Below are 144,179 nucleotides of genomic sequence, written 5' to 3' on the forward strand. Positions count from 1 at the left end.
ACAACTGTTCAAAACCTTTGTGATGCAGCAAAGTTGGTCCTAAGAGAAAGGATATAGCAATACAAGCCTTTCTCAAGAAACAGTCTTTTTTTTAAAGATTTTATTTATTTTTTTGACAGATAGAGATCATAAGTAGGCAGAGAGGCAGGGGGAGAGAGAGAGAGGTGGAAGCAGGCTCCCTACTGAACAGAAAGCCTGATGCGGGGCTCAATCCCAGGACCCCAAGATCATGACCTGAGCTGAAGGCAGAGGCTTAACCCACTGAGCCACCCAGGTGTCCCCAAGAAAAAATGTCTTAAATACACAACCTAAACTTACACATAAAGGAGGTAAAGAAAGAACAGCAAAGTTCTTTCTTTAGCGAATAAAGCCTAAACCTAACAAGAGAAGAGAAAGAATAATGATTAAAGCATATATCAATGAAATAGAAACCAAAAGAATAGTAGAAGAGATCAACAAAACTAGGAGCTTGTTGTTTGAAAGAATTAATAAGATTGATAAACTTCTGACCAGACTTATCAAAAGAAAATAGAGAGGACACAAATTAATAAGTTCATGAATGAAAGAGGAGAGATCACAACTAACAATGAAAAAACACAATTACAAAATCATATTATGAGCAACTATGTACCAACAAATTAAGCAATCTGGAAGAAACAGACACATTCCTAGAGATATATAAACTACCAAAACTGAAACAGGAAGAAATAGAAAACCCGAACAAGGAAGGAAATTGAAACAGTAATTTTAAAAACTCCCAAAAAACAAGAGTCCAGGCCAGATGGGGAATCCCAGGGGAATTCTACCACACTTTAAGGAATGAATGCCTAGTCCTCTGAAGCTGTGTCAAAAAAATAGAAATGGAAGAAAAACTTCCAAACTCCTTCTATGAGGCCAGCATTACCTTGATCCTAAAACCAGACAAAGACCTTACCAAAAAGGAGAATTATAGACCAATATCCCTGATGAACATAGATGCTAAAATTCTCACCGAAATACTAGCCAATGGGATCCAATAATACATTAAAGGGTTATTCACCAAACCAAGTGGGCTTTTTTCCTGGGCTATGAGGAGATTCAACATCAGAAAACCAATCAGTGTGATATACTACGTTAATAAGAGAAAGGATAAGAACCATATGATCCTCTCAATATATGCAAAAAAAAAAAAAATTTTGACAAAGTAGAGCATCCTTTCTTGATTAAAACTCTTCAGTGTCAAGATAGAGGAAACATACCTCAATATCATCAAAGCCATCTATGAAAAACCTACAGCAAATATCATTCTCAATGGTGAAAACTGAGTGCAATTCCCCTAAGGTTGGGAACATGGCAGGGATGTCCACTATCACCACTGCTATTAGACATAGTACTAGAAGCCCTAACCTCAGCAGTCAGACAATGAAAAGAAATAAATGGCATCCAAATTGGCGAAGAAGTCAAACTCTGACTCTTTGCAGATGACTTTGTGTGGAAAATCCAAAATCCAAAAGACTCCAACCCACAATTGCCAGAATTCATACAGGAATTCAGCAAAGTAGCAGGATATAAAATCAATGCACAGAAATTAGTTGTATTTCTACATACCAACAATGAGAAAGAGGAAAGAGAAATTATGGAGCCCCTCCTATTTACAATTACACCCAAAACCATAAGACCCTTAGGAATCAACATAACCAAAGAGTAAAAGGATCTGTGCTCAGAAAATGAATGACACACGTATAACACTCATGAAAAAAATTGAGGAAGACACAAATGGAAAAACATTCCATGCTTACAGATCAGAAGAACAAATACTGTTAAAATGTCTCTGCTACCTAGAGCAATCTACACATTCAATGCAGTCCCTATCAAAATACCATCAACACTTTCCACAGAGCTGGAACAAATAATCCTAAAATTTGTATGGAACCAGAAAATACCCCAAATAGCCAAAGGAATGTTGAAAAAGAAAACCAAAATTGGTGGCATCACAATTGCAGACTTCATGCTCTATTACAAAACTGTAGTCATTAAGACAGTATGGTACTGGCATAAAAACAGACATACACATCAATGGAACAGAACTGAAAACTCACAAATGGTCTCACCACTATATGGTCAACTAGTCTTCAATGAAGTGGAAAAAGAAAAGATAGTCTCTTCACAAACAGTGTTGGAAGAACTGGATAGCAACATACAGAAGAATGAAGCTGGACCACTTTCTTAACACTATACACAAAAATAAGATCAAAATGGTAGAAAGGACCCAAATGTAAGACCAGAAACCATCAAAATCCTAGAGAAGAACACAGACAGCAATCTCTTTCACCTCAGCCAAAGAAACTACTTACTAGACATGCTCCCTGAGGCAAGGGAAACAAAAGCAAAAATAAACTATTAAGATTTCAAAAAAAAATTTTTTTTAAACTTCTGCATAACAAAGGAAACAATCAACAAATCTAAAGGCAACCCACAGAGTGGGAGGAGATATTTGCAAATGGCGTATCTGATAAAGGGTCAGTATCCAAAAATCTATAAATTTATCAAACTCAACACCCAAAAAACAAATAACCCAGTTAATAAATGGGCAGAACACATGAACAGATATTTCTCCAAAGAAAGAAGTCTCCTGCAGATGTCCAACAGACACATGAAAAGATGCTCAACAATACTGATCATCAGAAAATGCAAATCAAAACTATGAGGAGGTAGCCCCTCACACCTGTCAGAATGGCTAAAATAAACACACACACACACACACACACACACGAAACAAGTGTTGGCAAGGATACAGAGAAAGGGGAACCTTCTACTATTGGTGGGAACGCAAACTGGTGCAGCCTTTCTGGAAAACAATATGGAGGCTTTCAAAAAATTAAAAATACAGCTATCCTATGACCTAGCAATTGCACTAGCAGGTATTTACCCAAAGGATACAAAAATACAGATTGAAGGAGGCACATGTACCTGGATGTTTACAGCAGCATTAACAACCATAGACAAACTATGTAAGCAGCCCAGATGTTCATTGACTGATGAAAGGATAAAGAAGATGTAGTGTGTGTGTGTGTGTGTGTGTGTGTGTGTGTGTAAAATGGAATATTACTCAGCCATAAAAGAGAATGAAATCTTGCCATTTGCAATGACATGGATAGAACTAGAGTGTATTATGCTAATCAAAGGAAGTCAATCAGAGAATAATAAATAGCATATGATTTCACTCATATGTTGAATTTAAGAAACAAAACAGATGAACATACAAGAAATTAAAAGAAAGAGAGAGGGGGGAAGCAAACCATAAGGGACTCTTAACTATAGGGAACAAACTGAGGGTTTGGGTGGGAGAGAGGTGAGTGAGAGAAGGACTAAGTGGAGAATGGGTATTAGGGAGGTCATTTGTGATAAGCACTGGGTGTTAAATGTAGGTGATGAATCCCTAAATTCTAGCTGAAACCAATATTAAAACATTAACTAGAATTTAAATAAAAATTTGACATGATAAATAAATAAATAAGAAATAAATGACACTGAGGGGATAAATTATATAAAATTTCACTATCTGTGCCCATAACTCTCCTACGAACTTCATTCAAAAGCATACAAATACAGGTACACACACATGCACACATGTGCACACACACATGCATGCACACACACACACACACACACACAAAACCCACATTAAAAATAAGAAAGAGGGAAACTGGTTTATGCCTATTTCCTTTGTATCTGAGTTTAGCTCTTCCTTATTTAGAGTCATAGCTTTTTTCCATTACTGTAATGATTATGTGTGCTTTTTGTGTTACTAATGAATAAGTACACAGACTTTGAATATGAAGCAACATTAGATTTAAAGAATAAAGTAATGCTCCCTGACATTTCCTCAAGCTTCTTAATCACCCAGGTTCCTGATATTGAAATCACCATTCACTTTTAGTACGTGAGGTACCTAGTGTAATACAAATTATACATCCTCTGGAGATGAATATTTATCAATGTCCATCCTCAAATTTTAAATACACCAGTACAAAGTTCAATTCTTCACTTTTATATAGCTTAGGACACCTTCCAACTCAGTATTAATCAATCACTGTGACAGATATTTGAAGGAAAAAAAAAAAAACTGTGTCTTATCTTGCCTATTACCCTGAAGTAAAAGTTATAGAGAGATTAGTAGACAAACCATGTTATATTTCCTTGAATTGCAATTCCATGCCTCACTATATCCAATCCTCTCAGACTACTTTTCCTTTAGATGTTTTAAAGAGATATTTTGTTAGTTACATCGCTATTTTTGCTACTTTCTTTTGGGGGGGGGGGGGATTGTGCTTTTAAAAAGGTTACCATGGTTACACAAGGGTCAGGAGCCAGCTTGTTGTTGTTTTTCTTCATTTGCTATAAACCAAATAGCAATTGGAAGTTACAAAGTGCATGGATCCTTACATCTTATAATTTTCAGGCAATGGATGTTTCTCTACAAAATGCATGTAAGTGCTTGCTGCTTATCTAACTATTCCTGCGCTACTATGCCTACCTTAAGTCCTATTTCTTTCAGTGTCCTCCCTCTTTGGAATTTTTTTGGTCCATTATCTCTCAAAATGTGAACCACTGATCAGTCTTCATAAGAAGCACTTGGAATGATTGCTAAGGAGGCCAATTCCTAGATTTCATGCTAGGCCTTATCAATTAGACTCTGCTGTGGAGCATAGAAATCTAAATATTGAATAAATCCAGAAAATGCGCACAACAAGGTTTAAAAATGTTTTTATCATTTTATACTTTATGAGGTAAAATTCTACCTATGAAATAAATCTCATAATGTATTGTTTTTTGCCTTATGCAGTCAAATATGTTTTTTAAAAAATCTTATATATACAATTTTAGGTTGGTCTGCCATGTTGGTGTCCAACCACAGCCCATCGGCACCCTGCCTCCTTAAGCATGGCCACCCACACGGGCTTGCTTCCTACCCTGGTTTCAGCCCCACACCGCAATTTTAACAAATATATACACCTGTATATACCTTATCATGAACTAAAACATTTCCATGTCTCCAGAAAATTCTCTCATATTTATTTCCTGTCACTCTCCCCTCCCCAGAGCCCTGCTTTGGTTCTGGATTTTTACAACATATTTTATGTGGTTTATCTTAATGCATATGCCACCTGAGTCTCTTACTGATGTGTGACATAAAGGCCACTCTCACAGTTTCCAAGCATATGGCTCTAGCTTTTCCCCGGCTGGAGGAAAAACTGTTTCCACTCAAAATAAAACTTTAATTAAGGACTGAACCATTTTTAGCAGCTGTGATGGATTTGGATACAAATTGAGTAAGACCATACTGCTCTTCAAAAATTCAACCACACCTGCTTCCTTAAACATTTCCAGATGAAAATAACATGGATTATTAATTAATACATGGTTGTAACTTACAGTTAAATTATGTCCTGTGAGAGTTCCAACACTCTCATCAAAAGGTCTTAATAATATATGCCTCAAAGACTAATATTACAATATTCTATGCCTAATCATACAGATGTTGATATAATCCCATATTCATTATAATCAACTCTTAGCATAGCAGAATTTAATTGTTTTCAAGTAGATGTAGAATATTAGCAAAAATAAGCTAGGTAATGTTTCATAAAATAAGTCAATAAATTCAAAAGGATGGAAGTAATCCCACACATGAAATTAAATTAGAAATACATAACAAATACATTTGAAAAGTCTTATAAATATTTGGAAATTAAATAGCAAGCTATTGATCAAACAAGGAACTACAAAAAAAAAAAAAACAAAACAAAAAAACACAAGGAACTACAAGAGAAATTAGAGAATATTTTTCTCCTTTTTTTTCATCATGAGAATTATATTCTTCAATCCCCATCACCCATTTCAGCCATCCCCCCGCCCACCTCCCCTCTGGTAACCATCATTGTATTCTCTATAGTTAAAAGTCTTTTTCTTGGGGCACCTGGGTGGCTCAGTGGGTTAAGCCACTGCCTTCGGCTCAGGTCATGATCCCGGGATCCTGGGATGGAGCCCCGCATCGGGCTCTCTGCTCCGCAGGGAGCTTGCTTCCCCCTCTCTCTCTGCCTGCCTCTCTGCCTACTTGTGATCTCTGTCTGTCAAATAAATAAATAAGATCTTTTTTTAAAAAAAGTCTTTTTCTTGATCTCTCTCTCTCTCTCTCAATATCTCTTTCTCTCTTTTTCCTTTGATTCTTTGTTTCTTAATTTTCACATACGAGTGAGATCATATGGTATTTGTCTTTCTCTGACTTATTTTGCTTAGTTTTATTCTCTCTAGCTCTATCCATGTTGTTGTGAATGACAAGATTTCATTCTCTTTTATGGCTGAGTAATACTCTATTTTATACACACACATACACACACACACACACACATAGATATATATATCTTCTTTATCCTTTCATCTGTCAATGGACATTTGGGCTGCTTACATAGTTTGGCTATGGTTGATAATGTCGCTATAAACATCCTGGTGCATGTGCCTCTTTGAATCTGTATTTTTGTATCCTTTGGGTAAATACCTACTAGTGCAATTTCTGGATCATAGAGTCACTGCATTTTTAGATTTTTGAAAGCCTCCATACTGTTTTCCAGAGAGGCTGCACCAGTTTGTATTCCCACCAATAGTAGAAGAAGGTTCCCCTTTCTCTGTATCCTTGCCAACACTTGTTGTTTCTCACGTGTTTTTTTTTTTTATTTTAGCCATTCTGACAGGTGTGAGGGGCTACCTCATCATAGTTTTGATTTGCATTTTCTGATGATCAGTGTTGTTGAGCATCTTTTCATGTGTTTGTTGGACATCTGTAGAAGACTTCTCTCTTTGGAGAAATGTCTATTCATGTCTTCTGCCCTTTTCCTAACTGGGTTATTTGCTTTTTGGGTGTTGAGTTTGATAAGTTCTTTATAGAATTTTGGATACTGACCCTTTATCAGATACGTCATTTGCAAATATCTTCTCCCACTCTGTGGGTTGCCTTTAAATTTGTTGATCCCTTCCTTTGTTGTGCAGAAGTTTTTATTTTGATGAAGTCTCAATAGTTTATTTTTGCTCTTGTTTCCCTTGTCTCAGGAGACACATCTAGAAAAATGTTGCTACAACCAATGTCAGAGAAATTAATATCTGTGCTCTCTTCAAGATTTTTATGGTTTCAGGTTTCACATTAAGGTCTTTAATCCATTTGGAGCTTATTTTTGTGTAAGGTGTAAGAAGATGGTTTACTTCTGTTCTTTTGCATGTATCTGTCCAGTTTAGAAAATATTTTTAAAAGAATAAACTCATTCTAAAAGGTCAGCAACACCTCAATAACAAATCAGACAAAGATGTGGGAAAAGAACACTGCAAAGCACTATCTCTCATGAATGTAGATGCGAAAAACTTCAACAAAAATATTAGCAAATTGATCCAACAATATATACAAAGGATTATATAAGACAACCAAGTAGAATTAATCTCAGATATTCACAGCTGTCTCAACATTGGAAAATTGATTAATGTAATCTGTCACACCTATGGGCTAAAGACAAGAAAAATCATGATCATATCAATAAATGCAGGTAAAGTATTTACAAATATCCAACACTCATTTATGACCAAAAATAAAAAAAAAAAAACTTTCATTAAACTAGGACTAGAAGGGAGCTTCCTCCACCTGTAATAAAAAAAAAACTCACAGCTAACATATTTAATGGTCAGAAATTAGAAACTTTCCCACTAAGATGAGGAAGAAGACAAGGATGTTCACCCTCATCACTCCATGTGAATCTCATATTGAAGGTCCTAGTTAATGCCGTAGGACAACTGATTGGGACAGAGAACATAAAACTGCCTTTGTTCACAGATAACTTGGCTATCTATTTGAAAATCTGAAAGAATTAGCAGAAAAACACTCCCTGAACTAATAAGCATTTATAGCAAGGTTGTAGAATATAAAGTTAATATACAAAAGCCACTTTCCCATATCCAGCAACAAACAAGTGAAATTTGAAATTGAAAACATATTGTCATTTGCCTTAGCACCCCCAAAAATGACTTTTTGGCATAACTCTAACAAAATATGTATGCAGTCTATATAAGGCAAAGTATGAAACTATAAAAGAAATCAAACTAAATAAATGGAGAGATGGTCTATGTTCATGGGTAGAAAGACTCAATAATGTCAAGATGTCAGTTCTTCCCAACTTGATCTTCAAATTCTTTACAATCTGAATCAAAATTCCAGCAAGTTATTTTTAGATATTGCCAAATTGATTGTAGAGTTTATATGAAGAAGCAAAAGACCCAGAATAGCCAATACAATATTGAAGGAGAAGAAAAAAGTTGCATGACTGATGTTACTACCTGACTTGAAGACTTACAATAAAGTGACAGTAATCATAAGATAGTATGATACTGATGAAAGAATAGATGAATAGACCAAAGTAACAGAATAGAGATGCCAGAAATAGACTCACTTACTATAGTCAACTGATCTTTGACAAAGGAGAAAAGACAATACTGTGGAACAGAGATAGTCTTTTCAAAAAGTGGTGCTGGAATAACTTGATATTCACATGCAAGAGATGAATCTAAACATAGGTCTTATACCCTATATAAAAATTAATTCAAAAAGAGTCACCGATTTAAATGTAAAATGCAAAACAATAAAACTTCTGAAAGACAACAAAGGCAAAAATTTACATGACCTTGGGTTTGACAATGTTTTTAGATACAACAGCAAAGGCAAAATCCATGAAAAAAATAATTGATAAGCTAGACTTGACTAAAATTAAAAATTTCTGTTTATAAAAGATACTGTCAAGAGAACCAGAAGACAAGCCATAGGCAGGGAGTAAATATTTGCAAAAGACATATTCAGCTTGTGTCATGGTCTCAGGGTCCTGGGATCAAACCCTGCATCAGGCTCTCTGCTCAGCAGAGAGCCTGCTTCCCTTCCTCTCTCTCTCTGCCTGCCTCTCTGCCTACTTGTGATCTCTGTCTGTCAAATAAATAAATAAAATCTTAAAAAAAAAAAAGGAAAAATATGTTATCCAAAATACACAATGAATTCTTAAAACTCAAGAAAGCAATCCAACATCAAAAATGAATCAAAAACCTTGACAGACACTTCACCAAAGAAGACATCCAGATAGCATATAAGTATATCAAAAATGCTCCATATCATGTGTCATCAGAGACATGAAAATTAAAATAATGAGAAAAAATAAAATAAAACAACAATAAAATAACACTATACATCTTTTAGAATGACCAAAATCCAGAACAAGGACAATACCAAATGCTGGTGAGTATCCTAGTAGGAATGCAAAATAGTATAGCCACTTTGAAAAACAATTTGGTGATTTCTTACAAAACTAAACATCCTCTTGCCATACAATGCAACAACAGGGCTCCTTGGTATTTGCCCAAAGGAGTTGAACAATTAAATCTATGCAAAACCTACACAGAGAAGTTTATAGCAGCTTTATTCATAATTGTCAAATATTGGAAGCAACCAAAATGTCCTTCAGTAGGTAAATGGATAAATAAACCACTGTATCCAGACAATGAAATATTATTCAATGCTAAAAAGTAATGAGCTAGCAAACCATGAAAAGACATGGAAAGCCTTAAATATATATTAATAGGTAAAAAGAAGTCAATATGAAAAGGCTACATACTATATGATTCCAATGACAGGACATTCTGGAAATGGCAAAATATGGAGACAGTGAAAAGATCAGTGATTGCCAGAATCTGGGCAGTGGAGGGTGGTATGCATAAGCAGAGGATATTTAGGGTAGTGAAATTACTTTCTATCATACTGTGAGGCTGGAAACATTTCATTATATATGCCCAAAGCCATAAAATATATAACACACAAAGAATGAACCCTACTGTGAACTATAAATTTTAGGTGATGATGTTATGTCAGTATAGGTTCATCAGTTGTAACAAATGTACCACTCTGGTGGGGGATGTTGATAATGAGGGAGGCTATGCATGTGCAGGGGCAGAGGAGATATAGGATGTCTCTGTATCTTCCTCTCAATTTTACTGTGAACATAAAATTACTCTAAAAGTTAAACTTTGTTTAAAAAAGAATAAAAATAAAACACATTAAAATATATGTGGTGCTAATAAGCAGTGCCTAAAAGGAAACTATGGCCTTAATTGCTTATTTAGAAAAGGGGAAAGTTCTAAAATGAACAAGTTTCTATTTTATGAAGCTATAAAATTAAGAACAAATTAATCCCAAAATAGAAAGAAGAAAATAAGAGCAGAATTCAATGAAATAAAAATGGTGAAAAAGAGGGAAAAGTCAAGGAAATTAAAAAGTGTTTCTTTGAAAAGCTTGAAATTTTTTACAAACATCTAGCTGAACTAAGAAATAAAGGGAGAAATGCAAACAAGCAGTACAAGGAATGAATAGAGGGGGACAAACTGCATAACCTCAGACGTTGAGTATAATTAAGGAAATATTATGAATAAAGTTATGCCAACAAACTTGACATCTTAGATAAAGTAATAAACACCTTAATAGACACAAATGGCCAAATTGAATCAAAGTAGAAAAGCCAGATCAAGGAGCAAGATGGCAGAGGAGTAGGAGACCTAGGTATCATCAGGTCCCAGGAGTTTGGCTAGATAGTTATTAAACCATTCTGAACACCTACAAACTCAACAGGAGATCAAAGAGAAGAGCAGCAATTCTAGGAACAGAAAAGCGACCATTTTCTGGAAGGTAGGATGTGCGGAGAAGTGAATCTGAAGTGATATACAGGAAGAGAGACCGCAGGGGGAAGGGCCAGCTCCTGGGAAGTGGTAAAGTAGCAGAGTACAAAGTCAGACCTTTAAGAAGTCTAATCCACTGAGGGACATTGCTTCAGAGTCCAAGCAGGGGGTGGAGCCCTCATGGGAGCAGTGTGGTCTCAGGACCCACGGGGTCACAAAAAAACCAGGGGTGTTTGACTATGGCAAAGCTTCCAGGTATCAGAGCGGGGAAGCTGGCTACAGAGACAGAGCTGAGAAATGGGCTCTCAGCTCACGGTTATCTTAAACTGTGATCCAAGGCACAGTCAGACCAGTGCTCTTTGGGCAGGGACTCCACAAGTGGCAAATCCGGGGAGACTACCCCCTTTATCCTCTGGGAGGAGTGGCACAAGAGCACAATTCAGGAATCTGCTGAGTTTGAAGACCCCAAACGGGCCATGCACCAGAAATAGAAATGCTCAGTTATAGGCTGTGTGAGCTCAGAGTGTGGCAGGAGACCAGGGAGATGGGAAGGATTGACTGCTTTTCTCTGAGGCCACACTGAGGAGTGGACCCCAAACACTTGGCTCCCCCAGGCATGAGACAGGAAGGCTGCCATTTTCACTCCTGTCCTCCAAAGCTGTATGGAAAATGATCAGGAAACAAACACTACCGAGAGCAAACCCAAGCAGATTACTTAGCCTGTCCCCTGGCAAGGGCAGAGCAATTCTGCCTCGGGCAAAGACATTTCAGACTCACTGCAAAAGCCCCTCCCCCAGAAGATCAACAAGAACATCCAGCCAAGACCAAGTTTACTACTCAACAAGAATTGTGGAACTCCAGAGCCAGGGGAAAGCATCACATAGAATTCATGGCTTTTTTCCAGGATTCTTTAATCTTTCAAAGTTAATTTTTTTTTTATTTTATTTTTTTCTTATTCTATTTTTTTTTAATTTTCCTCCTTCCTATTTAACATGTTTAACTCTTTTATCTTATCAATAACTTTTTAAAAACCTTTTACTTTTCGCTGTTATAGTCATACTCTATCCATTCATTCTATTTAAACTTAGTTGTTGTATACATATAGGTTTTTCTTTCTTTAAAACTGTGGGATACAGTTTCTTCTAATAGATCAAAATATACCCTCAATCTAGCACATGGCTTAGTTCTAGTCTCCAGTCTTATCACATTCTTTCCTCTTTTGTTTTCTTTTTTTTTCAATCAACTTCTTATCTTACCAATTACTTTTTTGGAATCTTTTTAAATTTTCATCTTTGCATCATATTCCATCCCTTCATTGTGTTTACCCTTATTTTGTGTATATATACATAAGTATTTCTTTCTTTAAAGTTTTGGGAGGCAGTATCTTTTAAGAGACCAGAATAAACCCAAAATCAAGTGGGTGGCCCTGTTCTATTTACCAGTCTAATATGGTTTATTACCTTTTTATTTTTTTATTTTTCCCCTTTTCTTATCCCCCCCAGTTTCGGGTCTCTTCTGACTTGGATAGTGTATATTTTTCTGGGGTCTTTACCACCCTTTTAGTATTTTGTTCTCTCATTCATCTATTCTTATCTGGATAAAATGACAAGGCAGAAAAACTCACCAAAAAAAAAAAAAAAAAAAAAAGAACAAGAGGCAATACTGACAGCTAGGGACCAGATCACTATGGACATTGGTAATATGTCAGAACTAGAGCTCAGAGTGATAATAATCAAGGTGCTAGCTGGGCTCGAAAAAAGCATTGAAGATATTAGGGAATCACTAAAGGAGAAATAAAATCCCTTTCTGGAGAAATAAAAGAACAAAAATCTAACCAATTTGAAATTTTTAAAAAGCTACTAATGAGGTTCAATAAAAAATGGAGGCTCTTACTGCTAGGATAAATGAGGCAGAAGAGAATTACTCATATAGAAAACCAAATGACAGGGAATAACGAAGCTGAGCAAAAGAGAGACAAACAACTACTGGACCATGAGGGGAGAATTTGAGAGATAAGTGATACCATAAGACAAAACAATATTAGAATAATTGAGACTCAGGAGAAGAAAGAGAGAGGGGGGCAGAAAGTATATTGGAATGAATTATATTAGAGAATTTCCCTAATATGGCAAAGGGAACAAGCAAACAATCAAAATCCAGGAGGCACAAAGAACTCCCCTCAAAATCAATAAAAATAGGTCCACACCCCATCATCTAATAGTAAAAATTACAAGTCTCAGTGACAAAGAGGAGATCCTGAAAGCAGCTCAGGACAAGAAATCTGTAACTTACAATATTAGGTTGGCAGCAGACTTATCCACAGAGACTTTGCAGGCCAGAAAAACTGGCATGATACATTCAGAGCACTAAATGGGAAAAATATGCAGCCAAGAATACTATATCCAGCTAGGCTGTCATTGAAAATAGAAGGAGAGACAAAAAGCTTCCAGCACAAACAAAAGCTAAAAGAATTTGAAAACACCAAACCAGCCCTACAGGAAATATTGAAAGGGGTCCTCTAAGCAAAGAGAGAATCTAAAAGTAATAGACCAGAAAGGAACAGAGACAATATACAGTAACCGGTCACCTTACAGGCAATACAATGGCACTAAATTCATATCTTTCAATAGATACCCTGAATGTAAATGGGCTAAATGCCTCAATCAAAAGACACAAAGTATCAGAATGGATTTAAAAAAACAAAACAAAAAAAACAAGACCCATCAATATGCTGTCTACAAGAAACTTATTTTAGACCCAAAGACACCTCCAGATTTAAAGTGAGGGTGTGGGAAAAAATTTACCATGCTCATGGACATCAAAAGAAAGCTGGGGTGGCAATCCTTATATCAGATCAATTAGATTTTAAGCCAAAGACTATACTAAGAGATGAGGAAGGACATTATACCATATTCAAAGGGTCTGTCCCACACAAAAATCTAACAATTTTAAATATCTATGCCCCTAACATGGGAGCAGCCAACTATATAAACCAATTAATAACAAAATCAAAGAAACACATCAACAATAATACAATAATAGTAGGGGACTCTAACACCCTCCTCACTGAAATAGACAGATCATCCAAGCAAAAGATCAACAAGGAAATAAAGGCCTTAAATGGCACACTGGACCAGATGGACATCACAGGCATATTCAGAACATTCCGTCCCAAAGCAACAGAATACACACTCTTCTCTAGGGCACATGAAATTTCCTCCAGACTAAATCACATCCTGGGTCACAAATCAGGTCTCAATCAGTACCAGTAGAATGAGATAATTCCCTACATATTTTCAGACCACAATGCTCTGAAACTAGAACTCAATCACAAGAGGAAAGTTGGAAGAAACTCAAATACATGGAGGCTAAAGAGCATCCCACTAAAGAATGAATGGGTCAACCCAGAAATTAAAGACAAATTGAAAAAATTAATGGAAACAAATGATAATGAAAATGCAACTGTTCAAAATCTTTAGGACACAGCAAAGGGGGTCCTGAGAGGAAAGTATAATAGCAATACAAACCTTTCTCAAGAAACAAGAAAGGTCTCAAGTATACAACCTAACCCTCCACCTAAATGAGCTGGAGAAATACAGCAAAGAAAGCCTAAACCCAGCAGGAGAAGGGACATAATAAGGATCAGAGCAGAAATCAATGAAATAGAAACTGAAAGAACAGTAGAACAGAACAACGAAACTAGGAGCTGGTTCTTTAAAAGAACTAATAAAATTGATAAACCCCTGGCCAGACTATCAAAAAGAAAAGAGAAAGGACTCAAATTAATAAAAGCATGAATAAAAGAGGAGAGATAACAATCAACATCAAAGTAATACAAACAATTATAAGAACATATTAAGAGCAACTATATGCAGCAAATTTGACAATCTGGAAGAAATGGATGCATTCCTAGAGATGTATAAACTACCAAAACTGAACCAGGAAGAAATAGAAAACCTGAACAGACCCATAACCAGTAAGGAGATTGAAGCAGTCATCAAAAATCTCCCAACAAACAAGAGCCCAGGGCCAGAGAGCTTCGCAGGGGAATTCTACCAAACATTTAAAGAAGAATTAATACCTATTCTCCTGAAACTGTTCCAAAAAATAGAAATGGAAGGAAAACTTCCAAACTCATTTCATGAGGCCAGCATTACCTTGATCCCAAAACCAAAGACCCCACCAAAAAGGAGAATTACAGACCAATTTCCTTGGTGAACACAGAGGCAAAATTTCTCACCAAAATACTAGCCAATAGGATCTAACAGTGCATTAAAAGGATTATTCACCATGACTAAGTGGGACTTATTCCTGGGATGCAAGGTTGGTTCAATATCTGCAAATTAATCAATGTGATACAATACATTAATAAAAGAAAGAACAAGAGCCATATGATACTCTCAATAGATGCTGAAAAAGCATTTGATGAAGTACAGCATCCTGTCTTGATCAAAACTCTTCACAGTGTAGGGACAGAGGGTACATACCTCAATATCATCAAAGCCATCTATGAAAAACCCACGAGTATCATTCTCAATGGGGAAAAACTGAGAGCTTTTCCCCTAAGGTCAGGAACACGGCAGGGATGTCCACTATCACCACTGCTATTCAATATAGTACTAGAAGTCCTAGCCTCAGCAGTCAGACAACAAAAAGAAATAAAAGGCATCTGAATTGGCAAAGAAGAAGTCAAGGTATCATTCTTTGCAGATGATACGATACTTTAAGTGGAAAACCCAAAAGACTCCACTCTAAAAATACTAGAGCTCATACAGGAATTCAGTAAAGTGTTAGGATATAAAATCAATACTCAGAAGTCAGTTACATTTCTATACACCAACAACAAGACAGAAGAAATCTAAATTAAGGAATCAATCTCATTTACAATTGCACCCAAAACCATAAGATACCTAGGAGTAAATCTAACCAAAGAGGCAAAGACTCTGTACTCAGAAAACTATAAAGTACTCATGAAAGAAATTGAGGAAGGCACAAAGAAATGGAAAAAAGTTCCATGCCCATGGATTGGAAGAACAAATATTGTAAAAATGTCTGTTACCTAAAGCAATCTACACATTTAATGCAATCCCTATCAAAATACCATCCATTTTTTTTTTCAAAGAAATGGAACAAATAATCCTAAAATGTATATGGAACCAGAAAAGACCCCAAATAGCCAGTATGTTGAAGAAGGAAGCCAAAGTTGGCTTCAGACGTCACAATTCCAGACGTCAAGCTCTATTACAAAGCTGTCATCATCAAGACAATATGGTGGTGGCACAAAAACGGAAACATAGATCAGTGGAACAGAATAAAGAACCCAGAAATAGGCCCTCAACTCTACGGCCAACTAACCTTTGACAAAGCAGGAAAGAATGTCCAATGGAAAAAAGACAGGCTCTTCAACAAATGGTGTTGGGAAAATTGGACAGCCACTTGCAGAAGAATGAAACTGGACCATTTCTTTACACCGCACACAAAAATAGACTCAAAATGGATGAAAGATCTCAATGTGAAACAAGAATCCATCAAAATCCTTGAGGAAAACACAGGCAGCAACCTCTTTGACCTCAGTTCCAGCAACTTCTTCACAAAGGTAAGGGAAGCAAGGGCAAAGATGAACTATTGGGACTTCATCAAGATCAAAAGCTTTTGCACAGCAAAGGAAACAGTCGACAAAACCAAAAGGCAACTGACAGAATGGGAGAAGATATTTGCAAATGACCTATCAGATAAAGGGCTAGTATCCAAAATCTATAAAGAATTTATCAAACTCAACACCCAAAGAACAAACAATCCAATCAAGAAATGGGCAGAAGACATGAACAGACATTTCTACAAAGAAGACATCCAGATGGCCAAGAGACACATGAAAAAGTGCTCCACATCACTCAGCATCAGGGAAATACAAATCAAAACCACAATGAGATACCACCTCACACCAGTCAGAATGACTAAAATTAACAAGTCAGAAAACAACAGATGTTGGCAAGGATCCAGAGAAAGGGGAACCCTCCTACACTGTTGGCAAGAATGCAAGCTGGTGGGATCACTCTGGAAAACAGCATGGAGTTTCCTCAAAAATTTAAAAATAGAGTTACCCTACAACCCAGCAATCACACTACTGGGTATTTACCCTAAAGATACAAATGTAGTGATCCAAAGGGGCACATGCACCCAAATGTTTTTAGCAGGAATGTCCACAATAGCCAAACTATGGAAAGAACCTAGATGTCCATCAACAGATGAGTGGATAAAGAAGATTTATATATATATATATATATATATATATATATATATATATATATATATGTGTGTGTGTGTGTGTGTGTGTATATGTGTGTGTATGTGTGTGTGTATATATATATACACACACACACATATATACACACATGTATATATACACACACATATATATACACACATATATATACACATATATATATATACACACACACATATATATATACACACACACATACACACACACACAATGAATGCATTGTATACAATGAATATATGTATACATATACAATGAGATACTATGCAACCTTCAAAAAAAAACCGAAATCTTGCCATTTGCAAAGACATGGATGGAACTAGAGGGTATTATGCTGAGCAAAATAAGTCAATCAGAGAAAGACAATTATCATATAATCTCTCTGATATGAGGAATTTGAGAGGCAGGTTGAGGGGTCATGGGGGGCAGGGAGGGAAAAAATGAAACAAGATAGGGTTGGGAGTGAGACAAACCATAAGAGCCTCTTAATCTCGGGAAACAAACTGAAGGTTGCTGGGGGGTAGAGGGGGAGGGATAGGGTGGCTAGGTTATGGACACTGGGGAGGGTATGTGTAATGGTGAGTACTGTGAATTGTGTAAGACTGATGATTCACAGATCTGTACCCCTGAAGCAAATAATACATTATATGTTAATAAAAAATAAAAAGTAAAAAATAAAAATAAAGTAGAAAAGTCAAATTTCCCTGCATCAAACTTTAAAATAATTGAATTCATAATTTAAAACATTTCCAGAAAGAGAAGTCCACATGCAAAGACTTTATTAGTAAATTCTACCAGACATTTAAGGAAAAAATAATGCCAAGCCTACACAAATTATTTCCAAAAAATGGAGAAAGAGGAAAGACTTCTTAACTAATTTAGCAAAACCAATATTGACCTGATTCCAAAACCAGGCAAAAATAGTACAATAAAATAAAATAGGACAATAGTCCTCATGAATTTAGTTGCAAATATCCTTAAGAGCAAACTATAAAAACAATAATATATCATGACCAAAAACATTTTTTCCCAGGAATGAAATATTGGTTTAAAATTAGGTAACCTATTAACATAATTGATTTCATTGAAAAATAATGATATACATCTCATTTGAAATATGAAAAATATTTGACAAAATTTAATACTCTTTCATAATAAAAAGTCTCAGCAACCTAGAAGGAAACTTCCTCATCCTGACAAAGGACATCTGTGAAAAACCTGTAGTTTACACCATGCTCAATGGTGAAAGAATGATCACTTTCCTTTTAAGATGAGGAACAATGCAAGGATGCCAACTCTCACCACACTTATTCAACATTGCTCTTGAAGTCCTCACTACTACAATTAAGGGAGGAAAGGAAATAAAAGGCAAACATATTAAAAAGAATGAAGTAAAACTATCACGATTCACAGCTCACATGATTGTGTAGAGACAATCCTTAAGAGTCTATAAAACAACTAAACTCTTAAGGATGTATAATAAGGTTGCAGGATACTAAGTTAATATTCAAACTGAGAATAAAACCCATTTCTACAAAAAGTCTACCAATGAACATTTGGAAATTTAAATTTTTTAATGGCCATTTACAATTACAACAAAAGTATAAATACTTAAGGATTAATTTAACAACATATATGTAAGAAACATATATACAAAACTATAAAAGATTACTGAGTAAAATCAAAGGTGATAAAAAATTTTTAAAAGGTGATATAAATAAATGTAGGCATATAACACATTCGTGGGTCAGAAGACAACCCTGTTAAGGTGTCAGTGCTACTCAAATTCATGTATACATTTAATCTCAGTCAAAATTTCAGCAGGGTTTTTTACATTAATTGAAAGCTGATACTGAAATTTATATAGCAGTGTAAAGGAATTAAAATAGCTGAAACAATTTTGGAAAAGAATAAACTTAGAGGATTAATATTCCCTGGTTTTCAGACTTATTATAAAGCTCAGAGTAAAACTTATTATTGGTAAAAGAGTAGATAGATTATAGATTGATTGAACAGAATACAGAGTCCAGAAATAGACCCATGCCTAAATGGTTAATTGATTTTATTTTATTAGAGTAAGCTCCATAACCAACATGGGGTTCAAACTCATGACCCTGAGATCATGAGTCTCATGTTCTACCGACTGAGCCAACCAGGCACCCCTAGTCAATTGATTTTAGACAATGGTGACAAGGCAACTTCAATCAGAAATAGGATTTTGTTTTTCAGTAAATGGTGCTGTAACAGTTGCATATTTACATGCGGAAGAAAATAAACCCTGGATGTTTCCTCACCTCATACACAAATATGCACTTAGAATGGATCATAATTATGATACACCCTAACACTTCTAGAAGAAAGAATAGGGAGAAAACCCCTGTGACCTTGGAGTAGGCAAAAAAAATCCTTAAGGCCACAAACCCCATGAATCATTAAAAAAGTATTTTTGACAAATTGCATTTCATCAAAATTGAAAACTTCTACTCTTCAAAAGATATCATTTAGGAAATACAAAGGCAAGCACTGACAGAGAAAATATTCACAAAACCACAAATCTTTTATCTAGAAATGAGTTGTATACAGAATATATTAAGAGCTCTTACAACTTGACAATTCAAAGAAAAATAGCCTAATAAAAATGAGAAATAATATATGAACAGTTACTTCATAAAAAAAGATGTATGAATGGCCAATAAATATGAGAAAACATGGTCAGCATCACTCATCTTCCTGAAAATGTTAATGAAAACTCCAGTGAGATAGTACTCTGTGTCCATTACAATGGCCCAAGTTAAAGTCTTTTATATATGCCTAGTGTGAATATAAAATAATACAACAAAATTTGGAACACAGTTTAACAGTTTCTTATAAATTTAAACATATACTTCACATACAACTAGAATTCCATTCCTAGGTACTTACCTGAGAGAAATAATACATGATCACACAAAGACTTATTTACATATGTAAATATCAGTTTTATTGGTAATAGCTAAGAACTGGGATGTCTATCATGTCCATCAACAGATGAACTAATAAAAAAAAAAATGTATTACACATCCTTGTGATGGAATAGTACTCAGCAAGCTACTTCCACAACATGGATGAATGTCCAAAAGCATTGTGCTGAATGAAAGAAATCAGCATGGTTTGTGATTACATGTATGTAAAACACCAGAAAGGCAAATCTAGTCTGTAGTGACTAAAAGATTAGTGGTTGTCTGGTCCCATGAGGGACAGGGTATTGAGTGGGAATGGCCACAAATTAAACCAGGTGCTGAAAACATTCCTGAGTGTGGTGGTAGCACACAGGCATACACTTTTGTCAAAACTCACTTTGCAGCATACCTAAAACATACATTTCATTCTAGATTAACACAATAAAGTCCTTTTTAAGGAAATAGAGTCACTGGGAAACAATGTGGGAAATGCGAATTCACATTTTGAAAAAGTCTGCTTTTGTTTACAGTCAGATGCGGACAGATGCTTTTACCTAAAATATTACAGGGCACATGGCTGACTCAGTTGGTGAAGCTCATTACTCTTGATCTTGGGATTTTGAGTTTGAGCCCCACATTGGATGGAGAGATTACTTAAAAATAAAATATTTTACAAAAATAAAAATAAAATGTTACAATCACAAGAGTATCATATGGTTAGAGAAACAATTTAGTCAGAAGGAAAAATAGGTTGTAGCAGTTCATTAGTAGTACAGGAAGGGGTCAAGATCACCATCTTCTTCCCTCACCCTGACAGCCCAGCTTCCCCCACCACCAAGTCAAGACACAAGCAGAAACAGACGATCGTAGCTGCTCTGTCCACTTACCTGGCTTACTGTTGATAGGTCTTCCTAGGAAATGTCATATCTGTGTTTATCTTCATGTTTTCTATCTTAGGACACGGTTTTGATGCTTACACAAACTCAACATCTACCAAACTTCAGCTTGTGTTTCACAGTTTACATAGTTGAATTTATAGGCTCTATTTCATGCTCAGTTGCCTTTTGGAAAGTTACATGTTATTATTTCTTTTGAACATCACAATTATTCATTATAATGTTCATGATGTGCCATTCATTTTCTCATGCTTTCTACTAGAATCAAGAGTAAAGGAGGTAGCATTTAGATAACAGGCCTGTTCATTAAATACATCATTTACATGAATATAACATTCCCAGTTATATAGATGTATGCATACTACTGCTCTAGGACTTTTTTTTTAAGAAACCTAAGGAAAGTTACATAATAAATAAGGGCAAGTAAGTTGAAGTTAATTAAATTCACATTCATTTTGGGGCACCTTAGTGGCTCAGTCAGTTAAGCATCTGCCTTTGGCTCAGGTCATGGTCTCAGGGTCCTGGAACCAGGTCCCACATCAGGCTCCTTGCTCTGCATCTCCCTCTCCTTTTCCCTCTCCTCCTGCTCCCCCTGCTTCTGCTCTCTTTCTCTTTCTCTCTCTGTTAAATAAATAAAATCTTTTTTAAAATAAATAAATAAATAAATAAGTAAATGGATAAATAAATGAATAAATAAATAAATTCCTATTCCTTTTTCCACTTGGGCAATGGCTAGATTGGTGTGACAGACTTGTCTCAGCATTCTGAATGATGACATGAAATAAGACGCGGTATGTCAGAGACTTTAGATCTTCCTAATGTTTCGAGCTGCCTCATGATTCTCCATCAGTTTGCCTTCAAGTGTTATTTTCAAAATTACAAAATTATGCTCATTGAATGGCCCATGTCAATTAATCTTGCTTCAGTGTTTTATGTAAAGTAACAACTGATTACTATTTACCAGTGACAGTAATCCTGTTTGCCTTTATCATTGCTTTTCTGATATTCTCTCTGATATTAATATATAAAGCATCTTCTAGTGGACTTCTTAAAAGGTAAGGCTACTTTTTCTGAGTCTCTTCAATTATATGGCAGATTTATGTGTGAATGCAAATTTCTCTAGTTATTTTTCATAATCTATCAGTATGCCTTTAAGTTTCCTAAAAAAATTTCTAGAATATCTTATAAACATATAATCTTCATTAACACCATTAGAATAGTTTTAGATTCTTTACAGAATTCCTGGATTTATTGTTACAAACTTAAGGTAACCTTTTAAAAAGATATACATGTAAAACATTACATGGATAAGCACGCATCACTAAGACCACCAGCAACAAATGATATACCATATTTGATGCTCTTTGTACTATCCTTTAGCACATAAATCTTTGCATTAGAAAACTGCTTACAAGCCAGAAAGTGGGGATCTCAACTGCAAGAGAAGAGGTTTAGGTCTGAGAAGGTCACACAGAAGAGGTAATGGGATGTGGAGCAGGTACTATAGCACTCGGTAGAGCCGGTGATGAATGTGAGGAGACACACCTCAAGTTTCAAATACTGAGCTGTTACTACAGAACAGCAAAGTGCATGAGATTCTAAGGCTCTGGGTGAAAGGAACTTTCAAACACTGTGGAGTCCTCTGAAACAGGAATTCTGAGTTACTCATCCCTTTATTTTTTGTATCTCCCACAGAACTTGGTACATAAAAATCATGAGTATTAGTCAAATGCATGACTTATGAATGAAGTGGAAGTCCATCTGAGTTAAAAATAGGGGGTACTACTTAGTCATGAGAGGGGTACACCAGGCTCAGCCCTCCAGTCACATCTCTCTTGCTCATTATCTTCAAGTAATACTGTTTTTCATCATATTTTTAGAACACTCAGAGCTCTTCCTTGCTGAAGAATTTTGCCCTTGCTGTGTGCCATCTCCCTCAAACATATTTCCATAGCTGGCTTTTCTGTCTCAACTCAGAAGCTACATCCTCAGATAAAGGCCTTCTATGACCTACTGTATCTTAAGCATGTCCCCCAACATTACTCTCTATCACATCACCCTATTACTGTTCTTCTTAACGTCTAACTCAATCTGGAATTATCTTGTCTGTGCAAGACTTCATTTATTTACAGTCTGTGCTATCTTTTCCCAAAGAATACAATTTTCTTGAGAATAAAGACCCAGTCTCTCTGTTCACTGCTTTACTCCCAAGTCTTCGGACACAACCTAGCACGTGATAAATATTTGCTGAATGAATAAAATAAGCTTCTAAGTAAAATGTGACTTTTTATATCAACATAACTCTGAGTTGAAAATGGCAGAAAAACCTCAACTTGAGGCAAAAAATAAATAAATAAAATAAGGAATTGATTGATTTCATCATTTAAGCAATCACATACAAGGTAGAGGAATTGTTACCTAAAACAATGTCACCGGATGTACACATCAGCTTTGTTTTCCTCTTCTGGGTTGGCTTCATTTTTTCGTTGTCAAATTCTGCTTCAGGTACACATCTTAACAATCAGTCCAGGAAGGGAGAGAGCTTCTTTCTCCTGGGAGCCCAGCATATTTCTGCCTGGTTATACCCTCATCACCAACCCAACAACTAGCCAGAGGGAAGAAATAAATTGCTTGATTGCAGCCTAACAGGTCCCACCTGGGACTTATAAGTGGGGTCAACCCCACCCAAATCACAAGACTGAGAATGAGGGAGGGGTGATTTCCCAATGGAAACTTGGCATCTCATTACTAGAAAGAAATAGAGCGGATGCTGGACATCGAACACAAGATGCCTTCTACAGTATCATTCTTCTAATCCCTTAGCTGGAATCAGTCCCAGCTTGATTCAAACCTATCCCTTTTGTTTGGATGTTATTTAGTTTTATACAGTTCTGCTATTTCTGATCAGAATAAGGAAGACAGAAAGGAGTACAGAGGCTATGTTACTCAATATTCCTTTGGTTGTTCATGAATATTTCTATAGCTTCTAATAGCTGGTTGCTAGTCTGCCTGAATGCCCCATGGCTCTCTTCTTTGAGCTGGAAGCTGATAGATAACACTTGGTGGGGGCGGGGGGGGGGATAAATAAATAAATAAAAATTTAAAAATACTTGGGGAAGTCTTGGTGGTATAGCCAGCAAAACTGGGAAATGCTTGCTCAGCAGGCAGGGAGGTAAACTTTTGCAGTTGGGAGGTGCTGGGGGAGACAGAGAGTAACGTCTCCGCATTAGAGGAATTTACTCTGAGTTCTCTTCTGCTTCCATCTTCAAGCTACCTAGACTCACAGCGCTCTGGAATTCAGCACACCCAACTCTGGGATTACCAGTGTTGCTCTTTAGTACCTCCACCTGCCTTCTGCCTCTTAAGTACCTTCTCCCTCCCACTTCCACTGCCCTTGTCATACTTTGGACTCATGTAGGTCACCTGCACCATTGTACTCACCTCCTAACCGCTGCCTTTGTACCTATTTAACCTTTTCTAGCTCATCTTCACACAGCTTGAGAGTTCTCTTAGAAACATATACCTGCTCCTTTGCTGCTTCTCTCCATCAAAGATTCCTCACTCCTTTTAGATTATAGAAGCCTTTCCCAGTATCCTCCCTGCCTCCCTCTGTCAGCCACATCTCTGTCATCTCCTCCTTCCCAGCTCACACTTCATCATGAAACCCTGGTAGTTGGCCAAATGCATTACATCCTTCTACACCTCTGTAGCTTTGTAAAACTAGAAAAACTAAAACTAAAACTCTGCAAAGAAGAACTTCTACACATCACTTAACTCCAACTTTAATCATGAATGTATACATGTATGAGAATTATGACAAAAGGAAAACAATGGAATTATTTTGACTACTTCATTTCAAAGGAGAATATGTGATCTAGATTATATCATAGAAACGGATACCTTCATGAAAGGGAAATTGTCAAATAGGAAATACCCTAAAGAATACATGTTGTGTGCTTGATGATGTTACAGCTAATACAATACAACTCCAGGAGCTGAGCTCCTTTCCAACTCAAATTCAACTAGAATAAAGATATCATTCAAAAGACCAGGGTGTGGTGTTGGGGGTGGGGCAGAGAGAGACAGATCTCTGTTAACATGCTCTGGGGAGGTGAAAGTGAGAAGACTTCAGAAATGTCTTTGGTCAGCAAGAATCTGCTCTATGTCCTAGAGATGTGAAAAAAAGTTACACAAACTCATAGCTTCATCTACTAAATGCGTTTTCCTATTCAGCCATTTAAATCTTGAATCAAAAGAGCCCATAAGCTCCCAAAATGAAATGTGGTGTTGGAAAAGACTAGGGATCTAAGTAGGACCTCTTATTTTTTAAGTGCTAACACATTAAACTAACAGTCAGTGAGAGAAAAGGACATTTACCTTTTTACTTGGCTTCTGCACCATTTATAGATACTTCCACTGAGCAGTTTTTATAATAGTGAATAAGTGAAAACCCACATAAAATCTATCTTTAAATGCCATAAAGATGAGTAATCTAAAGATAAGGTGTTCAAAGTCATCTTTGCAACAATACACGGGCAAATTTTCCATGGTCTCATGAGGCAGCTTAAGAAGGATTTAGATCACTCTATCTCTAGCTATAGATTCCGTCTAGAATTAAAAGAAGAGTTGAGAAGAAAACAATTTAAAAGTTATTTTTTCTTTTTTTTTTTAAGATTTTATTTATTTATTTGACAGAGAGACACAGCAAGAGAGGAAACACAGCAGGCAGAGTGAGAGAAGCAGAAGCAGGCTTCCAGCTGAACAGGGAGTCCAATGCAGGGCTCGATCCTAGGATCCTGGAATCATGACCTGAGCCAAAGGCAGACGCTTAATGATGACTGAGCAACCCACATGCCCCAATAGGTTATGTTTTTATTCTGACAGTCATAAAATTCTGGAAATAAGAATGCTTTTACCCAAAACTATAATCATGTTATTACTGGTTTTCACATTCTCATAATTGTTGGTAATTTGTCATCACAGTAGTTAAAATAAATTCTTATTTATTCCCTGGTTGACTTGGCATAATATTAGTTTCCTGACAAAGAGAGTAAAAATGCCCATATGCTTGAGAGAACAATCAAAGGCCTTGGAGTCAAACTGAACTGGGTTCAAATCCGGATTCATTCCCTTCCATGGGAGCAAGTCATCTACCTTCTGATTACGTCTACAGATTTTTGAAATGGTGATAACTTCACAGTGTGTTATGAAGATTAAATGATAAAATAAACAGAAAAGGCTGAATTCAGTTTCTATGTTATTGCTAAACTACTCACAGGGTGGGCCATCTTTTCAGCCTAAAACTTCCCTGGCTGAGCAGGCAAGAGCTTTACTGAGCGGCTGAGTCCCTGTGTGTCTCATGGAGAGGGGCTGAGCGTAGAAAGACATAGGCAGAGCAGACCTAAAAAGAGACAAAGATTGGAATCCTACTCATAAATCTAGATACTTAGTAACTCTTTAGAAAAATTGAGAATGGCCTTTACTGATAAATATTTATGTTTCTAAAATGAAACAACCACTGGTTAAAAAAAAAAAAAAGTGAGTTTGGCAAATAGGCAACTTTCCTCCCTGTAATACATGCATCATATAAAATACCATAAACACTAGGGAAATAATTGATCTCCGTGAAGCAAGCAGGTAAATGACAATTATTCAGCATAATTCTAATGAACCATTATAATTCTTTCCATATGGACCATCTATAGAAATCCCTGCAATAGGTTTCTATGGGTACCATAACATAGTACCACAAAGTTAGTGGCTTAAAACAACACAAATTGAGGGGTGCCAGTGTGGCACAGTTGGTTAAGAATACTACTTTTGAGGGGCACCTGGGTGGCTCAGAGGGTTGAGCCTCTGTCTTCGGCTCAGGTCGTGGTCTCAGGGTCCTGGGATCGAGCCCCGCATCGGGCTCTCTGCTCAGCGGGAAGCCTGCTTCCTTCTCCCTCTCTGCCTGCCTCTCTGCCTACTTGTGATCTCTCTCTGTCAAATAAATAAATAAAATCTTTAAAAAAAAAAAAAAGAATACTACTTTTGATTTCAACTCGGGTCATGATCTCAGGGTCCTGGGATCAAGCACCATGTCCAACTCTGTGCTCAGCACAGAGTCTGCTAAGGATTCCTTCTGCCCCTCCCACCCGGGCTCTCTCCTGCTGAAATAAATAAACACATCTCTTTTGAAAAACACACAAGTTGATTATTTTACAGTTCTGTAGGTTAGAAGTCCAATAAGGAGTACACTGGGCTAAAATCAAGGTGTCCGTAGGGTGATACTTTACTCTTTCTGCGGGTTCTAGGGGAGAGTTATTTTCTTTGCCTTCTCCAGTTGCCTACATTCCTCAGCTTATAGACCCTTCTGCCGTCTTCATAGTCAGCAACAAGAGGCATTCCTTCTCACATTATGTCACTCTGGCACCCTCTTCTGCCTCCCTCTTCCACTTTTAAGGATTTGGGGACTACACAGGACTACCCAGATAATCCACTGATTTTAAATTCAACTGATTAGCAATACTTAATTCCATGTACAACCTAATTCCTCTTTGCCAAGTAACCCCACATTGTCACAGGTTCTGGGAATTAGGAGGCAAATATCTTTGGGGTGAGAAGGGTGGGCATTATTCTGCCTACCATAATCTCTAAGGAAGATCACCTGTGAATCACATACCATTACTCTCTGGCTGTAAATAATATGCTGCAACTCACACATACCTTATTCATTCTCTTCCAACAATTCAAAAACAGTGAAGTTCTTTCAGCAACTTTAGCGAAAGTGCTTCTAATTGGTTGAACAAGAGCAGAAAGAGACAATGCTCTGAGAGTACAAGTTATGTGACCAAAATCATTCCTGTTTACACTAAACAGTGGAATTCTATTTTCTCTGATATCAGATATTCCTTTGGCTACAAGAAAAATAAGGTATCAAAATTAATATCCATGTCAACAAGCCCTATATGGCTGTCTTCACACACCCCTATAACTTACCATACAATTCTGTCCTTTTTGCATCTAGAACTTTGCTGTATCGCCAAAGAGAAGAATATCTGTTGTGTTAGCAATAAGTCAGAGTGATGACTTAGAAAGTGAAGCATAGTGTGGTTGGGATCTGAAATCACAGAAGCTGTGGGATGAATTTTTTTCTTAATAAACTCATCTCAACAGAATATTTGTGATTTCAAGCCTAAATATCACTACACATAAAAATACTTGGTTGCAAAAAAAAAAAAAAAGTAAAAAATAAATACTCAGTTGCTTAACTTTATTAGAAAAATTAAAATTATATAGAATGTCACTCCACAAGAACATTTTATAAAACTATTGTTAAAGTTTTATATAAGTGCATTGTCTAGATCAAGAGATGTAAATTAAAGGGATCTGGAGCCAAAGCAAGTAACAGAAATAAGTCGATGAGGCCAATGGGCACTGGGTGTACTCGCACCTTTGTCATCCCATCTGAAAAGGTCGGCCACCATTCAGCTCTAACAGCTGATTTTTGGTTCATAAGATTGTCTGACATTTTTAAAATTGAGAAAAATATAATTTTTATGTGGAAACATTCATATTTTCTAGGCTGGCAACTTAACAATATACTGCAATCTCTTGATAGAGCAATAAAAACCAGCCATGGACCAAACTTAGCTAATCACCCAGTAGTTTACACTTCTGAATCTAGATCAGCCAATCCTTAATAACTACCTGGTATTTTACTTGATAAAATTAAGAGTGGTATAATTTATTATCTAACTGGATGCAACCATCAAAACCTGGAAGAAAAATGTGTGTACACAGATCAGGTAAAGAGCCTTAGCATGCACCTAAGGGGTTCTTTGTTCCTTACTGGGAATCGATTATGCCTTATGTTTCGTTATGGCCCTAGGGTATAGTGTACTATCTGTCACATGACAGGTTTTAAGTAAATATTTGTTTAATTAATGAATAACTGAACTTTTGGGGCACCTAGGTGGCTCGGTGGGTTAAGCCTCTGCCTTCGGCTCAGGTCATGATCTCAGGGTCCTGGGATGGAGCCCCACATTGGGCTCTCTGCTCAGCAGGGAGCCTATTTCCCCCTCTCTCTCTGCCTATCTCTCTACCTACTCGTGATCTCTCTCTCTTTGTGTCAAATACATAAATAAAATCTTTTTAAAAAATGAATCTTTTTAAAGATTTAAAAAAAATCTTTAAAAATCTTTAAAAAATCTTTTTAAAGATTAAAAAAAAATGAACTGAACTTTTAAATTTTGATTACTCCGAGGATTATACTCATACTTGTTAATGTAAAGAATTAGTAACCTAGCCTTAAAATATGAGGTTGGCTTAGAAAGCAAGAACACTTGGGGTGCCTGGGTGTCTCAGTCAGTTGGTCATTGGACTCTTGATTTCAACTCAGGTCATGATCTTGGGGTCATGAGATTAAGTCCCATGTTGTGTTCTATGATCAGCATGGAGCCTGCTTAGGATTCCCTCTCTCCCTCTCCCTCTGCCCTTTCCCCCACCTTATGTGTGTGCACATACACATGCATGCTCTCTCCAAAAAAAAAAAAAGAAAGAAAAGTAAGAACCCTTAATATTTTCCATATTATCAAAAGATATATATTCTAACAATTGTTATGTTGTACTGACCAATAAGGTCTTTTTTTTTTTTTTTCAGTGTTCCAAGATTCATTGTTTATGCACCACACCCAGTGCTCCATGCAATACGTGACCTCCTTAATACCCACCATCAGGCTCACCTAACCCCCCACCCCCCGCCCATCCAAAACCCTCAGTTTGTTTCTCAGAGTCCACAGTCCCTCATGGTTTGTCTCCCCCTCCAATTTCCCCCAATTCATTTTTCCTTTCCTTCTCCTAATGTCCTTCATGTTATTCCTTATGCCTCACAAGTGAAATCATATGATAATTGACTCTCTCTGCTTATTTCACTCAGCATAATCTCTTCCGGTCCCGTCCATGTTGATACAAAAGTTGTGTATTCATTCTTTGTGATGGAGGCATAATATTCCATTGTATATATGGACCATATCTTCTTTATCCATTTGTCTGTTGAGGACATCTTGGCTCTTTCCATAGTTTAGCGATTGTGGCCATTGCTGCTATGAACTTTGGGGTACATATGGCCCTTCTTTTCACTACATCTGTATCTTTGGGGTAAATCCCCAGCAGTACAATTGCAGGGTCATAGGGCAGCTCTATCTTTAATTTCTTAAGGAATCTCCACACTGTTTTCCAAAGTACCTTCACCAACTTGCATACCCACCAACAGTGTAAGAGGGTTCCCCTTTCTCCACATCCTCTCCAACATTTGTTGTTTACTGTCTTGTTAATTTTGGCCATTCTGACTGGTGTAAGGTGGTATCTCAAGGTGGTTTTGATTTGAATCTCCCTGATGGCTAATGATGATGAACATTTTTTCATGTGTCTGTTACCCATTTATATGTCTTTGGAGAAGTGTCTGTTCATGTCTTCTGCCCATTTTTTTTTTTAATGTGATTATCTGTTTTTTGACTGTTGAGTTTGGGGAATTCTTTATAGATCTTGGATATTAGCACTTTGTCTGTAGTGTAAGGTCTTTTATAACATAATGGAGAAAAGCCAGATTTTAACTTGAAACTGTAATGTACAACAACCCAATCCAAGTATTTGTATGATACTTTTATGTTACAAAGTGCTTTTAATATGCGATTTCTCTTATCACCAGAACATTTCTCTAAAGTAGACAGATATTATCTTCATTTTAAAGATAGAAAACTTGAACTACAAAGGAAGCTAAGTGATTTTATAAAGACTTGCAGAAAATTAGCTATAGAACTGAACTTAATCTTTCCACCCATGCTCTTTCTTTCCTGATAAGGAGACAGCCTGCAGTGTGACAATAAAGCATAGAATCAAATGAATTAAATTTGTACAATGGCACCTTCCTAAACAGGATGGGAAGGAAATTACTTCTGTGTGGCACGGAAGAGGAAGGCAAGAATGAGCAAAGAAGGAAAGTATAATATTTTTCAAGATGGTGTGTAGAGAGGTGCCTGGGTGGCTCAGTGGGTTAAAGCCTCTGCCTTCAGCTCAGGTCATGGTCCTAGGGTCCTGGGATTGAGCCCCACATCGGGCTCTCTGCTCAGCAGGGAGACTGCTCCCTGCCCCCCCCCCCACTTCTGCCTGCCTCTCTGCCTACTTGTGATCTCTGTCAAAAAAATAAATAAAATCTTTAAAAAAAAAAAAAAAGATGGTGTGTAGACATCAGGGTACCTTATTCATCATGACACCAGTTGCATGTTGGTTAAATCATTCAGCACAATGAGATTGATCAGCTTGACCTGTGTTGTTTCACTTAGCTTGCTCTGTAATATATTCATTTCATATATATATATATATATATATATATATATATATATCTGTCTACCCCACTAGAGTGGAAACATCATGAAGGTCAAAGGTTAAGACATAATAAGAGTTCCTAAGCACTCTCTACCAGAAGAAATTAATTGTATATTTTGATTGGTTAATGAGAAACATATATATTGGTGATAGTGGAGCTAATGGTTAAGAACAGAGGACTTGAAGTCAGTAGATCTGTGTCTGAAACCATGTTCCATCAATGTCTAGCTGTGCAACTTTGGGCAAGTTACTCCACTTCTAGGAGTCACAATGCCATCTGTAAAGAGGGTGACAGTGATAAAACTGAACCATAAGTCTGTAGTGAAAATTAAAGAAGTTTGTAAAAAACCAGCAAGATGGTGGGTACCTGATACGCACTCAATAAATGTTTCACTGCTACAACATACTGAAGTTTCAAATTCGGGAAAGTGCTACAGATACATGTTGATCCCTGTAGTTTTGAAGAAGGAACATTCAGTTGGTTCTCAAAAACAAAGGTAGATGCTGAGAGAAAATATTTTAAAGTGACCCAAAATGTATTTTTAGAATAAACTTTTAATGTTAACATAATGGAGCAAAGCCAGATTCCACATGCCATTTGGAATATAATAATAGAGCAAAGGAGAAAAAGGCACAGACGCAGTGTGCCTATCACTACAAATGATTACAAACAGAATCGGTTTGCAGACACAAGCTCACTGACAGAGAAAACCGGGTGGCACGTCAAGGTTGTCAGAGGAGCGAAGACCTGAGATTTGGCTGGTCACAGACGAGACATTCAAAAGAAGGAATAGGTGCAATACTATCTTGAGTAATTTTCCTTGTTTCTAGAAATAAACATATTTCACAAATTTATTATCTTATCAAAGTCCAGTCGCCTTTTTTTCCCCAATGTGTACTTGTGCTTAGCTCTTTCATCGTTCAAGGTATGTTTTCAGATGCTAATTGCTCCTGCGCACAGGCGAAAGGAATGAAATTGTAGAAGTACATTAAAATCAGAAAAGGAGAATGTTAATTTCTTAAAAGGGAAATGACACATATGGAATGATCTCTATCAGAGTGATATTTTTATGAGAGAATACTAGAGCCACGCAATTGAAATGGTTTTCTACCCAAAAGTAGCGGGGAAAAAAGGAACAATCACAGAGCACGTACCACACCAACAATTTAGAAGAGAATTTAATGCCAAAATAAGGTAATAAACTACTCCACTGGTACCTCTCCTTCTGTGTCTTTACTGTTTATAGAATCCCACCCGTGCCACCTGAACACTTCTGGGAAGTAACACTTTGAACCCTGGGTTTTCAGCTCTGCGCCTCACGCAGAGGAACCAAACACAACCAGAATGGAAGTCGCAGGTGTTGACTCAGAGAACGTCCTCTGTTTCTCCTCTGCTTCCTTCCGGGTCTGGGTGAAATTCCAGCGGCCGGGGGGACTCCACCATCGGAATCTCCTCTCGCAGCCTCACGTTCCCTTCCGGGGTCTCCTCGTGGATCGAGTGTGGCGGGCAGTCCTGCTCCGAGCTACTCCAGACGTAGCCGGGTAAAGTCACGTGGCTGTCGGGCTGGCGGCCGGCTGTCCTGGGGGTTTTGCCGGAGAGGAGCACCAGGCGAGTGCTGGCGGCCCCCTGCGACTGGCTGCTGGTGCTGTGGGTCAGCGTGGTGAGCACGGAGCCGTACCTGTGGCCGCCGCAGGGGGGCGTCCTTTTCCAGTCGATGGAGAGATTCCACCGACTCCACAACTTCTTCACCTCAGACTGAACCTAAGTCGCAGGAGAAACATGGTGCGTCAGAAACCATCGGGGAGACCTGGAGCCCTGTGACTTGGACGTTTGCCCGTCAGTGATGGTTATCACTGAGTTTCCACCGTGGGTGCCAGCGACTTGATGTACATATTCTCTCTCAACTTTGAAAAACCCTGGAGATAGGTACACTACCAGAGGCGAGTAAACGGAGGCTTTGAGAAAGGTGAAGGAACTTACCCAAGATCAGTATTTTAATAGAATTTCAAATGCAGCCCATAGAAACGTCTGACTTGGGGAGCCTGCGTGGCTCGGGCAGTTAAGCGTCAGACTCTTGATTTCATTTCAGGTCATGATCTCAGGGCCCTGGGGTAGAGCCCCCTGGCCTGGGCGCTCAGCGGGGAGTCTGTTCAGGGATTCTCTCCTTCTCCCTCTGCCCCTACCCCCACCCTACTTGATATTGATCTCTCTCTCTAATAAATAAATCTTTTTTAAAAAGAAAGAAAGAAACATCTGACTTGTGGGAGAGGGAAAAGAGGCTTACGGGTTGGAAGAGAAGGAGAGGAAAATAGTGCCAGCTGTGGCTGAAGAATGGCATGGAAGGTACTCAGCCTGAAATGTGATACTATCACTTTTGCATAAGCTACTGAGGGAGGAAAATATGGGGAAGAAACTGACACCATGAAAAGCAAGCACGCAAATGCATTATTAATGGGGTGGGGCGCTTGCTTCCAACCTGTGGTTGAAGATTCTATTCTACTGCTATTGCCATTTACCAAAAAGGAGCTTATCTGGAAGTTCTGTGGAAAACGGTAGAAATCTGGTTAGCTGGTGTCACCTGAAAGAACAGTAGGGCTACTTCTCCCCAGCCAACCCCTAAATGAACTGAAAGCATCCCGTCACCATTGTATAGTTTTTAAAATATCAAAATATTCTTCCTTGTCTCAAGAAAACTTTTTTTTGTTTCTTATAGAACTTGAAATTAAATATCAGTTTAAGTATTGACTGGAATACAAAATTCACTCTCCTTCCAAGCATCAGTTTACACTCTAACAAATTGGTGTTTTGCTATCAGAGTTTCCAACTGAACTGACATTGAAAAGTGCTAGAAGAGAAAGACTCTAGCTTATTTACATTAATTCTTGCTTTCCTCAAAATCATTTATGATTGAAATATCTCCTTTCTCCCTACTCATTTTTTCCTGTAACTCCTGGGAATCCCAAAGAGATTCAGGTCACACCGTGATGGTCATTTACAAGCTTACTTGGAGCTAGAGCTGTGGGATATGAGACAGGTTGGCGGCGGGGCGGGGGGGGGGGGGGTCCTTCAAACCTACCTCCCCATTGCAGTAGCAGTAGATGATAGACACAAAGAATCCCTGGGGAAAAGAAGAGAAGGTTAGCATGCTGACAACTCATGAAGTTCACAGCACTCAGGCACCTTGGATCATAATACATACATTGAAAAACTGGGTTGCGTTTTGCTTCCTTCAGAAAATTTTATGAACTATTCTCTCCTAGTGTTTCCAAATCTTTACATTCACATTATATTTGTCTGAGATCCTTCCTTGGTGTCAGCTGAACCAAACGAAGTAACGGGATAAAACACTCTAAAACATACAAATAACTGATTTCTATTATATTAGATTCATTTATGTTGTCACTCAAGGATCACAGAATATCCCCTGGTTGGTAAGAGATATTTATACACTGTGAATGATGGAAACTACGGACATAGGCTATTATATGGTAAAAAGACAAAGAAACTTTTTGTTTTACTCATTCAAAAATATTTATTGAGCTTCTACAGGGCAAACTGCTCAGCATGCCAGGAATAAACAAGTCAATCAAGACAGAGAAGGTCCCTGTTCCCTTAGAGCTACATTCTAGAAGGAAATATGGATGCTGGATAAAATATAAACAACTAGTCACACTAGAAAAATGTAAAATAATAAGGGCGATGCAGGCCAAACAAGCAGCGTGAAAGAGAAGAATAGAAAAGATACGATGAATGGGGAACTCGATGAAGACCGAGTTGAAGAGATGGCATTTAAGCTGGCTTGAGTGACAAGAAGAATCTCTGTGAATATTAGCAGGGAGCACCTTCCAGACAGAGCAAACAGTAACTCTGAGCCCCTGAGACAGGAATGAGCTCAAGGAACAGAAAGTGTGGAAGTGCCAGTGGGGCTCAAACTTAGCAGGTGACTGGGAACACGATGGGACGCAACGTCACAGTTGGACAGGGTCCCTGTCACAGAGGGCTGTGCACGGCAACAAATGGCATTTGGATCTTATTCTGAGTGCAGTGGGAAATCTCTGGGTACTTCTGGTAGATAACGGACATGATCAAATTTACTTTCAAGATCCTTCAGACCCTTGTATGGAGACTAGATTAAAGGCGGCTGTGGGAGGCAGCAAGTGAGTAGCGAGAAGGAGCAGAAAGGTGTCCACAAGGAAGCCATGTGAGAGATGATGGTGATCACATTTTCAAATGAGAGAAAAGGGAAAGAAGCTGCTTTTTCCTTTTCTCCCCCTCTTCCCTGTCTGCTTTTTCTTTGGCTTTCATTTATTTGCCATACACACATGCTACTCTGTCCACATTACATATTCTGCAACAATACGCTTTCTTGTCTCACTTCCCTGGTGTGTTTGTGAGAAGCAGCTCCTGCTCTGGTCAGAGGTTAAAAGCACAGACTCCAGAGAATAATGCCTTTTCATGGCCCTGTGGGGACAAGTCCCTGAAAGCCTAACAGAGGGGCAGAGAACAAAGTTGCAAGGGGGGAATGAAAGCAAAATGCAAGAACCACATTACTAGCGGGCACTCTCTACCTGAAAGGAGTTGAAGAAGAGCTCACAGTGCATCCGGACCTCCCAGCCCAGCCCCGTGAAGGAGTGGGGCAGGCACAGGAACACGATGTAGTGCACTCCAAAGACCAGCACAAGGACCAGGGTTGATTTGGCGAGTTTCCTGAAAGAGAATACCAAGCCCTTATATTCATCAACGTCCAGTGCCTGTCAGTAGAGACAGCTTCCTGGGGAAAAAGCAAAGCTTACCAGAGCTAACGGGGGTTGCATTTTTTTCCATCTCTTTCGACCCCGTGGCTTCTGCTTGCCTTTATTCCCCTCCCTCCTCTTCCTGCCCTTTTATACTAAATCAAGTCACTTATTCTCATTTCCCAAGATTATTATCCCTTAAATCTTTCTAATCCCATTTCCACTCTCCTGGCACAGGATGCTATTTTCATAAAGCCATGAAAAGCCCTTTTTCTTTGTCCTAAATTTATTTTAACTTCTATGTTTGAGACTTAAAACAAGTATTACCTCCATCCTTGTTAACTGTCTTTACTTTCATAGAGTACATTTTGGCATGTTTTCTTCATTTTAAAATTAACTACACCCTAGTTTCTTCTTACATTTGGATCTGCATTAATCATTTTGTATTTTCTTACAAGCTGCATGTGGTCAGTACTTCCTACTTTTCTAAATATCCTCTGTCAAATATCCTACAAAATATCTACAGTTCTAGGTTTTGTACTCTTTTTTTTGCAATCTAAGCAATTTGACTTTATTTCCCATAACTACCTCTTCATATACATTTTCTTGTGTAACCAGAGGAAACCCAGGTTTCCAAGATGTTGGTTGATTCTAAAATGGCCCCCAATAATTCCTATCTGGTATTCACATTCTTGTTAATCCTCTCCCCTTGAGTGTGGACAAAGACCTGGAACTTGCTTCTAACTGATCGATTACAGCCAAAATGATGAGCTGTCACTTCCGTGATTACATTTCATAAGACTGTAACTTTCATTTTACTAGCAAACTCTCTCCTTTGTTTGGTTCAAGAAAGCAAGTAACCATGTTGTGAGCTACTCTACTGAATGGGAGAGATGGCAAGGAGAGGTGGCATCGGCCAACAGCCCACAAGAAACTGAATCCTGTCAACAGTATACTTGGAAGTGGATTCTTGGAAGTGGATTCTTCCCCAGTCTTAGGATAAGACTGCAGACCTGACAGCCGTCCTGACTGTCATATCATCTGAGTCTTGTAGGAGATTCAGAAGCAGGAGATCCAGCCAAACCATGCCCAGATTCCTGACCTACAGAAACAGTCAAATAGCAAGTGTGTTGTTAACCACACGTATTTGCAGCAATCCATTTGTACAGCAGATAGCTAATACACCCAAGCACATCATGTGTTTCTGTTGTACTATTTATCCAAGAAACAGCCAAATCTGGTTGATTCTTTATTTCTCAAATATTCCCTTCTTTATGAATCATTTATACCTCAGTAATCTCAAACAATTGCAACCTTCTCCCTCTCCTACTAGTCTTACCTCCAGCTACTTTTCTTCCTTCCTTCCTACCTCTCTTCCCTCCTTCCTTCCTTATGTACTTACTTGTAAACTTACTTAGTTCTCTTCTTGGAAATAACCTGCATAAGTGAAGCTAAACAGAACTGGATTCAGGTTCCAGATTTGCTATTAACTTCTAGAGTGACTGTAATTCAGCTTTCTTTTCTCTCAAATGAGGGAAAAGGGCCCAGAAGTTTATAAGCGCTTTCACAGTCTAACGCTTTCGTAGGGAGGATCATCTTCCAGACACATCCATTTTCCTACTATAACCATCTTTCTGGCTCCTGCAGGAGCTGGGTATCCCACAGAATCATACTAAAATGCCTAAATTAGGCATTTGGAGTTGCACACCTACCCCATCTCATTCTCCTCTGCCTCTTGTATCTCTCACTAGTGCCCAGGCCTTCTGCTCCTCTTGGCTCAGAGCCATCTGCTCTGCCTCACACCCAGTTTCCCTGGTGGTCTAGGGGCTTTCTCCTATGCTGCTCTAGTCCCACACTTCCTACCTTGACTCACCTATAGTCTACTTGATTTGAAAATTCTACCTAAAGTCTGTTTCATTCAAGGCAGCATCACTGATAAGACAATGGATTTCTCTGACCTAACTCATCCTCTCAACTTTCAGAGGTTCCTCCTAAACCCTGCCTAGTGACCACCCTCTTAACATCACTGCATATATGAGCAAGACACTGTGAATACCTTCATGATATTGTAATTCACTCTAATCAGATAAAGGGGAACATACTTGCAGAATTTTAGAAGTCTTGGTTAACATCAAATTGAAAAAACAAAAACAAACAAACAAACAAACAAAACCACCCTGCACTTCCTCCTTTAAGATGAATGGATAAATGCCCCTGGAGACTATTCTCAAAATCAAGCTAACTTTAATTGCTACTATTGTGTGTGCCTAGGAGCCAAAAACTAGGTTAAAACAAAAAGAAAAGCAAAAAAAAAAAGCAAAGAAGGAAAGAAAAGAAAAGAAGGGAGGGGATGGAGGGAGGGAGGGAAGAAGGAAGGAAGGGGGAGGGAGGGAGAAAGAAGTAAAACACATTGTGAAATGATCACAAATGTAAAAGTTTACGGAGAGTTTGGTTCAATGCAGAGTAAGAAAAAGCTGTCAGACTAAAATTTATTAGGAATCCTGCTAGCTCAGCCATCTGGGTTTTCTCTCTTCCTTTATCTGTGACTAGGCTCTTTTATAAAAACTCTGTAGAGATAAAAGTGAACTTGTAGAAAACCAGATAGTAATTGAATTCATTTTCTATTGCTATGAAACAAATCACCACAAATTTAGTGGCTTAAACCAATATCTATTTAGTCTCTCTCAGTTTCTAAGAGGTCCTAGCCATAGGTCCCTCAGATCTTAACCACGGACCTTCACAACACATCAGACTACTTCTTCAACGCCTGCAAGACAATCTTTCTCCAGGCTGCCAGTCACAGGAGTGACTACCCCATCACCCTTCCCATATAATGTAACCTAATCAAGGGAGAGATTATCCCATCATAGGTCTTGCTCAAGAAGGTGTTTGAAGGATGAGGATTCTATAGAGCATGTACACCAGAGGTAGTAATCTTGAGGGAGGTTCATCTTAGAAATCTGCCCTCCACAACAGGGCAAATAAGTTCTGTCCATAGAAATGCAATATGTGTTCAATGGAATGAACTAATTACAGCCCTGTGGATGTTAATAATTTGTTAATTTGCATCCATTTGTAAATTCATTTTAACATTCATAATTCTCTATTAAACATGTGTAATGCCTTATCATTTCCTTCATTAATGAATGAAATAAAATCTTTGATGTGTGTTCATTTATGATTACATCCCCTTTTAAAATTTATCCTTCAATGACAGTGAACAAGTTGAAGCAGTGGCATGTGCCTGGCCAATGTATACATGGGTCATCTATCTGTCTGTTCACTTATAAAGATGGATTTTTCCACATCAAATCATGCAGCCATCCTGGGCACTGATTTGCTTGGCGTCCATCTGGCCACTCATGCACATTATACATCTTTGCAGCCCGGCTCTCTGAAAAGGCACAGCTGTCTAATGAGATGATCAGGGGTGCACCAGCTGAAGTGGCCTTCTGGCTTGCTGGAGACATGGTTGTGGCTCTGCGTCCAAGAGCAAAGCCATGGGAGGAATATAAAGGAATCAAATGGTGTGTAGGACTCAGCGTCCTACTTAGAAAACAGATACCCAGTTCTTGCAATATCTCTCTCTCCAGGTGAAAAGTGCTGGAAATTTTCTACATTTCTTTTAAGAGTCAACTTAGCTTTTTAAAAAAAGAGTATTTACCCTTAGCCTTTTTCAATCCCTCTTGAGCTTGAATTAATCTTTCCTTTTTTTCGTTACACATAACACTTTGGAAGTGCATTTCTACTAGCACTGTCCTTACTTTAATTAAATCAATCTCTCTCTCTCTCTCTAATTTTTTCCACAGGCAGAAACCATGTCTTCTTAACTTTGAATCTCTTGCATGGCACAAGAAGGGTACTCAGTCAATGAAGCTGTTGGCTATCACGCTCCTGTCACATCCTGTACTGGTTGCCTTCTTTTATTCTGCCAACCATGTGAGAGAGCCATTATTTTCCCATGTCCAAATAAGGATAGAGGCTCAGAAAAGGAAAGCATTCACCCAAAGTTAGACAATAAGTAGAGGATTCAACCTTAAAATCTGTCCTCTTTACTATCATATTGCATAACAAACACTGATTGCATTTATTCCAAAAATAATAAATACGATTTTTGTCTAATGTTGAATAGAAAGTCAAATTTGCCAAAATATTCAAGTGTTCTTTTCCACTGAATTTTGCATTTTTCATATCTCATGTTCTTCCAGTCCTGGTAATCTTCTCTTAATTTGCAAGGGGATTGAGTTGTAATATAAAAAAGAACAAAATGCATTAGCCCTATTGTTAAATCTGATAGATTACTTAATTTTCTACACAATTTAAAAAAATCCTTCTTGTTTTAAAATAACAAATGTGAACTACAGATATGTAGAATGTCACTTTCAAGGGAAACTGGGTAAAGGATATATGTTATATATTACATATATATGTATATTATTTTTATAACTCTGTATTATTTATATGTTTTATTTTACCTCTGTATTATTTTTATAACTGCATATAGTTCTGCAGTTATCTCAAAATAAACAGTTTCTTAAAAGCTGACTGTATTAGTTCATTTCAGTTTTTTTTAAAGATTTTATTTATTTATTTGAGAGAAAGAGAGCAAGAGACAAGGAACAGTGGGGAAGAGCAGAGGGAGAGGGAGAAGGAGACTCCCTGCTGAGCTGGGAACCCAACAATAGGGCTCAATCCCAGGACACGGAGCTCATGACCGGAGTCAAAGGTGATTCATTTCAATTTTAAGCCACTCTACCAACAAGGGGATACCTTGTACTTTTCCAAAGTCCGTCTTTGTGAGTGTGCACATGCTCAACTTTCTCAGCTTTGAAAGATGTTTTTAGTCTTTCAGAGAGGAATAAGCATGGAAATGTGTTTAAAAAATGTTTTAGATACTACCATTTGGAAATTTAAATATAATATACTATGGTTTTTCATTGTTAGCAGGAATATTTGGTATTTGAGGATTTGTTTGACAAAGGTAATGACCAAATGAAATATAAGTTTAAAGGTACAAAAATAAGTGGGTGTAAATTTAAATACTCAGTTAAACTTCAAAGATAGAATTTCACTGGGATAGAGACACAAATTGCATTTTTCTAGGTCTCTTTATTTACAAAGTGAGAAGATATTTAAATCAGGTGATCTAAGACCTCAGAAACTAAATACTGAATTCCCAAATCACTGCCAAGTAAGTACCCACAAGTTTCTCTCCAAAAAGAAAGACGAAGTCATTCCTCACCATCTTATCTATAACTTTGGACATTATTAAGAATGTTAAATATGTTTCAGCTACTTAAAAAAAATGTATTTGGCTGGAAAATACTTTCCCTGACTACTATTAGCCTAGACCCTGTTCAAATTAATGGCTCCAAAATTTAAAAATTTCCAGGCCCCCAATTATTTAAATTTACCCTGAATTCTAAATAGTAGATTATTTTAATCTTTGATAAATGTTTCTCTTCTGTTATTTTGAGAAATAATCTCCTATGAAAGAACTCAAAGTATTGTCTATTCTATTTTTTACAATAATTCACCCTTTGTTCTCTCCAGGGTTTCTCAAATCTCTTGGGAAACTTTTAACTGAGAGTACAAGTTCACATCATTCAGAACTAGAGAAATAGGAGCTTTTATTCAGGGCTAGAAAAATAAACAACTTTCAAAAACCTTTGTACTGTTCCACTTTACAGAAAAGAATGGAAAGCTATTTACATTTTCCATTGTCCTATCATCCTTTGGCCTTTGTCTTCATCAATGGGATGTGACATGAGACATGCTATGAGTATAGCAAAGGCCCATCACTGGAAACTCTCAGGCACAATTTATAACACTACCGCTTGCAGCACATTACAAATGGCTGGAGCCTACAGCTGCTGGTTTGTTCATACTCTGCAGCCTATTCCAGACTCCAGTCCATACCCAGCATCTTTTCTTCCTGACAGTGAATGTTGCCTAAACAGTAGAGGGAAATGACTCAACAAAGGGCTTTGAGAACATTTGTGACACAGGACCAAAATGCTGACTATGGTTTCTTCCTTTCTGTGTCTCAGATAGCATTTCCTAACAACCCAAGACAAAAAGAAATAGTTATTGCCTTGGGATTATGAAGATCAAGTCCACCAGAAGATCAAATCCACCAGACTACTGGATGTGTATATCCAGTTGGGTAGAGGCTGCTATTATTCAGAACTCCCAAAATGATCATTGGAAAAAGTTGACACACACTTAAGATAGTTCAATAATGATTATAAACACTCAATTTTCCCCTTTCTTCTTGAAACACTGAGAAACAGACCTCACTCAATCAGTACATTTGAAAGTTCTTAAAGATTTACATTCAGTAGAGGCCAGTCTGATGGACCGATTGGAAACAATACAGCAAACCCAATTTCTTGATATTTTCAGTTATGACATATTATTTTAAGAACATAGATAAAATTGTCTGCCAAGATCATCAACAAGAGATTTTCTAGGAAGTCACACAGTTTATGGGAAAATTCCAATATGCTAAGAACAGATTAAAAAATTATATTAATTAATACTTAAAATTTAAGCACATTAGGAAGGTTTTGGGTCATTTAAATTTTCCTAAAATACATATACTCTTCTGATAAATTACACAATTAAACCAAATGAAAACTCATATGCATAAATTTGTCTCTCAGAAACATTTCAGATCAGTCAGTATCTGTTCTTTACTCTAAATAGTAACCCAAATATTTCCTCTGGTGCATTCCTGTCCTGCAATTACCTGTATTGTTTTCTTGTGTCATGCCCAACTGCATTCGTCTCCCAGATTTTGGTAGCGAGAACTCTGACAGTATTCAGAAACAGAATAAAATTGAGCTGAAAGAGAGAGTAATATTGAAAAGCATTATTAAGGGAGTCTTCAAGATTCTTATAAAAATTAATATAAATTAAGCTTTTTTGTATTCAAAAACTGAAAATTACCTATTCCACAAACGTGAATGAGGGACCCTGAGATAAGATATCAGATGGGTAGTGATTCATGAGTTGCCCTTGTGAAAGCATAGAGATAAAAAGTCCCAATAGCACTGAATAGAAATACCAGACAACGATCTGCCAGAATCGATGGGGAATTTCCAAACCAAAATTCAAATAAAGTCCCGTGGCAGACTGGCAGGATAAAGGATAATATTATTATGTAAATATAACTAACTGCCCTTTTTGAAATTAATTTCCCAGCTTCTGTGTCTATTTTAGGGAGAGGAAGAGTAGAGTTGTTTGGGGATGCTGTCCCTCTTGCAAAAATGAAAAGTATAGGGTGTTGCCTTAAAAGATCAGTTAACAAAATATACCCATGTAAACACACACTGATAGCTCCTACACCAGTTGGGTAAAATTCCAAATAATTACTCTGAATAATTTAGGAAAGTAGAGAATAAAAGTGAATTAAGAACTAAGTTATCAACTACTTATTTACTATTCTAAGTGTATGAGGTGAATTGACTCTTAGTCGTCACAACAGTTCCATGAGATAGGCGCTTCATTGCCCCCATTTTGTGGGTAAAGAACCTGAGTAACAGCTTCCACAAATTATCCCTGATCACACAGCCAGCAAGTAGCCACGCCCCAAAGCCCGTGTAGCCTGGATGATGGAGAGTGGGGACTCCACCCTAACACCATGCTGCCCATAAAACAGAGTTGAGTTATAGCAGATTAAGATGAAGACAGAAACTTCTTAAAGAGCAGGATGGATTAAGAAAAGATTGTAAAGAATCTAAAATAAATCAAGTTTTAAAATCAATATCAGAAACAGCAAACAGTAGATCTAACAAAGCAAAGAACACATTGAGCAATGGAGAAGACCACTGAAGACTCTTCCCAAATAGGGAGATAAAGAACAAAGACCCGTATGACGAGGGGAGAGATGTTTACATGGATGACATGGAACTGAGAGTCATCGTGCGGATGTATTTCTCTCTCTGTAGAAAAGATTATGATAAATTGAAGGAATCAATAAAAATATGAGAGGAAATTTCCTTTGCTAAAGGAAGATCTGAGTCTTACACACTGGGCAAATGGAATGAAAAAAACAAGACCAAGTGGAAACTTCTGGTGAGATTGTTAAATTTCATTTTAAAAGGTGTAGAAAGAATTCTAGAGAAAATTATTTAGAGAGTCCTTGTATCTCTCATGTGGACTTCCTCTAAAATGTTGTTGAAAGGTCTACTTCAGGCAAAGTACAGATAAAACAAAGAAATAGGAAACTGAGAAGGTGAATAAAATGACCACTCCCTAGGCATTAAAACTAGTCACACATTGAATAAATTTTATGCAAATATGGTTTTTAAATAATGCAAACATAAACATTAGATTCTTTCTCAATTAAAAATGTAAAGACGCATTAAAAGTGAACCACAAATGAATCAAAACAAAGAACTCAAAATTTAAGTTTTGAAACCTCGGGCCCTTCAGGCCATCTCAGAGACTTTGTTCCTGGAGTCCCCTTTGCCTGGATCATTCTTCCACTCCCTCTGCTCTCCTTTCCTTACTAGGTTAGCTCGTTCCTAGGTTTCAGGCTGAATGTCAGCTTTTCTCAGAAGTTGTTCCAGCCCCACCACAGCACTTGTCACATTTAAATGTTCACCTCACCCACTCTGCTTAACCTTCATGAGAATTGGTGTCTTTCTTTTTTTCAGTCAGATTTTACTCCCAGATATAAAATGCCAATTAATAGAATTACTGCTATTCTAACATCCAAAGCCAGAATTCAGTGAGGGATCCAACTCCTATTTTAAAGTTTTGGTGGAGTGCCTAGGAAGCTCAGTTGGGTAAGTGTCCAGCTCTTGGTTTTGGTTCAGGTCATGATCTCAGGGTCGTGAGAAAGAGCCCTGTATTGGGCTCCATGCTCAGCAGGGAATCTGCTTGAGATTCTCTCTGTTGCTCTCCCTCTGCCCTTCCCTCCTACACTCATGCTTGTTTGTGCGCTCTCATTCTCTCTCTCTCTCAAATAAATAAATCTTCAAAAAATTAAAATTAAATAAATAAAAATATTGGCAAATAATTTTTGATAGCATATATGGAGCATATTTATTTATATAAAACCATGCTACATATAATGCAAGTGTGAAAAACAAATATTTTATCCAGATTGATATATAAAATACTATAAACATTACCTTAAAAATGGAAAAAAATCTTTTTCCCATAAATTCAAGAAAAAATCTTGATATGTTTTGAAGCGCAAGTGAAAAGAACATGGTCAAAAAATGTAGTTAGAGTCTTATTTTTTCACACTAGCTATGTGACCTTTATCTGCGTAGGCTTTAGTTTCCTTCTCTAGAAAGGAAAAGTTCGCATGAAATGGACTCGGAGGTTCTGTAATCATACCAAACTTTGCTTTGGGCTCTTATTTCACCTCTTTCCCCTTACCAGTTCTCCAGGGCATCTACTTCGTATGCCAGCTTTATTTTTCCAACAAGTATTTATTGAGTGATCACTATGTGTCAGGAAGCTTGCTAGGTACTAGAAATACAGAAGTTTAGGAAAATATGGTCCTTACAGCTTAGTGCACAAGATGGACTTTCAACTGTCAGAAGTTTTATACATTGTGATGATCTAGAGAAAAACCTCGTCTTGCTCTTTGGGTTATAAGAGGTGACCTAATTTAGACTGGAGGCATCAAGAAGGCCACAATGAACGGTTTCTTTTAAAGGGAGGGATAGAAGGAAGCACATTCCAGGCTTCTAAGAATGCAGCACAGAGTATGGAAGAGCCCTGAGGAGACAGAGGTGGACAGGTTCAAGGAACTGAAAGGAAAAAATGTGGATGAGGCATGACACGTAAAGGGTGCAGGCACGAGTGACAGGGTCTTCCCTAGACTACTGGGGATGTTGGATTTTACTGTAAGTGCAGGGAGCTTATTGGGTAGGGACACTGACCCTGAAGTTAGAATCCCACTCTACCATTCACTAACTGTGTGATCTTGGGAAGTTTCTCCACTTAAAAGATCAGATAAATCTATGTAAATAAAGCACTAAGAACAGTGGCCATTGCATGGCACTATACAGTGTTTGTTGTTATTATTTGCATCATCCTTTCTAGCTTCAGGACACTGAACAGCTGAGAGGAAGGGACACCTCACTCAAAACACTAGGATGGAGTTCAGGGCACATCTCTTCCCTTACAGACTGGTTCTACAATAAAATGAGGGAATCTTAAAGGGAACTGTGATAATTGAATTATAATACTAAAACAAAAAGGTAATTCAGTGAACAGAAAGGTGCTCTTGAATCTTTGATTTTTTAAAAAGATTTTAGTTATTTATTTTAGAAAGAGAGGAAGCATGCATGAGGGGAGAGAGAAAGGGAAAGTATCTCAAGCAGGGCTCAGTCTCACAATCCTGAGATAGTGACTATGATTTTTGAGATTAAATGGATATTGTGATATTGGAAAAATACTAAAGAATTCTTGCTTTGGAGGTGTCATCATTTAATCAAGAAGATGAAAATGGCTTTCATCTAAGTTTTCTTTAAAATGCATATGCATTGACTATGCATTGGGGAATCTTCTAGAACCTCTATAATCACCTAATTTTACTGTCTTTTCTTTGCAATGTAGAAATCTCAGCAAATAAACTTCTCATGCATGTTGACAATGTGAGTAACTAGGATCTGCAAACAAAAAACAAAGCTTTGGTTAAAAATCAACTGTTTCAGTGGAGGACATCTCTTGATATACTTTTGTCCACTGTTCTTTGCTTCAATTCTTAATTTGGCAAGGATTTCTTAGAGTTTTAATATGTCTTTTTTTTTTTTTTTTGGTCAAATGAAAACTCAAACTTAATGTTCTTAAATTTGCCCACATTTTCATATAATATTTAATTATTTCATTTCACTATTCCAGTACAAGGCACTGAGGACACAAAAAGTAGTAAGACCTAAGTTATCCCATTAAAAAGAGGATGGTAAGCGATGGACAAACACACACAGTGGAGGAGGAACTAGGAAGAAAGAAGATGAAAGGCTAGGAAGCACAGATGAGGACAGATTATCAGTGGATGAAAGGGAAATAAGAGTAGTAAAGGCCAGACACTACTTTATAAAGTTAACTTGCATCTTTAAGTTCACTAATGTTCCCTAGGAATGCAGTTCATCACTAGACGATTTGATGGGATAGTTCATCACTAGACTAAGATAGCAGTATTTCATTAAAATTAAAATGATAACAGTTTATAAATTTAAGTCATTCATTCATTTATCCACAGTCTGTTCCCAGCTTCTCCTAGGACATTGAAATGGGATCTAATTTGCTAAAGGGCTGTTTTAGCAAGGATACAAACTGGCTTCTCTAAAAGTCTTCTATATTTTCTTTCTCCCTATAAACATTTACTCAATGGCCTTTTGAAATGATGAGTCCTTTTCAAGCTTCTCTCTTTCTATTTCTGCATTTTTCCTATGAGATAAATAAGCTTTTCTCTGATTCTGGATAGATCCTACAAAACTTCAGTCCCATTAATAACTGTCCCTCTGCCATCAAACATGGCAATATAATGATAAACCTGGTGATGCATTATGCTACAGAAAACAAAATGAGAAATGTGAGAAACTGGAGATCAAAAACCAAAAAAAAAAAAATTTAGTTAAAAATTAGGCTGCTGCATTACTTTCGAGTGAATTAACAGTTAATATGGGAACATAGTCCTCTTTTTAAGATGTTTATAATCTTGAATTAATACAAGTATAATTTCTTCATCAAACCATGGAGAAACTAATGAGATAAAATCTTCAAGGGAAATTAAGAATAAACATTTTGGGGACTTGTATTAGACACAAAGAAGTGTAAATTTGTTTTCTTTTACAACACACATGTAATAATATGTAGGTGAAATACAACAGACAGAAAAGTTCCATGCAATATGCATTGTTTACTCCAGTCTTTTTCCCATGACCTATCAGACAGGGTTTTGTGGGCTATGTTTCCATACAGAATCATCTTAACTCCTTGGGGACGGCATGCCAAGGAAGAGCTTTAGTCAATGCTTTATAATGAATTCTACTATCATTTTTCTCTCTCTCAGTAATTCCTCCATTTTCTGACTATTTGCCTCCTTCTCCTGACCTACTACCAAGTGATCAGAATGTTAAAGTGGAGTTCTAATATAATGTATGCAAAGGGGGAAAAGTTTTAGGACCTTCCAACTGCTTGAACATGTAAATATTCACAGATATTTTGAAGCCCCAGAATTGAACCCATGTGCTAGCTGATTAAAGGGAGGGTACGTGCTTTATGCATGGATCTCAGTGTCACCCGTGAATATTAGTATGATCCCCAGCCCAGACTCTCCCAACAGCTATTGCTGTAATGCAAGTCTCCTAAACCTTTGTAGAACAAAGCAAGAGGCACACTTTCTCTTGGTTTTAGCAGCAGTTTAATTATGCATCCTTTTTCTTTCTTTCCACAACATAAGCTTTTAACACTTACCCCAATAGCTGCTAAGATTGGGGCTTGGTAAATCCACTTGATGTTTCCAGCACTAAGTTCCCAGCATCTGAGACATGAAAAAGAACTTTCATGAATAAATTGGCAAAGCAAATAGGCAGTGAGAATTAAGTAGCATTTAAGTTTTACTGAACATTCCAGTCCCAAGCTTTTAATTAAAAAATAAGTAGACAAAAAGAAATCTCATAAAACACCCAAACCAGTAATGTATAATAAGACCTAGTTTCTATATTATTAGCTATAGAAGATTATAAATATTATTTTCAAAGCCACAAAAAATTATTGTTTTTTAAATATGATGCACAGGAGCACCTGAAAGATGGCAGGGGAGTAGAGGACCCTATTTTAACTGGTCCCCTGAATTGACCTGGATATCTATCAGACCATTCTGAACACCCACTAAATCAGTCTGTAAGAAGATATGTCTTCTTAAATCACATATCTTCTTACATCAATATCTCAGGGAGTTGGTCTCAAGGTATGAAGCAGGGAGCCGTGATTCAGTGGGCAGCTATTGGAAGATAAATGGAAGGAGGAGGGAGCCTCTGGAATCCTTTACCTCTGGAGCACAAAAGCCTCCCTTGCTGGGGACCAGGCACAGACTCGCAGACTGGTAGTAGCAGGGAAAGGACTTTAGGGCAGCCCCCCCAGACTGAAACCTGGAGGTGCTGGGGGGGGGGGCATGGGAAGGGGCACGTGGGAACTGGAGGCAACTGGCAGTTTTAGAAGCACAAAGGGCAGAGATGTGCCTAGACCTAGAAGCAAGGGCTGGGAGTGCTGCTGTGGGGCGCACAACCCAGGATGCAAGTTTTGGCAGCAAAGACAGAAGTGGGGAAGGTGTGGCCTGGAGAGCTCACCAAACAGACAGATTTCTCTGTTGAGACAGAGGTTTGGATACAGTCACTTCCGCTCTGACTCTTGGGGGGGATGCAGGAAGCCACTAGAGAAAGCTGCCAGAGAACAAAATACCCCCAAAACCAGTTTTCACTAAGCCCATTCCCCCCCAAAGGGGGCAGGCAACTCTGCCCAAATAGAGTTGCCTGAGTAACAGCATGGCAGTCCCCTTCCCCCAAAAGACAGGCTCGAAGAACAAGAGGCTGACAACCTTAAGGTCCCTATAAAACAGGTGCATCCTGCTTGGGTTGTGGTCAATAATTTGGATTCTGTATATTCCCTCAATTACCCCTCAACAGAATGACTAAGAGGAGGAACTCCCAACATAGGAAAAACTCAGAGACTGTGATCTCTGCCACAGAACTAGTGTATATGGATTTAAGCAAGATGTCAGAAATAGACTTCAGGGTAACAGTTATGCAGATAATAGCTAGGATGGAGAAAACAATTAATGACAACATAGATTCTCTAAGGGCAGAAATGAGAGGTGATCTGGCAGGACTTAAAAATGCTATCAATGAGACCCAATCTAATCTAGACACTCTAACAGCTAGGGCAAGCTAGGCAGAAGAATGAATTAGTGATCTAGAAGACAAACTGATAGAAAAGAAGGAACAGGAGGAGGCCTGGAACAAATAGCTTAAAATCCATGAAAACAGAATTAGAGAAATAAATGATGCTATGAACTATTCCAATGTCAGAATTATTAGGATCCCTGAGGGGCTGGTGAGAGAGGACTAGAAATTATATTTGAGCAAACTGTAGCCAAGAACATCCTTAATCTGGGGGAATGAAACAAGAATTCAAGTCCTAGAAGTGAGAGGACTCCTCTCAAGATCAAGGAGAACAGACCAATGCCCCAGTATGTAACAGTAAAATGTGCAAATCTTAGAACCAAGGAAACCACCTCAAGGCAGTTAGAGGGAAGATATTCATTACATACAGAGGGAGAAACATGAGAATAACGTCAGACCTGTCCACAGAGACCTGGCAAGCTAGAAAGTGCTGGCAAGACATAGTCAGGGTAGTAAATGAGAAGGACATGCAGCCAAGAATTCTTTATCCAGCAAGGCTGTCATTAAGAATGGATGTAGAGATAATGAGCTTCCAGGACTGACAGAAACTGAAAGAGTATGTGACCATTAAGCTGGCCCTGCAAGAAATATTAAGGGGGGTTCTATAAGAGGAGAAATACCCCAAGAGTGATATAGAACTGAAATATACAGAGACAATCCATAGAAACAAGGACTTCACAGGCAACATGATGACAATAAAATCGTATCTGTCAATAATCACTCTCAACATGAACAGCCTAAGTGCTCCCATAAAATGGCACAGGATTGCAGATTGGATAAAAAGACAGGACCCATCCATATGCTGTCTACAAGAGACTCATTTTGAACCTAAAGATACATCCAAACTGAAAGCGAAGGGATGGAGAGCCATCTCTCATGCCAATGGACGTCAAAAGAAAGCTGGGGTAGCAATTCTCATATCAGACAAATTAGAATTTAAACCAAAGACTGTAGTTAGAGATACAGAAGGACACTATATCATTAAAGAGTCTATCCAACAAGAAGATCTAACAATAATAAATATCTATGCCCCCAACATGGAAGCAGCCAAGTACATAAGCCAACTGTTAACCAAAATAAAGAGACATATTGATAATAATACGTTAATAGTAGGAGACCTGAACACTCCACTTTCAGCAATAGACAGATGATCTAAGCAGAAAATCAACAAAGAAACAAGAGCTTTGAAGGACATGCTGGACCAGATGGACCTCACAGATATATACAGAACATTCCACCCTAAAACAACAGAATAAGCACTCTTCTCAAGCATACATGTAACTTTCTCTAGGACAGACCACATACTAGATCACAAATCAGGTCTCAACTGATACCAAAAGATTGAGACTATTCCCTGCATATTCTCAGACCATAATGCCTTGAAACTGGAACTCAATCTCAAGAAAAAGTTTGGAAGAAATTCAAACACTTGGAAGCTACAGACCATCCTGCTCAAGAATGTTTGGGTCAACCAGGAAGTCAAAGAAGAACTTAAACAATTCCTGGAAACCAATGAGAATGAAAACACATCGGTCCAAGACCTATAGGATACGGCAAAGGCGGTCTTAAGGGGGAAATACACAGCCATCCAAGCCTCAATCAAAAAAATAGAAAAATCCTGAATACACAAACTATCAACAACAAATTAAGCCTAACCCATGCATAAGAAAGAAAATAATTAAGATTAGAGCAGAGATCAATGAATTAGAAATCAGAAATACAGTACAACAGATCAACAAAACTAGAAGCTGATTCTTTGGAAGAATTAATAAGATTGATAAACCGCTGGCCAGATTTATCCAAAAGAAAAGAGAAAGGACCCAAATTAGTAAAATTATGAATGAAAGGGGAGAGATCATGACTAATACCAAGGGAATAGAAACAATCATTAAAAATTATTATCAATAGCTACTCGGAAATAAATTAAGCAACCTGGAGGAAATGAATGCATTCCTGGAAACTTATAAACTACCAAGACTGAAATAGGAAGAAATTGACAACCTGAATAGACCAATAACCAGCAATGAGATTGAAGCAATGATCAAAACCTCCCAAAATACAAGATTCCACAACCTGGTGGAGTCCCTGGGGAATTCTACCAAGCAATCAAAGAATAAATAATTCCTATTATCCTTAAGTTGTTTCAAAAAATAGAAACAGGAGGAAAACTTCCAGACTTGCTCCATGAGGTCAACATTACCTTGATCGCCAAACCAGGCAAAAACCCCCTCAAAAAGGAGAATTTCAGACCAATATCCCTGATGAATATGGATGCCAAAATTCTCAACAAGATCCTAGCTAATAGGAACCAATAGTACATTAAAAGGATTATCCACCACGACCAGGTAGGATTTATCCCTGGGATGCAAGGGTGGTTCATCATTCACAAATCAGTCAATGTGATGGAACATATTAATAACAGAAGAGAGAAGAACCACATGGTTCTCTCAGCTGATGCAGAAAAAGCATTTGACAAAATACAACATCCATTCCTGATTAAAACTCTTCAAAGTATAGGGATAGAGGGAACATTCCTCAACTTCATAAAATCTATCTGAAAAACCCACAGCAAATATCATTCTCAATGGGGAGAAACAGACAACCTTTCCATTGAGATCAGGAACACAACAGGGATGCCCACTCTCACCACTATTGTTCAACATAGTACTAGAAGTCCTAGCAACAGCAATCAGAAAACAAAAAGAAAGAAGAGGCATTCAAATTGACAAAGAAGAAGTCAAACTCTCTCTCTTCACAGATGACATGACACTTACTGTGGAAAACCCAAAAGACTCCACCCCAAAAGTACTAAAACTCATACAACAATTCAGTAATGTGGTAGGATACAAAATCAATGCGCAGAAATCAGATGCTTTTCCATACACTAACAATATAACTGTAGAAAGAGAAATTAAAGAATCAATTCCATTTACAATAGCACCAAAAACCACAAGATACCTTGGAATAAACCTAACAAAAAAGGTAAAGGATCTATACTCTAGGAACTACAGAACACTCATGAAAGAAATCAAAGAAGACACAAAAAGACAGAAAAACACTCCAGGCTCATGGATTGGAAGAATAAATAATGTTAAAATGTCTATCCCGCCCAGAGCAATCTACATTTTCAACGCCATCCCAATCAAAATACCAATAGCATTTTTCAAAGTGCTGGAACACACAATCCTAAAATTTGTATGGAACTAGAAAAGACCCCAAATGGCCAAGAAAAAGAAAAATAAAGTTGGGGCATCACATTGTCTGACTTCAAGCTATATTACAAAGCTATGATCACCAAGACAGCATGGTACTGGCACAAAAACAGACACATAGACCAATGGAACAGAATGGAGAGCCCAGATATGGACCCTCAACTCTATGGTCAAATAATCTCCAAAAAAGCAGGAAAAAATATACAATAGAAAAAATACAGTCTCTTCAGTAAATGGTGCTGGGAAAATTAGACAGCCATATACAGAAGAATGAAACTGAACCATTCTCTTACACCATACACAAAGATAAACTCAAAATGGATGAAAGACCTCAATGTGAGTCAGGAATCCATCAAAATCCTAGAGGAGAACATAGGCAGTAACCTCTTCGACATCAGCCACAGCAACTTCTTTCAAAACATGTCTCCAAAGGCAAGGGAAACAAAAGCAAAAATGAACTTTTGGAACTTCATCAAGACAAAAGTCTTCTACACAGCAAAGGAAACAGTCAACAAAACAAAGAGGCAACCCACAGAACAGAAGATATTTGCAAATGACACTACAGACAAAGGACTGGTATCCAAGGTCTGTAAAGAATTCTCATACTCAACACCCAAAAAACTAATAATCAAGTCAAAAAATGGGCAGAAAACATGTACAGATAGTATTCAAAAGAAGACACATGAAAAAAGTTTCATCATCACTAGCCATCAGGTAAATTCATATCAAAACCACATTGAGATACCACCTTATACCAGTTAGAATAGCAAAAATTGACAAATCAAAAAATGACAAATATTGGAGAGGTTGTGGAGAAAGGGGAACCCTCTTATACGGTTGGTGGGAATGAAAGTTGGTACATCCACTTTGGAAAACAGTGAGGAGTTTCCTTAAAAAATTAAAAATAGAGCTACCCTATGACCCAGCAATTGCACTACTGGATATTTACCCTAAAGACACAGATGTAGTGAAAAGAAGACCCATATGCACCACAATGTTCATAGCAATGTTCACAATAGCCAAACTGTGGAAAGATCCGAGATCCCCTTCAACAGACAAATGGATAAAGAAGATGTGGTTCATCATACAATGGAATATTACTCAGCCATCAGAAAGGATGAATATCCAACTTTTACATCAACATAGATGGGACTGGAGGAGATTATTCTAAGTGAAATAAGTCCCAGAGAAAGTCAATCATCATATGGTTTCACTTATTTGTGGAACATAAGGAACAGCATGGAGGACGTTAGGAGAAGGAAGGGAAAAATGAAGGCAGGGAAATCGGAGGGGGGAGGTGAACCATGAGAGACTCTAAGAAACAAACTGAAGTGAGGAGAGTGGGGGGATGGGTTAGCCTGGTGATGGGTATTAAGGAAGGCACATATTGCATGGAGCACTATGTATTATATGCAAAAAATTAATCATGGAACACTACATCAAAAATGAATGATGTACTATATGGTGACTAACATAACATAATAAAAAGATAAATAAATAAATAAATAAATAAATAAATAAATAAATAAATAAATAAATGTGGTGCACATGGAGGCACCTGAGTGCCTCAGTTGGTTGAAAGTCCAACTCTTGATTTGGGCTCAAGTCATGATCTCAGGGTTGTGGGATAGATTCCCATGTCAGGCTCCATACCCAGTAAGGAGTCTTCTTCCCTGCTTCCTCTCCCTCTGCCTCTCCCTCCCCCATTCTCTCTCTCTCTGAAATAATCTTAAATAAATAAGTAAGTAAATAAATGTGGTGCACCTAATACTTCATTTTTCTTATCACGGGGAAGATAAAGTCCTCTTACTTCCAGAAGCTCCACCAATTTTATGCTATACTTCCACATGCTGTAGAAAACTGACAACAATGCAAATCATTCTTACCATCGAAATGCAATAGAAAGCTGACAGTAATGCAAATGATTCTTGTTGGTAGAAATGCAACAGAAAACTAGATGCAAACGATTTTTGTGCATAGAAATAAGAACTAGTTGTGTTCAATGAAATGTGATTGATCATTGCCTTATGAATTGCCTTATGAATTGTTGCATGTATTTATAAACTTATTTCAGGGTTCATTTTGCTAAACATAGTCATGTGATTTCTTTATTTCTTCTCTGAACAAGATATAACATCTTACTGCTTCCCTCAATAATTAGTGAGTTAAAAAAAGTCTTTGACAAGTGCTCATTTTATATCTGCATAAAATCCATGATTTTATCTTTAACTTTAAAAGTTCATTTTTAGCATTACTTAATAATGCTATTATTATGTAATTTACCTATTTTTTATGTTTATCTTCTGCTTCACTCCCACCCCAGCTAGAATTTAGTTTCCACATGAACAAGGATCATTGTTCTTATTTTCTGATATATTTTAAGTGTTTAGAATAATACAAAGCATATAGGTAATCAAAAATATTTGTTAGATTGAACTGAATTCAAAGTAAGTTTGACTCAGTCTCACTCAACCTGGTTTATGATGTAGTTTTTACACTGAAATAAATGCAACATTATTGAGAAAAATTAGTTCCACTTGAAACTGTAATGTAGCTTTAAACAGTTGTACTTTGAAGATACATAAATAAAATCCTCCATTTCTTTCTCCTTAGACAAACCTAGCATTGATTGTGGGGACAATAAATGAAAAATTCTTTTAAGATTTTATTTATTTATTTGACAGACAGATCACAAGTAGGCAGAGAGGCAGGCAGAGAGAGAAGGGAGGAAGCAGGCTCCCTGATGAGCAGAGAGCCCAATGCGGGGCTCGATCCCAGGACCCTGGGATCATGACCTGAGCCGAAGGCAGTGGCTTTAACCCACTGAGCCACCCAGGCACCCCAATAAATGAAATTTTATAAAGAAATTTTAGGGATATAATGGTAATTTTTTAATTCTAGTTGATAAACTTATCAAGAAGTTATTTTTAAATTAATGAATAAATTCTGGAAAATAGAAAGCAATTTCAATTATTCCTTGAAGGTGAAACACTTTCAGTACATAGATAATGACTACATGTTTTTACATTTTAATATTTTCATATTCTCATTTCAAAAATCAAACTGTAGGGGCGCCTGGGTGGCTCAGTGGGTTAAAGCCTCTGCCTTCAGCTCAGGTCATGGTCCTAGGGTCCTGGGATTGAGCCCCACGTCGGGCTCTCTGCTCAGCAGGGAGCCTGCTTCCCCTTCTCTCTCTGCCTGCCTCTCTTCCTACTTGTGATCTCTCTCTGCCAAATAAATAAATAAAATCTTTAAAAAAAAATTAAAAAAAAAATCAAACTGTATAAAAAGACAGCCATGGAGACATCTCAGTCCTTCCCATGTTCCTATCTCCCTTGGCCTCTGCGTCTCTCCGTGTAGGTAACATCTTTTATTATTTTATTTTACATGCTTCTAGTGTTTTCTTATGCATATACAGATATAAATATTATCATCTTATTTTCCCCTACCCTACAAAAAATGCATGTATACTCCATTCAGCAACTGATTCTTTCTTTTTAATAGTATATTTTTTATTTCTTTCCATATCAGTACCAAGACAGCTCAGTAGGACAGCATTCCATTGGAAGGATGTACCACAGTTGAACCAACTAGACCTCAAAACCAAAGTGTAATTCCGGTCCCACCACATTGAAATCTGCAAAGTTGGTGGACTTGAAGTTTGCATAACATGGAAATATCAAAGACAGGGAAATTTTGCATTGGCATGTTATTAAACATTTCCTAGCATTCTTTGCACACATCTATGCTTCACATTATTCTACCAGACGAGAAGGATAAAAGAGCGTTCCTGAGTTGTCCAGAACGTCTATCACATTACCCTAAAAATATTCTCTACTATATAGAAAGTGGCATATATTACTGTATTAATATAAATTGAATACCGATTCACTAGCTACAAGACTCCTGGATTCTGTAAATTTTCTTTTTGCTTTGGCATTTGGTAATATCTTCACAATCTTCTTTCTTTCCCTCAATAACATTTCATCATTGTGTCTCCTAACACATTGCAACCCAATTGCACAATTCCAGCTCAGCAAAATACTTATATTTGGAAATGGGTCAAAACCAGTTACCTCTAAAAACAGAAGAAACTTGACTTTGATAGTTTTCAATGTCAAAGCTTCAAATTTGCCCTTTGATATGAAAGGCAACTGAGATTTCAGAATTTTTTTTTAAAGGAAAACACTATCAATCCTTGTTTTTCATTAATTCTTTCCTGTTCCAGCTCACATTGTGTTTGTTAACATGGCTCAGAAATTACCCTCTATTCAGACTTTATAAATGAAATTTTAACACTCTAGAAAATGCAGAAATGAATGTCAGTAAAAATGCAGTTCTGAAAGGTAAGGATGAGGCACAGAGGTCTGCCTAGAAAGTAGAAACTCTCTACAGCCAGGATTAGGAATAGGAAATGAATGTTCTTCAGGAGGAATCCAGTGAAATGAACACTGTATTGTGTCCATAACTCACATTCTGAGAAGAGGAAGTGCAGAAGCTCTGACACCCATGCAGACTTCCTAGAAATGATAGAGGTTATCTTTTCGTGGTCCTTTGCATTACAGGACCCACCTTTCCTGCTATCATTCCATTTCCTTTGCATGAGCAGGGAAAAGGTAATGAGGTATCATATAAGGTGTTTCACTTTTGCAAGTAAAAGGAGAAACAAAAATACTCACTTTTTAAGCTCATTTGTCCAATCGAAACTATTCATTTTTCTTACCCTACCTAAGCCAAGTAACTTTTGATAGAATTTCAGAATTGTAAGACTTCCTTTAGTCTTCAATATCACCTAGAGTGTCTTCAAAACTGGATCTGATTTGCTTACCTCTAAATGGCCAGGATGCAGAGAAAATCAGAGTTCTAGCTTTGAAAGTCCAGATCAGAAAAATAAGAATCTCAAATGTAAGAGACAGTACAGAGACCCCACCTGTCCTTTGGAGATGCTCCAAGCTCATGCCTTGTGACAGAGGACTATATGTAGGTCAGATTACTCTCAAGGAAGCCCTCAAAAACTCTCTATCTAGAGAAAAGCTGAATTCCAAGAAAAATCAAATTAGGCAATTTTGAAATCATGCTATGTATGAGATAATACAGTTTTATTTTATATGCAAAATAAATATAAAATGACCCCTTAACCCAATTATCCTGCTCGGATCAGGGCACTATAGAATTCAAGATTTTATTCTGAGTTGGTATGAGTAAATGTTTTGCACAGAGGAGTCAACATGATCTAACATCTTTATTTTTTTTTACATTAACTCAACTGTTTTAGAGAAATATTCAATGTCAGTTGCATTTTTTAAATATTATGTAGCTAAAGGAGATTCTTTGCCTCAAAAATAAACTTTTTTCCTTGAAAAAAAATTTTTTCCTTGAAAATACATGACTATTAATGGTTTATGATTTAGTTCATAATTTTCAAGAAATAATACAAGATAACTAAGAAAACTAATTATCTAATTCAATATAAAATGCGTTTGTGAATATACTTGCTTGCATTCTGTGCTCAAGGCTTGGAATGTCTGTCAAAGAGATGAATGAGTCAAAATTGCTACAGGCTGTGAAGATGCAACCTTATATCTCTGGGTCTCATTTTACTCATCTGGCAAATGAGGAATTAAACCAAAAGATGCCTTAGGATTTACCTTCTCTAAAACTTCAAATGTAAGTTTTATGGTTCCACATCTTAGGTAAAAGTATTTAGCATTATCTAGTACCTCTTTACTGACTCAACCCATCCCCCAAGAAATCAAATAGCAGACACTCTAAGTCTTCTCTGACATTTCCAGTATCATTGTACATGTATAGCAATGATGATATTGTTGATAATATTAACCCTCAACTACTAACCTAATGTTTGTATATAAGTTGGAGTTTACAAAGTCTTTTCATACATGGGCTTTCATCTGATTTTCAAATCTACCCCCAGCAGACTCAATCTTACTCACAACCACGAATATTCCCATTTTACAAATGGGAAGGCTGAGACTGAGAGAAACTGCCACAATTAACGAATGGATGAGAAAACACATTTCCTAGTAACTCACAACTTGCAGGAGTCAAACTTTATCTTTGCTCAATAGTCACTTAGCAAATGGAGGAAAGTGGCAAAATAGATCCATAAGAACTAATCAGCAAGCTTTGGACAGTTCTCTATTGTAAAACAGAGAATTTCATTCCTGCCCATTTGTAATTCATAATTTTTTAATCTGACAGTTATAGATGAACATCAAGAGAAATAAGATAGTATGTAAGAAAGAGATTAATTATAGAATCTACATACAAAATGCTAAGGAATTTGATGAAGATTTTACATGGGGAAATACCACCTTTGAAACACACTGAAGTGGTAGAGTACTTGTAGCTATGGCTTTCCTTTCTGAACACCATGAAAGGTGGATATAATTTTATCATGTGAATGAGACAAACATGTGCTAGTAAACAATGCTGTATGCTTACATGCAGTACAAATGCACAAGCTTAAACTCATACCTAAGTAAAAACCGTGAACTACTGAAAAGTCTAAGACAGGTGATGGACTATTTCTTATCAAGAGAGTAGGAAGAACTACAAGTGGTAGAAGGACAACAAGTAGATAAAATGAAGGTAAGAAAAACTGTCCAGTGTACAATGGGCATTGTCCACCACGCACTCCTCATTATCAGGGGTGTTTAAGCAACTGAAGGGTGAACAGCTGTTAGTGATACTGTAAAAGGAATCCCTCTTCAACACTCCTCCTCCACAGAAAATAAATACCAGTGATCTTAATAGAAACCTCTAGTCTGCCCATAGTATTTACTGAGTGCCTCTGGAGCCTAACTGTCTAGAAAATTCCTTCTCTACTATTTGTGGCTGTGCAATGCCAGGTACACTTTTTCTGGCCTCAGTCTCACAGGGTTGATAGGAAGTGCAAATAATTTATTATTTGCAGAACTCTTAAAAAGTGTCTGGAATGTGGGTATCATTCAAAAATGTTAGCTTCATCTTTATTATTACTTTTCTCCAATTTTCCCTCAGTATCCTGGCAATGATCTTTATACAATGCAAATTTGTTGTCATGATCACTGGAAAAAAAAACAAAAACAAAAACGCCAAACATCCTAGTATGACCTATAAAGGTCTGGAAGATCTGGCCCCCATCTCTTCTCCAGCTTCATTTATAAGCTCTAATTTTAGCAGAATCAAGGCTCCATGCACTTGATAGGATAAATATTATCAGTTAAGATTAATGAAAGGATAAGTCCTGCTTTCTAATGGAATAACAATAAACAAAACATTATTTTTGATCAGACATTATGTATACATATAAATTAATGAAATAATTAAAGGAATAATGCTTGTTAATAAGTAAGTTATTAACAATTTTAATTTTTTATTAATAATAAGTAATAAATAAATAAATAAATAAATAAAATACTTATTAATAATAAGTACGTTATTACTTATTATTATTATAACTTATTATTAACTTATAAATAAGTTAATAAGTAAGTAAGTATTACTTACTATTCCAAACCCTATAGTGTTTTATGTACAATATCTTATTCAATCTTACAACACTCTTGTGAAGTGAATATTCGTTTTTTCTGTATTTGATCTATGAAAAAACCAAGGCTCAGAGAGGTCAGGTAGGGCATCTGTTGTCAGAGAACCAAGAAGTAGCAGAACAGGCCAGTGAGTTACTTGCACCTGAACCCTTTCTCATCATGTTCCCATTGAATGCCTACTAGCTGCCAGGCTCTGTGCTGTGTTTTGTCTATATTAATGTAATTTATGCCTTATTACCTTTGCTTTAAATTAAGAAATGGGCATACAAAAAGATCATGTGTGTTTCCCGTGGTCTCAAAACTAATAGCTGAACCAAGATTTGAACTCAGGTCTACCTTAGTCTAAAAAAGCATCTTTTACTATCATCCAGCATCACTGCCCTATACTTTAAAATGCTGCTTTAGGGGCGCCCAGGTGGCTCAGTTGGATAAGTGTCTGCCTTGGGCTCAAATTGTGATGCCAGGGTCCTGGGATTAAGTGTTGTGTTGGGCTCCCTGCTCAGCGGGAGCCCTTTCCTCCTCGCTTGTGCTCTCTCTCACTGTCTCCGTTTCTCTTTCTCCCAAGTAAATAAATAAAATCTTTAAAAATAAAATAAAATAAAATGCTTCTTTAAATGAACCCCAGTCTACTTGAAAATCCTATTGAATCACAGTCCAATTCTAATGTGCATTTGTTTTATTTTTTTGAAAACATTTAATTATGCTATAGAAGACCAAAAAAACGGGATGGATGAAACCCAGAGTTTGCATCAAATTCAACTAAATAGGTAATAAGTGGACCCCATGCATATTAAACATAAGTATAACTAACACTAAGTATTCATGCTACACGTGGGGCACCTGGGTGGCCCAGTCAGTTAAGCCTCTGATTCTTAGTTTCAGCTCAGGTCACAACCTCAGGGCAGTGAGATCAAGCCCTGCATTGGGCTCCATGCTAAGTGCGGAGTCAGCTTGAGATTCTCTCTCCCTCTCTCTCTGCCTCTCCCCCCAATTGCATCTCTATCTTTCTAAAATAAATAAATACAATCTTAATAAATAAATAAACACTCACGATACACCAAATATATGAGGCACAAAATATTCCCTGATACACAGGAAGTGCTCAATATTCTTAACATCTTAATTCAGCCAGATTGATGAAACCCATCCCACATATCCTTTGCCCAAGAAACACAAATAAAACCCAAAGCTGTTTAGCAGGCTAACTGGCAAGCTACAGCTAAAACCAGGCATACTTGCCTCCCAAAATATGAAAAAGCAAATGTTTGTCATTGGCCCAAGTCACCTTTTGCCTGTGGGTCTCCTTGTTGCAATCTCATCTCTGAGCTTCATACCCACACGATCAAGTGGGGAAGGCTGATGTGACACAGATATGAAAATTGCCCATCCTGGGACTCAGGTGGTGTGGTCCTTCCACATGCTTACATCATATCCTGTGATAACTTAACCATCTCCTTCCCCTTGCTTCTCACAATATATTTTTAAATGATATTATAAACCAAAGAGGTCAAGCATCCTAATCTGGTCTGTGAGTCATTCTGTCCCATGACCTCTGGGATTGGGTAGCTTGCTGGTAATGTATCAAAGGCTACATTCACATCAAGGTATTTCCTACATGACATCCCGGAGAGGACATGTGATCAACAACAGCAGCAAGTGTCAATTCCAGGCAGGAAAACTGAGTCTTGAGAAAATCTGAGGTGCTCTCTTTACCTCTCCTTTTTCACTCACCTTGCATCAGCCAGAGTTGCTCGTGCCACAGCCCAGGCCACAGCAAATGCTGCTGGGAACCCTGCAATCAAAAAAGGATTCAGAGACCATATTTAAGATTAAGGGAATTTTTTAATCTCATACTCAGCACACATAATAATGTACTATTAAAAGTTGAAATAGAGGGGAGCCTGGGTGGCTCAATGGGTTAAGCCTCTGCCTTCAGCTCAGGTCATGTTCTCAGGGTCCTGGGTTCGAGCCCCACATCAGGCTTTCTGCTCAGCAGGGAGCCTGCTGCCCCCTCTCTTTCTGCCTGCCTCTCTGCCTACTTGTGATCTCTCTCTCTCTCTGTCAAATAAGTAAATAAAATCTTTAAAGTTAATAAATTAATTAATTAAAAATTTTAAAAGTTGAGAGAGAAAAACAGATATGAAAAATGTTGATATATCAACAAGAAATTCCACTTATTTTCATCTTGTCCACTCAAAAAAATGAGCCAGATACATTGCTGTCATTTGTTCCTGAAAGTCTAAAGATTGAAGGTTGGCCCAGTTTTCCCTTGAGGGATATATCCCTCAAGCTATACCGGGAGGGGATAGAAGTTACTGGGGCCAGAAGCAGGCAGCAGTTGGAGCACTGGACTTGACTCTTGCCACCCTGACAGCTACAGGCTTTCAAGGAGGAGTGAAGCAACATGACAGACTTCATGAGAAGCAGCAGGGAGGCTGTCATTTTAAAAAATTAGAACTTAGCCATTCTAAAACTGCAAGCCATAGAGAAGCTATATTGAGAAGTTACAAAATTGAGAAGTTTTGATCAGTTTAGCCTCTTCTTTTTGAGGGGTTCATATTGGCTGAAGACAAACATTTGCATGCATTTAGACCAAGAGGTGGCTGCTATATGAGTCTGGTGATTTGAGTGTGAGATATGTATCCCTCATAAATGTTAAACACCTTGTGAGCTTATAACATCAGATCTATTACACTGACTTTCCACGAGCCTGAAAAGGCCACCTATGGTAAAAGCTGACTGTTAGTTCATGTTATAGTTGATAAGACTCTGACAGCACACACAAAAAAATCACAAATCATAGCTTCTGTGGAACACAACAAAATAGGACCAAAGGATTTAATGGACAACTTCTCATTCTGTGGAATTTATGAAAGTGGTTAAAAGAAAAGAGAGAGCATCACAGAAACATTGCAAAAGTTAAGAAGCACCTTAAAAGGGAGAGAAAAATTTTAATCTAACTTAGAACATTTTTTATTAAACATGATATTAAATTCTTTCCTTTTAAAAACACATTTTCAATTTTTCAAATAATCTTTTTTTAGCAAAAAAGTGAAAAAGAATAGATTCAGATGTAGGAAAATGCTATTAAAAGTGAAAATAAGATGATACCCTGCAATGGAAAATTTTTTGGCCTCCTCAGTGATTATCTAATCGAATTTAACCTCAGCCTGCCTGTGTGGCTATTTTATGATTCCATGTGCAAATTTTATCTGTTTGCTAGAACATCTGAATTTCAAACATTTAAAAAATGCTCAAATTCTATGAGAATTGGAAATTGTTTTTGTCAAAATAGATCTACCTAGGGATGCCGGGGTATGCTCAGTTAGTTAAGCATCTGCCTTCAGCTCAGGTCATGGTCCCAGAGTCCTAGAATTGAGTCTTACATCGGGGTCCCTTGCTCAGTGGGGAGCCTGTTTCTCCCCTGGCTGCTGCTCCCCCTTCTTGTGCTCATTCTCTCTCTCTCTCTTTCTCTCTATGGCAAGTAAATAAATAAAATATTTTAAAAAATAGATCTACCCAATTCTAGTTATTCCTTAAGTTCAGTTCACATATTTTATCTATCTTTCAATCCATCTCTGTATCTACCCACCTACCTATCCATCCATCTGTCCATCTATCCCATAACCATTTATTAAGTGCCTATGTATGTGTGGAGGATAGCTCTACTTTCAGAAGATAAAACAATAAACCAGCAATATCCCTATTTTTCTGAAGCATATGCTGGAAGGAGATGCAAAACTAATGACATAACTTTGGTTATCAATCAGCACTATGAAGAAAAAACAAGAATGATGTTGTATAATGCAGTAGAGTTCCTTCTGATACAGTGGTTCAAAAAGTCCTGATGCATCTCCCTTTACTCTTCTGCTGCTTCGACTACCTTTAGTCTTGATCAGAATTTTCACATTTTCTCATTTATAGGTCTTTATCTTTTGCTTCCTTTGCAATCTCCCAATCAAGCAATTTCCTGCGTGGTGTTCTATACACATTGATCAACGGTCCTTGAGTTGGAATTCTGTTTTAGATGATAATTATAACAAATACCTTAGATACCATGTCTTAATGAAATTACTTTTCTCATCATCTTGGAAGACTTCCACTCACAAAACTAGCACAGAGACAACCATGGATGAAAAAGAATTGAAACCACTCTGGGATTTAAAGATTTTTTTTTTTAAGATTTTATTTATTCATTTGACAGAGAGAGACACAGTAAGAGAGGAAACACAAGCAGCGGGAGTAGAAGAGGGAGAAGCAGGCTTCCCACAGAGCAGGGAGCCCTATGTGGGGCTCAATCCCAGGACCCCGGGATCATGACCTGAACCAAAGGCAGACATTTATTGACTGAGCTACCCAGGTACCCCTCAAGGATTTTTGATCACCAATAGTAGTATCATATTATTACATAATTGAGAACACATAAATATAAGGGGAAATTTTTGAAATTTAGATATTATTTTAAATTTAAATATTAATTTGAGTAAATTTAATGTAAATTTGAATGTTACTCAATAAATGCATTTACCTTGAGAACTGAGTTATCTTCATAAAATGTCAGTATAAATAAGTGACTCTGAGAGGGATGCAATCTTTAGACTAAAAATAAACAGATGTGGGTTCTTGTGTGGTTCCATTACTACTCTTCTTTAAAATGAAATCCTGGACTAACTAATAGTAGTTAAAATGTGTTAGCAATTAAACCCTTCCTTCAAATAAAAACTTAGCAGCAGCCAACTGCATAAAACAGAAATGCTCTGAAGTCAAAGAGGGTGAATAGGATCTTCTCATCTTGGTCTATGTAGTTTCGTCTTGTTTTGGATATTTCAGAAGCTTCATAGAACCATATCTTAGCCTTACCCTCTTCCTGTGGTCCTACTGTAGTATTGTAAAATCACAAGCTGATCATAAAGTGTAAAGTTAGATCTAAAAAGTAGAGACCCATCATGACATAGGATGCCTAGCTTTGCTAAACACATATAGTATCTTACCAACCAGAAACCTTGTTCCCCTAGGAATCCATCTGTATTGACTGCTCACACACGAAGCTCTAGGTTATGCTTCCAGTTCCCTCACTACTCATCATAGAATGCTGGAAGTCAATACCCATCACCTATGTTTCATCCTTTAGGGAACCCAGAAGTAACTCTATATGATTTTGGCAGAATTGTTCTCAACTCTCTAAGCCAATACTGAAGGAATACATCTCTCTTTCAGGAAAATTGCAAAGCCTTTGAAAGTCTTTCATTGCTACAAAGAAGAGGGTCTATTTATGAAACTTTAGAAGAGCTACCCCTTCCTGAGATGGAATTACTACAGGAAACAAAAGAAATACTTTAAATATATATCTAATTTATAATCCAAAAAATGCCCTAGAAGAATAGAGTAAGGCATTGTAGGAAAGGACCAATCTAAAACAGAAGAGCAACGATAAAAAAGAAAATGATTACTGAATTAAATATGGCCAGTGGGCAGAAACTGTAAAAGATCAAATTGATGGAGATAAAGTGAAATCTTGAAACCAGATGAACTCACTGAGATAAATCTACATAACTGCTACAAATATAAATCTAAATGTGACTATAATTTTTTTTCTTTTAAAGAGGTAATAATTTATATAATCTTAAATGGTTAGGAATAAAACCCCAAAACACATCTAAAAAGTTTGGGGGAAAATGATAAGCTGAGAGATTCAAATTCTGTATTTTTCATAAAAGTAGGGCTAAAGTATCAATCTTTTATTGACTCTAATTGCTAAATGTAAGTTTAACTTTAAGATAGCCTTCAGTAGAACTAGTAATGGCATTAAAAATCATAAGGGAAGAGAGAAATAGCTTTCCTAGGTTTTTAAATTTTACTTGAAGCCAATGGAAGATTTTTAATTGTGTAAAGGTATTATATGGACTATCCTAAATAATTTTTTGGAGAACAGATCTTATAAATCAAATATTTTGAATATAATATGTATGACCAGAATAGGCAAACACAAAACAAAATAACCTCCTGGGTCAGACTGCATGCTTATTGTATGTAGAGACTTCAACACATATCTCTGTGTTTCAATTACATTTACTGCCAACTGTATAATCAAAAAATATTTGCTGAATTGAGATCACCTGATACAGAGATAATGAAACTGGACATGTAGCATCTCCTGATTATTTTCAGAGACTACAGCATATGAAAATATTCTATAGGAAAGCTTGGCAACAGAGACATGACTACACAGTATAATCAGGGTAGGTGATCTTAAATAATAATATGTACATTCTGGTATCTTATCTGAGAGCTGAAAATTAAGAATGGTTGCTAATATAGAGGCAAATTACCACAGTAAGGATAAAGATACCTTTCAAATATAAAATTAAATATATAGAAAAAATAATGCATACTTGGAAGAAAATGGAACCAATAATAAAGTGCCTTATTTATGAGAAAATTGAGGTAAGAAGAGGGAAAATTAAGAACATGATTGATTGAAAGAAAAACAGAGTCATCATTGGAATTTGTCTTTATTCCTCTATACATTTGTTTTGTGATGAAGATGTGTAAAAACTGTTATTTTAAACATTTGCCTTCAATTTACTAATGATCAGATATGGCATCTTCTCCCCTTTAGATTGTAATTTCCTTCCCATCCAATTTATTCTTAAGAATCAGCAAAATCAATGTAAATATTATAACTCCACATCACTACAATGGGCATAATAAAGCTCTGACTATTTATTTAGCTGAAGAGAGTTTAACATTATCATGATTGGGTCCAATGAGTAACAAAGGAATCCAAGCAAGGTCTCTTCTCTAGTGAAGCCAATAAATCACATCATTGTAAGAAAGTATGAAATTGGATTCACTATAAATTACTCTAGCAAAGAATCATGCAAAGCAGCTATAATTCTTAATGGAATCTAGAAAAATGATCAGAAATCTTTTGATTTCTAAATCAGATGATATTCTAAAATTAGAATGTCAGTGCTAAGGGGAAAATAGTCTATTAATCAAATAGACTTAGGTATTGAATTCATTAAATAGTAGCTGCGTTTAAATAATGGAGATTTTTTTTAAGATTTTATTTATTTATTTGAGAGAAAGAGAGAGCACACGTGCGTGCACACTTGTGAGTATGGGAAGGGGCAGAATCAGAGAACCTCAAGCAGACTCCAAAATGAGCATGGAGCCTGTATGGGGCTCAAGGAAAGACTCACCGGGGGCTCAACCTCAGGACCCTGAGATCATGACCTAAGCAGAAACCAAGAGTTGGACTCTTAACAGACTGAGCTACGCAGGCACCCCAGCAGTGGGAAGATATTCTTTAAAGAATATTACTATAGTTATATGCACCCTAGACTAGGACATTTTTTTTAATGGAGTTGCAAACAGAGAGTCAGAAGGTAGATCAAATGTGGAACCGTAATTCTCTAAAGATTGGTTATTAGTGTTTTAGATTGTGCTTAATTGTGTGTGATACAGCGCATATAAAATGTTTTTCAAAGCAAGCTTCCATGGGAGGCCTACTTGCTTTCATGTTTGTTCCTAAACCATTTGATGAAAAGACCACTTCAAGTAATGATGCTTATCTACCGCAGTCATCATTCCAATGCCAAAGTTCTTGTGAGCAAATCAATAAATTTGTATAGGAAAGGAAGAAATTCATATTCATATTGAACCCACTGGACTTTTTTAAAATTCTGTTTTTTCATAGAAAGGTCTGAAAAATAACTTCGCAGGTTAAGTGAGACAAACTCCTGACTTTAAAGAGGAACAGACTGAGTAATAGAGGATGTGAAGAACAAAGGCAAAAGGAAATGCGGATAAAATTAAACTTCTTTATAACCTGGAGCTCATTGACAAATACTTGAGGCAGGCAGAATCTGACATTCCTCCAGGAACTCCCAACTGTTTTAATGTTAATGCCTTGCTAGAGGGAAAAAAAAACAACCTTTGCTTGGCAATAGCCAGCACCTCCCCCACACATCTTCTAAGTCTTATTTAGGGTATGAAAATCCTTTTGGAAACTTCCTTTGTCTTTACTTCCCCCACCTCCAAAGTGTAGAATCAATTGCACTTCACAATCCCAAAACAGTTCTTTCTGCCCAGTGGTCCTGTCCCAGAGTTTTCATAAAAGCATCCTTTTGCACAGAATAATGTCTCAAGAATTCTTTCTTGACCATTCACTCGGGAACCTCACTTCAAATCCCAAGAATAGAGACCAAGTAAGAGTTCTGGGGGAGTTGGCTATCAAAGCAGTAAGTACATAGAGGAAAAAAAAAAGGAATTTATTATGTATGACCAGTGGTGTAGAAATCTAAAATATAAAATGTAACTCGGACAAATGTCTACATTCGTTGTTGAATTTTCTATCAACATCTTTACCAACTTCTAGTAATTATATTGGTACACAGATATAATTTTGATTTAAAGGCAAACTACCAAAAACTATTCAGGAAATTTCCAAAGTACCTAAAAAGTAAAATATCCTTTTCATTTTTGGTTTTTTTAGCAACTGCTAGTCAAAGGGAAAGCTTTAAAAAAGACAAGCTGCCTTCAGAAATAAAGTTTTATTCACAATAATCATTTCATAATAAATGAAATGTCATAGTAAATAGACCCTTTGTTTTCTTAAAGTAAATAGACCTGCTAGTTATTCATTAACTAGCAGGAAATTCAATATTCCCTACTTCACATTTTCAAATGTTAAAAAAACAATATTAAAGCCGAACAAGCAAGGAAATCTTACTTTGGAGGAGAAAAAAAAAAGCCCTTCAAATTTAATCTTGAGCTGCTCAGTTAATTTTTTTTTAATATGTTGAGCACCTTATAACGTGAGTATTAAAATAACAATAGAGATCTGCAATTGTCGATCATGAGGCTTCTTAACTGTAACTACATATGAGTTTCAATTTCTCTTAAATTTGAACAAGCAACATCCTTTTCCCCATGTCCTGTTGAGTTAGTGCCTAGTCCAGTGTAGTGCTGAGAAGGCATTTTTGGAATGTGAGATAAATATCCTCTTTTTTTTAAAAGTACTTTTGCAGAAAGTAATTTGCATTATTTCCTTCCAAAAGACATGATAATTCTGCATAATTAGTTGGTAATTTGTATCTTTAAATGCAGTCAAGATGATCTTGTAAATTCCTTTATGGAGTTCTCATCATACAATCTAAAAATGCAAATCAACATTCATTACTATAGCTTAGAAATTTAAATATCAAAATATTTAAGATGAAATTATTGCCAAATCAGGACATTGACATAAGATATGAGCATAGCAGTTCTAAATGTGTATGGTTAACAATGTGTTATTTTATATTTCCACCAAAGAATTCTCTCAAGAATCTGACCTAAGAACACTAACCATGAGTTAAAGATGGAAAGTTTGTTACTACTGGGAGGATTTTAGACTTGATCTTAATAATCTTCCCCAATGAACAGTAAAAGAGAAAGAAGATATAAAGGTAAGATGGAGAGATTTCAGGAAAATGGCTGAAAGTATGTTAAGGATACATGATACAGGAAAATGCTGAGTATTCAGAACAAAGTCAAGAAAGAATTCTTGAGTTGTGTTTGGTACAAAAGGTCGTTTTATTAAAGCAAGGGGACAGGACCCGTGGGCAGAAAGAGTGGCACTTGGGTTGTGATGGGCATGTGACTATATACTTTCAAGTTGGGAGGGGGTTAATGCTAGCATAAGTCCCTAAGGAATTTTGGAAACAAGGTTTCCAGGACCCTGTGGGAGCTAGCTATTGTTAAGAAAAGGTCGTTTTTTACCGTATAAGTAAAAGCTCAGTTCTGAGACTCTTCAGATGTGTGTCAGTGGGCCATATGCTAGGAGGATGATTGCTAACATGTACCTGATGGGTAGAGATAAAGGAAGTTTCCAAAGGAATTTTTATGTGTTAAAGAAGACTTACAGGATCTTGGAGGTCAGCATAATGTTAAGCTAAGATTGCCTTTTGCCCTTAGCAAAGTGTCAACATTGAGGCACCTGAGATCCTAGAGGAATGTCTCTCTTCTTGTTTCCAGTGCTTGTCAATGGGCTATACGTAGTAAGGACATTTAATTTTTTCTTTTGTCTTTGTCTCTCACATCAGTAGGTTTAAGATAAATCCATAATACAGCTTAAAGAGAAAAGGGATATAAATACCTTACCCCAGCCTATCAAGATGAAGCCCCACAGGTATTTGGTGTCCGAAAAGAATGCCACAAAGATTAGACTATGCAGGTAGAGACCTTCCACCAAGATCCAATAGTAATTTGTAGCCAAGAAGTAAATGAACATAACAACAGCAATCTTGCACCCGATCTGTTACAAATAAACCAGAATTGCATCATATTAGAACTCAATTATACTACATGAAACATCAGACCATGAAAAAGTAGTTCTGTATTTCTTTTTAATGATCTGTTTCCTGTATGTAGGCAAGCCAAGACTGTTGAATGAGACCAGAACAAAGTTATTTTAAGACAGCATCTCTAAAACTATCAACTCGATTCTATTTTTAAAATAAGTTTTCCTTTAGAAGTTACCAAAAAATCACTTTTTCTTGATTTTTCCTGTTTATGAAAATAATACTTGATCACCAGAGAAAATTAGGAAAGTACAGAAAAGCATAAAGAAGAAATATTAACCATTATTCTACCATGACTTTATTTTATTCTCATCTTTTTTCTGCCCCAAAAGTCAATGGCTAAAATAATAAGCATTTACTACATCTTATGAACCCATGCATTGGCTAGGTGATTCTGTTGATCTTAGGCCAGCCTCTGCTAATCTTGAGAGCTCAGTCCCAGAGCTATACCTCTCACTGCCACACTATCACTCCCACTTCTATTCTATTGGATAAAACAAGTCACAAAAACCAGCCCAGAATCAGAATCAGCAGGGACTACAAAGTTACAGGGCAAAAGCCAAAGCCACAGAAAGGGCATTAATTCATACCATCAAAACATATAATCTATTACACTTAATTCCCAGATATGTGCATCAGTGATTTAATTAACTGAATTATTGAGTGATTCTATTTACTAAGTAACACCAGGACATTTCAGAGCAGAATCAAGTACCCTGGAATCTTATATTGGAACAAGTGTGAATCTACAATAAAGTAAATGTCATGGGCTTTTAAATAACACACTTCTGGTTTTGCAAGTGGGCTTTTTACTTCTGAACATGGCAAGCCATAACAGCTTGTATGAGCCATACAGCAAATGCACTCCGGTCATGTGATTTTTGAAGTTTCCATTCCAGAATGTTCTTACAGAAAGAGCTCAAGACTTTTAATAGTCTAGGATGATGAGTAATTAAGTGTAAAGCTTAAGGACAGAATTGAGGTAGTAAATATCATTATATAAATTGGTCATCTATCTTGGTTAATTCAGAGATTACGTAAACCAAAACAAGTTAATATTTAGTGGACTGTAAAATTTCACTTGTCTATAATGTTACAGGAATCAGTAATGAGAGAAAGTGGTGAAAACACTTACATATTGCGACTTGTCCACAGAAGGCATTTCTATGGAACTTTGTAGGTCATCCTCCATCAACAGGGACTGCAGCTCCTTGACTCCTATGTGAGCATGGACCACTTTGTCCTTGACAAAGATGCTTACAGCTCTCAGCATGAAAGACACAAACAAGTGCATGTGGATATAGTTCCTTGTGCAATGTAATCGTCTATGGAAAGAAAATGTTCAGTATTTAGATTTGGGTGAAATTAGACATAGGGAAAGAAAATACATAAACAAGTCCATACTCTCCTCCAAAAAAGAAGAAAATACAGTAAGCCTGAACAAAGACAGAAACCCATTACTATCTACTTCCAGTTGAAACAACTAGGATCAAGAACTAAAATGTAACTTTTTGAGAAAGAATTTCAAATTTAACCTGATCTACTACTATGTTTATCTTGATTTTGCAGAGTTAACTATTATGCTATATTATACTAAAGCATTATACTAAAATATATATTACAGTAATAAATGACTAATGGAGAATCGTTTTGAAAAAGGGATAAACATTATTAAAAATGGAGCTTTCAGGGATGCCTGGGTAACTCAGTCGGTTAAGTGTCTACCTACTGCTCAGGTCATGATCCCAGGGTCCTAGGATGGAGTCCCACATTGGACACCCTCCCCAGTGGGGAGTCTGCCCTCTCCCCCTGCTTATGCACTCTCAATCTCTCTCTCTCCCTCACTCTCTCTCAAATAAATAAATAAAATCTTTAAAAAAAAATGGAGCTTTCACATTTTCAACACATACTCTACAAGAAAAACTAAAATATTTTGATAACATTACACAACTTTATGTCCTAGTAATGTTAAAGAGTAAACAAGCTTACTTTAACACAAAAGCTTTAACAAAAAGTTTTGCGTTTATAAAAGAATCTTAGACACAAGTTAAGTCATAACATAACATAACAGTATTACTAATTTCCTGTACAAAAACCTAACTCCAAAAGAGATCTTTTCTTAAGTTTAATGGGAAAATACACTAAGAAAGGGTTGTAGAATCTAGCCCAGCTCTACCATTGCTTGACTGCAAGACAATACAACTTTCCTGTACAAAGATCACCCTATTACTACTTCACTTCCAGAAAGGACAAAGTACATGAGTATAAGAAAGTAAGAAAAAATTTTAATCCAATAATATATTTTTACATTTCATAATATAGTAGGGATAGGCCAACTGAGAATGAGCTAAATTTAGACATTTCAGAAATATCTTGTGTGTTAGGGACATGCATGCATGTCCATCGTATCCAGACAGTCCTCCTCATTGGTCGATTCCTTTTGGGGAGTGTGTTCACAAATGAGCAGGATTTGACCAGATAGGTTGTCAGGTATCTGTGGAAATTATTGACCACGAATAGTGCCATCACAGTATACAAGTGGGTATTGATTTTTAGAAGACTCAACACTATTTACTACCCTAATAAAAAAGCATTTTGTTGTGTGAAACAGAAGAGTTTCTGAAATTTTTGTGTAACATTATGTTATATAGTTTAGTAATTATATAAAAGTATTATATAGAAAGAATTCGTTAAATAGAGTGATAAATTACTATGTAAATTGAAGAATTACTACTTAGTGATTTGTATCCTCCTGAAATTTTATGTAGAAATTTTTAAATCATAAATATTCATCTATTATTCTGAACAACCAGAGCTACATTTAGTATAATGGAATGAACTCTGGATAGGAATTAGAAGATGAGGTTCTGTTTCTAGCTGTACTACCTATGACCTTGTGACCTTGGACACTGAACTTTAGGTTCTTAGGTCTGTAAAATGGGATAACACTGCCAAGCCAATTTCATGAAACTGTTTTGAGGAACCCTACCATAATTCCACAAATCTGTGTTCCCCTTCTACTTTAAAAACTTCATTAGCTCCCTATTCTCTACCCTTACAAGATAAAATTCAAAGCCTTTGACAAAGACCTGCAAAACACAGTGCCGCAAAATCTAGTTCCTTCCTAGTCATTCCTATATGGCCACTCCACCCTATGCTCCAAAAGTTGCATTCTCATAGGATTCTTCAATGTTCCCAGAGTCTACCCTGCTCCTTTCTGCCTCTGAGTTTTGCACATTCTGTTCCCATCATTTGGAATATACTAAGTTCCTTCTCATCATTGAAATATCAGTTCACATGTCAATGTGTTCTAGGAAGTCTCCCTCTCTTATCTAGTCAGTTTTAGCCTCTTTGGTCATCTATCCTCATTCTTTTTCCCCATGCATAATTTAACACTGAAGTCTTAAAATTTTATTGCCTTAATTACTATAGCTCAAGACCTTCCATTTCTATCCAATCCTCAATCCACTGCCCCTGGTCAGGCCACTGTCTTCCTTTCCTGAGTTACTCTAACAGCCTCTTCCAAATGGGCTTCCTATCATTCTTTCCACCAACTCACACTCCAGCTTACAAGTGACCTTTCAAGTCATGCTTCTGCTTCAATGGCTCCTCGTCACTCTTAGGGTAAAGTTCAGATTTCTTCATATAACCCAGTCTCACTGTTCATCACTCATCTGCACCAAAACTCTGAATTCTCAAATATTCCATGCTTTGATCTAAACTTGGGTTTGGAATTCTGTCCCCTGGTATTCTCTTTTGGTTACATCTTATTTATAGTCATGCATCTTTTGAAATTTCACTTCATCCCCTTACCCTGCCTTCCCAATTACCATACACCACCTGAATCATACCATTTCTCATGCTGTATACTAATTGTTTTCTTAGCTATGCATATCACAAACCAGCTGCAAGCATCATGAGTACACATTTCCCATACATGTTGTGCACTGCTTTATCTCCATATTGCTGCTCAAAATTTTGTACTGATTTAAACCAAATTCAATTGAATTGGGCAAAAATTTCAGTGGATAAAAAATAAACCATAACAGAAGCAATAAATATGACTTCTTTAGATAAAATATCAGATCATTTGGGAGATTATTTAAAACGAATTTCTGTCCAATGGCACCAAAATCATTTGGGAAAAATGAAGTCTTTGCAACATAAATGAAAATTTTTGCAGCTCATTCTGCTCTACCCAGCAACACTTTGCAGACAAATACACTGTAGTGCAGATCTATAGGCTTAATGGTTTCATAATGCTTTGATGTTTTTAAAGATTTTTATTTTAGTTTTTAAACAACAACAATGAAAACCCTGAATTTCCTCATGAAAAATAAATTTTCAAAGCCAAATAATATTATAACACTAGGCTGAATTCAAAAACTTGTGCTGGGAGAAGTATCTGGGCCAGAAATTGTGAGACTTCCAAGTCTTCTATGCATAGGACACAGAACCTGTCCCTTCATGGAGAAAGGGATTGGGAATCACTCACCTGAAGTAACCAATGATGAGAATAGCCACAGCCAAGGAACCGAAGGAGACAGAATATCCAATTGTGTACATGACATAGAGGCGTTCAAAGAACTCTTGCTGAAGGGGAACAGATTTAATTAGAAAAATAACTTTTAACAAATAGATGTGAATAAACTTAAAAATCATGCTTCTTCCTGTTTAGACAGGCAGTGTGTTAGCACATTTATATAACACGGATTATTAATCTAGACTTTCTTTCATTTCCTATGTTCAAGCGTGAGGTTTTTTTTTGTTTTTTTGTTTTTCTAATTTTTTTTAAATTTTTTATTTCTTTTCAGCATAACAGTATTTATTGTTTTTTCAACACACCCAGTTCTCCATGAAATCCGTGCCCTCCCTAATATCCACCACCTGGTTCCCCCAACCTCCCACCCCCCGCCCTTTTATTTATTTATTTGAAACAGAGAGAGAGAGAGAGAGAGAGAGAGAGAGAACACGCACGCATGAGCAGGGGGAAGGGCATGAGAAGTAGCAGGCTCCCCACTGAGCAGGGAGCCCCCAACACAGGGCTCCATCCCAGGACCCTGAGATCATAATCTTGAACTGAAGGCAGAGGCTTAACCGAATGAGCCACCCAGGCACCCCTCAAATCAGAGTTAAAGATGTGATAATAACATGTGGCATTTCTTGTTTTAGTGAGGTCAAATCAAATGTTGCAATATGTACTTAGTGAATTTTTGTGCTGTCCATTTTGGTTATTTGGAATTATGTAACTAATGTGATAGTTGAAGTAAACAAAACACGTGTTACAGGGCTATCCTAAGAGGAAACTAGTAAAAAATTTCATTTTTGGAATATTATTTCTAGTTTTCCTTAAGCTTTTTACTGAGCTGCAATTTACATGAAATAAAAAGTACAGATTGTTAAGGGAGCACTTTGATGGGCTTTGATAAGCCACGTTTGCAGCCGAAAAAATACCCACCATTCACTCTCAGGTAACTACTGGTCCAATTTCTGTCAACACAAATTGGCATCAACTGTTCATGTACTTCATGTACTTTTTGACTATTCTTAGCCTTCTTAGAATTAGATAACATATACTTAGTATATACTCTTTTTGTCAATATACTGTGCAATAGTTCTGTATCTCAAATGTAGCACCAGTTACAAAAGTTTACATATATGATAAAATGACAGAACTATAACACACAAATGGCACCATGTCAGATTTCTCTCTCTGATATTTTAGTATAATTATGTTAGGATATAACCATTGAAGAATACCAGGTGAAGGATAAATGGGACTTTTTTTACTATATTTTCCAGTTCTTGTGAATTTATAATTACTTTTAAAAATTACAAAGGAATGGACCATTGATTCATGCAACAATATTGGTGAATGTCAAAAACAGATGGAGTCTTAAAATTGTACTGCCTTAATTACTATACCTCAAGACGTCCCATTTCTATCCAGTCCTCAAGCCATTGCCCTTGGCCAGGCCACCATCTTCCTGTCCTGAGTTACTCTAACAGCCTCTTCCAAATGGGCTTCCTATCATGCTTCCCACCAACTCACACTCCACCTCACCAGTGACCTTTCGTGTCACTCTTCTGCTTAAAATCCTTCAATGGCTCCTCATCACTCTTAGGGTAAAGTTCAGATTTCTTCATATAACCCACAAGTCTCAAAATATTCTCCATTCACCATTGTTCACTTGAAGACCTTGAAGACCTGCCTTGTGCTATCCTTTAAAGTCACCTATAGATCCCTCTTCCCCAGCTTCCCTGACACCTAGCAACCATTGATCTATTTTCTACCTCTGTAATTTTGTCATTTCATAAATGTTATAGAAATGGAATCCTCCAGTATGTCACCTTTTGAGACTGGCTTTTTTCACTTAACAATAATGATCTCAAGATCCATTCAAGCTGTTGTATAGGTCAAGTTTGTTCCTTTATAATGCTGAATATTATTGCATTGTATGTATGTAACCTAGGTATATCAGTATATATAAAATGTTTCAAACTTGTAGACAGCATACATTTGGGTCATAGTTTTTAATAGATTCTTTCAATATCTGTTTACTGGTATAATTAGATCATTTTTTAATATAATATTGATATGTTAAGGCTAAGTCCATCACTTTATTTTTTTATTTTCTGTTATTCTATTTTTCAATTTCTCTGTTTTATTTTTCCTGCCACCCTGTGGGTTACTTGAACATTTTGCAGAATTCTATTTTGATGTCCATCTTCATACACTTTTGGTGGTTGTTCTAGGTATTGCATTCTACAGCTTAATGTGGAGAATTTGATTACTGAATGCTTACCTTTCTTCTTTTCTAATTAAGCTATAATTAAGCATATAATTAAGCTACAATATAATTAAACAAATAATAAGCTATAAATCTCCTAAAGTCTGCTTTTGTAGTTTCTCCCACTTTTTTGATATATTCATCTTTCATTAAGTATTCAGTTCAAACTTTTGCCATGGGTCACACACGTATTTTCCAACCATTTGTGAATTGTCCATGTATTTTATTTTAATTGATTTTCAATTAATTCTTTTGTAGTCAGAAAATACACTCTGTTTGATTTTAATCTTGAGAAATTTTTGACACTTCTTTACGGTTCAGCATATGTCCAATCTTGAAGAAATTTTGATGTGTAATATCAAAGAATGTGAATTTTTTTGTGTTTGGTGATTGTATTCTATAAATGGCATTTTCATCAAATTGTGTGAAAGATATCCTATGGATGTTTTTGTCTGATTGTTTTACCAATTACTGAGAGAATGGTATTTTTATAAATTCCAACATGGTGGGACCTGACCATGTCTCCCTTTTGCTTTGACAATTTTTGCTTTATGCAATATGAAGTCCCTAAAAGCATGCATATTTGGGATCATTATTTCTTGCTGGTAAATGGATTCTTTTACCATTCTGATATGCCTCTCCACCTCAGTAATACTCTGCCTTGAAGTCCACTTAGCCATACCAACCTTTCTTATGCTGAGGGTATGCACTGCATTAACTCATCCACCCTTTTAATTTCGACACATCTGTTATCTTCACATTTCTCTGTATTTTTATAGAGTACATTTCTTGCAGACATTATATACCTAAGTCATACATTTATTACCCATTCTATCTTTAAGTGATTGTTAAGTTCATTTACACTGAGCACAATCATTGCTATGGTTGGGCTTAAAAGTAACACATTGGTACTGGCATTCTAGATGTCCTATCTTTGTTCCTCTGTACCTACTTCCTTACCTTCTGTTTGGGAGGTGGTGTCAATCAAGTATTTCTTAATATTTCGCTTGTGTTATTTTTTAGCAATTATGCATCCTGAACTTATCAGAGCTTCCATTTAAGTAATATTGAACTATTTCACAAACGGCTTAAAACGTTTACAAATGTATACTCAGTTTTGCTCCCTAGACTTTGCCCTTTTAGATTTTGTCTACATAGTGCTTGCTTTGGCAGCACATATAATAAATTTTGCCTATGTAATTTATAAACCTTTATGAGACTATTATGACTGCTTTAAGCAGCCAGTAGACTTTTAAATGAATTATAAAGATATAAAGAAGATATAAGTACAGTAATAAATAAGGATAAGAATATAGTTTTGTTTACTGTTTTAGTCTGTCATTTTTATCCATATATATATATGTATATATATCCATTCTGGTCCTCTTCATTCCTTCCTACCAATCTATGTTCTCATCTGGCATATTTCTCTTTGACCTAGAGAACTTTCTTGAGTATTTCCTATACTGAAGGTATGATGAAGATGAATCCTCTCATATATTTTCTGTCTGAAAAGTATCATTATTTTACCTTTATCTTTTTGCATATTATCACCTTAAGGATGTCATCCCATTATATTCCAGCCTCCTTTAGGCATCTTTTTTATTACCATTCCCAATGTGCCCTTATACTCTGCCTTTAAGTTTTCCTTTTACTGTGATTTATAGCAGTTTAACTATGATGTATCTAAGTATGATTTTATTTTATCCTGCCTTGCATTTGCTAAATTTCTGAAATGTATGGGTTGATTTATTTCATCCATTTAGAAAATTCTTGGCCATTGTCTCCTCAAATATTTATTTTGTCCAATTCTCTCTAGTTACCTCTAATTTCACATTGCTAGACAATTGTATGTTGTCTCACACGTCTCAGATGCTTCCAATTTTAATTTACTTTTTTCTCCCGATGCTTCGGTTGGAAAATTTCTATTGAGTTCTTTTAAAAGGCATTAATCTTTTATCATGCTGTATCCAGTATGCTGTTGAGCAAATCAAATGAATTCTTCATTTTTGGATTGAATATTTCAATTTTAGAATTTCCATTTTGGTTTTGTTTTGTTTTGGGTTTTTTTTTTGAAGTTTTTATTTCTTTGATTTTTCCCATCTATTTTACATACCTTCTCACCAAATCATCTAACATATTTAAAATAGTTATTATTAAGTATTTATCTGCAAATTCTACCATCTGGATCATCTGGTTTTTTCTGCTCTTATTTTTACTCCAGATTTTGGGGCCCTGCCTTGTAATTTTGTATCATACTCCAGGCCCTGTAAGTAAAAGAATGATAGAGATTGAAGTATTTGATGTCAACTGCCTGAAAAGGCAGGCCTCTTCCTCCATCAGGCTTCTTGGGTAGGGAAGCTGGATTACTCTGTTGTTAACTAAGTTGAGCTTTGTTGTAGTTTTTGTTTTATGGTTTTTGTGATCCTTTTATCCTGGTTTAGGTTTTGAGACCAGAATCAAGACTCCTTCAGCGGACCTCAAGATCTTAGCGCTAGCAGCCTCTAGTGGTCATTTTATGGATTTTAGTTCGCCTGACATTTTCCAAGCCATAGAACTTTGGGTGCTCTTTGAACCATCGTCAGATTTTTGAGTTGCTAGGGATTTTACTTTGCTCTCCTGCCCTTCCCTCGCATGCAGTCTGTAGCAATCATGCTCCATGTGTCTTCTGTCCCATGCCTGTGTCTAACTGCTGCATTTCACTCTGAGTACTTCGCAACTCTCCCAGAATTTCTCTTACCCTACCTGTGCTGTCCCCAGCCTTTGGCACATTGGCCTCCACTCCCACGGGTAAAAACTGGCTGGTGGGTGATAGCGCACTGTGAATGGGCTCACTTCTTGAGATTCTAAGCCTGTATGCCAACGCTTGTCTATTAAAAGTTGGTTTAAGGGGCAATTAGGTGGAAATTGGTTAAGTGGCAGACTGTTGGTTTCAGCTGAGGTCATGATCCCAGGATCTTGGGGTCCAGGCCCATGTCCAGGTCCAAGTCCATCACCGAGCCTGGCTCAGCAGTCTGTTTCAGGATTCTCTCTCTCCTTCTGCGCCTGCCCCAAGCTCACTTGTTTTCTCTCTCTCTCCCTCTAAGATAAATAAATCTTTAAAAAAAAAAAAAAAAAAAAACTGTTTGTTTAAGAGCCTGGCTCTTTTCTTTCCATCTCTTTCTATGACCTGGTTGTTTCTCTTCTGCTATAGACCCAGGGATAAATAGCAGTCATGGGTCTCTTCTCTTATAGGAAGGGCTTGCCCACTTCTAGAAATGGATCATTTAGACTTCTTGGCATCCTCAGCTCACTGATGAATTATTACAAATTACTGATTTTGCATCTTACTCAATCTGTTCCTACTGTCACAACTTCCAGCATCCTAATTGAAAGCAAAATATTTTGCCTTTTGTTCCTTTTTAAAAAAATGTTTACTACATATTATTATCAGTCAATAAAATACTAAAATATTTTATAGAAAATATTTGGGAATGCCTGGGTAGCTCAATCAGTTAAGCATCAGTCTATTGGTTTCAGCTCAGGTCTTGATCTCAGGGTCATGAGTTCAAGCCCCACGTTGGGCTCCATGATAGGTGTGGAGGACAACTTAGGATGGAAGAAAGGAAGGAAGGAAGAAATGAAGGAAGGAAGGAAAAAAAGAATATATTTGGATAATGTGTGAAACACAAAGGAGGGGGGAATCTCCCAAATTCCTACCAGCCAAAAAGAAACACTTCATGTATTTTCTTTCCTATGCAGCATTTTCCATTGTTTTGAGCATCTACATTCCCAATTTATATATAACTTTATTACCTGATTTTTTTTCTGTTAACTATATAAAAAGGAAATTTCTAAGACCACACACTCTTTAGAAAAAACATTTATGTGAGTTTATTTAAACTTCTCTAGAAGCTTCTTCACTGGAAACTTAAATTCTTCAGAATATTCACTACAAAAATTAATAGTTCGATGAACATTTTGTCTACTCAATTCCCCACACTCCAAATCCTTATACTTGACTCTTAGAAGTAACTTCATAAGATCAAAAGATATGATCGCTTTGAAGTTGTTTTAATACACATTGCTAAATTGCTTTCCAGAAGTTCATTTAACCTTTAAACATGAGATGGATTATATGGTAATTTCTGCAGTATGCTGTTGTCTTAAATATAATTCTCTAATGAATTTAATAAACCTATGGCCTATCAGAAGAGTTCTTTCCCATCTTTTTACTAAAAGTAACTGTCTCTTATAAAGAACTTATCCAACTCAATACCTAAAGAACAAATAATCCAATCAAGAAATAGACAGAAGACATGAATAGACATTTCTCCAAAGACCTCCAAATGGCCAACAGACACATGAAAAAGTCCTCAATATCACTTAACATCAGGGAAATACAAATCAAAAACACAATGAGATACCACACCAGTCAAAATGACTAAAATTAACAAGTCAGGAAATGATAGATGTTGATGAGGGTGTAGAAAAAGTAAGCCATCCTACACTGTTGGTGGGAATCCAAGCTGGTGCAGCCATTCTGGAAAACAGTACGGAGGCTCCTCAAAAAGCTGAAAACAGAGCTAACCTATGACCTAGCAATTGCACTACTAGGTATTTACCCAAAAAATACAAATGTAGTGATCTGAAGGGGCATGTGTACCCCAATGTTTATAGCAGCAATGTCTACAATAGCCAAACTATGGAAGAGCCCAGATGTCCACTGACAGATGACTGGATAAAGGAGAAGTGGTACACACACACACACACACACACAGGAATATTTCTCAGCCATCAAAAAGAATAAAACCTTGACATTTGCAGTGACATAGATGGTATTAGAAGGTATTACGCTAAGCAAAATAAGTCTGTCAGAGAAAGACAATTATATGATCTCACTGATATGTGGAATTTAAGAAACAAGGCAGAGGATCATGTAGGAAGAGAGGGAAAAAATGAAACAAGATGAAACCAGAGAGGGAGACAAACCATAAGAGACTCTTAATCCTAGGAAACAAACTGAGGGTTGCTGGAGGGGAGAGGGGTGCGGGGATGGTATAACTGGTTGATGAACACTGGGAAGGGTATGTGTTGTATCGAGCACTGTGTATTATATAAGACTGACAAATCACAGACCTGTAACCCCTCAAACAAATAATACATTCTAAGTTATTTTAAAAAATAATAAAATATGAAAGCTAATAAAATAAATAAATAAATAAATAATGTAAGTGCCTCATTTTGTCAAGCCAACAATAAGGAAATTATTTTAGGAAGAAGACAATAGATGTTTAAAAAATCTTAGTCTTATTTCCCTCCAATAAAGATGTTTATTCTCAATGCACACCTTTTTGTTTTTTAATTTCTTGTTCCTTCTATAAAACTCTCATTACTGGGCACCTGAGTGGCTTAGTCACTGAAGCATCTGCCTTTGGCTCAGGTCATGTTCCTGGAGTCCTGGGATTGAGGCCCACACTGCGGTGGAGTGGGGGGGGGGGGGGGGGCCTGCTCAGCAGGGAATCTGCTCCTCCCTCTGCCCCTCCCTCTGCTCCTGCTCTCTCTCTCTCTCTCTCAAATAATCTTTTTTAAAAAAGGAAGTCCTATTAGTGAAAAATCAAAGAAATCTTCAACTCACTGTTTCCCCTACAATTCTCCCTATTCACTACCCCCAGCAAAAAAAAATCAAGCATAAATAAAAATGTCTAATGCTGGTACAGTTTATGTATGATAGACTGTTCTCAGGGTCCCTATAAAAAAAGCCATCTATACATCCATGTATCATATTAACTCCTAACATCATATGCATATATCATCATGCATTTTACTCACAAGGTCTGAGTGATAGGAATTTAAGCATGACTTAAAGCACCACGTATCACTTAAAAATGACTATCTAGAGTTTCCAATGTTTACATATGATTGTTACATTGCAAATAGCACTGATCAGGTATTTGGAGTTCAGGATTTAGCTGTAGATCCTGTCATCAGTGAGCTGAGTCACTCTAACACCTAATCTCTGTTCTGAGTTTACTCATGTGTAAAATTAAGGTGTCATCTGGAAGACCTATGGGATGCCACTTGCTTCTCCTTAACTCTACAGCTCTAATCTTTCATATACTAAGGTTATCACCTATTGGCCAATCTTACAAAATGACAAATACATCTTTAAAATACAAATCTCCTTTAGGAATACAGAGTGAAATGAGATTTAGTCATTCATAGGTAACAAAAAAGAAATCATAAATCATGTTGCTGACTACCTATTTTGATTTTGAAGTAAAATATAATGCAATATGGTATAATGTAATATAATGTAAATATAATGTACCATAACGTAATATACACAGACACATATTTATAAGTATATATGCATGTATCTTAGCCAGATAACTCTAACCTAAAGAAAATACCAGAATGTTTCAATGTTTCAGGTCCTACACCATTCCTTAACCAGATAGCTAAAAAGATTCCAATCTTGCTTTTTATCTTTTAGAACACTTGTGTCCTAGAATAAAGGGGGTTTTATATATAATAGTTGGCAATCAAGAAATGCATAAATATATTCCATTTTCCCTGTGGGGGTCACAAATACAAAAATTATCATTACCTTTCCTATGCTGATATCTGGCTGCATAAAGCGAAGGCAGTCTGAATAATTAGCCCATGTTTTATTTAAACTGTACATAAAATCCCACGTTCCATTGGGGTTACAGTGTCGAAAAGCAACTCCTGTAAAGACATGAAGGAAAACATCAAGATTGCTCAATACTCTTGGCTTTCACTAGGGAAAAAAAAGTATCTTTCTATTCCAAATTAATCATTTCAGAAAAATTCAATACCTTTATGATTGAAGTCATAAATATAAGGAGGGCATGGGACAGCCAATATCTTCCCCACTGTTCCTCTGGGCCAACAAATGAGTCCATCCCATTCTGGGAAACAATTTCCCTCTAATAAAAAAAAATTAAAAAGCAAATAAACAAAAATGCAATTTGAACCAGACAGTAAGTACACTCAAAATATAAAATTTCAGGTCTCTACCTGCAGCAAAATATAAAACAAATTGGCAGTTGTGGAAACTAGAATGGGGTAGATATGACGCAACTGTCCTAATCTTTATCCACCTTGCCTCATTAAAGGTCCATTAATAGGAACATTTGATTTGCAGAAATTAAAAATATTTTCGTGATTCCACTCTATATGAATTATAGCAATTAATATATAAGAAACATTGGAATTCATTGTGAACAACCATAGTAAAATTCTATCACAGTTCTAGCTACATTTTTTACCCTAGATTTTTAAAAATTGCTGTTAAAAAATATAGTATGTGAAACAGATTGAGCTTCCCAGGGTAAGCTCCAAAATTTGAGTTTGCCTTTTTACCAATAATTCTTTTTTTTCTCTTTTCACCAATAATTCTAGTAATTTGTTGGAGCCTAACCCTCATCTCAAACAAAATTCCCATAAACTCTACTCTCCTTAAGAATCAAGTATAAAGATTTGGAGTGGGAGGTACTGAACGGACAAAATGCATCCAGAACCCTAGTAGTTCTCAAAACCTCCATTGCCACATCCATGGTCAAAACTCGTCAAACCATGATATTCACACAGAAAAATCTAGAATTTGGAAACTTCAACTTTGTCTGTTTTCAGTTCTATAACTGAACTGATATTATAATGTAACCATAACACAGAGAAACCAAACATTTGTGAAGTTGAACCGGGATGAATAATATCTTGGATTTTGCTTTTAATTACTTGAATCATTTTATAACTAGGTATTTGCATTTACATTCTGTTTTCTTTCATAGACATAAGGAAAATTTTTATTACAAAAATTTTTTCAGGGGAGCCTGTGTGGCTCAGTCCTTAAGCATCTGCCTTCAGCTCAGGTCTTGATCCCAGAGTCCTGGGATCGAGCCCTGCATTGGGCTCCCTGCTAGGCAGGAAGCCTGCTTCTCCCTCTCCCACTCCCCCTGCTTGTGTTCCTGCTCTCACTATATCTCTGTGTCAAAAATTTTTTCATAAATAAAGCAAAATATTGTGTACACACACACACACACACACATGCACACCCCTCACCTAGAATTGACACTTGCTAATATTTTTATCATATTTATTTCATCTATTTTTGCTGTGGTATTTTAAAGTAAATTGCAGACAGCATAACGGATCACTCTTAAACATTTTGAAGATTTTATTTATTTATTTGTCAGAGAGAGAGTACACGCAAGCAGGCAGAGAGGCAGGCAGAGGCAGCAAGAGAAGCAGGCTCCCTGCTGAGCAAGGAGCCCGATGCGGGACTCGATCCCAGGACCCTGGGATCATGACCTGAGCTGAAGGCAACGGCTTAACCAATTGAGCCACCCAGGCGTCGCCACTCTTAAATATTTTGATACCTATCTCTCAACTGTAAGGGAATTTCAAAGTGGAAGTTTCTTAAATTAGCTAATGAATTCAAAATGCTGTTCTAGTTTTTTACACATAAATTGAAGAAATTTCTCATTGAAAGGTAAATCTGGTCTTCCTGGTTCCATTCTTGCTCTCCTTTCATTCATTCACACAATAAGCCAAAATCTTTCAAAGGCTTCCCATCTCACTCCCAGCAAAAGCCAGGTCTACAAAAGTCTGAAAGCCCTTCAAGATCCTCTTTCCCCCATACTTATCTCTCTGACCTCGGTTCTGCTAAGGTCCTCCTAGCTCTCCCTTCACTTCAGTCCATTCACCAGATGGCCTTAAAGTTTATTCCCATTCACCCTACAGACTTTTACTCACAGGTCACTTCTAAGTAAACTTTCCCCATTTACAGTTACCTTCAAAACTTGCCTTATCCCCTTTCCTTCTATACTTTTTACCTGAGCTGTCATCACCTTCCAATAGGAACTGTTATTTTATTATGGTTTCTTAAACCACAGGAACCCTGAAGGTGGGGAATTTTGTCTGTTTTGCACCCAGCCCTAGGCAGGCGCTTAACAAATATTCAGTCAGAGTCAACGCTGTGTGTTCTGCAGGACTGCTCTCCGTTAGTTGCGTATTGAACTTCCAAGAAGAAAGCATATCCCCCATTTAAAAATGAGATTACTTTTAATGCGTGTTGTATTCATGTTTCTATTGCTACCATAACAAACTACCACAAACGTAATGGCTTCAAATAACCCAAACTTATTATCTCACTATTTCTTTAAGTCATAAATCCAGTGAGTTCAGCTAGGACTGAGTTCCCCATTTCCTTGAGGGTGATCAACTTCTAGAAACCACTTATATTCCTTGGTTTATGACTCCTTTCCTCCATCTTCAAAGTCAGCAAGGCGAGCTGACACTTCTCATCATGTCTCTCTTCCACTCTCCTTTTCCCATCCTGATTCATCCCCCACACACCACATTGGACCCATCCAGATAATCCAGGGTAATCTCCCTACTTTAAGGCCCATAACTATAATCTCAGCTGCAATGTCCTTGCACCATTTAACACAGCATATACACAGGCATAACACCAGGTATTGGGGTATGGACATCTTTGGGGACTCTTACTCTGCTACCATTCTAGCTCCCTCAATTGTTTAGTTACCAATTACACTACGGTAGTTGAGTAATTTTCTTCTAGCTGATGTTCATGATGTCAAGTTGTTTGTTCAGTTTTGAATAGTCATGCAAACCCTGATCTGTACAGAAAAGAATTCAGCATAAACCTGAAATTAATTTCTTACTGTCCGCCATATCACATGGAAACAAATAACCTGATTTGCTTTGGAGATTGCTGAAGCAATAAGAAAAAGGAAACGTCTTCCCTCACCCACACTGTCCTTATAGAAGAGAGCATTTTCTTGGAAACAGCCTCACTTTGCCCACACAATAAAAGCCTGTGCTTTACATATCACAAGCAACCCAGGAACCCATTATACTGGCTCTTGCTTCTGGTGCATGGCTTCACCAGCTTCTTTCCGCCATTATCTGTTTTGTTTTTCTTTCTTGTTCAAACAGAGTGCAATGAATCAACCTCTTCCACCAACTTTACCCTAGACATTCTTCTGTATCTTGCTACCATTCCATATGGCTTCACAGACATTCACTTTGTCTTTAACAAGACATGCATCCTCATTGACCTGTACTGTCCAATCTTTTACCAGAGATCTATTGTACAATCTACCAAAATTGGACCTGGACACACATTTTTGAGTTCCGAAAACTAGCTGTCCCTCTAAAATGTATGCTGCAGGGGTGCCTGGCTGACTCAGTCAGTTGGCACCCAACTCTTGATCTTGGCTCAGGTCATGACCTCAGGGTTATGAAATCAAGCCCAGCGTAGGGCTCTGCACTGAGCACAGAGCCAGCTTGGGAATCTCTCTCTCCCTCTTCCTCTGTCCCTCCCCACTACTTGCATTCTCTCTTTCTCTCTAAAACAGATAAATAGATACATTGATACATATAATGTATGCTGCAATATCCTGATATTTTCTGGCAAGAGTTAGTTAACATGATGGAATAAGGTCTTCGTACAAGTTTAAAACTCAATGACCATTTATTTTATAATTATGTAGTTTTAGACCACTATGGAGATAAATCTGCTGATATTTTCCGCATGCTCTAAAGGGGACAATTTTCTAGTTCCCTACAAGATACCCCCCACACATACACACACACTCCCCAAAATTCAGAAAACCAACATTCCTCAAAAATAATGTTTCTGTAGATTGTGTTCATCTCTCTGGTGGCTCTTTGACAAACAGTATAATAAATATCCACAAACGTTGAAAGGATTGAGGAAGCCATGGCCTCACACAGCTAATACAGAGATCTTAATTAACATCTACTTTTTCATCATCATTTCACATCCTATGTGAGTAAATACTTTCACCAGTTACCAAGAAACTAATTAATTGCCTGATGATTCACCAATCTCTCTTTATAAATTAATGCCATTAATTATATTCCCTGTCATCTTTTGTGTATGCCAGGACAAACTACTTATTAGTGATGCTTGTCAAACCATGATCTTTACACAGAACAGTCTAAAATTTGGAAACTCCAACTTTGTCTCTTTTCAGTTCTATAGTTACCCATAATACAGTGTAACCATACATTTGTGAAGTCAAACTGGGATCAACAATATTTTGGGTTTTGTTTTTAACTACTTGAATCATTTGATAGCTAGGTATTTGCACTTATACTTCCTCCACTTTCATAGACATGAGGAAAAATGGTATTTTCTTTTTATTACAATTTTTTCACAAATAAGACAGAAAATATTTTATATATATAGCACGTGGAATTGATACTTGATAATATTTTGCCATATTTATTTCATCTGATTTATTTTATGAAGACACAAAGGGTCTGAGAAGGCCCTATATTTATTTAATTAGTGTTCCAGATGGAAAGACTGGGAAAATGGGAGAGAACAAAGTTTCAGAGACAAAATAGCAAACCATTCCCATGAATGACTGAAAGACATAGATCCTCAGACTTCAGAAATTAAATGAATCCATACCTAGGTACAGAATAAAACTGCAGAACATCAAATACAAAGAAAAGCTCTTAAAAGGAGCCAGAGAGAAAAAAAATAATCATCAACAAAGACTGAAAACTGATTTGTCACCAATAACAACAGAAGCTAGAGTAAAAATGAAATAATATTCAGGTGGTAAAAATAAATAATTCTCAACCAAGAATCATACATCCAGAAAAAGTATCTCTGACAATTGAGACTGAAATAAACACCTTTTCGGACAAACGCTGAGAGCATTCACTGCAAGCAAATTCACAAAAAGAAATATTTCATCTTGAAGAAAAATTATAATATATAATTAAGATAAAACTATATGACTTTATGAATATAAAATTATATGACAATAGCAAATAATTTGGAAGTAATTAAGGTATTTCAAATTGCTTATATTATTCAAGAGGAAGAAGTTATAAATTTTAAATGTTTTTAAATTAAGTATTTGGAGATTAGAATAAAGGAGATGAAACCAGATATTTCATTATAAGGCATAGCTTTTTTTTTTCTTTTTTCAGAGAGGGAGAAGTGGGGGGAGGAGCAGAGGGTAAGGGAGAGAGAGAATTTTAAGCAGGCTCCACATCCAGTGCAGAGCTCAATCTCACAACCCTGAGATCATGAACTAAGCTGAAATCAAAAGTCTGAGGCTTAACTAACAGAGCTACCCAAACATCACCAGGCATAGCTTTTATTTATTTTTTATTTTTTATTTAAATTCAATTTAGCTAACATATACTGTATTATTAGTTTCAGGGGTAGAATTTAGTGATTCATCAGTTGCATATAACACCCAGTGCTTATTACATCAAGTACCCTCTTTAATGTCCATCATCCAATTACCTCATCCCCACAATGACCTCCCCTCGAGCAACCCTCAGTTTATTTCCTAGAATTAAGAGTCCCTTATGGTTTGCCTCTCCCACAGATTTCATCTTATTTTATTTTTCCTTCCCTTCCCCTATGTTCATCTGTTTTGTTTCTTAAATTCCACATATGAGCGAAATCATATGGTATCTGTCTTTCTCTGACTTATTTCTCTTAGTAATATTTTCCGGTTCCATCCATGTCACTGCAAACAGCAAGATTTCATTCTTTTTGATGGCTGCATAATATTTCATTATAGTAATATATATACACACATATTCTTTATCCATTCATCTGTCCATGAAAATTTAGGCTCTTCCCATAGTTTGACTATTGCAGACACTGTTGTCATAAACAGTCAGCTGCAGGTGCCCCTTTGGATCACTATGTTTGTATCCTTTGGATAAATACCTAGTAGTGCAATTGCTGCGTCGTAGGGTATCTCTATTTTTAACATCTCCATACTGTTTTCCAGAGTGGTTGTATCAGGTTGCATTCCCACCAACAGTGAAGGGGGTTCCCCTTTCTCCACATTCTCACCAACATCTGTTGTTTCCTGACTTGTGAATTTTAGTACAGCATAGCTTTAGAGACATCTGCTGCATTCAGATTGTTGAGAATTTAGGGAAGCTCAGTAAATAGCACCTCCCTTTAAAAAAAAATTCCTAAATTATACTCAACTATCAAGGCAAGGCATTTTCCCATATAAAGCATTATAATTTACCTATTACTCCAAAGATTCCAATAAATAATTTTTCTCAATGGTCCCAATAAGAACAATGAGTCATCACCAGGCCCTGAGGAGAACAAGCCACAGGTTCCTGTGCAGTTATAACAGCAGAGTAACTCCAAGAGCACCAAAGCCACCACAAGCTCACCCATAGTATTGTTTTGCTTTTCTAGTTCCCCACTTGAATGTGGAACTAGTTGAGAAATTACACAGAGAGTTGGGCATATGGAAATTAAATAACCATTTTACTAAAAAGAAAAAATGTTTTGAGAACAGGGCCCAGGTACATATAAAGGGCCTGCTTATTTGTTCTTCTAATATTTATATATACTAACTATCTGCAAGCAAGACACACAAGCACAGAGCCTGTCCCTCCAAGCTTACTACCTGGTTGAGGGCAAACCAGGATGCATGCTGTCTGCAAGCAAAGAGATCCCAAAAAGAGGCCTGAGAAAGAGACTGATGTGCGAGTGCCCAACTGCTATTCTGAAACTCAGAAGTCAGGCAAGTCATTCTGTCCATAAGGAGGGAAGAGCTTGTGGTTAAAGAAATGAAAAGAGGGCGCCTGGGTGGCTCAGTGGGTTAAAGCCTCTGCCTTCGGCTCAGGTCATGATCCCAGGGTCCTGGGATCGAGCCCAGCATTGGGCTCTCTGCTCAGCCAGGAGCCTGCTTCCTCCTCTCTCTCTGCCTGCCTCTCTGCCAACTTGTGATCTCTATCAAATAAATAAATAAAATCTTTAAAAAAATAAAAAATAAAATAATTTTTAAAAAAAGAAATGAAAAGAGCATGGTTCTGCTACATGATCCTTGACATGGAAACATGGAATGAGTGATGAGGAATACCCAACTACGACTTAAAAGGGGAACTTGAGTCTTTTTGAAAACCGGGGTCGGAACACAAGAAGACATGATTTTTAGCACCTTTACCTCCTTCCTGAAGCTGAGCTGTGATGTTGAGCTCACACTGTACTTTAGCTTTCAGCACAAGGACAATCTGCTCCTCTATAGTAATAGTGCCATCAGAATCCAGCTGTGGAAATGAAAAAAATACAAACAGAAAAGCATTCCCGTTACCTCTTTTTTAAACCATGATATAGTATTTCATTATCTACCTTCTAATACTGTTGAAAATTAAAGTTTTGATATCCAGCTATCTGGAATAGTCTTTTATCTGAGTCAAACTTTCTACTTGGTATCTTTCATTCCCACCCTGGAACACGCGCCTCACATACAAGTGAATAATGAATTCTTTTTTTTTTTTTAAAGATTTTATTTATTTATTTGACAGAGAGAGATCACAGTAGACAGAGGGGCAGGCAGAGAGAGAGAGAGGGAAGCAGGCTCCCTGCTGAGCAGAGAGCCTGATGCGGGACTCAATCCCAGGCCCCTGAGATCATGACCTGAGCCGAAGGCAGCGGCTTAACCCACTGAGCCACCCAGGCGCCCCGTGAATAATGAATTCTAATTCAATGAGTTCACCTAGGTTTGGCTTTAACACCACCAGCAATGGAGAGGAAATTGTACTTTGGAAAACCTTCATTTCAATGAAATATATTTTATCCTAAATATGACAAAACATTCATTCATAAGTGTTTGTTCAAAGTATGGTGCTTGGACAGCCTGAATGTGATGCACATATAAAGTGTAGATGTTAAGCTAACATCAGATTCGGTGAATCAGAACTTATTTCTGGAGACGGCAACTGGTAATCCCCATGTTTCACAGGAACCCTTTATGGATCTTGCACTAACTTTAATGAGTTTGAAAACCAGCATATGTGAAGGTACAAGATAATGGTAAAGATCATTATGTTAGTCAAGCTTCAATCAGAGAAGCAGAACTATTAAGAGATTAAAATAAATTACAAAGAAATACAGGTAGAGATAGAGATAGAGATAGAAAAAGTACTTGTTACAAGGATTTGACAATTTGACTAAAGTATTGTGGAAGTTAGTTAACATCTCCAGAGGCTTTTTTTTTTTTTTTTTTTTTTTTTTGGTCTGATGCAGGAGCTAGAAATCTGCAGGTCAGGAAATCAAAAAGAGAAGATAAATGTAAAGGGAGGGAAAATGAGAACAAACTGGAACCATGAGCATGAGCTAGAAACCCTAAGGACACACTAAAATACATGTGAATTCTTGGTGCCTCCAACCTTCATGTTGCCGGTGTTCCGAAGAAGCTGGCATTCTTTATCATGGACCTAAACACACACTTAGCCCAAGAATCAGAGAAGTTAAAGGAGGACCCAGGAAAAGATGAAACAGCTGCAGGCCTGGCTACTGTCCCTTCCCAGTGAGATGAGCCCAAATATAAGCAATAATGTGTGTGAGATATGAAAGTACCTGCCTTGACCATCTGAGTGTAAAAAGACAAAATGGCTGCTGCTTCACTTCTGCCCGCCGGTGCTCATGAAAAAAATGTCTTGTGTGTCACCCTAACCAGAAACATAAAGGGAATGGGAATTCTGGGTTATACATTTTAACATAACCAAACTGACATATTACAAAGTCATCAAAATCCACCTCTGCCGACTTGGCACCCATACACATCTCTTCAAACCACAATGAACTTCCAGAAAACTCAATAACAAAGTCATGCTTCATCTAACATGGTACAATCCACTTGGTACAAAGCGTGATTCCAAAAGAACAGAATTTTAAGTAGAAAAAGTCTGTATTCATCATCTCTAGCTATGTAACAAATTTACCCAAAACTCTTTGGCTTAAAACAACAAACATTAATTATCTCACAATTGAGAGAGGCTTAGCTGGGTGGTTCTGGGCTCAGTCTCTTAAGAGATTTCAGTTAAGACTTCAGCTATAGACATTGTCACGCAGACTTGACTGGGACTAGAGAATCCACTTCCAAGATGGTGCCCTCACAAAGCTATTGGCAGAGGACTTCAGTTCCTCAGTGGCCGATGAGAAGAAATGTTAGTTCCTCACCACACAGTTCTCTTCATATGGGTGCCTGAGTGTCTTTACAACATGACAACTGGCTTCCCACAGATGAGTGATTCCAGAGAGAAAGCAAGGGGAAACCAACTATGTCTTTTATGATCTAATCTCAGATGTCACTCATGGTCATTCCCATCATATTCCATTAGCTAAAAGCAAGCCACCAAGTCTCACTTAAGAGGAGAGGAATTAATCTCTATCTTTTAAAGAGAGATATCAAAAAATTTATAAATATATCTTTAAACAACCACAAATTTCTATAGGTGGTCCATAGAAAGAGAATACTGAGTATTATGGGTTTTGTACGTTTATTAATAATCATAGGGTCCAGGGGAACCTCGGGGGGCTCAGTTGGTTAAATGTCTGCCTTCAGCCCAGGTCATGATTCCCGGGTCCTGAGATCCAGCCCCATGTTGGGCTCCCTGCTCAGCGGGGAGTCTGCTTCTCCCTCTCCCTCTTCCTCTGCCCCTCCCCTGCTCATGCTCACTGTCTCTCTCTCAAATAAATAAATAAAATCTTTAAAATAATAATTATTAATAATGATGATGATGATAGAGTCCATCCAGAGTTTTGCATTTCTGTCTTTCTGTGGGCGACTTAGAAATTCTTAAATCAAATGAGAAGATAAAACTCATCAATTTACTTAAGTAACCAACTCCCAATAATACAACCTTTTGCAAACCCCAAATCTTTAATTTCAGGCTGCAAATACTTATTCTCTAGAACCATTCATTAAGGAGCATGGGAAAACAACCCTTTTTATGTTTTGCAATAAGACATCATGGATTAAACAATAGAAATAGAAAGATGTTTATATTATTAGCCATAAAAACCCAGAGATTATGACAATTATGATTTTAAATTACATAAAATGACAACCTGGCAGGTTAACTTCAAATGGAGAATATGGAAAAAATATCTATCATAAGAACTAGTTTCAGAATAAAAAAAGTCTTATTCCTGAAAATTATGAGTTTATTTCCCAATATTTATAATACAAAGAGCAGTTCGGTGAATAGTCTGGTATATAGTTTTAGAGACTTCTGAATAATATTCATAGTTCAGTGCTCACATTTAATGATATTTATGAAAGGAGACAATAAACAAAAACTAATTTTTTGGATTGGAATACACACCATAATTTAGCCATCAGGCAAACACAATGCAGATCTTGACTTAAAAGTAACTACACTAAAAATGAGCTATAAAAAGCTCACTTATCCAGAAGGGAGAATGAAATGTGGGCCTGATGAACCATCTGGGTAAGCATGGTAGTGAAACTGACTTCTTCTCATTCATTATCCAGAAACAGCCAAGCACCATTCATTTTTTGTTTTGTTCTGTTTTCTGGCTGGTTTTTTCTTTGTTTGTTTTTTCAATTCAATAGCTATTTTATTTTACTTCAATCCTAGAAAAACACTGGGTAAGCTGTGACCAAGTTTCAGAACTCTAAATTTGATTCAGAGAACTGTGACTTCAGTTATCAAACACGAATGCTGCAAATCATCCCTTGCTCATTTTTCCTTGAATAAATACATTTTTTTGTTTTCTTTTGTGCAGGTTATCAGGATAACCTTTTCAGGAACATAAGCATCATACATACTATAGCTTCTACAGATATTTTGCTCTACACAATGTGGCCAGTTTAACCAGGAACAAATTTGATTAGAATGTGCTAATCCATGATTTTTAAATTGCTCTTCAGTCATCAAGTGAGAATATGGAAAATGTTTAACATCTTTCATATTTCTCTTTTATATCTTTTATACCTTTTATAGCTTTCTCTTCTTCCTTAGTTACAAGTGTTCTTCACCATAGAGGGACAGTAAAATCATAGTGTACTTAAAACAGAAGAGGAGTTTTCATGGTCAATGTCTGTTACTCCAAAGGCAACAACTGCATCCAAATTAAAATGACACATTTAGTTAAAAAAATTTTTTTTTTCTGGATAAGTGATCATTTACAATGCAATTTGAAATAAAATATTGTATTTTATTCAAAGCACTTAAAGTTGTTGTAATAGGTACTGATCAATTAAAATTAGAACATGCAAATTCTTATAATTTCAATATTCACATTTATTCCATTTTTAAGTAAACATGAACCCATAAATCAGATGTTCTTAAAAAGAAGCATTCTGGAACTTCCACTTCTGCATGATGGAGTAGGTGTATTTTTCTCTACTTCTCCCAGGGAGTAGAACTAAAAACTCTTGACTTTATATATAAAATGAACATGAGATGATTCTGAAAGGCAGAAAGCTGACCAGCTGGGACCTCAGATCCCTCAGATCAGAACAACACAATGGTAAATTCTCTCAGTTTTCTTTTTGCCTTACGTATTTGGGACTTGGAGTTGAGAAGCTGGCAACAACAGACACTGACACAGAAAAAAAAAAAAAAAAAGCCTCAAGAAAACCACACTCTCCACAGCAAGGAAGGAGAGGAACAGCCTAACTAGACAGAAAGCTTTTACATAATAACAGCTCGACCTAAGCCAAACACCACACAAAAAACACTGCAGTTCTAACCCAACTGACACCAGCAAAGGCCAAGTGGAGATCCACCCTTAGTAGGTTGAAAGGAGGTAACACTACACTCTCTCCAGAGCAGTTTCAGAATGAAGTAGAGAGCCAGGATGTTCACCACGCTGGTCTGTAACATGCCCCTTCACGCCCCAGGTGTCAGTGGAGACCATGTGGAGAGCCTGGACTACCCTCTCCTGCTGGCAGTTAAAAGGTAGCCCTCTTTGGGGTGTTGTCAGAAAAGACCAAGTAGGGAGTCAGCCTAGCAATGAGACCACTCCTCTGTGGTGTCAGTGGAGACCATGTGGTGGGGGTAGAACTCATATCCCCACCCATCAGCAACAAAGTGCTCCCCACTTTGGGTGTCAACAGCAGCTGGCTTGGGAACCTAAACTTCTACTGACACCCTTACTTCCCCCAGTTCTGTTAATATCAGATAAAGTAGACTTCAGAGCAAACAAAACTACCAGAGACCAAGAGGGACATTATATAAGGATAAAAGTGTCATTCCACCAAAAAAACATAGCTATCTTAAAAGTATAAGCAACAAAAAACAATAAGGATGCCTGCACCTGGGTGGCTCAGTCGGTGAAGCAACTGACGGTTGGTTTTGGCTCAGGTCAGATTTCAGGGTCATGAGAAGCCCTCTGCACTCAGTGGGGAGTCTGCTTGAGATTCTCTCTCTTCTCCCTCTAGCCCACACACTCTCACTCTCTCTCTAAAATAAATAAATGAATCTTTAAAAAATATATATATATGAAGCAAACATTGATAGAATTTAAAAAGGAAATAGGCAAGTCCACAATTAAAGTCGGAAACTTCAGTACTCCTTGCTCATTTGATAAAACAAAGAGACAGAAAAGCAACAAAGATATAGAAGAACTCAACAACGCCATCAACCAAGAGGACCTAATGGGCATTTACAGAACACTTCACTCAACAAGGCAGAGTACAAATTCTTTCCAAATGCTCACAGAATATATATCAAGGCAAACCATGTCCTGGGCCATAAAACAGATCTCAACAAGTTTAGAACTGAAATCATACAGACTATGTTCTCAGATACAATAGGCTCAAACTAGAAATCAAAAACAGAAAGACAACAGGAAAATTTTCACACACTTGGAAACTAAACAACATACTTCTAAATAACCCATGGAGCAAAAAGAAAGTCTCAGGGGAAATCAAAACAATACACTGAACTGAATGAAAATGAAAATACAAAATATCAAAATGTGTAAGGTACAACTAAAGCGATGCTGAGAGAAATTTATAGCACTAAAACCTACACTGGAAAAGAAGAAAAGTCTCACATCAATAACATAATGTCTCACCTCAAAAACCTGGAAAAAGAAGAGAAAACTAAATCCAAAGCAAATAGAAAGAAGGACATAATAAAGATAAAAAAGGAAATCAGTAATTTTTTTTTTTTAAATAGAGAATATCGGGACGCCTGGGTGGCTCAGTTGGTTAAGCGGCTGCCTTTGGCTCGGGTCATGATCCCAGCGTCCTGGGATCGAGTCCCACATCGGGCTCTTTGCTCCGCGGGGAGCCTGCTTCTCCCTCTGCCTCTGCCTACCACTCTGTCTGCCTGTGCTCGCTCGCTCTCTCTCTCTAACAAATAAATTAAAAATAAATAAATAAAAATAAATAGAGAATATCAATGAAACAAAAAATTAGGCCTTTGAAAAGACAATAAAATTGACAAATTTCTAGCAAGTGAACAAAGAGGAAAAAAAGAATGAAAACACACAGTAAATTATAGAAATGGAGAACAGATTAATGGTTGCCCTGGAGTTGAGGAGGGGATGTGAGTGCATCCATAGAATGGCAACAGAAGGGGAATATTTTGGAAATAGTAAAGTTCTGTATCTTGACTACATCAATGTCAATAAAGTGGTCATGATATTGTACTATACTTTTTGTAAAATATTACCACCGAGAGAAGCTGGATAGAAGATACAGGGCTCTCTCTGTATTATTTCTTACAATTACATATGAATCTACAATTATCTAAGTTAAGTTTTTCAAATGAATCAATCTGTCCTAACTTGAAAAAACACAATATATATAAAAATATTACCTCATTTTAGTACATGATGATTTGCCACAAGGTGCTTGTAAAAAACAAATGTTTTGTGATGATTTGCCACAAGGTGGTTGTAAAAAACAAATGTTTTAAATAAGAAATGTCGGGGTACCTGGTGGCTCAGTGGGTTAAAGCCTATACCTTCAGCTCAGGTCATGATCCCAAGGTCCTGGGATAGAGTCCTGCACCGGGCTCTCTGCTCAGCAGGGAGCCTGTTTCCCCCCTCTCTGTCTTTGCCTGCCTCTCTGCCCACTTGTGATCTCTGTCTACCAAATAAATAAATAAAATCTTAAAAAATATTTTTTTAAATAAAAAATGTTAAAATCTGACTATTTTGTAATTTTGCAAAAATATCTCCTTTATAAAGTGAAATTTCTTTAATGCATATAATATTTTATTAGGAAGTTATTGTAATATTCATATACCAAATTTGACTCTAATTTGGAAAGGATTGAAAGACTATGTTTAAAGAGAATGAATCTCTTTGGACATTCTACTTTCCATAGTCCAAGAGAAAGGTGAGTTGGTCTGTAATAAGGAATTTTGTTTAGAATTCAGGATTGGTCATGCAGCCTAGTATTAATGAGCTAATCAGTTTTATTAACTTTCTACTTCATGTTTTCACACAGGCCTCAAAAGAGTTCATACAAACATATTAATATTTTTTTACTTAACTTAAATACTAATTTCATTCCCAAGAATATGATTCCCTTGAGAGTAGCCAAAGATTTTATATTGTGGAGAATGAAACATGTTTTTAATTATTTAGAATTTATTGTCTATAATACTGGGTTCGAATAGAGAAAAGGATTCTGTTACAATAAACTGATAGCTTTGGGGAAAATATTGAACCATCCACTTTTAATTAAAACTCCAACTATGAAATTGTTTCCCCATTTGTCCTTTTTTAATTCAAAGTAAAACAAGTTATATGGATAAAACACACAGCATAAATACACATACACACACACACATACACACACACACACAACCCAAACACAGGTGTCCATACTTCTCAAGTTTTTTAATCCTTTCACAAATTGACCTCTAACTCAAAACTAAATCTAAAGACCAGTCCATTTTTCACATTAGGCAATAAACCATGAAACTTCCATGACCCTGTTCATGCAGAAAGCAAATGGAATTTAAGAATACAATGGACTTATCCGTGGCCTCATTCAAAATCAGTTAGGATTTCAGCATTAGGAGAGTGATCACAAAGAACTGTCATCCTTCACACCTATCATCCACCCTTTCTCTTTCATTTTAACCACACGAATTTATTAGATATTTGTAGAGTTCCAATTACTATTTAGAAACCAAGCATAGTTAATTATTCAAGTCATCTCATGATTATAGAAATGGAGAACAGATGAGTGGTTGCCAAGTACTAGAGAGAGCAAGGGACAAGGTAGAAGGAAGAGGCTGTGGCTATGGAAAGGTAGCAGGAGGGATTCCTGTGTTGAAACTGTTCTGCATTTCGATTATGGTGGTGGTCAAGGGCATTTATGCATGTGATAAAACTGCATAAAACTGAATGCACACACATACCAACGAATGCATATAAGACCAGTGAAAGCTGAATTAAGTAGGTGGATTATATAAAAATGAATTTCCTACTTGGGCTATTGTATTATAGTTATGAAAGACATCACCAAGGGAGCACTTGGATGAAAGGTATATAGAATTCCTGTATTATTTCTTACGTACATGTGAACCTACAATTTTCTCAAAATACTTTCTTTATTCATTTATTAATTTCTTTATTAACTTATTCATTATTATTTCTTTATTCATTTATTCATTCTTTATTCATTTATTTTAGTGAATTGTATTTAGTTTAATGATGATAACCATGACAGAGAAAGACTAACTAAATTTTTTTTTAATTTATTTATTTGACAGACAGAGATCACAAGTAAGGAGCGAAGCAGGCAGAGAGAGAGGAAGGGAAGCAGGCTCCCTGCTGAGCAGAGAGCCCCATGTGGGGCTCGATCCCAGGACCCTGGGATCATGACCTGAGCTGAAGGCAGAGGCTTTAACTCACTGAGCCACCCAGGCGCCCCAAGACTAACTAAATTTTAAATTAAATACAATATAATCTATTAATTTGAGCTAAATTAAGTGCAAATATATTAAAACTATTTGGCAAAGAGTTTTAGTGCAAAAAAAATCATGCATTAGGTAGCCCCCCATAATTTATAGGCTCCTATAAATATGAAAATTCTCTATCTTCTCAAACAAAACCAATTAGAACTGACAATTTTAAATTCCTACCCATTACCAAATCTCCCAAGCAAGAGATTAAGTGTCAACTATTAATCACCAACTAATTTAAAATAAATCCCTTGGAAATTCAGTGAAGTAACTCTATCTTCCTCAAAAGTAATTTACTTATTTTATGGAAGTTGCCATCAAAACACAAATTCTGAATTAGCCAAGTTAAGAACTAGGCCCACAGGATCAAGCAGGTGTGTGCAACATTCAATCCTCAAGTCAAAATCTCCATTTTCAAATCTCAGCAAAATTGGCCCAAGAACTTTAGTTACTTAAAAATCTAACTAGCTAGTACATCTAAAATGACTTTTGAAGTCATTCCACACTAAGAATTTGGGAATTTTCTATGAACATAGAAACTAAGAACTAAGAATTTGGGAATTTTCTATGAACATAGAAAAGCTGAAATAATTACAGGTACCCCATTCAAATGGGGTACCTGTAATTATGGGGAAATACAGGACTTCGAAGAACCAGCATACCTGGTTTAATTGCACTTTGGCTTTATTGCCCTTCACTGATGCTGTTTTTTGTTTTGTTTTGTTTTGTTTTGTTTTTTCAAATTGAAAAGTTATGGCAACCCTGCATGGAATGAGGCTATCCATGCCATTTTCCAACAACGTTTACTTATTTCATGTCTCGGTGTCACATTTTGGTAATTCTTGCAATATTTCAAACCCTTTCATGTATCGTCATATTTCTTATGGAGATCTGTGATCAGTGATCATGATATATTGAAATCTTGAATGGTGGTTAGCATCTGTTCAGCAACAAAGTATTTTAAATTAAGATATGTACATTTACTATAGCACCAAAAACCATAAGATACCTCGGAATAAACCTAACCAAAGAGGTTAAAGATCTGTACTCAAGGAACTACAGAACACTCCTAAAAGAAATTGAAGAAGACACAAAAAGATGGAAGACCATTCCATGCTCTTGGATGGGAAGAATAAACATCGTTAAAATGTCTATACTGCCCAGAGCAATCTATACTTTTAATGCCATTCCAATCAAAATTCCACCAGTATTTTTCAAAGAGCTGGAGCAAATAATACTAAAATTTGTATGGAATCAGAAGAGACCCCGAATTGCTAAGGAAATGTTGAAAAACAAAAATAAAACTGGTGGCATCACGTTACCTGATTTCAAGCTTTACTACAAAGCTGTGATCACCAAGACAGCATGGTACTGGCATAAAAACAGACACATGGACCAGTGGAACAGAGTAGAGAGCCCAGATATGGACCCTCAACTCTATGGTCAAATAATCTTTGACAAAACAGGAAAAAATATCCAGTGGAAAAAAGACAGTCTCTTCAATAAATGGTGCTGGGAAAACTGGACAGCTATATGTAGAAGAATGAAACTTGACCATTCTCTTACACCGTACACAAAGATAAACTCGAAATGGATAAAAGACCTCAACGTGAGACAGGAATCCATCAGAATCCTCGAGGAGAACATAGGGAGTAACCTCTTTGATATCAGCCATAGCAACTTCTTTCAAGATATGTCTCCAAAGGCGAAGGAAATAAAGGCAAAGATGAACTTCTGGGACTTCATCAAGATAAAAAGCTTCTGCACAGCAAAAGAAACAGTCATCAAAACAAAGAGGCAACCCACGGAATAGGAGAAGATATTTGCAAATGACAGTACAGATAAAAGGTTGATATCCAGGATCTATAAAGAACTCCTCAAACTCAACACACACAAAACAGATAATCATATTAAAAAATGGGCAGAAGATATGAACAGACACTTCTCCAATGAAGACATACAAATGGCTACCAGACACATGAAAAAATGTTCATCATCACTAGCCATCAGGGAGATTCAAATCAAAACCACATTGAGATACCACCTTACACCAGTTAGAATGGCCAAAATTAGCAAGACAGGAAACAACGTGTGTTGGAGAGGATGTGGAGAAAGGGGAACCCTCTTACACTGTTGGTGGGAATGCAAACTGGTGCAGCCACTTTGGAGAACAGTGTGGAGATTCCTCAGGAAATTAAAAATAGAGCTTCCCTATGACCCTGCAATTGCACTGCTGGGTATTTACCCCAAAGATACAGATGTAGTGAAAAGAAGGGCCATCTGTACCCCAATGTTTATAGCAGCAATGGCCACGGTCGCCAAACTGTGGAAAGAACCAAGATGCCCTTCAACGGATGAATGGATAAGGAAGATGTGGTCCATATACACTATGGAGTATTATGCCTCCATCAGAAAGGACGAATACCCAACTTTTGTAGCAACATGGACAGGACTGGAAGAGATTATGCTGAGTGAAATAAGTCAAACAGAGAAAGTCAAGTATCATATGGTTTCACTTATTGGTGGAGCATAACAAATAATATAGAGGACAAGGGTAGATGGAGAGGAGAAGGGAGTTGAGGGAAATTGGAAGGGGAGGTGAACCATGAGAGACTATGGACTCTGAAAAACAACCTGAGGGTTTTGAAGGGGCGGGGTGGGAGGGTGGGGGAACCAGGTGGTGGGTATTAGGGAGGGCACAGATTGCATGGAGCACTAGGTGTGGTGAAAAAACAATGAATACTGTTACGCTGAAAATAAATAAAAAATTAAAAAAAAAAAAAAAAAAGATATGTACATTTTTTTCAGACATAATGTTATGACACACTTAATAGAATACAATATGTATAAATAAAATTTTTATATTTACTGGGAAACCCAGTAATTTATTTGACTCATTTTCTTGCAATATTAATTTATTATTAAACCAAACCTGTAGTATCTCCAGGGCAAACCTGTGGATCATAAGTGTTCTCACCATACACACACACAAACATACACACACACACACACACACACACACACAGAGTGAGGTGATGGATGTGTTGATTAACTTGATAATGATAATCATTTCACAGTGTGTATATATATGTGTGTGTTAAATTATTGTGTTGTACACCTTTAAAAGAATCACATTATACAACCAAAAAAAAAAAATGAAATGCAATACAAAATAAAAAATCTAACCCCACCCTAACAGTGTTGGCCTGTTTGGGGATATGAAAAATCATCAAGAAGATGATTATTTCCTTCAGGCAGTTGGCAACCAAAATTTGAAATACAGAAAATCAGGCTGCTGGCCAAATTGCAGCGAAAACATTTCATCCATTTGTATCTATAGCGTCACCACCCCGGGCAACACATCTGTCACACAGCATTGCTGTGGGATCCTGAGAAAGAGTAGTGGCAGGGAAAAATAACATGGTTGATATCCAATGAGAATAAGAAGGCTAATTTTGAGCAAAAGCAATGAGGGAAAATTGCTATTAATAATGAGGTCCAGAGAGAGGCAAGATGGCAGAGGACTAGCAGACTGATAGGACATTAGGTCCCAGGAGTTCAGCTGGGTAGTTAATAAACCATTCTGAACACCTACAAACTCAACAGGAGATAGAAGAGAAGAAGAGCAGCAATTCTAGGAACAGAAAATCAACCAGTTTCTGAAAGGTAGTATGTGCAGAGAAGTGAATCCCAAGTGACAGGAAGATAGACCACAGGGGAAGGCGCCTGCTCCCAGCAAGCAGTGGAGAAGCAGAGCACAAAATCAAAACTTTTAGAAGTCTGCTTCACTGAGGGACATCACTCCAGAGGCTAAGCGAAGGTGGAACCCTTGTGTGGAGTGTGGTCTCAGGTCCTGCAGGGTCACAGAAAGATCAGGGGTGTCTGAGTGTGGCAGAACTCCCAGATATCAGAGCAGGAAAGCCGACTACAGAGTCAGAGCCAAGGAGTGAGCTCTCACTCCTTGTTGAATTAATGGGGTTGCCATCAACTGTGATCCAAGACACAGTCAGGCCACTGCTCTTCAAGAAGGGACCCCACAAGTGACAGATCTGGAGAGACTCACCTTCCTCCTCCAGGAGTGGCAGCGCAGCAGGAATCTGCTGGGTTTGGAGACTCCAAACAGGGCTGTGCACCAGAAACAGAAATGCTTGGTCACAGGCAGGGTGAGCTCAGAGCAGAGCCGGAGACCAGGGAGATGGGAGTGATTGACTGCTTTTTTCTGAGGACACACTGAGGAGTGGGGCCCCAAGCTCTCAACTCCTCTGGGCCAGAGATTGGGAGGCTGCCATTTTCATTCCCATCCTCCAGAGCTCTACAGAAAGCATTCAGGGAACAAAAACTCCGGAGAGCAAACCCAAGGAGATTACTTAGCTTGGCCCCTGGCAAAGGTGGTGCAATTCCATCTCAGACAAAGACATTTGAGACTCACTGCAATATGCCCCTCACCCAGAAGATCAGCAAGAACATCCAGCCAAGACCAAGCTCACCGAAGAAGAATAGCAGAACTCCAGAGCTAGGGGACAGCAACACATAGAATTCATGGCTTCTTCCCCATGATCCTTAAGTCTTGCAAAGTTTATTTTTTTTTAATTTTATGTTTTTCTTATTCTACTTTTTTTTAACTTTTCCTCTTTCCTCTTTTAACATTTTTAACTAATTTATCTTAACAACATCATTCTTTAAAAAAATATTTTTAAACCTTCATTGTTATAGTCATATTTTACCCCTTTATTGATTATGTTATTTTTTGTATACATATAGGTTTTATTTTCTAAAAAATTTTGGGATACAATTTCTTCTAATAATTCAAAATATACCCTAAATCTAGCATATGGCTTTGTTCTAATCTTCAGCTTGAGCACATTCTCTTCTCTTTTTTCCCCTTTTTTCAACCAACTTATTAATTCCTTTTTTTAGAATTTTTTTAAATTCTCATCTTTACAGTTATACCTTACTTTTATTTTTGTATATATATATAAGTTTTTCTTTTTTAAAATTTTGGGAGGTAATTTCTTCTAAGAGACCAAAATACACCCAAAATCAAGTGGGTGACTCTGTTCTATTCACCAGTCTAATATTCATTTATTCATTTATTCACTTATTCACTTATTCATTTGTTTATTTTAATTTTTATTTCTTTTTCCCCATTCCTTCTCCCCCAGGTTTTGGGTCTCCTCTGATTTGGTTGGCCTACATTTTTGAAGTTTTTACCACCTTTAAGTACTTTATTTTTTTGTTCATATATTCTTATCTGGGTAAAATAACAAGGTAGAAAATCACACACACACACACACACACACACACACACACAAAAACAAGAGGAAGTACCAATGGCTACAGACCTAATCAGTACCTACATTGGTAATATGTCAGAACTAAAGTTCAGAATGACAATTCCCAAGGTGCTAGCTGGGCCAATAAAAGGCATGAGAGATATTAGAGAAACCCTTTTTGGAGAAATAAAATCTCATTCTGCAGAAATAAGGAAACTAAAATCTAAAGAAGTTGAAATGAAAAAAGCTACTACTGAGGTGCAATAAAAAATGGAGACTCTTACTGCTAGGATATATGAGGCAGAAGAGAGAATTAGTGATATAGAAGGCCAAATGATGGAGAATAAAGAAGCTGAGCAAAAGAGAGACAAACAACTACTGGACCACAAGGGGAGAATTCGAGAAATAAGTGATACCATAAGATGAAACAACATTAGAATAATGGGGATTCCAGAAGAAGAAGAAAGAGAGAGGGGAACAGAAGGTATATTGGAGAGAATTATAGTAGAGAATTTCCCTAATATGGCAAAGGGAACAAGAATCAAAATCCAGGAGACACAAAGATCCCCCCACAAAATCAATAAAAATAGGTCCACACCCTGTCATTTAAAAGTAAAACTTACAAGTCTCAGTGACAAAGAGAAAATCCTGAAAGCAGCTTGGGACAAGAAGTCTGTAACATACAATGGTAGAAATATTAGATTGGCAACAGACTTATCCACAGAGACCTGGCAGGCCAGAAAGAACTGGCATGATATATTCAGAGCACTAGATGAGAAAAATATGCAGCCAAGAATACTATATCCAGCTAAGCTGTCATTGAAAATAGAAGGAGAGATAAAAAGCTTCCAGGATAAACAAAAACTAAAAGAATTTGCAAACACCAAACCAGCCCTCTAGGAAATACTGTAAGGGGTTCTCTAAGCAAAGAGAGAGCCTAAAAGTAGTAGACCAGAAAGGAACACAGACAATATACAGTAACAGTCACCTTACAGGCAAAACAATGGCACTAAATTCATATCTTTCAATAGTGACCCTAAATATAAATGGGCTAAATGCCCCAATCAAAAGACATAGGGTATCAGAGTGGATTTAAAAAAAAAAAAAACACACATCAATATGCTGCCTATAAGAAACTCATTTTAGATCCAAAGACACCTCCAGGTTTAAAGTGAGAGGGTAGAAAGCAATTTACCACGCTAATGGACATCAAAAAAAAAAGCTGGGCTGGCAATCCTTATATCAGATCAATTAGATTTTAAGCCAAAGACTATACTAAGAGATGAGGAAGGACATTGTATCATATTCAAAGGGTCTGTCCCACACAAAAATCTAACAATTTTAAATATCTATGCCCCTAACATGGGAGCAGCCAACTATATAAACCAATTAATAACAAAATCAAAGAAACACATCAACAATAATACAATAATAGTAGGGGACTCTAACACCCCCCTCACTGAAATAGACAGATCATCCAAGCAAAAGATCAACAAGGAAATAAAGGCCTTAAATGGCACACTGGACCAGATGGACATCACAGGCATATTCAGAACATTCGGTCCCAAAGCAACAGAATACACATTCTTCTCTAGGGCACATGAAATTTCCTCCAGACTAAATCACATCCTGGGTCACAAATCAGGTCAAAACTGGTACCAAAAGACTGGGCTCATTCCCTGCATATTTTCAGACCACAGTGCTCTGAAACTAGAACTCAATCACAAGAGGAAAGTTGGAAAAAATTCAAACACATGGAGGCTCAAGAGCATCCCACTAAAAAATGAATGGATCAACCAGGAAATTAAAGAATAATTGAAAAAATTTCAGGAAAACAAATGAAAATGAAAACACAACTGTTCAAAATCTGTGGGACACAGCAAAGGCGGTCCTGAGAGGAAAGTATACAGCAATATAAGCCTTCCTCAAGAAACAAGAAAGGTCTCAAGTACACAACCTAACACTACACCTAAAGGAGCTGGAGAAAGAACAGCAAAGAAAGCCTAAATGCAGCAGGAGAAGAGACATAATAAAGACCAGGGCAGAAATCAATGAAATAGAAAACAAAGAACAGTAGAACAGATCAATGAAACTAGGAGTTGGTTCTTTGAAAGAATTAAAAAGCTTGATAAACCCCTAGCCAAACTTATCAAAAAGAAAAGAGAAAGGACCCAAATAAATAAAATCATGAATGAAAGAGGAGAGATCACAACCAACACCAAAGAAATACAAACAATTATAAGAACGTATTTTCAGCAACTATATGCCAGCAAATTTGACAATCTGGAAGAAATGGATGCATTCCTAGAGATGTATAAACTACCAAAACTGAACCAGGAAGAAATAGAAAACCTGAACAGACCCATAACCAGTAAGGAGATTGAAGCAGTCATCAAAAATCTCCCAACAAACAAGAACCCAGGGCCAGACAGCTTCCCAGGGGAATTCTACCAAACATTTAAAGAAGAATTAATTCCTATTCTCCTGAAACTGTTCCAAAAAATAGAAATGGAATGAAAACTCCCAAACTCATTTCATGAGGCCAGCATTATCTTGATCCCAAAACCAGACAAAGACCCCACCAAAAAGGACAATTATAAACCAATATCCTTGATGAACACAGATGCAAAATTTCTCACCAGAATACTAGCCAATAGGATCCAAGAGTATGTTAAAAGGATTATTCACCATGACCAAGTGGGACTTATTCCTGGGATGCAAGGTTGGTTCAAAATCCGCAAATCAATCAATGTGATACAATACATTTATAAAAGAAAGAATAAGAACCATAGGATACTCTCAATAGATGCTGAAAAAGCATTTGATGAAGTACAGCATCCTGTTTTGATCAAAACTTCACAGTGTAGGGACAGAGGGTACATACCTCAATATCATCAAAGCCATCTATGGAAAACCCACAGCGAGTATCATTTTCAATGGGGAAAAACTGAGAGCTTTTCCCCTAAGATCAGGAATGTGTCAGGGATGTCCACTATCACGACTTAGTAGTTGTGATCACGACGGCTATTTAACATAGTACTAGAAATCCTAGCCTCAGCAATCAGACAACAGAAAGAAATAAAAGGCATCTAAATCAGCAAAGAAGAGGTCAAACTCTCACACTTTGCAAATGATATGATACTTTATGTGGAAAACCCAAAAGACTCCACTCCAAAATTGCTAGAACTTGTACAGGAATTCAGTAAAGTGTCAGGATATAAAATCATTGCACAGAAATCACTTGCATTTCTATACACCAACAACAAGACAGAAGAAATCTAAATTAAGGAATCAATCTCATTTATAACTACACCCAAAACCATAAGATACCTAGGAGTAAACCCAACCAGAGAGGCAACGAATCTGTATTCAGAAAACTATAATGTACTCATGAAAGAAATTGAAGAAGACACAAAGAAATGGAAAAACATTCCATGCCCATGGATTAGAACAAATATTGTGAAAATGTCTATGCTGCTTAAAGCAATGTACCCATTTAATGCAATCCCTATCAAAATCCCATCTGTTTTTTTCAAAGAAATGGAACAAATAATCCTAAAATTTATATGGATCAAGAAAAGACCCTGAATAGCCAAAGGAATGTTGAAAAAAAAGCCAAAGTTGGTGATGTCACAATTCCAGACTTCAAGCTCTATTACAAAGCTGTCATCATCCAGACAGTAAGGTACTGGCACAAGAACAGACACATAGCTCAATGGAACAGAATAGACAGCCCTGAAATAGGCCCTCAACTCTGTGGTCAACTAATCTTCAACAAAGCAGGAAAGAATGTCCAATAGAAAAAAGACAGTCTCTTCAACAAATGATGTTGAGAAAATTGGACAGCCACATGCAGAAAAATGAAACTGGACCATTTCCTTATATCACACACACAAATAGACTCAAAATGGATGAAAGACCCAAATGTGAGATAGGAATCCATCAAAATCCTTGAGGAGAACACAGGCAGCAACCTCTTTGACCTCACCCATAGTGACTTCTTGGTAGACACATCACCAAAGGCAAGGGAAGCAAGGGCAAAAATGAACTATGGGGACTTCATCAGGATCAAAACCTTTTCACAGCAAAGGAAACAGTCAACAAAACCAAAAGACAACTGATAGAATGGGAGAAGATATTCACAAATGACCTATCAGATAAAGGGCTACCATCCAAAATCTATAATGAACTTATCAAACTCAACACCCAAAGAACAAATAAGCCAATCAAGAAATGGGCAGAGGATATGAACACACATTTCTATAAAGAAGACATCCATAAGGCCAACAGACACATGAAAAAGTGCTCCACATCACTCGGCATCAGGGAAATACAAATCAAAACCACAATGAGATACGACTTCATACCAGTCAGAATAGCTAAAATTAACAAGTCAGGAAATGACAGATTTTGGAGAGCATGTGGAGAAGGCAGAACCCTCCTATGCTGTTGGTGGGAATGCAAGCTGATGCAGCCACTCTGGAAAACAGCATGGAGGTTCCTCAAAAAGTTGGAAACAGAGCTATCCTAAAACCCAGCAATCACACTACTGGGTATTTAACCTAAAGATACAAATGTAGTAATCCAAAGGGGCATGTGAACCCAAATGTTTATAGCAGCAATGTCCACAATAGCAAAACTATGGAAAGAACCTAGATTTCCACCAACAAATGAATGGATAAAGAAGATGTAGTGTGGGGCACCTGGGTGGCTCAGTGGGTTAAGCCTCTGCCTTCGGCTCAGGTCATGATCCCAAAGTCCTGGGATCGAGGCCCGCATCGGGCTCTCTGCTCGGCAGGGAGCCTGCTTCCTCCTCTCTCTCTCTGCCTGCCTCTCTGCCTACTTGTGATCTCTGTCTGTCAAATAAATAAATAAAATCTTTAAAAAAAAAAAAAAAAAGAAGATGTAGTGTGTATATATGTATATATATAGATAGATAGAGATATATATATCTATGTATATATATATATACACATAGATATATATATATACACACACACACAATGGAATACTATGCAGTCATCAAAAGAAATGAAATCTTGCCATTTACAACAACGTGACTGGAACTAGAGGGTATTATGCTGAGCCAAATAAGTCAATCAGAGAAAGACAATTATCATATGATCTCCCTGATATGAGGAATTTGAGAGGCAGCGTGAGGGATTTAGGGGGTTAGGAAGGAAAAAATGAAACAAGATGGGATCAGGAGGGAGACATACCATAAGAGAGTCTTAGTTTCAGAAAAAAAAAATGAGGGTTGCTGGGAGGAGGCGGGTATGGAGAGGGTGGTTGCGTTATGGACATTGGGGAGGGTATGTGATGTGAGTGCTGTGAAGAATGTAAGGCTGATGATTCACAAACCTGTACCCTTGGGGTAAATAATACATATGTTAATAAAAATAATTTTTTAAAATAATAATAATAAGGTCAAGAAACTATAAAGTAAGTTTCACATGGTAGAAACTGTGCACTCATTAGCTACAATTAATCATGTATATTAAGAGAATAAAGGAAAATTACTATGAGAACTTGTAAATTAAACCATTTTCTATGACCTCTCAAAAAAGGGATGAATGTTGAAATGAAATTTTGGTTTCCCTAATTTCTGACATAAGGATGTGATTGCCTATCACACAACTGCTAGCTTTATGGATGAAAGAGAGGAGGTTGAAGTGTGACTATTTTTAGATAGTTGAATGAATAATGGTGTCTGGGGAGTAGGAAAAGGTAACATGTAATAAGGACTTTAGTCAATAGGTTTGGGATTAATAAAGGGTTCTAAATCAGTAAGAAGTGGGAGTCTACATGGTCTTACCAGAGGTAAAATAAAACAACTCAGAGAGCCAAGGGTGTGGGGAACAGTAAAGGGCTATATTTGACAAGACTGTGTGAGATCAGCGTAGTCTGAGACACAAACTTTTAGACAGATGAGGGGAGAGACACAAGAGCCAGCCACCCAACAATATTGTGTCTTATCATGTTGACTTCCTTCCCAAAGGAATCATCATCACTCAAAGGTTGTATTAAACATTAATTCAAATGTAGAAACCTTTCTGAGAATACTGAACATGATCTGTTTGAAAAAGTGGGCATGTGTTTGACTGTGTTTCTATTTCCAGTGATTATCACAGTGTCCAGCACATGTGAGATCCTCAAAGAACTTGCTGCACTGAATTGTCATGAGTAGAGGGTTATGGGTTTTTTATTGTTGTGTTTTAACTGAACTATAATTGATGTGTAACATGTTGTATTATGTCCAGCTATACTGATTTGATATTTGTATATATCATGAAACGATAACCACAATAAGTCCATTTAACATCTGTTACCATACATTTACAAAATTTTTTTCTCATGATGAGAAATGTTAAAATCTACTCTCTCAGCAACTTTCAAATAATGCAATACAGCGTGATAACTATGGTCAACATGCTGTACGTTACACCCTTATGACTTACTTATTTTAAAGCTGGAAGTTTGTACCATTGACCACCTTGCCCATTTGGCCCTGTTTGGAGATTTTTGTTGTTGTTGTTGTTTAGATAAGGTGTTCTTTTTTTTTTTTAACAGCTTTATTAAAATACAAAGAACTAGTGGCTCCTGAGTGGCTCAGTCAGTTAAAACGTCCAACTCTTGGTTTCCGCTCAGGTTATGATCTCAGGGTCATCAAGCCCCACATCAGGCTCCATGCTCAGTCTAGAGTCTGCTTGTCCCTCGCCCTCTGCTCCACCCCCCAGGTGGCAAGTGCATGCATGCACACACATTCTCTCTCTCTCTCTCTCTCTCAAATAAATAAGTAAAATCTAAAAAAAAAGAAAGAAAGAAATACAAAGAACTATATCTATTTAATGGGTACAACTTGGTGGATTCAGACACATGCAAACACTTAAGATGCCATCACCAAAATCAAGGTAATAGATGTAGTCAGCAACTTCCTCAGGTAGTTCAGGAATGACAGGATGGCTCTTGGTCACTTACTACACAATTAGTATGAGCAGTAAAAGATGTGATAAACTCACAGACAAAATGCCATTCCTAATATATTACCAATCTGGTGGGAAACAGAAGCATACTGTGTCTTTTGGATTGATGTTAAAAGGCATTTTTAAGACCGCAGGAAAGCCCCACGTGTCTACTTACGGTTTCTTCTAGTTTTTTAGATATCTCTAAATTCAATTAATCAATATGAAAATTGTGCTTAAGTTTTGCTTACATGACTACACAAAAGCTTCTGGATGTTGTGTCTTACAGACTTTATGCATCTAGGAAGTAAGATAGGTTGAGAGGAGAAGTTCCACTTTGGTGCTCATTATATGCATGAACGCCTTTCTGAAGGCAGTCTCCCATGGTGTAGGCAGAAAAATATGCAAGCTTAGACATATCTCATGCCCACAGAATTGGTATAAATGTATTGTTAAAAATAATCTTTGCTCTCATAAAGTATATTCAAAAAAATTACTGAAAATTTTTTTCTCACAGAAGACAGAACTAGCCTGATTATGTGAGTAAGAAAAGTGACAAGAAGTATAAATTATTCTCATTTAAGGGGTGCCTGGGTGGCTCAGTGGGTTAAACCTCTGCCTTCAGCTCAGGTCATGATCTCAGGGTCCTGGAATCGAGCCCCGCGTCGGGCTCTCTGCTCAGCAGGGATCCTGCCTCCCCCTCTCTCTGCCTGCCTCTCTGCCTACTTGTGATCTCTCTCACTCTGTCAAATAAATAAATAAACCTTTATTAAAAATTATTCTCATTTAAGAAATTGTAGCCAGTTTGCAATTTGATGTAAATGGTTTCATAAAGAAGAGGAAGAAGTTTACCTTAATTACACACAGAAGTCTGCTCCAATCTAGTCACATAAATATTTACCCAAATAGGATTAAGCAACACTTTTGTTTGTTTGCTAGGTTTTTAAGTATGTTAATAATATGTATCTTGCTATTAACAAGAGTATTTGACTTATTTGTTAATTCAAGCTGCAATATATAATAGGTCTTCTACCTACAATCATACAAACACTTACCAATATTTAATGAGCATCTACTAGGTACCCTGTACTGTAGAAAAGTTATGAAGAATCAGTTCTTGCCCTCAAGTAGTCTACTACCTGTGGCAGGACATCAAAACAATATGACATATTTTTAAAGAAAGAACATATCAGGGGTGCTTGGATGGTGTAGTCAGTTAAGTGTCCAACTCTTGGTTTCAGCTCAGGCCATGATCACAGGGTCCTGGGATCGAGCCCCGTGTCAGGCTCCACACTCAGTGTGGAATCTGCTTGAGATTCTCTCTCTCCCTCTCCCCCTGCCCCTCCCTCTCATGCTGTCTCTCTCACTCTAAAATAAATAAATAAAATCTTTTAAAAAAGAAATGGCATATCATTTATGACTTTAAAATAAAAATTATACGTGATATAATTCAGAACTTTCTACACTTGCCTTCCATTTAACAACTTAATAAAATTAACATGAACATGAGCAAATACCATACTTGATAAATCTTTAGGAGCAGTGCCATCGAAGTAATAAACAAGATAGTATCGCTGTAGTAATTATTACCATCCAACATTACATTGGGAACTCTAATTAATGCAGTAAGATAAGACAAAAGATAAAAAGAAATAACAGCTATAGTTATTGGAGAAAATTGTTACTGTTTCGGAATAATCTTGGTAGTTGTGAATCAGTAAATAAAAATAATCAATTCTCAGGGCACCTGGGTGGCTCAGTCACTAAGTGTCTGCCTTTGGCTCAGGTCATTATGCCAGGATCCTGGGATTGAGCCCTGCATCAGGCTCCCTGCTCAGCAGGAAGCCTGCTTCTCCCTCTCTCACTCTCTCTGCTTGTGTTCCCTCTCTCACTGTGTCTCTCCCTGTCAAATAAATAAATGAATTCTTTTAAAAAAAATAATCAGTTCTCTTTACCAGCAATAGCTAGTTAGAAAATCTAATAGATATGATGATGACTACGGCGACAATGATAGCAACAACAGTGATGGCTCAGACTTAGAGTGAGTAAGCTCTCTGACAGGTGCTACATTCAGTGTGTCTCCTGAGATTTTCACGCTGTGTAATTCACACACCAACTTACTGAATTTGGCATTAGGTCATCCCCATTTTTCAAATGAAGAAACTGAGCTTTTGAGATGCTAGTAAGAGAGGATAGGAAATGTAGATTCCAAATTCAGTTCTGATATCAAAGTCCATAAGCTTAACCATTTTGTATACTTCCTTCCCCCTCCAGAAAGCTGTGATTTACGTTCTTTGAGATCTACAAAATCCCACCAGCCAATGGAATAACTGTTAAGCTCAACACTGAGCCTGCTTTATCAGTTACTAGGACAAGAGAGCTCTGGAAACACCAAACTCTCTTAGAGACCAACAACACTTTTCTCTCCATCTCCATGACCAGAGGCATGTTCCATGATCTCTGCCCTTAGAATAGAATGACTTTTTTAATATTAAAACCATAGTAAATGATTAGAGACTTCAGCTCCGAGTGGAATCAAAGAGGATGAATTTTCTTGAAATGAAAAAATACAAATGAGCTTATTCAAACATTTATGCAGAACCTACTACCTAAAGATACCACGCTGATTGTCATAGGGTGTTCCAAATTGTTTATTAGTCCCTTTTTCCCTGTGAATTTATAATTTAGGAGTAATCTCTGTATACTCTCTTTTAAGCAAGTTAGCCAGTCCTTTCACTTCCATTATACCTTCCTTGAGAAAGTATCATTCACACATGTGGCTCCAGGTCCTTCCTACAAAGTGCTGATGCTAAATCCAGAGTTTTCTTAAGCTTTATCATCCAATATCCAACCAGCTCCTAAATATCTCAGGCATCTCACGCTCAGCTTATCTAAACATTTCACTCATCATATCTGCCCCAGTCCACTCTTCCTTCAGCTGAATGTTCCTTCTGTCTCTTGAATCCAACTGCCTTCTTACATCTCCAATTCTACACGGACACACCAGTCAGAACAGCCACCATTGCCTTCTGAGTAGTTGCTCTGTCTTCAGAATGACTTCTTCAGAAGGGGAGACAGATATTTAGCAAGTAGTCAGATCAACAAATGTAAAATTATAACATCTATCAGTACGATGAATAAAATATATCCAATTGCTGTCAGAATGCAACTGGGTCCTGAAGGAGGAACTGTAAGAAATAGAAGGAACAGTGTTGGAGGCAGAGAGAATAACCTTGAAAAACACACACACACACCCCTATTTAAAAGCCTTCAATGGCTCCCAATCATGTTTAGAAGTAATCTCAATCCAGGGCACCTGGGTGGCTCAGTGGGTTAAAGCCTCTGCCTTCGGCTCAGGTCATGATCTCAGGGTCCTGGGATCGAGTCCCGCATTGGCCTCTCTGCTCAGCAGGGAGCCTGCTTCCTCCTCTCTCTCTGCCTGCCTCTCTGCCTACTTGTGATCTTTCTCTGTCAAATAAATAAATAAAATCTTTAAAAAAAAATTTTTTTTAAAAAGAAGTAATCTCAATCCAATAATCATTCCATTAAAAATCTCTTAACTAATCTACTAATAGAAAAGAGCTGGAGGGCACCTGGGTGGCTCAATTTGTTAAGCGACTGCCTTTGGCTCAGGTCACGATCCTGGAGTCCCGGGACTGAGTCCGGCATCCGTCCGGCTCCCTGCTTGGCAGGGAGTCTGCTTCTCCCACTGACCTCTCCCCTCTCATCCTCTCTCTCTCTCTCAAATAAATAAATAAAATCTTTAAAAGAAAGAAAGAAAGAAAGAAAGAAAGAAAGAAAGAAAGGAAGGAAGGAAGGAAGGAAGAAAGAAAGAATAGAGCTGGCATTTTCATTATCCAACACCTTAAGGCTTTTGAGAGTTTGCACACTTTTCAACTCAATATTCCCACATCCCATGAGATAGTCATGGTGTCTTCATCACTGTCACTTTAGATTGGAGGAAACGGAGGCTCAGAAGGTACACTGGGCTGCCTAAATTCACACTGCCATTAAAAGATTTAAAGAATAACTCAGGGAGAAGGCAGAGGGGAAAGAACGAACATCGATTCTAGCAGATGACAAATCCAACAGAAGCTCAAGACAGGAAAATAAGTGGAATGTGTGACTGTTAGTTGAAAATGTTCTATTTTTGTTCACGAAGAACTGAGGAAGTTCCAAGGAAATGAAACCTCTCTGCGCATGGCCAGGAAGAGGCCACACCTAGCTCCCTTCTATCTTGCAGCTTCTGGGCTGCCGACGCTGAGGGTTCTACCTGCAATTAGCACAGCCACAGAAGACAAGGCTTCCCCATGCCTGGAAGACAAATGAAAACCGTCCTGGCTGTCAACAGGAAAGAAGGAGAACAAACCAGCCATTCCTCTTTAACTATGGTAGTGTTTATGGGAAGAGGCATGGTGCAGACATAATCAGCAAGCAAGTTTCAGTTTGATTTCGCTAAGAGTAGTCCATCAGCTTACCATTAGAGAAGCTGGTGAAGACACCATGGCTGTCTCATGGGACGAATATCCTAATTATGTCCTCATTCTTAAATCTGCTGATGATGGCTTGTTGCTAGTTCCACCTGCTATCACCATGATCTCCAACTGACACAGAGACTGAGATACGGCTGTAGGCTTACTTATTTATTTATTTATTTATTTATTAATCTATCATCTATCTCCCCTTTTCTCTCTATACCCCACTCCTACTTCTCTACCTCTCCATTGCAACCATATATGTGAAATTTATATACATATACCTCTTATCTAGATGTGCATACAATATGTATTTCTGCTTTATGTGCATGTATTTAAGTGTATGTAAATGGGATTATGTTATATATCTCATTGTTTATATGCCATAGCTTATCCTGTTTGAAAGATCTCATACATGCTATTTTGTGTACATTGAATCTACTGCTTTTTATTGATGCCTAGTGTACCCCGTGATGAGCACCCAGGTTGACCCCAACACACAGAATTATTGCAATAACCATTATGAACTTGTCTAAGAAATTCCTTGAGATATATCCACAGAGATGGATGTTGTTGGGACAGAAGGCTGAATAGACATAATTTAGCTAAGCAATGCCTAACTGATTTCCACAATAAGGACACCAATCCGAGGGGTGGGTCCCAGGGTAGAAGCCAGGGTGTGGATCATGACTACTCTACTTGTTAGTTGTGTGACCTGAGAAAATTACCTAATATCTCTTAGCCCCATTTTCTCCCTTATGAAATGAATAATTACAGTGCCTATCTCATAAAGTTACTACGAGAATTAAATGAGATAACAATAGAGTAAAGGGCTTAGCACAGTATTTGGTCCTTGGTAGGTAAATAAATATTATCACTGATTATCACCCCCTCCCCACAAGTATGAGACTTCTGATTCTCCAATAGACTCTGAATCTTCATAATGGAAGGTCAGTAGAGCTAATCTTTCTCACTGAACAGAATAAAAGCAGAGGTATCAAGTTCATGGCCAAGGAGGCTGCATGTTTTTGGAGGAGGAACTTGAATGTGGCTTTGGGGCTCCCAAGCTACTGCTCCTTTCCCCACATCAGAATGTCCATGACAGTGTTGATATTCTACTCAGGGAAAAAATGAATGATTACTGAAAAACAAAATCTGCCCATGAGTATCCGCTCATACCTAGTACTGTATGGAAGTTACGCACTTCCACTGAATATGTCATGATCTTCTGAGAATTTTCTCCAGTCATTGTAATGCATTTGTACTTACTTCCGGGCACATACACTGTCAGAGCCACACTGATCTGCAGCCATGGAGCCTGCAGAAGGTGACTCAGTCACATGGGGTCAGCCCATTCTTGAGCCCAGCAAAACCTGTGTTGTCCCTTGGTAATTTTGTAAGGAAGGCAGACACAGAGGTGCACCACTAACACAGTCCTTCAAGAAACAACCAACTACTTGTCTGTAAGGACTGTGGTTGCCTGACAGCCTCCAGTTCTGGTTATTTTCAAACATCTGTCTCAGCTTTGGAGCCAAGTGCACAATTACATCAACAATCCTGAGCTAATGAGTAAACCACAGTCAGAGTACGAGGACCTGGCAATTTTATCACCACATGGGACTCCTCTGATGGGCACCCTTTACTCCTGAGCTCTCCACGAGGTTGGCTAAGACTCTGCTGGATTTCCATCCTGGTCTGAAGCTCTCCCTGTCCAATTCTACTTTCTCACACTTTTCTCTTTCACAGACATTTCTCCCCAGTAAACCTACTGTACCACTAATTGCATCTCAGAGTCTGTGTCCAGAAGGACCCACTGACACAGTAAACAAAACACTACACATATTTATACAATGCTCCCAATTTCCATAAGATAATCTGACATCAAGAAATGTATTACTGGGCACTGTAATGACATTTGATATGCAAATACATGAGTTTTGAACGGTGTATCTTCACCAACCAAAAACGACAGGGATCTTTAAAAACAATTGATAGGTACTAGTCTGTACTATCTATTTTGTGATGTGATCCAATGCTTACTAAATAATAAACATTTGTTCTACACAAGATATTCTGCTTTGATGTTCTATCAATATATTTTCTAAATTTAATATACATATTAGCTGGGAATGAAGATGAGCAGACTGACGATCAGAGAAGTTGTGAACGTGTCGGTGTAAATCACTTTAAACTTCAGATTTTGTTTAAAGGGCCAAAAACGATCACTTCATACATTCTTAATTTATAAACATAAATGGAAGTCAATTTAAAGCAATGTATCTCAACTGGGGCTGATTTTGCCTCCCAAGAGACATTCGGCAACATCTAGAGACATTTTTTTGGTTGCAACAACTGGGGCAGGGGGGGGTGGAGGTGGGGGAGGGGCAGGGGGTGGAGGTGGGGGAGGGGCAGGGGGTGGAGGTGGGGGAGGGGCGAGGGAGGGGTGACGCTACCGGCATCTAGTGGACAGGATAGGAATGTTGCTAAATATCCTACAATGTACAAGACAGTCCCCACAACAAAGCACTATATGGCCCAAAATGTCAATAATGTCAAGGTTGAGAAACCTTGGTTTAAAATTATAGAAAAAGTGTCCAATGTCCTGAGTGTTTTATTGAAAGCTAAAAGTAAAAGAAATGTTCTACCCATAATCTCATAGTGATATTTTGTTGTTGTGCTAATCAGTATCTCCCCATTCTCCTAAAAAAAGGTAACCTCAAAAACTGAATAAAATAAATGATTACAATCATTTGCCCCTTATACAAGGAAGCAATGTTTCTAAGCAAATTATTCAAATATCTTAATGAGACAGAAATGCAGGACATACATTAGAGATCACCAGGGTTCCATAACTGTCACCAAATCCTTAGGGTTTCTTTTTTTTTTTTTTTTTTTTTTTCCATTTGCTCATATTCTTTCTGTTACCTTGGTGGAATTTTTCAGGTTTGAGCATACCCTGCTTTCACACACCCATTGTTAATATTATTGGTTAACATATAATACACATATTATTTGATTTTTTAACATAGCAAGTGTACATTAAACACCCTGGTCATGCTAGACAAAGCCCAGTATGTAGCAGGGAAGGGCATTTTTTCCTTTAACGCATGTGGTTATGTGTTAAATAATAGTAATAATAATAAATTTCTTTAAATTGGTCTTTGAGGATAATTGACATTTAAACTTATCATCTGAAAACCAAGAACATAGTATTAAGTTTAGATAGTATTAGTACAAAAATCAATGCTTTAATTTTTCTCGTGGTTAAAGAATTTAAAAAAAAAAAAAAAAACCACTTGGGGCTCCATTTGACGGTCAAGGTGCGCCCTCTGCTGAACAGAAGACAGAAATAACCTTAAAACAGTTTAAATTCACAGGGTTCTTGCACCGCTTTGCCCCCATCACTACACGTATCTCCATACAGCTCATCTGAAAAGTTGAGTGTAAACCCCACATTTTATTTGACTCAAAAAAAGTTAGGTTGAATTGTGACTTGCATATTAGAAAGGACTTATGCTAAAAGGTCGCCCAGAAAAATTTCTAAACAGTATCAGCAGCATGAAATGACAACTAACACTCAACATTAACAATCTGAGCTTTACTTAACATGGTATTTTTGTTCTGTCAAGTCTCTTCGCTTTCATGGTATGTGACTATCAGGGAGAGCCAGTTATCCTTTCAGTCAGTAGTTACTATCAATCCTAGAAGTTTAAGTTCTCAAAAGTGACAGTATATTACCAGCAGACAAAAATAATTTGGATTAATTAAATGGGAACCAAGGAGTCTCGGGGCAAGAAAAGTTCGTGCACCTCCGTCTCGCTCTCCTGATCCAGAACCGGTTGTAAATTAAATATCCCCTTACTTTGCAGATGTCAAAACGCTCCCCCAGGACACTCACCTAAGATCTATCTTTGTGGCTCCACTAAATGCCTGTCAAACCCTGAGGGATGCGTGTGTGTGTGTGTGTGTGTGTGTGCCTGGATGTGTTAGCATGAGCCCGCGCACGCCTCGGTCTCCGGCTCCCTAACGCCCCGGGTCCCGAGCCTCCGGGAAGCAGGTGTCGCGGAGCACCTGCTCTTACCTGGGCTCCGGCGAGAAGGCAGCCGCCGAGCAGCAGCCACCCCCAGACGTGGGGCGATGCTCCCGGCCCCACCATGCCCGGACCAGCCCGAGCGAGAAGCACAGACGCTCTCCCGGAGCCCGGAGAGGCTCCCCCCTCGCAACTTGGCCGGTGCGGGGCAAACTTGTGGCCGGGAGCGCGGCGCAGCTGGGGCGGCTCGGAGCGCGCGTCGGATCTCGGTCCTGCGCGGTGAGGCCCGCGCCTTGGTGGGGTCGGCGGGGGAGAGCGGCCCCTCAAGGCCCGCGTGGGAGGAGGGGGCAGGCGGACCCTGCGGATGCCCGGTTGCAGGAGGGGCGGGAAGAGCTCCCGCTCCTGCTCCGAGTCACTGAGTCCCGCAGCCCAGGGGACCCGAGGGCACCGATCTCGAGCTCTGCTGCCGCCGCTCCCAGCTCGCGCCGTCTCTACTTCCGTCCACTCTATACCGGGTTCCAACCCCCTGTCTCGAGGGGTGGCCCAAGTCCTCAGGGAGTGCTCGAAAGCTCCCTGCTGTCCAGTGCGCGCTGACCACCAGTCACGGGAGGCACCGGCTAGTGAGGCTGAAGGCTTCGGAGGCCAGGCGGGTGCTGCACCTGCTGCTGTGTGAGGAGCCGTCCCCACAACCTTTCAAATTCTCTTCCCTTTCTTCTAACCACTATGAATAGTGTGTGCGCACCGGTGTGTGTGTGAGAAAGAGACTGAGAGCGAAGGAAGGAGAGAGGGAGATTCTACTTCAGCTGAAATGTCTGGGTTGAAATTTCTTTGTATCATTTTCTGAGTATTGGATCCAAGCTTCATAGAAAGACACCTAATATGCATTTATAGGGGTGGGGGGGGTGTGCACGCGTGTGTAAATATCTTTATTTGGGACAAAGCCCGTTCCTTTATTTTTCTTATAAGCATAATCATCAAGATGCCAGAAACCTTCCTTCAGAGACATTGAGTCCAGAAATACTTAGTCTCCCAGGATCTGATCCATTAGGGAAAGAATGATTCCCACAGACAAAACACAAGAGTTCTCTCTCCTCTCGACAATGAGGATCTGAGATTTGTCACCATCAGCTTTCATATGAGTGCCAAAGTGAAAACTGGGTTTGCTTTTAAAACTTCTAGATTATTAATGGCTGGCCACCCTAACACTTTACTAGAAGGAGATCATTTCTATGTCTACATGTCTGAAATGTTCACTCCCATCTCTATTTTAATAGCATTGTTTATAGTACATATATGTATTGTGAACAACCTCGTGTTTTTTGGAAGTAGCAAAATCTAAATTATACAACATATGCACAGGTACATACCAGTAAAATTATCAAGTAAATTTCACTTTCCACTTATTCTATCAAAGATTTCTAGCACTCTCTGCGGTGATTATTATCTAAAGCCTTCAGTTTGATTAAATTATTTAGAACTAGTACCTGTTACATTATCCTACTCAAGCAAGAAAATAGTGGTAATAGTATAAGACCGATATATTAGATATCTCTCTATCAGTATAAAGCATTAAGTGCTTTACTACAGTTCAGATAGTCTTCTAAGTACTTTACATAAAATTAACTAATCTTTCCATTAACCCTGTGAGATGGGCATTATTATTATCTGTATTGATAGATGAGGAAACAGATAGTAAGTTACTTTCCCAAAGTCAAGATATTCTATCATTGTGACGTTACTAATCATGTGCTCTCCTATTTGTACAAAAATATTATTACAGATTCTTTTCCATATTCCTTGGGCCTCACAAAAGCAGAAACACTTTTCCAGCCAGTTTTTATTTTCATTTTTTTGTTGTTCTTCCTCTCTTAGCCAGAGAATTATTTACTGTGCATTATTGTAGTCGTTCCAAGCCTGGGACAGTTTTATCCCCCAAGGGACATCTGGCAATGTCTAGAGACATTTTTGGTTGTGTCATATTTTTGGTGCGTCACGGCACACATTACGAGCATGTAGGGGATAGAGGTCGGTGATGCTGCTAAACACCCTACAATTTTCAGAACAGTTTCTCGTGACAGAAATATCTGTCCCAAAATGTCAGTACTGACAAGGTTGAGAAACTCTGCATTACAACAAAAAGCGTACCCAAATTGTTAAATAAGGTAGGCCTATACATTGGAACTTACAATTTGTGTGAAACTTATGCTATTCAAAAGGTTCATTCATAAAAAAAGTAAAAATCAACAGGCTCTAGACTAGAATATTCAAAGTTTTGAAGATATTAAATTATGCTAAATGAATAAGTTATGTAAAATAAAAAATAATTACACAAACGGCTGTGATATTATCAGGATATTTATGACTCTTGCCATAAAATATGTAATTGCTGGTATTATGGGTAAACTTGGAATAATAAGATTAGTCGTAAACTGATAACTTAAAAAAAGAAAAGAAAACCTTCAGGGGCACCTGGGTGGCTCAGTCGGTTAAGCACCCGACTCTTGAATTCGGCTCAGGTCATGATCTCAGGGCCATGAGATCAAGCCCTGTGTAGGTCTCCCTCCGTGCTTAGCAGGAGTCTGCTTGAGATTCTCTCCCTCTCTCTCTCTGCCCCTCCCCCTGCTTGTTCTCACCCTCTCAAACAAATAAATCTTAAAAAAAAAAAAAAAAAACATTTATGCAAAGTTGATGGAGTAACTTACCCAACAAATCTCTTTGCAAATGACATCTTGTCAATCCTTAAAATCAATGAGAGTCAATGACAGTTCTGATTATCCCCATTCACAAATGAAAACCAGAATCGTGATCATTAAGGGACTCAACCCCAAGAAAATCCTAGCCCCAAGGAAATTATGTGATTTCTAGCAGTTTTATTTTGTTTTGGTTTTTTCTATCATTTATTTATTTGTTCATTGCTGTCTTTTGTCGTTCTACTATGTCCCATACCGACCTGTTATCAGGATTAGCTGGCATGCTTGTTAAAAATGCACATTCTTGAGCTTTATCTGAAACCTGCTGAACCCCAATCTCCAGGGCCGGGGTTTGGAAATCTACATTTTTTAAGCTCCTGGGTGATTTTCGTACAAGCTAAAGCTTCAGCATCACTGTCTAGACTGATTGGTACATGCAGCTGGTATGGACTTCACAGACCTGGTGAGATCTAATAGCCCAATACTTCTCTTCTGTGAAAAGTGTACTCAGTGTCCTCTGCAGTGAAGGGGCAGGGGTGGTGGGTCAACAGCCTATTTTGTAAGGTGAAAATTTGGGGACAGTAGACTGTTAACCCAACTTCCCCACCACTACACAAGAACAGCCTTATTGTGAGGAGGCCTGCTTTTGTTTTTGTTCTTGTTTTTCCATTTCTGAAGAGAGGTATCTTTCTGTGTTTTCATGCTGTGCTTCTGTCTTTGTATTTGGTGGGGAGGACCAAAGGCTCTGAAGCCCTGGGTTGCTTTCTCAGGCTCCAGTGCTCCTTGCTGAGCTTCTCCTGACCAGACCCTCACTCACTGTCTCTAGGGACTAATTTGAAAAGCTTTATTCTGGGAGCAAAGATCCCTGCTACCAGCAGCTCTGTATTTGGGGAGAGGGCAACTAAAATGCTAACTTAATTAATTAAATTGAGATTAATTAATCAATGTAATTTAATTGCCTTAATGGCTTCTCTAAGTTCTTTCAAGCTTTTCGATCCCAAGTGTGTGTGTGTGGTTTTTGCTGCTGTTGCTCTATGTGTCTGTGATTGTGTCTCTCTACGTGTATCTGTGAATGTATCTGTGTGTGTATATCTCTGAGTACGAACGTGTCTGTGAGTGTGAGTGTGTGTGAGTCTGTGACTGTGCGTGTTTGCAATTGTTTCTGCTTTTAACATTCCGGCGATTTCTCAAAAATTTTAGTGTACAGGGGCACTTGGGTGGCTCAGTTGTGAAGCCTCTGCCTTAGGCTCAGGTCATGATCCCGGGATCACAGGATCAAGCCCCGGCATCAGGCTCCCTGCTCGGCTGGAAGACTTGTTCTCCCTCTCTCACTCCCCCTGCTTGTGTTCCCTCTCTCGCTGTGTCTCTTTCTCTGCCAGATAAATAAATAAAATCTTGAAAACAAAAAAAATTTTTAGTGTACTAATCTCATTCTTTGATGTTTTCCAGTATGGTGAAGTTTGAGTCTTTAAAAATACAGAGCTGACCTCTAAACAATGCAGGGGTTAAGGGCACTGACCCCTATTCAGTTAAAAATGTGTGTATAACTTTTGACTCCCCAAAAACTTAACTACCAATAGCTTCCTGTTGGCCAGAATCTTACCAATAACATAGTCAATCAACACAAATTTTATATGTTGTATGTATTAAATATAGTATTCTTACAATAAAGTAAAATAGAGAAAAGAAAATGCTACTAAGAAAATCATAAAGAAGAGAAAATGCATTTCCAGTGCTGTATTTATCAAAAAAAATCCACATATAAATGGAGCCTTGCAATTCAAATCATGATGTTCAAAGGCCAACGACATATTCATTTCTCTCATTCCAATGAATCTTTCAACAGAAAGTAGAGTATATTCCCAGCCCACCATCTTTTTCTGGAAACCCAAGGTAAAATACGTATTTAAAAATTCTTAGTCACTTTTTTTTTAATAATACATGCTCCAAAAGCAAATTTTGAGAATACAGAAAAATCACAAAGAGAAAATCAACCAACATTCCTTTATCTAATCTTTTGTCTACTCATAATTATTTTAAAGCAAAATTGGACTTGCAGTGTACATAACATTTTTTAAAGGAGGAAAACCGAACAGATTCAATAAGAATGTTGGGCTGGATGGGTTTGATTATTTAGTTTTCTATACTTTCTAAATGTTTATTGTATGATAACATTCTAGAAACAAAGAAGTCATAAAAATATTCTAGAAGCAAAAATATCACTGATAACTTTCCTTGAACATGTTATTTTTGTGAATCATTGAATGTTATCTTAAATTTTTTAAATCAAAATTTTTGTCAAAGATAAGCTCAAATTTAAAGCTTATAGTGGATATTTACAAAGTGAAACTATTTCTAGTCTCAGCAAAGCAAATGCTTTTCCAACACACTTGCTTTCATTGGCATTATATTCAGAATCCTGTCCATTTAACAAAGATGACACATCATTATTGCTTTAAGTTAAATTTTTAGTTTGTTAATAAGGATGACTATTATGTAGATTTATTGGACAATTGTATGTCTTCTTTTTAAAATCTTCCATTCTTGAATATTACTCAGCCGTCAGAAAGGATGAATATTTACCATTTACATCAATGTGGATGGAACTGGAGGGTATTATGCTGAACAAAATAAGTCAATCAAAGAAAGACAATTATCATATGGTTTCACTCATATGTGAAATATATAAAACAGTGCAGAGGATCAGAGGGAAATGGAAGGAAAAGTGAATAGGAAGTCATCAGAGAGGGAGAAAACCATGAGACCTTTAACTCTAGGACACAAACTGAGGGTTGCTAGAGGGGAGGTGAGTGGGGGTTGGGGTAACTGGGTGATGGGCATTAGGGAGGGCATGTGATGTGATGAGCATTGGTAAATTATTGAACTCTACATCTGAAACTAATGCTGTAAAATATGTTGGCTAATTAAATTTATATTAAAATTAATTAATTAATTAGATTAAATTACATTAAATAATTAAAAATTAAGTAAGTAAGTAAGTAACTAATTAGCATCTTCCATTCTTTCCTCTTGATGAAAGAAATGAAGTGACACAGAGTCTAAAGCAGATAGCCTAGGTTTCAAACCCCAGCTGTGTACCCTGGGCAAAAGTTTTTTGGAAAAGTTAAATGCATTAACAAAATGTGAAGAGCAACGTCTGGGCCAGGGAAAATATTCAAAAAGTGTTATTTATTGTGATACTCAATGTTAGTTATTGTGAATGGTGTCATATTCATATAATTATTACCATTACTGTTATCAATGATTTTAGTCTTGTGACCACAGTCTCTAAATGGGCAAAGGACTATGGTGAATTTGAATGTTCTTTACTTGTCTAGAAAAGGACTGTCTACATTTAGTATATTAAATCTTTCTCTGGTATCAGTACCAAAATGTTGCTTCAACACTATTTTCAGACTAATTTGTACAATTAAACACTTGTCATGCTTAATGAATGCAGAAATTCTTCAAAAACTTTTATGTATCTGAATCTATCAATGTTTTATTGGACAGTTTCTTCTTTGGTTTCTATGCCAAGAAGGAAAACACACCCTAAAAGTTAAAGTAGCTTTTCATCAGATTTTTTTTCTAGTTCTTCTCTACTTTTTCATAATTTTACATTTAACATTTTAAAGCATCAAATGTGTTCAATGGTAATTTAACAGTTTTCCCAAGTACCTAACCAGTTAACACAACATTATATGTAAAAGAATCCATCTTCTTAATAGGAAAGACACTTTGAAGGGAGGTAGGGGATGTACGTTTGCTGATGGCTCTAAAATCACCATCTCAGCTCGACATGAGGATGCTCTCCTGGAAGGGGCTTAGAATAAAGCAGAGTTTGCAGAGGGTTTCCTAGATCTTCTCTCCATTTTACCCAGGGTAGAATCCCATTCCTCAAACCCAGATGTCAGAGGCCCCTGTCAAGCTGTCAGTAGGGTTCCCTCTGAGTGTATAACTGTTAAGATTTCAAAGATTTCAAAATGAATCAAAAGATTTCATTTCTTTTCAAAAGAAATGAAGCCTCTGAGGTTTGGATCTGAAGGCTTTCTGGCTGGAACTCAGGAAGTAGGCACATAGCAGCAGGGAAAATCCTGGCCATTTATTTCATTTATTTATTTGAGAGAGAGAGAGAGAGCAGGGATGAGTGGGGTAGTGGGGATCAGAGGGAGAAGCAGACTATCCAGTGAGCAGGGAGACTGATATGGGGGTCAATCCCAAGAACCTGGGATCATGACCTGACCTGAAGTCTGATGCTTAACAACTGAGCCACCCAGGCACCCCAAGCCTGGCCATTTATAAACAGGTGTAGGTCAGTTACTCAGAAAGGAAAATGTGTTCCACATGGAGAGGGCTTCTGTCCAGACTCCAAACTGATGTACAGTGGCTTATATGCAGTGGTTTTCTGTCTATTTACTCTGAGATGGTTGTTATTATTAATAACTCGCTTCCAGCATTTGTGTGAGGAGTAAGTGAGGTAATGACTTCAAAGAAAGTTATTAGCTGTACAAAATTACACAAAGGACAGTGAACCAGTATTTACAGAATACTTTCATACAACTGTCACATTCAAGTTATAACTGTTAATATGCAAAGTCTTATAAGATACTCAGTAATTTGGAGCTTAATGGAAGGGGGCAAGAAGGTGGAGGAGTAGGGGATTCCATTTCAACCAGTGTCATGAATTTAGCTGTATATATACCAAACCATTGTAAACACTGAGGAAATCAGCCTGAGGTGTAAGAATACATAACTGGATCTCTATAAGCAAAAAACACCACCTGTCCCGAGGTAGGAAGGGAAGAGTCATGAATCTTTGGGCAGATATTGGAAGATAAGCAGAAAGGGAAGGGAGCTAAACTGCTGTGGGTTTTGGCAGCGCTTACAGAAATGGAGACTGTGTGTTCTGGTGGGTTCAGAGAAGAGCAGTCTGTAATTTCTCTGCTCTGGGACAGAGGTCTGGGTATAGTCTTTTTTTTTTTTTTTTTTTCCCCCTCTGACCCTCAGAAAAGGTGCAGAAAGCCACCAGAGAACAAAAGCCAAAGAAAACAGTTTCCACTGAGCCCAACCCCTGACAGGGGGCAGAGCAACTCTGCCCAAGCAGGGTTGTCTGAGAAACAGTGCAGCAGGTCCCTCCCCCAGAAGACAAACTGGAAGAACAAGAGGACAACAACCTTAGGGTCCCCATAAAACTATAAAACCCAACACCAGGGGAAAATAGTATATTGAGCTCTAGGCATTGCCTCGGGATTTGTGTATTTTTCAGATACAACTCTTTTTATTCTTTCTCTTATGTTTCTTCTCTGTTTTTTATTTTTACCTTTTTCTCATTTCAACTAGATATTTAATATTTTTCATAGTAGCTTTTTCACTTTTACTTTTCCACACCTATTTTTTTAATACAGATATATACTTCAATGTATCCTTTTTTCTTTATGTCATATTTCCTTTATATATATACCAGTTTTATCTTCCCTGTAACTCTGGGAAGTTGTGCCCTTCAACAAACAGAATAAAATACACCAAGGAAGAACAGAAACATCCACCTTGCCCACACTGAGAGATTATAATCCCCCTTCCCTCACCCCCTCCTTCTTTCCTTCTTTTTTTAACATTTCTTTAAATTTTTTAATTTTATAAATTTTATTCTTGGGGTTCATTTTGGCTTTATTTTTTCAGTGGTGGCTTCCGACCACAGATTTTCCTATGGTGCATCTTGCCTGGGTTGTGGTTGACATTTTGGACTCTGTACATTCCCTCAACCACCCCTCAACAGAATGAATAGGAGGAAGAACTCCCAACAAAGAAAAGAACCAAAGACAAGGTCCTCTCCCACAGACCTAATGGATATGAATATAAGCAAGATGTCAGAGATAGACTTCAGGATAGCAATTATGAAGTCAATAGCCAGGCTTGAGAAAAACCACTGGTGGCAATATAGAATCTCTAAGGGCAGAAATGAGAGCAAATGAAGCTTAACTTTAAAAGGCTGTGAATGAAATGCAGTCTAAACTGGATACCCTAGCAGCTAGGGTAAATGAGGCAGAAGAATGAACTAGTGATCTAGAGTATAAGCAGATAGAAAGGAAGCTGAGGAGGTTGGAATAAACAGCTAAAAACCCATGAGAACAGACTGGGAGAGATTAACGACACCATGAAATGTTCCAATGTCAGAATTACTGGGATTCCTGAGTAGGGGGTAGAAAGAGGGAGAGGACTAGAAGTTATATTTGAGCAAATCATAGCTAAGAACTTCTCTAATCTGGGAAAGGAAACAAACATTCATGTCCAAAAGGCAGAAAGGACCACTCCAAGATCAAGGAGTATAGACCAACACCCTGGCATGTATTAGCAAAACTTGTAAATCTTAGAACCAAGAAAACCTTGTTAAGGGCAGTTAGAGGGAAGAGATTCCTTTCATGAGGTGCAATCAAAAATGGAAGCTCTCACTGCCAGGATAAATGAGGCAGAAGAAAGAATTAGTGACATAGAGGGAAGAGATTCCTTATGTACAGAGGGAAGAACATCAGAATAACATCATAAATGTCCAAAGACACCTGGCAAGTCAGAAAGGCCTGGCAAGACATAGTCAGGGTACTTAATGAGAAAAACATGCAGCCAGGAAAACTTTATCCAGCAAGGCTGTCATTCAGAACAGATGGAGGGGTAAAGAGCTTCCAGAACTGGCAGAAACTGAAAGAATATGTGACCACCAACCCAGCCCTGCAAGAAATACTAAGTAGGATTCTATAAAAGAAGAAGGACCCTAAGACCAGAAATTTATAAAGACAATCCATAGAAACAGGGACTATATAGACAACAGGATTGCAATAAATATATATCTTTCAGTAATTACGCTCAATGTGAAGAGCCTAAATGCTCCCATGAAACAGCACAGTGTTGCAGATTGGATACAAAGACAGAATCCATCCATATGCCATCTACAAGAGACTCGTTATGAACCTAAAGATACATCCAGACTGAAAGTGAAGGGATGGAGAATGATTTTTCATGCCAACAGACCTCAAAAGAAAGCTAGGGTAGCAATTCTCATATCAGACAAATTAGAATTTAAACCAAAGACTGTATTAAGAGATGCACAGGGACACTATGTCATACTTAAAGGGTCTATCCAACAAGAAAATCTAACAATTATAAATATCTAACATGGGAGCAGCCAACCACATAAGCCAGCTGTTAACCAAAATAAAGAATCATAACAACAATAACAAATTAATAGTAGGAGATCTTAACACTTCATTCTCAGCATTGAACAGATCACCTAAGCAAAAGATCAACAATGAAAGAAAAGGTTTGAATGACACATTGGACCAGGTGGACTTTGTAGATATGTATAGAACATTCCACCCTAAAATAATAGACTATTCATTCTTCTCGAATACACATGAAACTTTCTCCAAAATTGACCACATACTGGGTCACAAATCAGGTCTCAGCCAATACCAAAAGACTGAGATTATTCCCTGAATGTTATCAGACCAGAATGCCTTGAAACTGGAACATAATCACAAGAAAACATTTGGAAGGAATTCAAACAGTTGGAAGTTAAAGAGCATCCTGCTAAAGAACGATTGGGTCAACCACGAAATTAAAGAAGAACTTAATTCATGGAAACTAATGAGAATGAAAACACTTTGGTCCAAAACCTATGGGATACTGCAAAGGGGTCCAAGAGGGAAATACATAACCATCCAAGACTCTCTCAGAAAATTAGAAAAATCCCAAACCACTGGCCAGGCTTATCCAAAAGAAAAGAGAAAGGACCCAAATTAATAAAATGATGAATGAAAGGGGAAAGAGCATAACAAGCACCAAGGAAATAGAAACAATTATTAGAAATACCAGCAACTATATGGCAATAAATTAAGTAACTGGAAGAAATGAATGCCTTCCTGGAAGTTTCCTTCCTGGAAACTTATAAACCACCAAGACAGCAACAGGAAGAAATAGACAATCTGAATAGACAATAACCAGTAACAAAATCAAAGCAGCAACCAAATACATCCCCAAAACAAAAGTCCAGGGCCAGATGGCTTCCCAGGAGAATTCTACCAAACATTTAAAGAAGAAATAATACTTATTCTTCTGAAGCTGTTTCAAAAAATAAAAACAGAGGGGTGCCTGGGTGGCTCAGTGGGTTAAAGCGTCTGCCTTCAGCTCAGGTCATGATCTCAGGGTCCTGGGATTGAGCCCCGCATCTGGCTCTCTGCTCAGTGGGGAGACTGCTTCCCTATCTCTCTCTATCTCTCCCTGCCTCTCTGCCTACTTGTGATCTCTGCCTGTCAATTAAATAAATAAAATCTTTAAAAAAAAAAAAAAGAAGAAGAAAGAAAGAAAGAAACAGAAGGAAAACTTCCAAACTCCTTCTCTGAGGTCAACGTTACCGTGATCCCAAAACCAGGCAAAGACCCATCAAAAAGAAAATTACAGACCAATATCCCTCATGAACATGGATGCCAAAATACCCAACAAGATCTTAGCCAATAAGATCCAACAGCACATTAAAAGAATTAGTCACCACAACCAAGTGGGATTTATTCCTAGGATGCAAGGGTGGTTCACCATCTGCAAATCAATGTGATACACTACAGAAATAAAAGAAAGGACAAGTACCATATGATCCTGTAAATAGATGCAGGAAAAGCATTTGACAAAGTACAGCATCCTTTCTTGATTAAAACTCTTCACAGTGTACAGACAGAGGCAACATTCCTCAATTTCATAAAAGCCATCCATGTAAAGCCTACAGTGGATATCATTATCAGTGGGGAAAAGCTGAGAGCTTTTTCCCTTAAGGTCAGGAACATGACAGGGATGTCCACTCTCACCACTGCTGTTCAACATAGTACTAGAAGTCCTAGCATCAGCAGTCAGATAACAAAAGGAAATAAAAGGCATCCAAATTGGCAAAGAAGTCAAACTCTCTCTCTTTGCAGGTGACATGATACTCTATGTGGAAAACTCAAAAGACTCCATTCAAATTACTAGAACTCATAGAGCAATTCAGTAACGTGACAGGATACAAAATCAATGCACAGAAATCAGTTGCTTTTCTATACACTAACAATTTATCTGTAGCAAGAGAAATTAAGGAATCAATTCTGTCATCTCCTGAAGACGCACGGGAGAAGAATGAAGCACGAACAAGTTAGTTGCAAGAGAATGGGAGCAGGGGGCGACAGTAGAAAAGACTGCCACCCCCTGCTCCCATTCTCTTGTTGCTGACTTGTTTGTGCCTCATTCTTCTCCCGTGCGCCATCGGGAGACTGCAAGTGGCACCCAAACAGGGACAAAAAAAAACACGAAAAACTTAAAATAAAACAAGAAAAGAAGCCCCAACGTAAGTTTTTGCATGGCCATGCCTTTTTCCCACTGATGTTTTGTGGGTACTTATCGCAGGGTATGGGTAATCTAAAAAACACAAACAGATATCACCCTTATGTGTATTTGTTGAAATGGCTCCTAAGGCAGGAGGAACAAAAGTCAGCAAGGGTAAACTTATGGAGCTTTAAAAGGTAATTAAAAAACATTGCTCCTAATTCCCTATATCAGGGACTTTAAACCTACAGACACACACACAAAAAGTAGGTCATAAGTTAAAACTTTTGCCTACTAAAAAAAAAAAAAATTTGTAATTAATATACGGTCTACTTGGACTCTTATTCACTCCATTCTGTAGCTTTTACAAACCCCAGTGTCTCAGGTAAAAATTAAAAATGGGGTGGGTCCAGGTAAAACATAAATCAGTATTTAAACTAAGTTAAGTTTGTTGGTTTAATTAAAATAGACATGTCTTTAAAGTTATCAGCACTAAATGTAAAAATTATTCTATCAAGGTTTACTAAAGGTCAAATAAGCTCGAATCATATCTGTTAAAATTTCTTAAGAAAAAAATGACTAAACTGACAGTAAATTGTCTGTCTCAAAGTTTTCATGGGTCATTGTTAAAATAACTTTCAAAGTCTTTGGTAACCTAAAACTTTAAAGCTTTACTTGGATGACAAATAAAATTAAAATTTGTTAAATATCTAGGTCTTTTCCAAATGGGATAAAGTGCTAAAGCATTGACTACTGTACATAGGTTTGTATTTTTAACTCATTACAAAAAACTAAAAATATTTAAATATGTTGGTAAACATGTTTTATGCTTAACTAATTCACAAATTTACCATTTAAAAATTCTGGTGTAACAGTTCACAACTGGTTACTCCTTGGTCTTCACTGGAAATTAAGGTTTCTAAAAAATAAAAAAATTCTGGGGCGCCTGGGTGGCTCAGTGGGTTAAGCCTCTGCCTTCGGCTTAGGTCATGATCCCAGGGTCCTGGGATCGAGCCCTGCATTGGGCTCCCTGCTCAATGGGGTGCCTACTTCCCCCCCACCCCCCGCCTGCCTCTCTGCCTACTTGTGATCTCTGTCTGTCAAATAAATAAAATCTTTAAAATAAAAAATTAAAAAATTAAAAATTAAAAAAAAATCAAAAATTCTAACTGTAAGACTGACAGAAATAAGGGTTACAACTCTGTATGTAAAAAAGTTAAAAATATATAAAAAAATAAACTAAAAATGCATTTTCATTAAAGGTTAAAAAAAGGTAATTTTGTCCTAAATAAAATGGTTGTTTGGAAAGAAATGGCTCAAAACAAAATCTAAATACAAAAAAAGTTGTAAAAGTTTTGAAAAAAAAAATCTTTAAAAACAAATTTTAGGTGTGGTCAAAATGGACTAAAATTATAATAAGTAAATTTTAAAGACACTGGTATAAAATAAAAAGTCGGTTTTTGCTCTACTCAAAAAAAAAAAAAACAAATTATTCTCAATTGTTCATCTGTTCTTAATAAAAAAAAAAAAAATACGTATAGTTATTTTCTCTCTGCCTACCTAAAAAAAAACAGTTTCTATGTCTTGCCTTTATCAGGTCTTTAATGTCCCTGTTCAAACAACACTTGCCATGAGGAGGAGGCACCATTCCATTTACAGTAGCAACAAAAATCACAAGATACTAAGGAATAAACCTAACCAAAGAGGTAAAAGATCTATACTCTAGAAACAAAAGAACACTTATAAAAGAAATGGAGGAAGACACAAAAAGATGGAAAAACATCCCACACTCATGGATTGGAAGAATAAACATTGTTATAATGTCTATCTTGCCCAAAGCAATCTACACTTTCAATGCCATCCCTATTAAAATACCACTGGCATTTTTCAAGGAGCTGGAACAAACAATCCTAAAATCTGTATGGAACCAAAAAAGACCCTGAATCGCCAAGGGAATGTTGAAAAGAAAAACAAAGCTGGAGGCATCATGTTGCCTGACTTCAAGCTATATTATAAAGTTGTGATCACCAAGACAGCATGGTATCAGCACAAAAAAAGACAGATAAACTAGAATAGAGAACTCAGAAATAGACCCTCAACTCTATGGTCAGCTAATCTTTAACAAATCAGGAAAAAATATACAACAGGAAAAAGACAGTCTTTTTAATATATGGTGCTGGGAAAATTGGAGAGCTACATATACAAGAATGAAACCGGACCCTTCTCTTACACCATACACAAAAATAAACTCAAAATGGATGAATGACATCAATGTGAGTCAGGAATCCATCAAAATCCTAGAGGAGAACATAGGCAGTAACCTCTCCGACATTGCCCACAGCAATTTCTTTCAAGACCCATCTCCAAAGGCAAGGGAAACAAAAGCAAAATGAACTTTTGGGACTCCATCAAGATAAAAAGCTTCTTCACAGCAAAGGAAATAGCCAACAAAATAAGAGGCAACCCACGGAATGGGAAAAGATATTTGCAAATGACATTACAGATAAAGGGCATATGGGAGATCTCTGTGCCTTCCTCCCAAGTTTGATGTAAACCAAAAAATGCTCTAAAAAATAATAAAATCTTTTTAAAACTCATCTAGTGGTTGGCATAGGATATGGGAACAACTTGCCTTCATTGTTAGGTCACTTGTAACCATGACTCAATTTAGCCAAATTTTAACTGGACAGGTAACCCCTTCTGCCCTAAAATTCCATTTTGTCTTTCCAAAATCATATGGCTCTCTCAGAGTTGACTCATTCCTCAGTCAAGAATTTCTGAGAACTGTGATTCTTCTCTAGAGATGCCATAAAATACAAGTATTTGAAAAATCTTTCAACTTCTTCCTAATATGTAAATCACCTCTACGAATCTATAGCCATATTCCCTTGATAAAAAGATTCCTGAGGTAGTGAGATTTACATGGAAAACATCTGAGTGGACAAACCAATAGTCCAAATGAAATGGTTACAGTTGGCTGCCATTTACAATCACGTGGATTTTATAGTGCTCTATAAAATTTTTATTAATTCCCCTCATAAATTCATATTTTGCAATGTATCTGTGTCAGCAAAATATCCCTGGTCCCCCCAAACAACCCTAAGAGATGAGGAAACTTAAGTGAAGGGTTCATTTAGATGAGGAAAGGGCAACACGGAGAGGAGCCAAGTGACTTGCAGAAGGACACACAGCAGCAGGTAGGGACCACCACCTGGACCTTCCATTTCCACATCCATCACTTTTCCTACTTGCCTACCCTACCCTTCTGGAATCCATTTTAGCATCTGTGTAAAACTCCACAGACCTACTAAGTGCCTTCGCAATCATTTCCCCATTTTTCCCACAAAGACAGTCTCCAGTAGAATCACGTTTTTTTTTTCTTAAGATCCTTGTTAAACTAAAGGATTAGTCACATTTCAGGCAGTATGACATATCTACCAGTGATTTGTTTTTTCAGTCTTTCAGCACAGGAGGCCATATGCGCCCAAGAAGGTACTCAATAACACTTAAAAGTGAAATTTAACCTAGATAAGAAAAGGAATGACAATTTAATTTGGAGATGGATTAGAAAAGAACAATGAAATTTTTTTCTTCAAGATTTTGAGAAAGAAAGTACCAACGGGGGAGGGGGAAGGGAAGAGGGACAAGCTGTCTCCCTGCTGATGGGGCTCGATCCCAGGACCCTGAGATCATGATCTGAGCTGAAGTCAGACACTTAACTGACTGAGCCACCCAGGCACCCAGAACATTGAAATTTTTAACGTAGTTATTTCTCTAACTCTTAAAAAAAAAAAAAAAGATTCAAGGAATCTTGAAGAAAGTACTCTGATTAAGACCTTTAAGTCTCAGGAGCCATGACAGTTTGTTAGCAAATTATACTATATGCTTTCTCGACACTAAAGTTCACTGTAAGAAGTAAATATTGATAAAAACAAGGAAACAGAACACATTATTTTTGCCCTAAAGAATGTATATGACAAAGCAAAATATCAACATAGCCAAAGTAATGTATTATGAAAATAGCTATGGGCTACAGAGTGAGGGAGTGATCAGGTTGGGAGACTTCTAGGAGACAGGAAGATTTGCAAAGCTTCTGAGGTGATATGACAAGAGGGCATTTATGTGTTTTGCAATGGGCTGAACTCACCACAAAGCTGGTATGTCATACAACTGTTGTAGATAGAACCACATTACCTAATGGGTACAAGAAAGCAGGAAGAAAATGGCCTTGCCAGTAAGAACAGGAGCATGAGAAGTAGCAGGGGCTGGGAGTCCCTCATTACCCGGCTAAGACACGGGCCTGGGAATGGCACAGCAGCCAATCATGCATCCCATAAAGTTGAGACATTCAAATGGTTGCATGAGAAAAAGTGCTCTGTTTGCTCCGCACAGAACAGGTGCAGTGAGGAGAAACAAGGGAGCCATGTCGGAGGACCAGTTGTAAGAACTTCAGTACACCAGGCACTGCATTCTAGATGCCAGAGTTTCAAAGGGAACCGTCCCGGTCTGCCTCCAATCAGCTCCCAGGGAGTCACTTACACCTGTACAGGTGAGAGAAGATTTCAGAGGAAAGACAGGGACTGTGTGTGCAGAGCGGCTATGCCTGCGTCAAGGGAGGACCCCGAAGAAGGCATTCGAGACAAGAGAGAAAAAAGAATGTGCAAGGAGAGGGAAACACGGAGAGCACGATGGGCTCCAGAACAGCATTTGTGAGGAAGAGGAGGGGGCAGTGCAGCCATAAACCTGGGGGATGAAATGAAAAGTAGGAAAATACCCAGGAAGGGATAGTGCTGAGAAAAAATGTGAAAGAGAATATTAACAGGCCTTGGTCACTGACTGACACTAAAAGGTAAAAGGAATGATGGGGTTAAAAACAACCCTGTTTTGGGATACCTCCATGGTGTAGCTGGTTGAGCATCTGACTCTTGGTTTTTGCTCAGGGTCATGATCTCAGGGTCCCAAGATCAATCTCTTACATGGGTTCCATGCTTAAGACTCTCTCTCTTTCTCGGGGGCGCCTGGGTGGCTCAGTGGGTTAAAGCCTCTGCCTTCAGCTCAGGTCATGGTCTCGGGGTCCTGGGATCAAGCCCCACATTGGGCTCTCTCCTCAGCAGGGAACCTGCTTCCTCCTCTCTCTCTCTGCCTGCCTCTCTGCCTACTTGTGATCTCTGTCTGTCAAATAAATTAAAAAAAAAAAATCTTTAAAAAAATAAAAGTCTCTCTCTCTCTCTCTCAAAATAAATAAATAAATATTTTTTTTAAACCCCCTTTTGCAAGTCTGGGGGAACAAAAGAATGGGAGCAGTGCCTAAGGCAGGAAAGGAAACTGGTTTGCGAGGGGAGAGATGCTCACCTGTAACAATTCACGTTGTATTTCCAGTAACGGGAACACACCGGCGGCAGGAGGGGGCGAACCCGTGACTGAAGAGAGGTGGAACTGTGGAGCGGGGCCAAGATGAGCCCTGAGGACAGACTGAGGAACAGTCCACATACACGTGAAGCTGAGACCACAAATGGATGAATTACTTAAAGAAACTCAATATATGCAAGAATATAAATGACTTCCTTGTGGAATGTGTACACACACACAGCTGGAGTACAACGGACCAGTGAGCACAAGGCTGCTAAACTAGACCAGTTGCCTCTCCTATGCTATCCAGTTGGTTTCTACTCCCAAAACATGAAGCCAACACTTGTCAAATACTTATTAAGATTTGCTATGAGGCCTCGCAGGTGGCTCAGTCAGTTAAGCGTCTGCCTTAGGGTCAGGGCATGATCTTAGGGCCCTGGGATCGAGTCCTGAGTCAGGCTCCCTGCTCAGCAAGGAGTCTGAATCTCCCTCCTTCTCTGCCCCTCCCCCTACTCATGCTCTCTCTTTCTCTCTCTCTCTAATAAGTAAATATTTTTTTTTAAATCTACTATGAAATGTGTGTTTATCCTCTCCACAAAACTTTTTTGCTTATAGGGAAAGGTTCAGAGATACAAATACATCTGTTTAAATATCCATTTAGACTTCAAATATCTTTTGGTAAAAGAATATCTTGCTTAGTTGAATATAACACACATACATCATATTTCTTTTTTTTTAAGATTTTATTTATTTATTATTTGAGAGAGTGCACAAGTGGTGAAGAGGAAGAAGCAGGTTTCCCGCTGAGCAAGGAGCCCGCTGTAGGGCTCGATCCCAGGACCCAGGGATCATGACCTGAGCCAAAGGCAGGCACTTAACCAACTGAACCACCCAGATGGCCCAATACATCGTATTTCTAATAAAACATAGATAGGCTTTAGAAATTAAAGAAACTGGGGAGCCTTGGTGGCTCAGTGGGTTAAAGCCTCTGCCTTCGGCTCAGGTCATGATCCCAGGGTCCTGGGATCGAGCCCCACATCAGGTTCTCTGCTCATTGGGGAGCCTGCTTCCCCCTCTCTCTCTGCCTGCCTCTCTGCCTACTTGTGATCTCTATTTGTCAAATAAATAAATAAAATATTTTTTTAAAAAAAGGAAATTAAAGAAACTATTTTTAACAACTATATGTTGAACTTTCATTGACTTAACGTGAAAAACATTTAGACAAAATTGTTACTATCTGATTTTTCCATGTCTAAAATAATTTTCCCTAAATTAAAAGAAATCAATGGGATCTGTATAAAAAGTTAAAGATAATATACTAACCCTGATACCAAAATAACCACTAATATAATTTATTCGGAACCATCTCTTAGCACTCTGGGTGATGTTGCTGTTTTTACTACATTACCAGGCTAAACTAAGTATCTCTCTTTTTTCTTGAAGGTTCTAATGAGAAAATCAAATAGCTCTTGCTATTTTTGAAAATATAAGAATATCCCACTGCGTTGTAAACAGACATATCCTTTCATGTTAGGTGGTCCCAAAGATAGGTACTGATGACTAATTTAATAACTGAGCAGATTTTTTGGCAAGTTCTTCTCAGGATGTTATAATATTACAAAAGAGAAAAGTCTGCTGGAGTAAATTCTATCCCCATACATTTTGGCAAATTTGGATATCACTATTTAGAATTCACATTTTTATCTGGCGATAAGCAAGTATGTTACCAGCCTCTGGACATATAACCATTATAATAGTTATTTTAGTAAGCTATGAAGAGAAGCATTCTCCACAGAAACAACATGGGCCAAATAATTAAAAGAGGTAGCTTGAGATTTAGCAAGAGTTTAATCTTCCAGGTGACTTAACTGAAGATCTATTTTTTTTTTTCCCTATGGGATTATTAAAGAAAGTTTAAGCTTCCAGAGACAGGTGAGTGAACGTCGGTATAAAGGGTGGAGGGATATTGCGTAGAGGTTTGGAGCTCCACTCTATGCTGAGAAGAAAACAGTAAGTAGAAGGCCTGCAGACTTCCTATCAGAAAGGAAAGTCAAACCTCAAATCTCTTTGTGAACAAGCCATACTGGGGGTCTCCAAGCCCACAATCTTCACTCTGGATGATTTGTTAGAAGGACTCATAGGACTCAGAAGCTGTTATAATCTGGTCCAACTGAGGCAAACAAGCCGTCAAGCATACAAAACCACACAGCAGAATACTACAAAAACTCAGATCTCGTCTCCCCGGAGCCAGCGAAGGGCCCATCCTGAAGACTGACCTTTCCTGGGAATGCTCAGGGTTTAAACACCCCTGGCTTGCTGAGTTAACCCTTTCCTGCACATATGTTGATGACCAGACATCCCAGTAAACATACTAATGGCATTTACTTGGAGTGGAAAGATGATGGAGGGTCTGTATCTGTAAAAATATTTTGGGAGGATATCTCTTGATTATGTAGCTTGTCTATTATAAATAAATTTAGAATTTGCAGGTGTATAGGTGGTATGGTTTGTTGCGAAATAAGAGCTGAAACTGTTAATCAATGGGATATGAAGGAGATGTGTTCCCTAACCCAAATGACTCCCTTTGTTTGAACAATGTTTCTGCACACATTGTGTAGGAAGAATCATGTCTATTATATCTAAACCAAAGCTCACCCTCCTGCCCAAGAGTAGGGCCATTTTAAGAAGCCATGCCAAACGGTCTCAGACTTCTCCAAGAAGAGACAGTTTTACTTGTGCCTGGTGTTTGCCTGATCTTTTGAATCATTAGTCAAGTTTGGTGCTGGTTAAGAGCTAGTATTCAAGACTGTCTAATTTAATAACTCAAGCCTTTGCTGTGTTACCACAAAATCTATGGGTCAATGAGACAGCTCTTCTCTATGTTAAGACCCAAATTGTTCTAGGCATGTATCAAATGGCACAAAAACAAGAGAGCAAATTAATTAATAATGCAACAATTTGGGGGAAGAGAGAAGTCCCCTTAGTATTTTTAACAGAATGATGTAATTACATCCCTAAACCACATCCACACATCCCATATACAGGCTCTAAAATGACTTAATAGTGATATAATGTCTCTTAAAAAGCTTTTCAATTTGAACGCAAGAGTGTGATTGTCTTCCCTTTCTCAGGTTCTGTGTCTAAGGACATACATTTAACTCAGCCACTAAATCACCACGGTGATGGGAAATGGGCGGATCATTAATCTCAGCTGCTAAAAACAAATAAACCCTTCCAACCAACAAAACAAACCCGCAGTAAATTTGATAATCCATTTCTTGTATGAGACGTGTGTCTGGGTTTCATGTCCATTCTGCCATCAGATCCTTGAAGACAATACCAAAGAGTGCTAAGTGTGGGATATGGATACTATATTAAAAATTAGGGAGGGGCACCTGGGTGGCTCAGTCGGTTAAAGCTTCTGCCTTCAGCTCAGGTCATGATCCCAGGGTCCTGGGTTCGAGCCCCGCATCGGGCTCTCTGCTCAGCAGGGAGCCTGCTTCCTCCTCTCTCTCTCTCTGCCTGCCTCTCTGCCTACTTGTAATCTCTGTCTGTCAAATAAATAAATAAAATCTTTTAAAAAATAAATAAATAAAATAAAATAAAATAAAAATTAGGGAAACATTTATCATTTCAATAAGCATAATGAAGATATATATGCACTGAAACAAACACCATTCTGAAAGAAAAAGAAACTAGTATTTTTTAACAAAATGCCTTGAGTAGTAAACTCAGTTTTTTCCAACATTTCTATGGCTTAAAGAATATTAAGAATCAAAGACCCAAAAATTAATTTTCTATTATTGGATATAATTGTTAGACTGGATGAATAAATTGCTTTCTAGTAATAAATCATATGTATTATAATTATTATTCATTGGCTAATGAATATTCACTTTCTCAATAAATATTTTCTGATATGTGGTTTTTGGAGACCAAGAAAAATGTTAGTACCCTCTCAAAGACAGGACTAAAAGCAACTTTTCATCTTTCCAACAAATAATTTTTTAATGCCTCCTATGTGCCAGTGGCTTTTCTAGATTATGGCAATATAATAATTTTTTTTAAAATCTTCTTCCGGGGCACCTGGGTGGCTCGGTGGGTTAAAGCCTCTGCCTTCGGCTCGGGTCGTGGTCCCAGGGTCCTGGGATCGAGCCCCACATTGGACTCTCTGCTCAGCAGGGAGCCTGTTTCCTCCTCTCTCTCTCTGCCTGTCTCTCTGCCTACTTGTGATCTCTGTCTGTCCAATAAATAAATAAAACCTTTAAAATATATATATAAATAAATAAATAAATAAATAAATCTTCTTCCATGAATCTTAAAATTTTGCTGATTGCTGGTTTGCAAGAAAACATCAGTGTTGGGAAAACTGTTAGTGGTAACGCTCTTAAGAGTCACTACAACCATGATTCGCTCATTTCTCCTCATGGGTCACAGACAGCCTAGACTTTGAAAAAAGTGCTATTCTAGAGTCTACACATTGACAACCTGCCAACTAACACGAGCTGAATTTTATTTGTAGGCTAGAAATTAAAAGATGCATTTAATTATCGGTCCTCCAGTGTTTCTGTTATCTTTTGGCATTTATGAGAGTTAATAAACCACCATGGTTTCTGCAAACATAACTGGCAGTAATCCACAATTGATTGAGTTAATTAAGCAGAACAACTGGCAAGAGCTAAAAATAATGAGAAGAATTTTAATGAAATGGTGCCTAATGTTGTAGACCTGCACTAAGGATTTTTTTAAATAAATTATGTGTGTGCTTTCTTTTAATATACGTAAAAAGTATGGCATATTTCTCTAACATTCTAAGTCATGGAAAAATAAATGATTAGAAATTCAGTCTTTTCCAATACCTTGAGTGTATAATACTCTCTAATGTTTAAATTCGGATGTGATGAAAGCATCTTCATTATGAACACCCTGTAATTATTAATCAGAATCTCTTGATTTTAAGAAGGGGGTAAAGATGTTGATACTAAGACTACTTTATTCAGTTCAACATATTCATGAAATGTTCAAATAATCTTTCACTGCTTTCTTATGTGTGGAGCCCAAGGAAATTGGGCTGCCGGACATTTGCTGGTTACATCAGTAAGTGTTTACTGGGTACCAAACCCTGGGTTAGAATTCTCTCTTCTTATGTTGATGCCAGCTAAAAATTGCATTTGAAGCTGCTAGGGGTAGAATTACAACCAAACATCAAGAGAAGCAGAGGTTCCAGGATACTGGGCACATGAATTGCTGTGTTTTCTCCTAATAGTTTGGTCATGGTCTTTGAGTGTTTTCTTTCTGAAGTCATGTTTATTATACGACTTCTAGTTTGCCCAACAATATGATTCTTATCTCAACATGTCCGTACCAGAGCAATTACTATTACTTGGAAATACAAAGCACACAATTCTTAATGCTGCATTTTATGCAAAGATAGAGATTTGGGGATTTAAAATAATCTATGTACCAACACGGAGGGTGTAGATAGGGAGATAAATATGACCTAAAAGGTTATCTCAAGGCTTGATGGGATGGGA

General features: G+C 37.5%; 1 protein-coding gene across 2 annotated transcripts; it reads right to left on the reverse strand.

Moving 5' to 3' along the window:
* Positions 1-32,577: 32,577 nt before the first annotated feature.
* Positions 32,578-121,408, reverse strand: PTH2R (parathyroid hormone 2 receptor; the record flags this gene model as incomplete). 2 transcript variants are annotated; one of them, XM_080797864.1, is made up of 13 exons in its annotated part: positions 32,578-32,973; positions 34,289-34,330; positions 35,781-35,919; positions 42,697-42,791; positions 48,393-48,459; positions 62,373-62,433; positions 70,791-70,944; positions 72,126-72,315; positions 75,486-75,583; positions 84,371-84,492; positions 84,603-84,713; positions 91,788-91,890; positions 121,319-121,408. In XM_080797864.1, the coding sequence occupies 13 exons, from the start codon at positions 121,391-121,393 to the stop codon at positions 32,578-32,580; spliced, it is 1,653 nt and encodes a 550-aa protein (XP_080653990.1). The 2 variants fall into 2 exon arrangements, with proteins under 2 accessions (XP_080653990.1, XP_080653989.1); XM_080797863.1 differs by having other exon boundaries at positions 91,782-91,890; positions 121,319-121,393.
* Positions 121,409-144,179: the final 22,771 nt, after the last annotated feature.

Source organism: Martes martes (assembly GCF_963455335.1).
Source record: "Martes martes genome assembly, chromosome: 3".
In the NCBI taxonomy this organism is placed as follows: domain Eukaryota; kingdom Metazoa; phylum Chordata; class Mammalia; order Carnivora; family Mustelidae; genus Martes; species Martes martes.